Source organism: Glycine soja, chromosome 2, assembly GCF_004193775.1.
Source record: "Glycine soja cultivar W05 chromosome 2, ASM419377v2, whole genome shotgun sequence".
NCBI classification, from domain to species: Eukaryota; Viridiplantae; Streptophyta; class Magnoliopsida; order Fabales; family Fabaceae; genus Glycine; species Glycine soja.
The window spans coordinates 65,202-185,060 of NC_041003.1; the positions used below are offsets into that span (position 1 = coordinate 65,202).

Consider the following 119,859-nt stretch of genomic DNA (forward strand, 5'->3'; position numbering starts at 1 on the left):
ATTAAATAAATAATTAGAATCATTACATCAAGAGTGTTTGGTTGTTGAGCTCCCAACAATGGGTGGTTTAGCCTCTCATTGTCATGAAAGACTTACTAATACAAAAAGAAAACAAGAGGCTTGGAAGAAAATGGAGGAAAGGGTCCCCAAGTGAATGGGTTCTCTCCCTTCTCTCGTGCCCTAGCTTTTTATTTTGGTCCCCCCAAAATAACTCTTTGATTTCTCCTTTCTTTTTCCTTTAAAATGCAGCACAATCATATTTTTCGACATTGACCGTGCACTAAGCTTGCATGTGCTCGCTAAGCGCACATGAAAAGTCCAGCTGGAATAAGTGACCACACACTAAGCCGCAAAATGCAGGCTAAGCCTCAGATGTGCGCTAAGCCGCAAATGTGTGCTAAGCCGCTAGATGCGGGCTAAGCCTGGCCTCAAAGTTGGCTCTTCGCACTGAGCGGTTGTTGACGCGCTAAGCGTGCTGCTCCAATTCTTCAACCCTCTTCTAGGGCTCCTATGTGTAATTCTACAAACAAACAAAAAAATACACTCCAAAACACTATAAATTAGCTAACTTTAGCATCTATTGGACAAAAACTCAGAAAAAAAAAAACTAAATTCCTAATGTTCTAACACAAAGAGAAAAATTAGATAATTATTATATGATTTAAATATTCAAATTACATAAACATATCAGTTATCGAATGTTTGCTTTGTTTGTTCATTATCTTTTTATTTTCTTGATCAAATGTTTGATAAAGCCTGTTAAGATTATTTTGGCAACAAACCAATTAATTTTAATCCTGACCTCAGTACCTCACTACATGCCTAATCTATATGTATATATGGACAAACCCAATTCATTTTGCATAACAATTTCAATTTGATTTGACTTTCAACTCAATTCCATAATTAATGATACGTAGGTGTTAGTGTGTAGGTGGGATTGGTGATGATAAGGCCAATTGATTTTACAATAAAGGACATTTCCGGGTGTTATCTCTCTTTGATGCTAGATAATCAAAGATGTCAATTTTTTATAAATAGTGCCATAAGGATGACACCATAACATGTTTTCTGGGACGGATCAGATCCGCTTCGACGTCTTCAACCCATGATTTTCCTTGTCAATAGGCCAAGTCATCTGTTCTTTTATAAAGTAATAAAGAATTGTAAATGGATTATGAAACCGATTTCAGAGTAAATAAGAAATTATTAAGAGCAAGAGATTCGGGATGCGACACACAACACATTTCATGTTAAAGTAACTTTTAACCATTATAAGAAATAGAAGTTAATTTCTTATAAAGGTTAAATTAGTTATCTAAAATCGTGGTAAAAGTTACTTTTATATCATCCACCAAATTTAAGCATGCACATAGTTAATTTTGTGTCCATTGAATTGCAAAGTATTACATGAATATTTGATGTATTACACTATATTTTTGTGTGAGATAAAAAGAAAAAGAAAAAAAAAAACCTTGGATGAACAAATCAATCCCTTTTATCTCTCTTGTCCACAAACTTCGTTTAAGACAAATTTCTCTGAGGTTCCTCTTGAAAGGGTTCAATGGAAATAATAGCATATAGCACCCCCAATCACATATGCTAAAATTAATAACCAGAAATATTGACAAAACTTGTAGAAAGAGCCTTCCATATCCCTACTTTAGAGTCCTCCCAGATTGGCATGGTGATAGATAGACAGATAGCTAAGCATTGATTCAAAATCCCTTAGTTCCAAGAACTGAATTGATGAAAGAATGATTTAATCTCCTCATCATAGCCATAGTAAATTAACTGTTTGTCACACACCACAACCCAACCCTCTAGCTTCTGAGCCTTTCATGACTCTTAGCCTTTTGCAGGAAGTCATAAACATGCTGCAGAAAACAAATATAAAGCAAGCTCTGTGAGGTTGAGAATATGTGTATAGCTAAGACACAAACTAAACATATGATGATATGAACAAAACACACACACAAGGAAAGAGAAAGAGAGAGAGAGAGAACTTACTCCCATGGAACATCTCCAACTAGCATCCAGTCACCATCTTTGTCTTCATATGTAGGTGCATATTCAGAACCCTTGTAACCCTCTCTTTCAGAGTACTCACCTGAAGAAACAACAAATACCACTTCAGGTTATTTTCATCATAAAAAACTAATTTCCTTCACCACAACAAGAAAAAAAAAAAAGAAGACAATATTGGACTATAGTGTATCCAAAAGCAAATGAAATTTCTTTCCTGATCTCTCACCTATGGTCAACTTGAACATGGTTTCTAAAGCTTTGAGTAGTTCAGGATAGCCCCTATAGACTTTCAAGTCAATCTTTCTGAGGTAAGGTGCTCCATCCATGATCACTTTCACATAGATCCCATCCCCCTGATCACCCTCCTGCAGGCTTTGTTTCCTGTAAGATCTGATTGGTGGCCACCCCACTATCTTTGCCCTGCCATCCATTTAGCTCAAAACTCAGATCCAAACAACATAGCAACTTCTAAAAGAGAAATAATATTGGTATGTTTTCCTACTAGTTCTATTAATTCTCCTGCTTCTTTATAAAGAAAATATTAAATAAAAATACATATGTTTAATATAATACACACATTTGATATTTACCATATAAAGATTCTAAAGGAAGATGTAGAATTAGACAAAATAGACCATACACATGTAGGCTCATGTAACCTATGAAGCACCGACACCGACACTGACACGGACGCGTGTCGGTGTCGGACACTGACACGGACACATGTCGGACACCGGACACGGCAAAGGGCTGAAGATAGCATGTAACCACAAACTACTGCTTTTGATAAATTTATTGATTTTTATCATAACTACCTTAAACACAGAAAAAAATAAAAACATGATTCTTGAAAAGCTGAGTAAACTTACTTGGCTGGAGGGGCTGGATCACTCTCCACATGCTGGTCAGGTGAGGCCTTGGAAATGGAAACAGACTCTTGAGAAGTTTCAGGCACTTGCCTTTTGTTGTTTCTAATACTAATAGCATGCACGGTTTTGTCCTCCGTCCCTGGCAACCCCAATCTTAGCTCTGTTGCCTTGAGATTCAAATCATTCTCAAATACCACTCTGCTTTCCATCTTCCCCTGTGACCAGATTATCAGAATCCTCCACCACCAAATCTCTTGATACTTGTTTTCTATGCAAAGTACAAAGCAATAGTTTGTGTTGGACAACAATGAAACAAGCTAGGCTTCTTCAGATTTGAATTCCAGTACTGGTAATATATATATATATATATATATATATATATATATATATATATATATATATATATTCGTGTTAATGTGGGAAAGTTGGAAATGCAAGGTTGTTAATTTATAGGAAAGTTGGAAATAAAAGGAGGTGGCAGGCTGGCAGGTGAGTAAGTGAGTGAGTGAGGGTGCATTATGGACAAAGACGTGTCGGTAGCAGCAACAGCGGTTTTAAAGCAACATGTACCCTTAGTTCCAGGACAAATGTGGGACACACTCACCAACCCTTTGGTCTGCCTTCAACTCCTTACTCCTTAGGCCGAGTTTGATTGTTGATATGAGAAAATATTTCAATTAAAATAAAGAAATATATAATCATATTTTTTTTTTAGTTAGACAAATTCTATTTTAAAAAATTTCCCTTTTTTCTTCTTAACTTGTACTGGCTAAACATACCGTTAAACAGCTTAAATGCGTTTAAGTTGTTAGTTTAGTGTGATTCTAAAATAAGTCATATTAATGTTATGTTATATATTATTCAATTATATAATATTACGTGATTTATTTTGTTATATCAAAAGATTAAATTTAGTTTTTTATTTTTTTGATCAAAGCCTAAAGATATTTTTGTAAATTTAATATTTTATATTTTATATTTTTAATTTATGTATTTTAAAAAATCATGTTATTCTTTAATTAATTCATAACCTTCCTAATTCTTAGATTGATAGAATGTAAGAAAGGCTGAGTTTAGAATTATGAAGATTAAGAATTAATTAGAGATTAAAGTATCTTTTAAAATATATTAAATTAAAAATAAAAATAAATAATAAAAACATTAAATTTAACAAAAAATCCTTAGACTTTAATTATAAAAAATACAAAAATTAAATTAAATTATCTTATATGACAAATCAATCACATAACATTGTATGATTAGATGATATATAATTACATAACATTATCTTAGATGATATATAATCACATAAATAAATCAGGAGCGTTCATTTGAGGAAGCAGGAACATGTGAATGGAGGGTCCCTTGTGAGGGTTGGTCAAGGGGTAAGAACTGGTAGTGTGGGACTCCTTCTAGAACTTAAAACCCCGTGTGGGGGCTTATGAACGTGTGCCACATGACTAAAATAATCAAATGGAGAGACCCTTCTTTGGAAGTTAAGTGTTTATATCGTACTATAATGTATATAGATTTTGTTAACTCGCTGCTTTAATCTTGATATGCAAAAATTTGATCATAGTTAAAAAATAACTTATTGAAAAATTATAATTATTGCTTATTAATATATCAAATTCAGGATTTTGTTAATCGATATTCTTAAGACATTGATTATAAAATTAAAAAATATATTTATTATGAAAATCACATAAAAATATAAAATATCATAAATAACATAAGTTTACACATCTCAACAAAATATTTTTTATTTTAATTTTTTAATCAATATTCTGTTAACATTAGTTATTTGTTAATATTTATTATATATTAACATATATAAGACATTGAAGATACTAATTCATGTTGCATTGATGTGATGCTTGATTTTGAGGTGGGTTAGAAATCCTGTACTTGGGTGGTGTACGTTAACCCTGGTCAACTTCATGTGCATGATTTGGGTTGATCTAACATATCTTGGGTCTTGACTCAGGAAGCATTTTAAATCCTAAACCTAAATTCAAGTCACATACCACAATAATACTTATAATATTATTATTTATATGTAATGACATAAAATCAACGAATAAATATAACATCATATTATTTAAATATTTAGTTTTTTAAAACATATTACTTATCATCTTTTTAATTTTCAATTTTCATTTGGTTTCTTTTCTTATGAGACATTATCTCACTTCCAGTTATATGAATTATTTTCTTATTTTTTTAACATACAACTCTGAGAAATATTTTAAAAATATTTTTCTTATTTGCCAATCCTTATCTTATTCTTAATATACTTAAACTTGATATTTTTTGTTTTGTTCTTATTTTCAAACAATCATATTAAGTTTTTTTTGTGTGTTGTATTCAACATATGTAATGATACTGATACGATCCTCGAAGAGAACTATATTGTTTTTACGGTATTTAAAACAATTATACCCTGGATAAGGAAGATCTCACAAATGTGTGTGCGCGCGCATGCGTTCATTTGTGATTCTTGCAAAATAATTTTCTTGTAGATTATTTGTATTAGTTATACACGACAACTCGTGTGGATCCTCTTGGATTAAAGAAAATAAACAGTTTTTTAAGTAGTATCTAGGAAAAGAAACATGAGTCATATCAGCTCTTAACTTAGCAGAAATAACTGAGGAGGAAACTCAAACACTTGCTCCATAGACAAAGCCGAAATAGCTTGTAATGTTTCTATTTTATTTTTCTTTTGTTTGCTTTGGAAATTGAGTAGATCAAGTACTTGATATGGGAAGGGGAAAGAGGAAAGAGGAAAGACTAAGCATATTGTATGGTTATTTAAGGATTAAAATTTATGCTTGCCTAACAAAGCAACTATCTCAATAACTCATACAGTTGGTTATGGACTTATGGTACAGGGCACTTTAAAAAATTATAAAAATAAAATTAAAAATAAAAAATAGTGTTCAAAAGTCTATCGTGTTTTCTGTCCAAACAAAAAGTATATCATGTTTCAATTATTGAAGTGTAATTTATGCATTTGTTAGGTAATTTTATTTCATAGCATTTGATTTTAAAATGAAATATAATCTAACAACTAAAATTAGGAATGGAAGGATGAGAAACAACATAAATTTGGTTGGGTATGTTGGGCAACCAAGCATAAAAGTAGCTAAACTTTGAAATAATCTATGAAGGAAATAAGACGAATGATATCATATTTGTGGCTATGATCTAATTTTATAAATTATTTTAATACATATTTATTTCAATGCTAGCATGACTCGAACATATATGACTTAATTTACAATGCCAAAAATTTGTGAATTTATTAAAAAAAGTTGATAATTTTAATTTATATATATATATATATATAATCATATGTTAAAATAATTGTTGACTTTTATAAAAAAATTTAAAAAATCATGTTCATCATAATTTCTAATTGATTAATATATATATATATATATATATATATATATATATATATATATATATATATATATATATATATTCGTTATCATTTAACTTTCTTTTTATAATATATATTTTGCGCATTTGTGTGTTTTTCTTAAGGGGCATTTGTGAGTTATTGCCTTAATTGGATTCTTATATTATGATTACATAAACTTATATTTTTCCTTCGTTCCCTCAATTTTCTTATTTTAACTACACTCTCTCGCATCTTGCAACCTCATCTCGTGACGTGCTGACATTTAAATCCATGTTTAAGAGTTACCATTTGTTTTATCATTGTTGGACTTGAAGATTTATTCCTTTACATCTTGGGTATTCCTGCTCAAGTTCTATCTCTTCTTAGCAAATTAAAGGAAGAATGTATATATTTTCTTAAAAGAGTAATTGTGATAAGTGTATGTTAAGGATTTGACTTCTCAAAAGCAAGTAGATGTATTCTAGAGAATAAAATAATGATTGAAACTATAATTAAGTTTAAATTTTATTATATATGTATGTATTTGATTTTGTCATAATTATTAATGCTTATTTTTTAATCAACTATTCTGATACTTTATCATCTAAAGTGTAATCCTCCAACTTTAGAGGAGCCAAATTCGTATGTTAATGGCTATAATTTTCTTTATGGTGAAAGGGAGAGTGGAAGATGTTTCCCACCATAGGAAATGAGCTTGGGACAGTTATATTTATTTAGTTTTAAATTAATGGTTAAGATTTTTCATTTTTTTCATTTTCTTTTTTTTTTCACCTTATTTTACCAATTTACCTATTTTCTCGCTCCTCCTTTTCTTCTCCTCTCGTCCCCTGCTCTCATCAGCTTTTCTTTTCCTCTTTTTACCAATTTATCTTTCTTGACTAGTTGTACTAAGAAATGATGTAGAAAGTATTTTTTCTACATCGGTTTTTTATCAACCGAACTAGAATGCTAATGCTTTTTGTAGTTTCTGAAATTTCTAACAACACTTTCTACTTCAGTTTTATAAAGAACTAGCATAAAAATACTTTTTAGATTGATTCTTTGTACAACCAATCCATAATATTTTATGTACTTTGCAACCTTTAAAAATCCTGATAAGACTCTCTAAATTGGTTGCATTAAAATATAGAAAGTCACATTCTACATTAGTTTTTATCATAACCAATGCAAAAAATCAAATATAATTTTCTAATTTCAGTAACACATTCATATTTTTATTTTTGCTTTAATTTTCAAAACTTTGTTCTATGGTTTGATGAATCTAAGATGTCTCAAGGATAATATTTCCAACCAATATTTACCTCCATAACATTAATTTTTCTCTTATGTAAGTATGATTTCAATCTTTGTTTTTTCTTTAACTTTTTTCTTTTTGTTTTTCTTAATGTGTTTGTCTTTCAAACCCTAATCTAACCAGGTTATCTTTCTACAAGCAACTCATTTTCTCCCTTAAGAGGTAATATTTTCTCTCTAATTATTTTTCTTCAAACTCTAGTCTCTTTCTTTGTCTTAAACCCTAACATTTGTTATCTCTATCTTATAGATGGCGTGTGTGTTTTTATTTAAAGGCTCTAAACAATGTGTTTGAAGACTCTAATCTAAACATGGTCAACAATTGGCTTAAGGGATCACTGTTTTCACAAACAACACCAAATAGAAAATGATGAAAAGAAAATTATAGTTACAAAGGTCACAAGAGGGGATTTTGACTACATTTTTTTATATTTTCATTTGATTTAATAGGAATTCAATTCCTTCCTTCGAGACAATTATTACTCTCTTGTTTTTTTTTACACTTTTTTTATTATAAGATATCCACTTAAGTTATATCCACTCATATTTAATAAAGCTTTCACCACTACTACTTTACACACAACGCCCATTTCTAAGGATCAAACCTATAAATCACAAGAAAAATGGGTGGCATATTATATAATGTTATAGTAGATTTGTCGAAGATGAATACGTATCATGTGAGTTGGATTCGTAATAAATAATAAAAGATAATAAAAGTCAACTTGAAGGAAGGAATTGAATTCCTATAGATAAAATGAAAACAAAAAAAAAAGTCAATTAAATTTCTTGCACTTAAACCATATAATAAAACACATAGAAAATATAAAATTATGGTTATTGTTGGACAAAAGAGGTGGTTGGATAATACTCCTCAGACTATCCAATTCAGCTCTTTTCCTAATGTGTATTTGGTGGAGCTCGTCCAGTCACACGGCAAAGGAGCATCCAGTCTTCTTAGTTAATTGTTAAATGATTCAGATAACAAATTATGTTTTGTAATTGTTTTTTCTTTTTTAATTGTTTTCAGTTAGTTTATGCTCCTATTCGTTTTTTATGGTCAATAGCAACATACATTTTGTGTGCTACTCTTTTCTTCTTTGTTCTGAATTTATTTTCTCAGTCCTAAACCCATTAATTGTTTTGTAATATAGGAAAATTGAATACATGTTTTCAATTTAGTTTTTGTAATGGGAAATTGCACTTGTACATTTTAGGCTAAATTATTATTTTTGTCTCTTTTTATTTAATTTGTTCAAGAACTAATTAAGTATGATTTTTTTTTGGTCCTAAATTAGAGAAAGAAATGTAAGAAAACAAACTTGAAATGCAAGCTGAAAAAGCCAAGGACTCTTTCAAAGTTGATGATAAGGGAACTACAAATCATTGATCTAGTTTAAGAGCTGAAAAACATATCCTTTTGGTATGCTTTTTTAGTGGAAACAATCAGTTGTTGAGAAGAAAAAATATAAATAAGGAAGAAAAAGAGAAGTTAATGGAAAAGAAACGACAATATTGGGATACACTAAGAAAAAACAAACTAAGATATTGATAACATAAATTTTGTTGATTGAGAAGCAACAAAATGTGCGCAAGCTATATAGTAAAGTTGTTGAAGCTATTGAACCTCTTGGCCAACACAACATTATCGGAGAAAGAATATATGTATAAACAAATTTAGTTTGTTCTTGTTAATAGAAGCTTTTAAGATGTCAATATTATTGCAATAGTAATAATTTTTTTAATTACAATGTATATTTCTAGCATTTACTAAATAACCTAATGGACTTAAATGGAAACGTGAATTTAGAATAACTAAGATATGTTTCACCAAAGGAAGTAAAGTAACTCTAAACAATTATTTCATTTTGCAAGATCCTTTTATATTTTTGTGTATTTATTAGTCATAAAAAATAATTAAGTTATTCTGAACGTGCAAATCGTTCTTGTCATAGGAAATATCTTTTGACAACATATGGATCAGGCTTGAAAAGTTTGGAGTGAGTATGTGTCTTTAAACACTTCGTCACAGTAAAAGTATAGAAATACACAAATTAAATTCCTTTTTAATTTGTGTAGCTGCTTTTATTAGACATTTGTTTTTTTTATATTTTATTTTCTCACTTTTGCAAGCTGGACATAAACTTATTTCTGTGGGTTAGTATGTTTAAGTTTTTTATTTTATTTTAAAACAATTGTTTTTCAAATAAAATAGTAATTTTATGATTTTTTTTATATGTTTGTCTAAACGACTTTTACTTAAAATTAGTGATTTTTATTTTTTCAAGAAATAAATCCTTTATATTTCTTAAAAAAAATACTTATATAAACTATATTTTTTTAAAAATTATTTTTTAAAAGTTTATAATAATCTTTTATTATATGGTTGTGGAAATTTCACTTTTTTTAACAACTATAATAATATTTTATCTTTCATGTAATTTTATTTTTAAATTTTATTTAAATTTAAAAATGTTCATTCAGTACCCCAACGAATTGACACGAGTATTAGAATTGAATTGAAACTAAAAATCAAAATTTTATATTCTAACATAAAATTTAAAATTTGGGATTAATTAATTGAAGAGAAAAAGGGTTCTATATACGGCATAAAAAAGTTTAGATAGTTATTCAATCACATCTTATCATGATAGGTTTGTTAATTTTTAAAATAATTTAAACAATGATTTATTATTGAATGCTAGTATAAAACTATTTTATACTATAAATGTGCATTAAAATCTTAATTTTATTTGTTTAATAAATAATAATTAAAATTCGTTATTCTTCTTACCAACATCCGAAATCGTGGCAGGTTCGGGTATACGAGATTGAGGGGTTAGGAGGACTTGCAAAACAATCGACGCTCAGATGAGAATGTGTGTAAAGAAAATAAATCAAGTAAATGATCTAATGGAGCTCTTATGAACGAGAAGAGAGAGAGACATAAACTTGTTGTCGTGTAATGAGTGTGTGAGTAAGTCGTGAATGATTATCGTGTACAGGAATTCAATAGAACTTGTATTTATATTAGTTGAGCGAGATAATTATTACTTATTTGTAGTAGTTGTTATAGCCTTGTAGATAATTCCCAGTTTACTGATAATAATTGAGAGCTTAAGATAATGTTAAAAATAAACGTTTGAATTATACATAAAATTAAAAAATAATTGTAATGTGACATTATAGATGTTCGCACTCTATATGGAGGGTTGACACATAGATTTATTGGGTTAGTACAGTTGCTATATAATTTATCGAGGTGTAGGTGGCCATGTATTGAAAAAAAAAGTGTATGTGCCCCAAAAAAATAAAATAGATTATTGAAGTATTTTTATGACTAAGTGGACTGATGAGAATGAGAGGGTTTAGCTAGGGTTTCGCACCTGACTTGATATAAAGACGGAGAGGGTTTCTAGTTAGGTTTAAGCGTCGAGCCTCTGTTCTGTTCATTTGCATTTCCATTTTTCACACTCTCTCTGCTTTCACCATGTGGACACTTCGTCGAGCTTCTCTTCGTCTCAGGTAACTCTCTTTCATTCTCATACATATTTTCAAAATTGCGATGAATAGGAAATCTCTTCTCCATAATCACTACTTCCAATAATCCCTTTCATCAAACTCGTAATGTAACCTTCCTTTAACACTCCGACACAGTAGACTAATCATCTATTCTAAATACAAGTTTTATATCACTCAAAGAATAGCGGCGATGCCTCCTTTCTTCGACCTTAGCATATCGATGTTTATGACTAACCCTTTATGATTAATGTTTAAGCACAGTGAAATTTGCCTAATTTTATGAATTAGGGTTTTGAGTTCGATTAGGCTAATGATCCTCTCATAAACTCTTCATTTTGTTCTTGTTTCTGCTCATTCTTTTGCACTGTTTGTGATTAATTTGTGCTTGCTGTTTATTCTAGTACGAGCCAAGGACTTAACGCGGGAGCTACCCGTGCTTCGGCTGTCAAATTAGTGCCAATCACTGTTGAAGAAAATGAGGCTGGTATCCCTCAGTCTCGTCAAATCACTCACAGTAGATTTCTGTCCGCTGACACATTTTGCCGCACGGGTCGGGTGTCCCTGAAATTTGCTGTGGGCACGCGTGAACTTTCCTCACAAGCTGGTGCTAGCAGCACGAAAGTGGATGATGATGATTTGGAGGGTGGGTTGTCTGAGCTGGAGATACAGGGAAGTAATGATGAATCTGATGCTGACCTGTCTGATGAAGACGAGGATGGTGGAAAACCAGTTGATGAGATGGACTTATCAGATGCTGACCCAACCAAGAAAAAATCACAAGGTAGAAGGACTCAATCGGAACTATTCAAGGCAATTGCAAATGCTCCTGGGTTGTCTGTTGATTCTGCTCTCAATAAGTGGGTTGAGCATGGGAAAGAACTAAGTCGGAAGGAGATCTTGTTGGCTGTGCGTGAGCTTCGGAGACGTAAAATGTATGGGAGGGCTTTCCAGGTAAAAAATAATGAAACTTATATCTGCTACTGATTTATTCAGTTAAACATTTTAAAATTATTTTGCCGTTAAATTTAGGTTGCCAATTGCTTCATATTTTTGAGTGTTTCAAGTTTGTTTATTATTATACTTGTAGTGCTTTTTATCTGAAGCAAAACAATGCCAGTGTCTGGTACCATGCTATTTTTTTTCTGTTGTCTAATTCACAGAACAAAAACCCAGAAATTGGAGAAGAATCCTAACTTTCAAATTGTGAACCCTGACCCCTATAACAATCACTTTTTTATTTTGTAATTTCCATGTAATCAGATAATGACTTGGTAGAGCTATGTAGGATAGCTCCATTAAGTTCCAACACCAAGGTGTTAGTAGACGAAAATGAATTATAAAATAAATTAGAAGGCTGAATTGAATTCCTAGTTAAACTTTGAGGATAAAGTTACTAATTTTTCCTTTTTCTTTAGTTCATTCCTATGTATATTTCTTTTTCCCCCCATAGTTCTTGTGTACTGTTTTTATCCTTTGTAACATCTTCTTTTACACTATTCCTTAATCAGAATTCATAAACTGGGTCTTGGGGGTTTAGGTTTTTATGCCACTATTTGGGGTTGCTAACTATGATTTGTATCCCTTACTCCTTACCCAAACATACAGCATTTGCCCCAGGAAAACATCATAAACATAGGCCACAAATCCTTTGTCTGGGTTTAAAATTCTGACAAATTCTATCTCAAGCATGATGGTGACTAGGGAGGTAGTCTTTCTCTGAAATGTTATAAAGCGAAGAGTGAGTGATAGACTCGGTATGGAATGCATGCGTACCCCTTTAGTTTTGAAGTTCTGTGTATGAAAATATTATCAAGGAAAACCTCCTAAGGATTCCTTCTAGTATTTAAAGTGTGTTTGAGATCTTAAAAGTTAAAAAGTAACCAAATAATCATAAAAGTTCTGCATAAAAGTAATACTAAATACTCTTTGCGAATCATAATTGGAGTTGTGTTTCCTAATAGTTTCAATAATTCAATTTATCGACAGAACCAAAAGTTCAAGGAAATGATGTTCAAAATCCCAAATCAGATTAAGGGATTTCACCCTCATCAGAAATCAAATATCAAAACCACAATAAAAATCCAAAAAAATCTCCATTTATTCTAAAACAAATATCATATAACCAAATTTAAAGCAAATAACTGGAATCCTCGTACAGAATATCCAAAGTAGAAGAATCAGAATTTAAAATCATCTCATGGAGAGTGCTAAAACAGGATCTGAATCAATATAAATGGAGGATATCAAAACTTCAGGTGATCTTAGTACACATACTGAAATGGGATTCCAACCAAAAAATAAGGGTTGTGGTTGTGGGAAGTGCCAAACTTTAAATTAGAATTCAAAAGTGAAATTTTTAAACTAAAGATCTCTGCTTTACTAAGATTCAAGTCAGGGAAACATTACAGATTTTCAAAGGTACCATGAAGAACTAAACTGGAAATTGTTTGAGATCCAACATCAACTAGTGATTGGCTGGCTTATTGTGGTATGACCCATGTGGAGTTTGAATTAGACTGCAAAATGGTGGTGGATAGGCTCAACAGTTCAGCCCAAGATTGTCCAAAAGTTGGTGCAATTATTCATGAGTGTAAATACCTTCTTACTCAAAACTATAGAGTTGTTTGGTAAGAGGCAAGCAAATATTGCAGCTCATACTCTTGCTAAGGGAGCAATATGTCATGCCTGGCTCAAAGTTTTCACAACTACTCCTACTTGAATAGTGTGGTGGTGTGGGACCCACTGAATTTTTTTAAAATTTTCATCTCCTTTCCCAGCTGCAGTGATTTAACCAAATAGGGGGTATGATTTAGGAATCAAATAAAATTAAGTGCCCAAACATTGGACTATCTTTTTGTGAAGTGATAAGAACATTGAGAGAAAAAAACCAAACCACAAAGCCAGCTGTTGTTGGAGAGTGCAAGATCTTATAAACCCCATACTAGAATCCCATATTTCCAATGTGGGACTCAGGTCATACCTTGCAATAAGAGAACTACACATACACCACAAGCCAGCTATAGTTGGAGAGACCAAAGCCTTGTAAACTCCACACCATAATCCCATACTCAACTATACATGGTCTTGTTATAACAATCCTCCCCAACTTATCTCAATGCATCGCATGATGCTTCCCATCCAACACCAATTGGAAAATAGGTTTGATTAAAATTGGGAAGGGGAAAAGACGTTTTCTTTGCAACTGTTGGAATCAATCTTTTTGCAAACACATTATAATTTGTATGCGGACCTCAATAACTACTGCATTCTGGATAATCTCCTTCAAAACAGAACCATGATAAGAACCAAAATCCATTTCCAGCAGAATAATGTTTGAAAAGGAATACAAATCTTTAAAGCCAAATATTTCCATACAATCATTACGAGGATTCTTTTTCCTCAAACTCAGATTAGCCAATAATTTGGACAACTCATTTAAAGTGGTCATTTTATATAATTTAAATATTAATGAAAATATTCAGAGAAAATCATTATAGGCATGCTTTTACTTCCTACTTAGAATTAAACATACCTGTAACATAACTTAAATGGTAGAATCTCTAAAACTTATTTAGCATTTTTTGTGGTTAGCCCTCCACTCCACTATCCTGGATTTGATAACTATGGTTAGGACTGCAGAGTAGGGGAAATGATTTTGTTTTTGTTTTTCCCCCCTGCATATTGATATGTTGCAAATGCTTTTAGTAGCATGTAATTTTTCTTCAGTTGATAATGCAGGCATATTGTCTTATATGGAGTGTTGCATAAATGTATTCTATGTAGTAATAACCATTATACTTGTTTGAGTGATTAACGTTGTTACTGTATGTTTATCTTTTTCTGAGTTTCCAATTTTCCAACATGATGCTTTATACTGTAGTGTAATTGTTTTTTTTTTTTTTTGTTGGAACTGTAGCTCTTTCAGTGGTTAGAGTCAAACAAGAAGCTTGAATTTATGGAGAGTGATTATGCTTCTCAACTTGATTTGATTGCCAAGTTGCGTGGCCTCCCAAAGGCAGAGAAATACATTGAGAGTGTTCCAGAATCTTTTAGAGGCGAGCTATTATACCGAACATTACTGGCTAACTGTGCTAGTCAGAACAATTTGATTGCAACAGAGAAAATATTCAACAAAATGAAGGACTTGGATTTACCACTTACAGCATTTGCTTGTAACCAGTTGCTGCTTTTGTATAAGAAGCTGGACAAGAAGAAAATAGCTGATGTTTTACTGCTGATGGAAAAAGAGAATGTCAAACCTTCTCTTTTTACTTACAGAATCTTAATAGACTCAAAGGGCCAGTCCAATGATATTGCTGGAATGGAGCAAGTGTTTGAGACAATGAAGGAAGAAGGCTTTGAACCAGACATCCAAATACAGGCACTCTTGGCTAGGCATTACACCTCATCTGGGCTTAAAGAAAAAGCTGAAGCTATGTTGAAGGAGATGGAAGGTGAAAACTTGAAAGAGAATCAGTGGGTATGTGCAACTTTGCTCCGCCTTTATGCAAACCTGGGAAAGGCTGATGAAGTGGAGAGAATTTGGAAGGTCTGTGAATCAAAACCTCGAGTTGAGGACTGCCTGGCTGCAGTTGAAGCCTGGGGAAAGTTAAATAAAATTGAAGAAGCAGAGGCAGTTTTTGAGATGGTGTCAAAGAAATGGAAACTTAATTCCAAGAATTACTCAGTTCTTCTGAAGATTTATGCAAATAATAAGATGCTAACGAAGGGTAAGGAACTTGTCAAGCTAATGGCTGATAGTGGGGTGAGGATAGGCCCATTAACATGGGATGCACTTGTGAAACTGTATATCCAAGCTGGGGAAGTTGAGAAGGCAGACTCTATTTTGCATAAGGCAATCCAACAGAATCAGCTGCAGCCAATGTTTACCACCTATTTGGCTATTTTAGAGCAGTATGCAAAGAGGGGTGACGTCCATAACTCGGAGAAGATTTTCCTTAAAATGAGACAAGCAGGTTATACGTCCCGAATAAGTCAGTTCCAAGTTCTAATACAGGCATATGTAAACGCCAAGGTTCCAGCGTATGGAATCAGAGAGAGGATTAAAGCTGATAACCTATTTCCCAACAAAACGTTGGCTAACCAGTTGGCTCTAGTTGATGCATTTAGGAAAAATGCAGTTTCCGATTTGCTTGATTGAGGCATATTTAGTATTCTGCAAGGGTTGTTTCCTACGCTTTCCATGCAACTATTATTATTAGTTGAATAGTAGATTGCACATTTAGTTTGAATGAATGTTGTCTTGCACTGCTATCTATAAGTTAGATACACTTTTGCCTTTTAAGCGCATTATATTAATGCTTAAATACTGCTTTTATGATTTTATTATGCCCGCTTGTTTTTAGTTGTAAAGCTTTCTTTTTTTTAAATTTAGAGGCTACAATCTTCTTCCCGATAGGATAACAAAATAGTAGATAAATGTTGTTTTGCTCCCCTTCCCTCTTGAGTGAAATAAAATTAATGCTTTATGTAGTATCTTAGTATCTGGTCAAAATGAAAAGAAAATGTAGTATCTTTTCATCTTCAAACTAAATAAATTTTACTATAAAGTTTTCAATAGCTCGTGCAAAAGGACTTGTTGGTTGCAGGGATGTCTAAACAGACCGAATTTGATGGGCTGCATTGATAGATGTTGTGAGTTGGGTTCAAAATAGAGGTCTGATCCTAAAATTATTTCAACCCAAATTCGAATTGTCCATGAGTTGTCTTCGAAATGGATTTAGTCTATCGGCTCGATTTTTATTTATAATTTTGAATCCTTACTGGTTATTTATCTCAACTAAGTTTATTATTAGGTTAAATCTTTATGATAAAAAAAAAATGGGACTTAGATCATGATGAATTTCATCAAGTTCATGTTATCTTAATATAGAAGAACATAATATTAATATGAAATATATTAATGGATTAAATATATTTTTTATTTCTGAAAATTTGATGACCTGGATTTAGTTCCAGTATATATATTTTTTTTTCACTAAAATTTTTCAAAAACCACATGATTTGAATCTTTATTAAAGGAGAATTGAGAGATTAACAGTAAAAAGTTAACTAGGTACTAAAATAATAAAATACGACGCTTTTTGGGATTTAAAACTAAATCAAATCTCAGCTCAAAAGAATTGAATAATTACTAGAAATTCAACTGTCAAAATTGAAAAAAAAAATGCCACAGATTACATAATGTAAGTTCAAATTTACTAAGTCCTAACTCCGGATTAAATTTTGGCACATTTTAATTAATTTTACATGAAAATGAAAAATATACTAAACTTTTACTAGGATGAAATGTGAACATTTTTTAATTTTATGAAGAAGGAAAAACATATTTTAGACTTAAATAACATAGACAAACTTAAGGTTTCACACAAACCACATCAAGACTTAAATGATTTATATTTTTCCTGCAATTTATGATGATTTTTAATTCTTGGTTAAATTACTCATTCGGTCTCTATAATTTCATAATTCTTACCTTTTTAGTTCTTATAGTTTGAAAGTGGTTTTTTTAGTTTCTATAGTTTACATTTTAATTCTCTTTTAGTCCATATAGTTTAAAAGTGTTTTAGTTCTTATAATTTACATTTTAATTCTCTTTTAGTACTGTAATTTGAAAACTATAGGGACTAACAAAGTAAGAATCATGAAACTAGAGGGACTAAAAGAGAATTAAAATATAAATTATAGGAACTAAAAAAATCACTTTCAAAAGGATTAAAAAAATAAAAATCATGAAATTATAGAAATCAAATAAGCAATTTAATCTTAATTCTTAAAAATAGTCGTGTAGTTTTGAATTTACCTGAGCCTCAATTCAGGCAAATTTAACACATTTCAAATTTTATTAGGACATATAATGTACTAAAATTTTTACAAAAATAAAATCTTAAACATTTTCAATTATATGAAAATGAAAAATATATTTTAACCTTAAAAAAACACAAACCTAAGGTTTCACAATTGCCACATCTAAACCTAAACAGTTTATATTTGGGTTTTCATTGATGAACTGTTATATACTGAGTTTCTTTAATAGGAAACATATATATATATATATATATATATATATATCGTGTCCTTGATCTCAATAGGAGTTTTTTTACTTTAATTTTCAAGACATTTTAAAAAAATATATATTTTTCTTTGCCTTATTAGTATTATATACGACTATTCAATAAAATATCAATATTCATTTCTTGAGAGACATCTTAATTTCAATCACAAATAACACTTAACATATTAGAGTTTTATGATTTACGTCTTTTATATATTTCTCCATTTTATTATGCTTAACCTTAAATTTTATTGTTTCCATCTTCCGGTTTTCTCCTTAGCTCCTTAATTACCAAAAGCAAAAAAGCATTCGTAATCTTACTTTATTCTTGTCTGTACCCAATAGAAACATTCATTTTATATATTTGGGAGTCTCTTTTATATTTTTGTCTAACAGCTACAATATATTAATGAGATACGTTTTATAGTGAGCTTAATTATTTAATTTGAAACATATACAAAGAGATCAGCGAAACTGTACTCTAGAACCTCACGGGTGAACACATGATCATTTAATATTTTCCCAATAGATAGATCCTGTACATGCAATGCAGGTTACTACATATGGAATGAAGGCCCACAATTGGATGGTATCCGTTTCTAGCTTGTCACAGTCTTCTAATGCTTCAAATTATATATATTCTCTTCCTTTAACCTTTAGTAATATACAATTATTCCTTCCTTGAAGATTTTGAGAACAAACATATATACCACCGTCTTTATCAAAAGCAAAAGCTGCAGCAAATCATTACCAAAATGTCAATACTATCCCTGATTATATCATATGAATCATGAACATACAAGGTTATATCGTAATATCCTGCATTGATGTCACAAAAAGAGTTGGCTCATAGATTCTCTCTGTTGCGGCAAGTGTAAACTCTATTCCACTATTAAGAGTTATAAATAGGCGAAGCAGCGAAAGAAGAAGGCACAATCAAATTAAACCTGAGAGATCAGATACAAAGAGATCGAGCAATGGCATTAGTGACTTCACTTTCTCCTGCGACCCCTTCTTCGGTTCAAACCAACACTTTGAACCCATTGGGTTGGACTGATGATCAGATCCTGGAGAAGGTTTACATTACCCACGTCCACACCGCTGAAAGGTACGATGTGGAATCGCTTTTCAACGTTACTACAAACATCATCAAGCGTGCTACTGCACTTGCTGACAGTGTTGCTGTTAAGGTACCTAACCTTCAATTGATCAATCAATTTATATATCGATCGCTTTCAGAACTAGTTATCATTATCAGTAGAGTAAACCATTTGTTTTGTTGCAGACTGGCACACCCGTTGGTCTTATTGAAGACAAGGTTCCTTTGTCCACTTTCGACCCACCGTTCCTTAAACTTAAGCATATTGCTTCTCAGGTTATTAATTCATTCTGCTGCATAATATATTCATTAGTACTTCTTATTAAGGGATTTAATTTTGCCACTCCATTATGCAAGGAAATTTATTTACAACACTTCCATTACGCTTATCTTAAAGTAATTGATTTTTATAATTTCAAGTTTTAAAGTGAAGGCACTAGTCAAATTTAGGATAAGCATACTTTATAGATAGAGATGTATTGGAGCGTTTGTAAATCAAAGTCAATATATCTGTGTAACGATCGACCTATAAATGAAACATGTAACTTCACCAAATTTGAAGTTTTAAAGTGTTAAATTAAATTGGCCAGAGATACAAAAATTAGACACAAACTATAATGATTTAACACATCCCATTAATAAATGAAAATGTTTGGTGAACACCCATTAAGCTATTCAACACCTAGAAAAAGAGTTAGAAAAATATAGATATGATATGATTTGTGAGAAAAGAAAGAAACAAGAGATGTTGGTGGAATCTCTAGGTATCAATACTCTTAGTTAATGCTGTTTGAACGAAGATCTTGAATACTAAATAAAGAATAAATTATGTGGGTGTACGTAGATGATGAACACACCTCACGGTGAGCATCACGCACACAACACAGCAATGTCGATCCTCGACCAGCTGAGAACCTACACATGGGACGGAAAAGCGATAATGGGTCTGGCGGCTTTGGCTTTGGAGTATGGAAACTTCTGGCACCTGGTCCAGACTCCGACAGGAGACCATCTGGGAAGATCATTGGCACAGATGAGCCGAGTTCACATCGTGGAGAGGAACAGGCAAGCCGTGGCTGACTACAACAGCTTGGTTAAGAACTTGCTCATCGCGGTTGAGTGCATCACCGAGTTGGAGAGGCTTTCCACCAAAGGTTATGACTTGAAGGACGTCCCAGCCTTGGCAGAAGCCATGCAAGAGACCCCTGTTGCTGTCTACTGGGCCATCGTCACCACTGTTGTCTGTGCTAATCATTTTGATTTCCTCCTTGGTGAATCGTAAGCACTTATCTCTATATATCTATCTATTCATCTTTATCCTGCCTCCGAGACCAACCAATCCCGGTTATTCGCATTTCGCTGGGTGTAACTGTTGTTTGTCTAACACGGAAAGAATATCTATCTCTCTCTATATAAAGAGTGGTTATGAAATATTGTTCTCCATCTCTATCATTTTTTTTTCCCTTTATTATTGTTAACATTGTTCTTATATATATCTATCTATTGCAATTACTTTTGTGCAGGGACTCTAGATACGAAATAGCAAATTTTGACGACAAGCTTGCTGCTGTTATCAGCAAGTTAAAGGCGAATCTGACCAGGAGCAGAAAGAAAATAGGTTAGGAAAAATACTAAGATCGTTCAACCCCATTTTAGGGTGGGGTACTTCAAGTAGAGAAAGGAGAGATAAGAAAAAAAAATTTAAAAATGAAGTGATATGTGTGGTAAGTAATGTGATGAAAGAAAAAAGAGATAAGAAAAAAAAACGGATAAAATAGTGATGGAAGAAAAAATAAGTGTGATAAGTAATGATGAAAGAAAAAAGAGAGAAAATGGGTGTAGATTTTTAATTATCTAAGACTCTATGTACTTAGCATTTCTTATGTTATGTTTTTAGTTTTATTTTTGAAGGGATAGATAAATAATCAGTAAAATATGTATGGATCCACCTGTTCGTTAAAATGAGTAGGTATATTTAAAAGAATAATTTAATTTAAAATTAATAATTGAAAATATCATAGTATATAATATATGTTTAAAAAATTGAAATTAACTATTTGATTTCAAGGTTTATTTTATTATCACCATAGATGTGTTACCTTAGAAAAAGAATAAAATCCAAACATATATTAATATTGGCAACAACAAATGATGACGACGAAGGCTATATATAGATAAATAAATTCAATGCTGACATAGGGGATCATCATATATGTATCTGTGTTGATTGATTTCAGGTGACCTAGAAGACTACTGGAGGCGTAAGAAGCTGCTTCAAACTCCGACAGAAATCGTAGAGGTTCTCAAGGTTCTGATCTACCACAACGAAGTTCACGACCCCCATGTCTACGATGGCATCACCAGACAAATGGTTAGCATCGAAGTGTTCAGGAAGAAGCACGTGTTACTCTTCATTTCGGGGCTTGACAGTATCAGAGACGAGGTTCGGCTTCTGCAATCAATCTACGAGGGATTGCAGGAAGATCCAAGGGAAGTGAAGGGATACAGAAAAGAGGACTTCAGGATTCTGTGGGTCCCAGTTGTGGATGAGTGGAATCTTCTGCACAGGGCCGAGTATGATAACCTGAAGCTTGAAATGCCGTGGTATGTGGCGGAATACTTCTACCCCTTGGCCGGAATAAGGCTCATAAGGGAGGACTTGAATTACAAGAACAAACCCATCATCCCTGTGCTCAACCCTCAAGGAAGAGTGGTCAACTACAATGCCATGCACATGATTTTCGTCTGGGGCATCGATGCATTCCCTTTCAGACCCTCTGATGATGATGTCCTCACCCAGAAATGGAATTGGTTCTGGGCAGAAATGAAGAAAGTCAATCCCAAGCTACAAGACCTCGTAAGTCCAACTGTACTTATTATATTCTCTTCAAAATTGTTTTAACATCATCCTATCATATAATAAAGAAAATATTCTACATTGTAAAATCTGAAAATATTCTACATTATTGTAAAATCTTCTGATCACAAATTATCATACATACGATAAATTTATTGATTTTTGCAGTAAGTATTGTTAAGTTCAACACTAGTTAAAAAATTAAAAAGCTAGTTGAAAATTAGCTTACAGTGAAGATGCTTTAAGTACAAATCACTTTAAATCAAATGAATGCACAAAAGACACAAACACAAAAAAACTTGAACCTTGTTAATTAATTAGCATTATCGCTATATAAAATGTGTGTGTATGTGAATGATCATCAGATCAAAGCGGACAGTTTCATCTTCATCTATGGAGGCAGTGACAAGAAGTGGCTGCAAGATTTCACTCAGACAGTGGAAAAAATCAAAAGGCATGAGATAATCAAGAGGGCAGACGCGGTGATAGAGCACTATCCATTCGGAAGGGAAGATCACAGGATCGTTCCTCGCTTCTGGATTGGCATAGAGAGCTTGTTCGCGAACATGATTCAGAAGACACAAAAGGACCCTACCATTGAAGAAATAAAGAGCTTGCTCTGCCTCAAACAGCAACAACCCGGGTGGGTTCTTCTCAGCAAAGGATCGAACGTGAAGCTGTTGGGGGGTGGGGACCCAATGCTGGCCACTGCAGCTGATTTCGAGATATGGAAGGAAAAGGTGCTGGAGAAAGCAGGGTTTGACGTGGCTTTCAAGGAATACTATGAGCAGAAGCGTCGCAACTACCCTCAGGAATGCTCGCACATGCAGTTGGCTAACTACCCTGCTGATATTCTTCACCCAATTAACTGCCCTGATGCTGCTTGTGGCAGATCCATGGAGATAGCTTCTGTCAGTTACAAGTGCTGCCACGGTCAAACAGCTCATCACAAGGCTGAAGTTCCAGAGAGTGGCGATGTCATGATTGAGAAGAAGCTCTACGCTTCTTAATTGATGGATCCATCCACGAGTTTGTTGGTGATTTTTCTGGAGGAGCCTCTATTTTCCCAGTTTGGAATTCAATTGTGTGCACTACTTTATCATTTTTACGTTTCGGCTGTTGTGATGAAGCCTCTTCTGTGCTGCCCTTGTATGGGTTGAAAATAATGGCTTCAAACAGCGTCTGTTTGTCTTACTGCAATTGACTTTGATTCAATTAAAGAGAAACCTGTTGGGCTTCCACAAACTCACAATTTTATGCTCCTTTTCTTTTTGGGTGCGTACGTTATGCTGTTTTACCTTGTCCATTACCAGAATTCTTTCTTCTTTTCTCGAGAAACTAAAAAAAAATTCATTAACTATAGTAGTACTAGAAGAACTACTCAACCTAGTATTTCACTGCATGCAAATATAACAATGGTCAAAGACACTGTACTCTAATGCTTTATAAGACCATCACTAGTCCAAATCCTTGTTATCTGTCCAGTGAAACATGAAAATCCAAATAAGCGCCCGCTCAGACTTTGATTACAACCAGAATTACGTGCCCTCTGCTCCATTAGCCTGAGAAATCTATTTTCTTTTTTATGAGAAACTGTTAAACTAATTTTAATCACATTTTAGATCATTCTCAGCTTCTAATTACTTTTCTTAAAAAAAACTAAAACAAACACCATGAAAATACTAAAAGAAGTGATATGTTATTCTTGTTTTAAAAAACAGGTGACTCTTTTATAAAAGTTGTAACAAAGATGCTCTTAATTAGTTTATTAATAAAATTAAGGAAAGAAGAAAATTAAAATTGAAAAAAAATATTATAAAAATAAATTATCTAAATCAAGACGCATCATCTCTATCCAAACAAAAATAATATCTATAATTTGATATAGAATCTCAAAATTGAAAATTGAAAATATATATCAAATTCAAATTGAAATCAAATGTAAGTAAAAAAATTGAAAGTAATTAAAATTACAAATATGAAATAATAATTAAGACGATAAAATCTTAGGATTAAGGTTGCGCATAGTTTTAAGATATTTCTTTATAAGATAGTAATGAAAAGTTAGTTAGTGCCTACACTTATTTTCATATTATTTGGTTTATTATCTATTAGAATTTAAAGGTTAGATTTTCTTTTACTCTATAGATAACTACTTTATCAACTCATGGCGAAAAAGGGATATAATCCTAGTTATATATGGTCAAGCAACTCATTAAGTTTGGAGAATTGGAGACGGACATATATAGTGTTCGAATTTTTGAAGATAAGTGGCTGCCTCATACAAGTGACATAACCCTTAATTATGAGGCTGATCTTATACTACAGTGATAACTCCTTATAATTTTACCATTTCAGGGTTTGCTTCTTTGTCACACCATCGTCTTTGTCGGCATTGATTGAATTGAATTCAGAACGAGTCTCAACTAAAATTTGTAGTTTTGTACCTCGCTTTGTGGTGGCATTGTCCAATAAAATATTCTTGCCTTAACCTTTTGTCGGTCTTTCTGAAAAAAGAAAATGTTTGGGCAGTGGTACTTTGGACAAATCTTATATATCTATATATGATGCATATGGACGAAACAATTCTAGATTGACAAACTAACAAAATTTTAGGGACCACGTACAGGATTTTAATTATATTCTACAGGAACACAAAAATTATAAAGATGGACAAAAAGAAATATGGTTATGCCTAATTTCACCAAAATTTTAGCAGGAAAAATGTTACATTACACACAATATACTTTTTGATACCTAAAGAGAGAGAGGAAAAAAAAAGAAAAAAAACATAGATATAATAAGATTTATGATGTGATAAAAAGAGAAATAAAAAAAAAGTTAAAAGAATATGTAAAATAATAAAATATATGTGTATCATTATTCCTTAATTAACCTTATAATAATTCAAGATCACGTAATTACAATAAAACTATTGTTAAGGAGTACGTAACTTTCAATTACTGATAATTAATAACAAGAAAGATAATATTTGAAATTAAGGATATACCGGTAATGAATCCATGCATATGTTGTTCCATTTGTATTACGTTTTCTAGGTCAATTAATCAACTTAAATGAACATTTTTACTTATATTAATTTATTTGCATATTGCTTTTGTAATTGATGATGTGCACCATAATTTTATACTTGAGATGTGAGGGAAATTTTTTATTTATAAACATGTCATTCAACTAAAAGTCAAAAGCTTCTGACTTAACAACCCAAATTGAATTTTGATTCTACACGTTTCCAATACTATTAATTTAGAATACAGCAGTAGAAATATACAAAATGAAATTAAGTATAAATAAAAATTAGGCAGATATCCTGGAAACAAAATTCACTGTCAAGACCTGTGAAATCTTCTTGCCTTGAATCTTTGGAAAAACGTGAACTTCAGCCTTACGTCCTTCTGGAAAGCAAAAGTTTCAGGAACATTGTCATCCAAGGTTTCTATGGTAACATTGTCCTGTGTAATCTTCTTGCCTTGAACCTTTAGACAAGTGAGCTACCATCTTTTATAAAAGCGAAAGTTTCAGGAAATTCCACCACTAGAAGAAAAACACTGTAGTAGTTTGGTGAAAATGGCAATATATCCTTGATCATATCGTCACGTACGAATCCATATGTAAGGGTAAATCTTAACTTTGCATCAGAGCGGCACGTTTCACGTTTGCTGTGTATAATTTACTGATCTAAACACTTCCATCTTAGCTAAAGTTAATTATTCTAAGTGTAAAGCCTCGAAGAATCTTAACCTATAAATTGGTTGAGCAAATTCATGATAGCACAGAACAACATTCATTAATTCGCATCCAAACCTACGAAGGTGATCGAGTCACCGACATGTCGAACTCCAACACTCAACCGAAACCTCTGCTTCCCAACCCATTTAATTTGAGTGACACTGAGATCGTTGAAAAAGTTTACGTATTATCCCACACTTACGATGACCAAGTGTTTGATAATGAGCCCCTCTTCAACGTCGTGTCCAACGTTATCAAGCTATCAACTCAAATTGTTGGGGCTCTTCATAAGGTAATTAACAAAATGCAATCTAGTGCTTGTTTTGCTAATGACATGCTTGATTCCTTTTTTTAATCAATAGGACCAATATGCGCGGATCTAAGTGTAGAGTCAAAGTTCTGTCAAAAAATAAATAATGTGAAATGTCATATGTAGCTTCAGTTCAGAGTGACGAGCTATATATACAGCAACCTGATTAAAATTTTCGGTGTCTTGCAGATAGATGAGCCCAATGGATTTATAGGAAATCCAATATCTACAACCAGTTTCAAACCAGAATTCTCCACACTGAAGCTGATGTCATGCCAGGTATATTATGTCCATATATATGTTAAAAAGTCGTTAAAATTGATCGATCTTATTCATAATTTTTAAGGTCATTTTTTGTCACAATGCCAATACTCACTTTTTTCTTATTCATATGTGATGTTACTGGAACTGCTGTTTTATTACATATGACCAAGTTTGAATCCAGTAAGTTAATTATATATACGTACGGTGGCAGATGATGACACTACCTTGGGGGCCAGAAAACGCACACCAAACAACACTTGGGATTCTTCAACAACTGAGAGACTACTCTTGGGACGCAAAAGTGCTGATAGCAATAGCGGCTTTGGCGTTGGAGTATGGAAATTTCTGGAATCTTCAGCAGGTATCAGAGCCTCAGGGAAACTCATTGAGACTGCTGAATCAAATCCAACACAGACAGATTCTCGTGACTAATATAAACACAACAGTGAAGCTCGTCATGGCAGACGGTGGGGAGCCTTGTATTCTGCTGAAACCTAGGAGACTGAGGATGTTCCCGCTCTCTCAGATGCCTTGCAGCTCATCCCCCTCCTTGTTTACTGTTTGTCGCTTGCAACACCAACATCCAGCCTGTTTCGTAAGTTAATTAATGTTTCCATACTCTTTTTTGTTTGTTCTTCTCACCAAGGATCATGTTAAATGTTTTTATATGGGATCACCAAATTCTAAAGACAATTATCATATCAACTGAAGATGTTAATTTTTTCTGAGGATAGATCTTATCTCTAATTTTATATATAAAATTAATAATAACTATTTTTTTAAAACTTATTATTTATTAAAGTTAGATATTTAAACTATTGTGTAAAAGAATATTTTTTTGTCCTTTTTGATATATTTTTGGATCCGTCTCAGCCTTTACATACATTCGTTAATCAATTTTAATTGTTCGATCAAAATTGTGGGAATTGAAAAGTGTGTATATAGAAAATAAAATAGTCAGTTTCTAAATGTAAGAACTAAAGCCTATAGATTGTGTGTAGTTATAAAGATCATACAAGTAATTATTAATTAAACCTTAAATATAAATTATAAACTGATTTTAGTTTATAGAATAGTTTAATTTTTTTTAGTTTCTTATTTTTATCTTTTTCATAAATTGCGTTGTTAAACTTTTGTATCTAAACTAAACCTATATTATATATACTTCTGGTGAAATGTTATTAACAAATTGATAAACTTTTTTCTGTGTTTCAGGAACTATGCATTATCGGACTTCCGTGCCAAACTTTCTCCCGCTCTGGATGAGTTCAAGCAGCAACTAGAGATATGCGAGCAACAAAAAGGTTGTGTGCTTAATTAGTGTTTTCACATGCTTCCTTCAATTAATATCCTCTCAAATTTCTAGTTTCTACTTAACGTAATGAAAAGAAATCACTCCCTCTCATTTTATTACTGCAGCTAGCATAGAAGACTACCGGCGGCGTAAGAGGGCCTTTAAAAAGCCTAAAGACATATTGTAGACTTTTTGAAGCTTCTGATCGATCAAAATGGATATAAGTTTCAAATATATGATGGCAACGCCAACAGGAATGTGGTTCGTACCATTAAATGATTTTACAAACACTCTATCAACCCTTGTTAATTTTGTTTTCTTTCTTTTTTTATCATCATATCATTTGTTGATAAAAAAATATCACTCATCATACTTTTTTCTTTTTAGAAAAACCTAATATAACTTATTATACTTATTTTTCTATATTATTTCTTTATTTCACTAAGTGCAAATAACATATAAAGTTGTCCACCAATCATTTTTCTTATTATTTTTGCCTCCTATATATTGTGTAATGCACTCTAGGTTTAACTTAGTGTTCAAGTATTATAACCACGCGTGCGTGTCCTTTTATAACTTTTTTGTGTAAATATATAGAATGTTGAGGTTTTCAAGGAGAAGTATGTGTTGTTGCTATTCATTTCGGGATTGGTCAGAATTGAAGACGAGATTCGGCTTCTGAATTCAATCTATGAGAGACTTGTGGAAGATCCAAATGACAAGAGCGGTTTCAAGAAAGAGGAATTCAAGATTTTGTGGATCCCGATCGAGAACAAATGGGGGGATGCTAGGAGGGAACTTTTCAACACTTTGAAGAGTGACATAAAGTGGTACGTGGTGGTGGAGTGTTGATAGGTAGAAGGAGGCACAGGGGCAGCAAACACACGGATGTAAACAACAACAAACATGAGGAGAATTGTGAGGCCTGCTACCTCAGGGATTTCGTTTGAAGCAGGGGTAATGTAGGCGGGCATGCTGAATATTCTAGAAGAGCACAAAATGCCAAAATTAGTTGTATAGAATTCAATATAAATAGGGATATGTAATAACAGCATGGGCATGAATGAATGAGAAATAGCATAGTCCCTTCCCTTAGCATTTTTCTCCTTCTCTTCGTCTTCTTCTTCTGGAGGTGCTGACCTTCGAAGTTCAGCAACAAGCGCAACACGTAATAATTTGATGCTTTCATTGAGAGCCTATGGCTGCCATACCAACTTCCATGGCTAACACTCACCATATGAAGCTTTCATGGCTGCCACTCGCCGTACGAAGCTTCCACCTTCCACTACCACCACCCACACTACTCGTCGCCAAACGAAACTTCCATGGCTGTTGAGGACCGTCTTGAGGCCGCCTTGACCAAACTTGATGCCGTTACACGTCGCCTCGACTCCCAACTGGATGCCCTCCTCCTTAAACTGCCTCCGAGAACCAGCCATCACCTTCCATTGTCTTCCCTTGCGTAGTCAGCATCGCCGTCTCCGCTCTCCATATCGACCCGACCTCCATGCTCCACACCATTACTGCCTCTGTCGCAGACTCCGCCGTCGCCTCCACCGTTGCCTCCGCCATCACCTCCTCCGCTCAAGTCAACTCCATCACCCATGCTCATCGCACCCACGACTGTGCAACCTCCGCCAGCCATGACGTCTCCATCGCCTCCTCTGCCACCACTTTCGCCTTTGGTACCCATACAGCCGCGGCCCACAACCTTGTCGGGCCCGCTTCCTATGCCTGTTCTTCATCTATCCGGTCTTGTTCGCACTATCATTTCCTTCAACAAACTCTTCAGCATTGTTTCTCCTTGTGGGACTGCCATGGCTACATACAAGCTTCCATTAACGATCGTTGCATTCTGCGCACCTGCTAAACTAGGTGCAATTCGCCGGAATAAACCTTGGGACCCCGGTATCACTTTTGGAAGCAATGCGTTTATCCCCCAACACCTTGAGGATAATGTGTTTTTGATGGGGCTGGGAGTGATAGGTAGAAGGAGGCACAAGGGCAGCAAACAACAACAAACATGAGGAGAATTGTGAGGCCTGCTACCTTAGGGATTTCGTTTGAAGTAGGGGTAGTGTAGGAGCGCATGCTGAATATTCTAGAAGAGCACAAAATTAATGCCAAAATTAGTTGTATAGAATTCAGTATAAATAGGAATATGTAATAACAGCATGGGCATGAATGAATGAGAAATAGCATAGTCCCTTCCCTTAGCCTTCTTCTCCTTCTCTTCTTCTTCTTCTTCTGGAGGTGCTGACCCTCAAAGTTCAGCAACAAGTGCAGCACGTAACAAGTGTGCTCAAGTACCCTTACCTAGCATCAGGCTAATGGAAGAGGATCTCAAGTTCCAGGGTAAACCTATCCTTCTAGTGGTGAAACCCCAAGGTACCATGTTGAACGATGATGCCTTGGACATCATTTTCGAATGGGGATCCACGCATTCCCTTTCAGGAAATCCGAAGCTTACCTACTTGCTCAGAAATGGAAATGCTTACTTACTTGCTCAGAAATGGAAATGGTTCTGGCATGAGGCCAAGAAAACAAACCTTCATGGTATACAAGTAAAAACAATAACAGTTTAGTTAGTTTATAGACAGCTATGATTAATTTGAGATAATCATTACAAAAGTCAATCAATTTAATTTATATAAGGATTTTGTGAGTGGATGATAAAAGGTTAAAAACAAATATATTATTTAATTTACTCTTTAAAAATAGAAAAGTTTTATGAAAAGTATTTATTGAATAGATATAAAAGCATTTAATATTTACTTTTAAAACAATTAAAAGTATATATTTATATAATTAATATTCTTTTGAGGATTCTAACTTGGTCACACCTTATGCCAAGTTTTATTATTTAATGAAATCAAGTTAGTTCTGCTTATAAAAAAATAAAATGTTCTTTTAATGATACTTTTAGGATTCTCTTTACATAGGATTTTTTTTGACATCGATTAAAATTTGTTAACACTTAATAGAGAAAATAGTACATGCATTCAGAATTTAGAGGGAGGTGGGCAGGTTTCCTAGTGGAGACTTTTAATGTATATAATATGTGCAATTATCACATGAATGATCAGGTGAAAGGTGATAGGTATATCTTCAGTGGAGCCGAGAATTCACTGCGGCAGTGGATAAAAATAAAAGGCACGATATACACAATAAGGAGGGCAGATGCAATAATAGACTATTACCATTTAGGAAAGGAAGACCCCAAGATAGTTCCTCGATTCTGGATTGGCATAGAAGGCAAGAGGCAAAAGAAGCACTCCGAGAATTTGGACTGTGATTGCTCTGCCTCAAGCAAAGTGGAAAGAAAGAGTGCTCCTGAAAGAAGGCTTTGACATTGCATTCCAAGAATACTACGACACACAGCGTGATCTACCTGCTCCTCAACCATGCGAATTTAACACTTTGGATGTCCTAGCAACCATAACATGCCCGAATGCCTCTTGTGGACGTGTGATGGAGGTCACATCGGTTAATTACAAGTGCTGCCATGGTGGTAATGTTGCTGACCATGCTTTTAAATCGAGGTCCACAACTGCAATTCTGCCCGCAACCTAAAAGCTTGAGTCATTGAACTAGGCTTGTTTTGGAGAAACATTAAATCGAGGTCACATCGGTTGATTACAGGTGTGTGTGTTTTTTTTACTATTTATATATATGTATGTGTGCCTAAACAAGTGTGTTGCCCCTTACGGCCACTTGATTGGGCAAAAATTAAATAATGGCATCTTTTGTATGTTCTGAATTAGATGATTGAATAAATAGTTCAGCACGTGCAGAATTTAAACTCTTCCCTTGTTCTCTTTCTTCAATCTTTTAGTACTTTACGACTTCATTCAAGTTTTTTTTCAATTAGAAAAGGAGATTTTATATATAATTGAATGTGTATAAGGGTAATCAAACCTATTTATGAATAAGAACCATACCTCATCATATCTAACATGCCATTTTTTTTTCAAAAAACCTCTGAATATGAATCAAGCTTTAACGAATATTTTTTTTTCTTATTGTCATGTTTTTTTTTTCTGAGGCAATTTTGTTTGAGGTAACAGAATTTGAACTCCTACCTGTTCTTTTTCTTCTACTACTTCACTGCTACTCCATTCAATTTTAATCTAATTTAATAACACATATAATTTCATCTCATGTAAAATAACCATGTACAATTTTCTTTGAAAAATAAAAATAAGATACAAAAAAATTGTCCATGCTTTCGAGAGAACCATCCAAAATTCAATACAAATAATGTTCAATATATATTTTTAAAATTCAAAATAAATATTTCATTCACATTTTAAAAATTTATTTACGACACCATAACACTAATAAATTATTAGTCCGAGTAATACATATTTAACTTAGATCCCTTAAGTAAAGTTTTAAATTTAATTTTTATTGATAAAAAAAATGTGATTAAAAGAAGAAATACTATTAAAGGTGACTAGTCAAATTTTTTAAAAGAGATTATACAGCATCATAACAAAAATCCAAGTAATTTAAGCTAATAAAATCGTTACATATGTACTTAGACTGCTGATAAGATTCAAAGAACAAACTTAATTGAGTAATTAAAATCATAAAATGATTTGATTAATTTTTAACATATGGTAGAGCGCATTTTTTATTTTAGAAAAATGATTGTCACATTATTATGAGGATCATTAAGCTTCGCAGAGAGTCTAATAATAAGGTTTGACAAAGGGCGGTGATAGACTGCGGCAACTCATAGAGGCATGCAAATTATATATATTGTACGTAACAAATTATGTACAGTTTATGGCAATTCCTTGTAACTAATTAATTGCATTTGATTAATAAAGACTGGCTAATCAAATGTAATCTCGCGTTAGCATGAAAGGTGCTTGTGTGTGTTATTTTATTTGGGAATCCAGTTATGCAAATGCCTAAAAATGATCAATTTTGTGGTTGTGTGGTGATGTTACTCTGTAAAAACATCAACACTCCAGTAAGTAAAAGTTTAAAGCCCTGGGAGTTATACACTTTTATCTAAAATGAACCACGGTCGTGTTCAATGTAGCATATCCTTGATGAGGTTTTCCATTCTACAGATTTAGTACAGTTGTCCTCATTTCATGACGGTCGTGCTCCTTGTCAAAAGCTCATTTTTCCATAGAATTCTTCAAGTTTTTGCCTTGATTCTCCATCTTTCACATCAACCTCAGCATTCTGTATAATTCAGCTAGGGAGAAATTTGCCAACAAAATCATGGAGGGATAGACAACTTCACCCCTCAAAACTCCCTTTATAACATGCCAAATTAATGACTTATCACTACTCTAATACATTGTTTTCAATATGTTTTTTCATTAGATAAAATACAAATAAATACTATTAATTAATATTAAATAATGCAAATCTCACTCTCTATTGCAAGGTCGGCTACTAGGCTTAATATTAAAGTGGAATTCCTTACTTTAGATCCAAAATAATTATTTATTATTACATTTTAAAAAAAAAAGAGTTAATACGTACTTAATAAATTATTAGCCTTAAGAATATTTTTTTTTAAGAATGAACCTCGATCGTCCTTTTAATGTAGTTTTGGCCCACCTTATTTTGACTTTGTCTCCTACTTAAAAGGATACGTTGGGTCAAATATTTTAGAAACTTTCCATCTTCTTCTTCTATTATAGATTGCAAAATAAATAATAAATAAATTACCTAATAATTTTTAACTTAAAAGTAATATTTAAGTTTAAAATATATAAAGCCAGTAAATAACTTTAAATTGAAAAGTTGAAAATAAATATTTTTTTACCTTTAAGTTGAAAATAATATTTTAGGATTTAAAATATCTCTTTAAGTTGAAAATAAAATGACTTGAAAATAAATTTTAAGATTCAAAATGTTTCTTTCATAAATTTTGCATCTTAAAAATCACAAGAAAAAATTTCCAAATAAATTTATGATATTTTTAATATTGTTTTATTAACTTAAAAAGACTGGTAAGTTCTCCTTATATTTCCTTGATAGTAAAAAACTCAATGCTGTGTCAACATTCTTTATTTGGGTTATTGACTTATTGCCAAGTAGTGATTATTTTATTTTATTATTGCTTTTACCATTCGCAATGGTAACAAAGTTGACTAGTTTCACGAAAGGTGGGTGATCTATCGGTCCACCATTTGGTGAATTCTTGATCGGGGGCTACCACCAAAATAAATCAGCTGAAGCTTAATTAAGTGTATAAACTTTGAACCACGAGTGGTCAAAACAACTTAATTGACCATGTTTTCAATGTGCCGCACCCCATATATCCACTGCATATAAATACACCTTTTGTCTCTTATACTCTTGACTAAATTAATCACAATAATACTACAGGTCATGGATCGCTTTTTTCCTGAGAAAATTCTCGGTGAGATTTTCTGGGATGAACCTTTTTTGGCCACTGATCAAAGTGATTTAGTTCAATATTCCCAGATTAACAAGGCTGAAGCTTCCCCTCCTGCAGCAACTCCAAGCGCTTTTGTTCAATATAGAGACCTACCCAGAAGAATTAATTCTCTAAACGGGTCAAATTCCCAGATCATGAGTAAGAAAATGCTTGCGTTCTTGAGAAAAAGTTGGCCTTGGCCTGTGGAGAGAAATAACGTACAAGAGAATGAGAGAAACCGTAGTTTCAGGCACATGATCAACGAAAGAATGAGAAGACAGAGGCAGAGGCAGTGTTGTTTGGCGCTGCATTCAATATTACCACAAGGAACAAAAGTATGTATAGAATGATATGGGTTTTAATTAGTTAACCTTTTCCAATCTCTAATTTTATTTTTTTTTTATCTTTCTTGGCAGACGGATAATAATTCTGTAATTCAAATGGCGGCAAAGGAGATTGTACGGCTACAAGGATGCAGAGAAGAGTTGCAAAGGAAAAATGTTGAGCTTGAAGCAAATCTTGAAGGTGTTGAGAGCAGCAAAGGTAGCGGAAGTAAAGTTCAATATTTGAGAGTTCCACATCCTAAGTCTGGAATTGATTCTATGGTTGAGATCCTCAAATGCTTGAAAGACAAAGGAGTCGATACCAGAAGCATCAAATCAACTTTCTCCCCACAGGAGTTGTTTGCAGTGTTAGAGACAGAAACTGATGAGGTAGCACCTTCTGAATAGATGTAAAAGGACAGAAGCGATAACAAGACATTTTTTAATATATATTTTTTATTTGTTAAAATTGCAAGCAGAGTTTATTAGATAAGGGATGAAATCCACAGGATTTTAAGATTTTTGTAGTAGTAAAAAATGTGTTTCATAACATTTCTTAAGAAGGTGATAATAAAGTCTTGGTATGGTTGAAAGGTTGCAGATGCTGATGTTGAAAGCGCTACTTGGGGAACACATGATGAACTTGATTGGAAGCTTCATTCCGATGCCCGGGAAGGTTCAAATAAAAAGCAAAAGACTATACATTAAGAGTTAGACCAAATTTAGAAATGTCTACCTTGTATTTGTAAATATATACACACCAGATCAATTGACTTTTTTTTATAGTCGTCAAGCTTGTACACGTGTAAAAGTCTTCGGATTTTACCTTATTTGAGATTCACTTAATTCCCTCTCTAATTTCTCACCTGTTAAGTAAATGCATAGATATTAGTTAGTTGACAAGATCAAGTGTATATTCACTTGCTATAATTTTAGTTCCCAACACACACTAAATTTTTAAGGAATGTTTAAATTCAATTTTCACAAAATACATTTTTAGATAAGGATGAGAAACTTGTGACAAAATTTGAAATTGATTTTAAAAATATCAATCATTCATTTTTCTACATTGATTTTTTAAAAAACTGACTTAGATTTAATATTGTGAAAACATGATTTTTTTTAATAATGAATTCATAATCAACCTGAAGAATCCAAAATTGTAGAAATACTTTGATCTCCCACTAGATAATCAAAAAAACTAAGTATGGTAGTTAAAAAAATGTATTATTTTATAAAATGAAGACACAAATAACAGAACTGTCCACTCAAGCTCACCTAGTGGGATTACAATTTATTTTTTTACACAGTTGGGTCGGGGTAATTTGAGTGCATGCTAATGACTTTCAAGTTGAATTTATTTATTTAAAATAAATTTGATTTTGTTATTTAATAAATAAATATAAATTGAAAATTGAAACTGAAAATTATATTTTTTTAAAAAAATTAAATTATTATGTAATTATTTTTTATCTCTTAACATTAATTTTTTAAAAATTATAAAATCAATAGTAATCTTTTTTTAAGAAATCTTATCTCAATAAAATTTTTTTATCAAATTTAGTTATTATATAATATTTTTTATCTCCTAACTTTTTATTAAATTAATAGTAATTTTATCCTTTTTAAGAAACATGATCTAAATATTATATTTCATTAAAATTTAGTTATTATATAATTAATATCTAATTATTAAACTTTTTTTTTCTTCCAATTAAATGAGTTCTTATTTTTAAATCTCATATAAACAAGTGTCATTAGATTGATTGAAGATTATAATTCTCAAATTATGAAATATACAATAACTATTGTTTTAATCCCTAGATTTAATGATGACGAGATTGATAAAGCGATGAAAGACACCATGTCACACAAAAATAAGATATTTTTAACTTTTTTCATATTTTATATTTAATAATTCAATAACAAGTCTACCTTTCATAATAAGTTTAAATATGAATTTTTTATTAAATATTTGTTAGTACACATTGAAAAAAATTGTTAAAAAAATTAGTAATTATTGATTATTTTCATGACATGTAGGAAAGATGTCATGTGTTTTTTTTTTTTTTTGTAATAATACGTGTTTTGAAATAGTATTAACGTAATTTAGCTTTAGGGTACTGTTGGATGAATTTTGTATTATAAATATTTTGTATAAAAATTAATGGTATATAATTGTTAGTTAAAAGAAGTAATTAGGTTCTTATTTTTTAAACATAGATTTAAACATATTACCATACAATGGAGTAATTAGGTTCTTACATATTAGAGATCAAACATATTACCATACAATGGAGTAATTAGGTTCTTAGTTTTTAAACATAGATTTAAGTTGTTTAAAGAATTTCTTCATCACTGCTTGATTTTTGTTTACTAATTTCAGTTGCTATCTTAAATATTCTCAAGGAGATTGACGGTATTTTGGCAGTGACTGTGAGCCAAATGACCAAATATTAAGTGGTGGAAAGTTGAAATCATAATATATAAAATCAAGCTTTGAAGATTGTAGAGGAACTTGGAACAAAAAAACAAACAAGTAGGTATGTGATCTTCTTTGAACATTAAGATCCATGCATGATTGTCAATGTCCAAGATCCATGTATGGTTCTTGAAAACAATTACAATGCTTCTGATTCATATGCACGTATTTTAATAAAAATGCTTTTGCACTTTTTGGTTTTCAAACCGGTTAAAGTAATCCATGTTATTATGAAAATAGTATTTTGAAATTTACAACGAGAATCCACGTATTATGATTTAACGATAATATTTTCCTATCTTTATTCATGTTATTTAGGATAATTATATATTTTCTTACTTCTTAATATATAGATATTTAGTTTTATCTAATAAGGTATCTAATCTAATTTAAAAAAAATAAGCCATTTTAAAACTGAAAAGAAAATTAAGTTTTATATAGCTTTAGTTAGTTTATTAGGATTTCTATCACCTTTAAGTTATTATAATATATTTTTCTTTTATTAAGAATTAATTAATGTTTATGTGAATTAAAGAAATATCTAGTTTCTTACGTTTATGAATTTATATTTAATTTTATTTAATAAGGTGACAATTTTTTTAAAATAATAATAATAATAATAATATCCAAGTAAAAATTGTCATGCCCTTTCAATCGCTTATGTCTATTTTTACACTTAAACAAATCATATTGGATAAACAGTCTGAATTAAATATCACACTTCAATCTTATTATGTATGTCATGTGCATTCACAGGACATATACTATGTTTGATGTATTAATTTCGTTATAATTTTACATATTTTAATATTATTAGTAAAATTTATTCAATTGTTGATTTTTATTAAATATAAAGACAAAAACATTTTGGATAAAATTGTGGTGTTAGGATAAAAAGTAAAATTCATCACAATATTTAACAAGTATTAATGCCTAATTTTACACTTTGACAAATCACATTATCAATCATGCGTATTGTTAGCAAACATTGCATCTTTTTCATTCAATGGAACAACAAAACTCAACCTAGGATATCCCTAAGAAGGAAGGATTCTAGGTGAGGGATCCCAAACTAACAAAGATTGAGATTAGTTCACCCCAGCTTTAGCTAAAAAATGAGCACAAACTTTAGCTTCCCGAAAGACTAACACAAAGGACAACTCTCAATGGCCTATCAACAAACATTACCAAAACTTCGATTCCAAATAAGATTTCGACCATGAAAGATTGCCAAAAGTTCTGCCTTCTCTACATCCTCGATACCATAAAAATGGAGAACCCCAAGATCCATGTCGCATTGTGATCCCTTAAGAAAGCTCCAGAACCAAATTGATTATATGTTAGAGGAGACCATCTAGGAATAATTAAGAAATAGTGAATAAAATATCCATCATCCTTGAGTGAACTAATAATATCATCATGAAAAATGAAAATATTATGCAACATTCCAATGGTGGATCTTCATAGGAACTAAAGGGGCCATGTGCCCCCCAAAGAGATTTGGCTTCCTCATGAATTTATCTTGAATCAGAATCTTTTGGCTCAACTTTATTTGAGTTTTGCTGAGAGAGCAACCCCGTTTTTCACCTTGAATTGGTTAAAATATGTAAAAAAAAATTTACTTTTCATGGAGGATTAGATTCAGTAATCGAAGGTCTATAGCTAATGGATATTATACACCATCATTTAGCTATTATAATTCTATGGCTAATCGATATTATACACCATCATTTAGCTATTATAATTCTTTTCTTGATAGCAAATCACGTGTGTGTATAGGACTAACTAGGATAATGATCACAATATAAAAGACATTTAAAGGCACATAAAGGTCCATTTACAAGCGAGGGTCATAAAGGTCTAGTCAAGTCTAAACCATTTGGATCCCTTAGGGTATGTTTAGTTTGCATTTTCATTTTCTGTTTTTATTTTCTGAAAATTGTTTTCATTTTCAAAAGATTAGAATTCTGAAAATATGTTTGGTTTGACTTCTTGTTTTCTGCTCTCAAGAAATAAAAACACTGAAAATATATTTTCAAAAGGAAATGTATTTTTAGATTTTCTTAAAATTATATTTCTTGTCAACACGTTTTCATTTTATCCAAAATGAGGTTCCTGGTTTAAACTGAAAACGAGATTTTATTGTTTCCAGTTTTTTGTTCGTTTTGGAAAATATTTTCAGTGAAAATGAAAACATAAATCTAACCAAACACATTTTCATCGTCATTTTTCATTTCTAGTGAAAATGAAAACAGAAAACAACCAAACCAAACACCCCCTTAAAGGTTCTCACCAAAGAGCACACAAATCCCAAAAACTTTATAACGTTGTAATTTTGATAACTATTATATCACTCTATTACTTTCAACTAGATAATATTTTCTTAAAACTTATCATTAGACTGAAAGTTACCTTCACATAGATCACATATGTAAAATTTTATATTAATCCAAAATCATTTGTTATCTCGTTCATATAGATTAAAATTGACACAATATAAATATTTTTAAAATATAGTAAAATATAGATCATTTGATTAACTTCTTCTTGTTTTCAATTTTGATAAAATTTGACACAAACTTGATAATATGTATATATAATTTAATGATTTGATCAATAAAAATCACATTATATATCAAATTATAAAAATAATATAATAGTTCTCAAAGTTACACTAGTGTAATTTAATCATATATATATATATATATATATATATATATATATATATATATATATATTATTTACAGTTTAACTATTTTTAATTTTTTATCAATTATTAGTGATTTTAAATCGTTGATGAATAAACATAAAATATCTTTGTTTTATTATTATTATTGATAATTTTATGCTAATATTATACTTTAAGATTTTTTTATAACATCAATTATTATGGATAATTTTAAATATTAATATTACTTGTTATACATGAGCTATTTCATTAATCAATCATTTTTATAATACATTTTTCATGACATTTATATTCTTATTCTATATAGAAAAGTTTATACAATATAACTTTTAAAAAAAATTGCTTGTGGATTTTCTAGTCGATTTTTTATGCAAATTCTTTTATGAAATTGGTGATTTTCTTGCAAAATTTTCTTCAAATTTGGCAAAATTATTATTATTTCCTTAATTTTTTTCAAAATTTCATTGAATTGTTGTTATGTTTTCTACGTGTTCTCGTATAAATTTTGTTTTACATAAAATAACTTAATATGTTTTGTAGACTTTTCACACAAATTTTACAAAAGAAAATCCAAAATTTTTTATTTATTAGTAGATAAAGTTATAAAAGTCATAAAAAAAATTAAAGAGTGATAAAGTAGAAAACAATATTTTAATATCGTAAAAAAAACACTTCGTTGATGAAATAGTTAATATTTGAATATCATTAAATGTTGAAAATCACCCATAAAAAATGATATCATCAAAGTCATTATATTTAAGTCATATATTATAGTCTTAATTATTTTTGCCCCTCCAAAAAGTTTATGTTTTCTTATTACGCAACGCAAAATAATTATACTAACGCTAGTACTTGAATGAATTTGTATTATAAAATAAAGTATTTATTGGACCAGTTTGTTTAAATTAATTTATTAAAAAATATTTATTTTTATAAAATAATTAACTTTTTTTTAGTATGTTTATCTAAAACTTTCTACTTAATTTTTTTTATTTTGATAAATAAATCATATTTATTTATTAAAAATCATTTTTTTAAAAAAAAATATTTTAAAATTACTTTTTAAAAGTTTAAACAAACTATTTCATTATCAATTATCATTGATGAAACACCTTTTTTCATCATTATCTAATAACCATGTAAAAGGATTTGTATCATAGTGGATCACTCACGCCACCTAGACATCTGTTTTGGATGGTCCACTCTTTCCCTCCCCTTTGTTTCTCTCTCTAGTTGTATACAATTAAACATACTACTCCCACCTTCAATATTTTTTTATGTTTTAGGTGTTTAATTTTTTTTCTCTAAATAATTGATATTTTAGAGTTTCAAAGTATAATTAATATTTTTTTCTCAAATATATTCTGGTTTAATACTCACTATCAGTGGTACAGTTATTAAAAAATAAGATATTAAATGAAGACATTTTAGTCTAAATATAATAATTTTCAGTTCTATTAAATATTTCTTACTCTGTGTAAAATAATCTGAAGATCAAAATATACGAAATCGAGATAGCCATATACTACCGACACACCACTTAAAAGCTCGCGTCAAAAAATCATACACAATGTGACTCCCGACACCAAATTCTGTTATTGACATGCCTAAGTATAAACATTATATTTTTCCACGATTTTACAATCCCTTTTGACATCGCATTTTTTTTTCCTTTTCCATTTATCTCCTTTTCATTTTCTTTAATATCATACGAAACAATTGACAGTGCTTTACAGCACCAAAACCCAAAGTCTAAATTTTATTAATTTGTAGCACATAGAAAAGACTTTGCATCAATGCATTTTATACTTAATGCCAACAACTCAATAAACTAACGGTGTCTAGTTTATAGAACCTCCAAAACCTCGCAAATTAAAATTGATCCAACCAATGTTAAGTTTATAAAACTAGTAAGTCATCTCATCAAGAGTACTCTGGAAATCCTCTCTCGCTCAAAGGGCAGTAAGGCAGGTAATGTTTTGTGCAAGTGTGCTGCTAGGTGAAGTATGGTGCATTTGGTTAAAATACAGAGCTAAATACAATCTCAAGCACAATATCGATTTTAAGGTGTTCACTGTAGACATGCAATAGAAAAAATAGAAGTGATAGTGTAATCCATCACCAGAGTACAAACAAATTAAAAGACTTTAAAAGTTGTCCCCGAGTTATATCAATTGACCTGCTTCATCTATATCTTACTTCTGCAGGAGTTTTTGCTTGTGCCTAATAGTCAGCACTTAATGCTTTAACATTCAATACATGTATAGTATTATGCGAAATTCTATGATATCCTCGGAAATTAAAGGGTTTTTTTCTACATTGAGAAACTCTTCCTTGGTGTGCTCAAACTCATTTAACCATTGGTTCAAAAACAATTGTACCAAAACCCTTGGATTTCTAAAGATACCCTAGCAACCCTCCTTGTAATATTAAGAAGTCTGTGATCCTCGCATCAGGTTCAAAAAGGTTTCCATGGGTTGTTAGTCTTGGTCATTAAACAAATAATCTGTATCAAACATCGGGTACAGATAATAAATCAATCAACAAGTTTTAATAGGTGGAAAATAAAATATAGACAAAATTCTTGTTGCAGGGATTGCATTAAGTAAATGAAAAAAGTTACACAGGCTTGACATGAACCAGCTTTCAGAACACGTGAGAGGAAGACAGGAAACCTAACCTGGAGGGTACAAGTGGCGAATTTGGCACTAACTAATCCTCAATAATGTCTACATAACCTATTTCTTTTTGTGGAAACAACGACCTAAATTGTTGCATGCGACTAACATATGAAGTTTCCCAAGAGCGAGATTCAGCATTACAGTATCTTGACCACTGCAAAGCGGTGGGAGGTATTGCTGAGTCAGCCTTCAAAACAACCTGTATATTAGTCAAAATTAAACAGTCAGTAACTTAAATAAATTAAAGATTTAATTTAAAATAAAATGCATCATATCATACCTGTACAAAGTGACATTTATGCACAAACCCAATGGAAATAAGACGGTGACTTGACTGAGATAGTGGTGGTCGTCCTCTAAGAGGGAAAAAGGTCATGCACTCCTGCAAGGATAAAGTGACTAGGACCACGTTATATCTTGAGGCAATTACATAGCCCATATCTGGTATGGTCATCCAACTAGCGACAGATGCCTGCTTGCCAACATACAAAGATTTCCTCAGTTCAGCCACTCGGTCATTGCTACCAAAGAGTTTCGCATAATTATCTTGCCACTGTTGAAGCTCTCTAATTAAATCCTGACGGACTAGAGCCCATGACTCCTCACCCATACCAAGTTGAGCTGCAACAGCACGATAACCACAATTTGAATCTCCTTTCACATCAATAATGTCTTCAATAAATGGATGGATCTCAACCGGAAATTGGTCCATCATTGGCAGAACTCTCCTGCGTTTAGACTCATGGACTGTTTTCTGAGATGAAGAGAGAGATGATGTGCTATCACGGGCAGGACGCAATGCAAGCTCCAAATATGAAGGGTCAAATTTAGTTGATCCATCACTTTTCCACCGTAGACCCTCTGGAGCACCCTTTGTTCCTACCTCTTCAGGAGGTAGACACTTCAAAGCTGTATCAGGAAATGCCATTTCATGCAATTTAGCCATTAGAATAATTTTCCCAGCATAATCAAGTTCCTGAAATCGCTTGTACAAAGCATCAACTTCAGGTTGCAATGATAACTCAGACCCATTGTCATTTGTTCCGTGGTCACTAAACTTTAACTTCCTCCAATGAGCATGAATTGCCTCCAAGGGAATTGGGTGACACATCGTGCTGTACCTAGCAAGTTCACATGCACAAGGTAGACCATGTGTAGTTCTAACTATGCACCCACAGATAGAACTATCAATACCAGCAGTCTTAACTCGATCATACTCCTCAGTTATATGACTCAATGCACTCCTTGATACAAATCCCACCAATTTGACGTAGAATGGAGTATTATGCCGGTGTTCCACTACGTTTTTGCTTTTCTCGAATGATGCCTCAATCTCTGTGTGTTGCAATGTAATCATGTTCTTCATAGCATCCCAATAACTACACATATCCTCCTTGCTATCTTGAAGCAAAGTCTTCAACCTCCAATGTGTCGCCTCAACCCTGTCAAGTAACACATAATAATAATAATAATAATAATAATAATAATAAATAAACAATAATAATTAGCATAATAATAATATATTTTTTCTGATAAATTATTAAAATATAAGTTTGGGCATACCTATTGGTTGCTGTGTTACCCAAATGCATCACCCGATTTGTCCATGCAGTGACAAATTTTTCCTTGTGTGGAATCAGCCATGTATTTTTCACATAATCACCAAAAATAGGAAAGTCTAAGCAAACATTTTCAAAAAATGCCAGACGCTGCATATATTCACCTTCATTAGGAGAATTCACAATAACATCCCATGCATCCATCACCATGTCTTGTTTCTCCTTTGAATGAACTATTGACTTGCATTTAGCCTTCACATTTTGGTTGATATGAAAACGACATAACAAATTAGAAGAGCTCGGAAAGACCACCTGCACTGCACTCATCAAAGCAATGTCTCCGACAGTCACAATCACTTGGGGCATGTCATCCTCTTTGACAATCAATCCTCTTAGCTTTTGTAGTGCCCAAGTGAAGTTATCAGCTCGCTCAGACTCCACAAAAGCAAATGCAACAGAGAATGTTAACTCTGTTGAAGTAACACCAACAATCTCAAGCAGTGGTAACTGATACCTAGTGGTTTTATAAGTACTATCAATGATCAATACAGTGTTGAAAGCACCCAGAAGTTTAATGGCATCTGGATGTGTCCAGAATATATCTCTAATAGCATCGGAATCGTCCACTTTTCTGTGCCAATACACATATCGATCATGTTCCAATAATTTCAACAGGTGCTGCATTTCTGAACCTTTTTTAGAGGATCGATAAGCCTGTCGGGCATTGTAAATCTGCTTGATAGTAGTGACATTACCCATGTTATGATCTTTCAATGTTAATAAAATGTCTTTAGGCTTCATCATGCTCTTTGTCAAAGCATCAACCAAAGACTTCTCTTCAGCACTCAACCGACCAGCATATGGATGACCCACTAATGTTTCCTCTAAGTCATGGTTGTGACAACCACACATTACCTTAACAATCCATCCTTCAGCCTTTTTCAATGCTTTTCCCTTTAGCTTGAAGGGACACTCACATTTTCTAGTACCACTCACCTTCCGGGATAATGCATTCTTGTATGGTCCTCTATATTTTCCACTTCTATCACAACCCATAATTACAAATGTCTTCCTTTGATTACATCTTGTAGATCTAGTATATTTTGTGGATCTTGTAGATGTCTCTGATCTCAAAATAATAAGGACAAATCCATTCTCTTTTGCAACATCTCGAGCCCAATTCAACATAGCTTCTCGGGAAGGAAAAACCTGAAAATATGAATAAAAAATGAGATTTTCATGGTCACATGATGATAACTTGAAAAAAATAATTTACAGTTAACAATTACCTCTGTAGTGTTGAATGCATCACTACAATCAACAGACTTATCTATTGCCCCATCAATTGGAATAGTCACCTCCTTAGACATCTCACTAACATGGTCTTCCATGCCTAGCCACAAATAAATAAATAAATTCATAACATCTTGAAAAAAATTATAGAGAATGTTCTAGAAATTTAACTCCAAAACTATTAACCAAAAAAAAATGTTAAGAAAATTACGTTCTCAAATAGTTATGTTTACATTCCAAAAATTAATTTCCAAAAGGATAACAATTACAAAAAAAACATGTTATAGCTCAGCACAGAAAATCGAATATTTGATTGAACAAATTTAGGTAAACAATACGATTGGAAGCAGGATTGCAATGGAATAAGATTAACATAGAACTCCAATACCTTTGATAGAAGAGAGAAGAGGGGGAGGGGAGAAAAAAAGGTGAGAAGGGTTTAAAGAACTATGAGAATTGGCTGCAAAGAATAGGATTTAACGATTTATAGATTAAAAAAAAGCATTTTGGGTAACTAAAAAAAAGGGATGAAGTATGTTTACCAATTAAAGGGTGAACTTAGCAATTGCCAAATAATCATTTGACTCAATTCTCAAATAGGTTGGCCCTAGCCCAACCCATGCAGCCCATTATAAAAAAAATGCAAATTTTAGCATGTATACAAAACAACAAAAAGTGGAAGAGAGATAATTTGATTCCTACGAACATTAAAAAGAATGAGCAGACGACAATTAATCAAACAAATAAATTTCCTATCCTAAACTAGAACATGAGATAAAAATTGTGTCTTAAGAAAGCAATGTCTGCTATGTAAAACTAGTAAATTGGTGTCTAAAGAAATGCTTAAAAATGTGGAATTGAACCGACATTCACAAAAGTGGTAACAAGCTGCCTATGCTTAATGATGCAATTATAAAATATTGGCTTTACCTGCATGCCAAATTTAACAAGAGATTGGAAATATTGATTAAGAAATGCACCAACCAACACAGGAAGAAACACAACCTGGTGAGGGAGAATGAAGAGACAATTGAAAGGAGATGACAAAGGAACATCACAACAAATCAGAGACAGACAGCATTTAAAAAGGAAGGCTTACTTTCAATGTTGATATCAGTAAGTCAATTACATCCACAGCTTCATATTTTCCAACAAATTGAGCTGTTAAAAAGGGAGTCATTTTTTTTATCAGCAAAAATGAATAGAATATATTAATATGATAAAGCAGTACAAGGGGTACTGTTACATATATAACTCATTACTCTCCCATGCAGAGGTATGGTTCCCTAATACAAACTAATTAGCATGAATTAAGGAACCAAAAATTTGACTGTGGAGATTTTGTAAATCCTCCCAGCTAGTCAAAGGGAGTCATGATCCACAATGTTAATTTTTCAGCTTGTCAAAGTAGGAAAAAGTTTACAGTTTACGAAAAGTAGTATTAAATGATAAATATAATAACTCAATTACTATTCAACAATAAAATATAAAAACGCAGGTTCCCCCTCCCCCATCTTCCTCTTTGAAAACCTAAATAACTGCACAACATGGTTGAATTTAATAAAGGCCGTACTTCAGTACACATCTGGTGGAGAAACCTTTAAACTGAGGCAAGCCATAGTCTGTGGGAGCCCACATTCAGTACAGAAACTATGTTAGGCTTCCTATTTTAGAAACAAATTTGATGAGCTTCAATGAGGTTTCAACAATCATAAGTATAGAATCTATAGATATGAGACCTTGGATTTGGCACCTGATCCCTACTAAAATAATCACATTTCTCAGCATTTTAAATATATTCAAGCCAGAACCATGCATTCACATTCCTAAGCCATGATCAAATTAAGGTGTGTTTAGAAGAGCTTATTTAAAGTTTATTTGGGCTTATCTGCACTTCTGTGCAAAAACTTATTAAAATAGCTTATGATATGTCCATAAGTTGTTTTCAACTTATTTCAATAAGCATTCTAGGATAAATAAAAACAACTTATATCTTATGTGAAAATAGTTTAAACTGATTTCTTCAATTATAAAAATAACTTATATGATATCTAAGTGCTTATACAATAATAGACAGACTCAAGTTTAAAAAAAGAGAAAGAAAAGACCAGCATGTATGAGGAAGAAGTTTGCTAAACATGTCCCAGCTGAGAAAGGAAAGTTATGTTTTTTTATTATGCAACACAAAATGATTATACTAGCGCTAGTATTTGAAGATGAATTTGTAGTACATGATGAAATGTGATTATCAATTGTCATTGATGAAACTCCACACATGTTTTACACCATTAACTAATAACCATATTAAAGGACTAGTTCTATATCTAATAGTTTTGTCAAAGTACTGGATCACACACGGACACAACTGTTTTGGATAATTCACTCTCTCCCTTCTCGTTGTTTCTCTCTCTAGTACAGTAGTACTTACTACCAGCACACCACCTCAAAGCTCGCAACAAAAGTTCATACATCAAGCCCCAAAAACAAGGCCTGAAGTGTCCCTGATATGACTCCCCCAACACCAAATTCTGTTATTGACATGCATAAGTATAATCATATTATATTTTTCCACAATTTTACCATCCCATTTTACTTCACGCATTTTTTTCTGGGCCTTTTCCTTTTTTCCTTTTCAACTTTGTTTAACATCATACAGAACAATTAACAGTGCTTTAGAACACCGAAAACCAAAGTCTAAATTTATTAATTTCAGTTTTATAGCACATAAAAAAGACTTTACATAAATGTGTTTTATACTTAATGCTGACAATCCAATCAACTAATTGGTTAGTGTCTAGCTTATAGAAAACCAATACTTTCAGACATGTTAAAATTAAAATTGATCCAATCAATGTCTAGTTTACAAAACTAGTTAGTCATCTCAGCAAGTGTATTTCTCGGCAAATACTTTCTATGGCTCTAAGGGAAGTAAGATATGTAATGTTCAGTGCAAGTGTGTCGCTAGCCGAGGTGCATTTGGCTAAAATGGAGTGCTAAGTACAATCTCAAACACATGGTCAATTTTTAAGGTGTTCACAGTAGATGCACCAGAGAAAAATTAATAATAGAAGTGATAATGTAAACAAAAGTTATTCCCAAGATATATCAATTGACCCGCTTTAATTAGTTGTAACAATTGTCAGTATAGATGACTTGTAAGTTTTAATTGGTAGAAAATAAAGTACAGAAACAAAATTCTTGCTGCAGGGATTACATGAAGAAAGAAAGTTACAGAGGCATGGCATGAACCAAAATCGATAAGATAACAAGAGAGAGGGAGAAAGGCAAACCTGGTCTGAATTTGACACCAAAGAAAGACTTCAACGGGCAAAAGTCAATGCGAGTGAATGGGGAGAGAAGAGTGTACTTATCGCTTGAAGATTGAAGTGCGAACAAACGATCTGAATCCACGTTAGGGTTTGTGAAGGCATAGGGTTCTTGGGACTGTTTGTTTGATTCTAAAATTTGGGGATGCTAGCACTCGGGGGTGGTAATTGGTAAAGCGGGTTAGGTTGTTTAATAATTGCGTCGGCTGAGTTGGGCTGCTGTGGGATGTGGGCTGAAAATGTAATCCTTATGGACAGGCCCATTTTATTAACAAACCTTTTCTTCTTCTTCTCACCCATACTTCTTTAGCTTTTTTGTGAAATTAGTTTCCGTAATTTTCGTTGTTTAATTTTATATAATAGTTTCCGTTAAAGATATTTTGTCAACAAAAAAAAGGTGAGGGTGCCAAGATCACACCGAGTATCAATATCATGGGCCTTATGGACATAAGCTAAAGGTGAGGGTACTAAAGTCTTATTTAATATCACAATTTCATGATTTAATTTATTATTTCTTAAAGTTGTACAACATACTATTTATTAAAAAAATTATACTTCTATTCTTTTTACAGGATATTTTTATTTATTAAAAATATTATACTTCTATTTTAAATGTCTCATTTTACAGGATAATTCATTTTAGTTATACTGCCTAAAATTTTTTTGCTTTATTGCCAGAAATATTTTTATGTTTAATTTTAGTATATGTGGGAAGTGATATTGTAGCACTTCATTGGTATGGTATATCATTAGTTAACCAATCATGTAACGTTCTATTAGTTTATCGCGTCAAACTAGTTGACGAAGGATTAAAAATATAATTTTTTTAAATGCGATAATCTTGTTAGACTTTTTGATGACATAAAAAATTATTGAACGCCCAATCTAACAATCATATTATCAGTTAATGTTGTTACTTAATAATAAAGACTAAAATTATATATAAAGAAAAAAATAAAGGACCAAAAACACCAAAAAAAAAATAGTTACTAAAACAAGAGACAAAATAAATAAAAGTAGTTACTAACCAAAACATAAGGGAAATAACAAGCTAGTAAGTATCCATGACATCAAATAGAGGAAAACTAGAGAACTTGTGTAGGAGTGTGAGACTTTATCCGTCCAAGTTTCAGTGCAGAATCCTTTAAAGCAACAAAGGTAATCTTGTTCTCCCTTTTCTTCATAAGTCTAGTGGCCATGAAAAATATCACTCCCAAACACAAGTCACAAATAGCTTGTTTACTGATAAGTTTATTGTCAACTTAGACAAATGCTCATGTTCATGCAATTTTTTGGGATTTAACTGGAATACCATGTAGATATGCATGTTCAGCCATCGGTTTTAAGGAGGGTACAACACAGGATTATGTACACAGATACTACAAGAAGGAGTTGTATAAATGATGTTATGAACAAGTCATTTCTCCTATTCATGGTCAAAAGAGGTGACCAAAAACTAATGAAGAAGAGTTGTTGCCACCCCTTTAAAAAAAAGGGCCTGGTAGGCCAAAAAAAAACTTAGGAGGAGAGAGCCAGAAGAAGGTTCAAATCGAAGAAAATTAAGGAGAATTAACATTGTAAATAGATGTAGCAGATGTCATCAATTAGATCATAATTTGAGAACATGCAAAATACCACCTCCTCGGCCTCAAACAGATAAATGTGGATGGTTCTCAACCACAAACTTCTCAAGGTACTTATCCAAATCAAGTTGGTGCTAGTGCAAGTGTCAATCCTGTTGATCCAAATCAAGGTGCTGCTACTGCAAGTGTCAATCCTGCTGATCCAAATCATGGTGTTGCTACTGCAACTGTCAATCCTTTTGATCCAAATCAAGGTGCTTCTAATGCAAATGTCAATCATGTTGAACAAAATCAAGCTGCTTCCAGTTCAAGTGTGGATCCTGCTCAAGCAAAAAAGGTTGCTTCCAGTTCAATTGTTATTCTTAATCAAGCAAAAGAGGTTGTTGCCAATTCAAGTGTGATTACTCCACCAAGGGTAACTTTTGCCTCGCCATGTAGCAGACATCAGTTCATTGCAATCTTTCATTTTTTTTTTAATGTAAATTGATGCTTGCTATATGTCTGGAAAAAATATAGAGAAAAGTTGCTAAACAAAATGCAAAGTCAACTAGGGGAAATAACAAATCAACCCCGAAGACTAAAGGAAATATGCCAAAGGTTTTACCGCACTTGATCATCTCTCATTGATCTGCATCTCCACAAAGTATATAAAGTACAGAAAAGTTAAAGAGAGATATTTGATGTAAGTCCATACTCCATACATTAAGCCAAACCTTGCAAGTTGTAAGGTGGCCTAGCTAACTTGTTGAAGATGGATTGACATTTCAAAGAAAACAAATTAAATGGAAACCTCAAAACTCGTGCAGTTATGCCACATTTCACTAAAGTTGGTTAGCAGTCAACACTCAAATTCTCAAACTATCAAAGCTAAACCTAGTGTGACACACTAACTATCCTAGTCAACAGGGGTAGGAGCACAGGACACTTGACATTTTATTACTTCGACGGGAATCCCAGCTTGAAACTTAGACCGATAACATATAACCAATCTTATCATCCTAGAATTGCAAGAAAAATGGTGGCTGTGAAGAAAAGAGTTAACAACCAACACATCCTTAAATCCTCACCTCCATGATCTGTGTTCAGGATCTACATAAATATTAGTCTGGTTTTTTTTATTTCTTAATTGTATTATTTTGTTTTTTTGCAAATAATGTTATTTAAGATACATCAAGCATTAAATATCTATATTCTTTTAGAGAAAAATTTAAACTTTGATTCACTATAATTAGGAGACTATAACTTCTACTAGACTCAAGTCCCTTTAAGTGGATTTGGATCCTCCCCCTAGCTCTCTCTCTCCAGCCCTCTCATCAATAATGATAACCTTTAGTTTGATCTAACGGTTGAGAGATAAAAACTAAAAAAGTATAAAAATACAATAGGCATATATGTATTTCCTCATATAGGTTATAAGGACACAACAAAGAAAGCGAGTTTCTTGCCAGAAGAAAAAAGTGTTTCTGAAAGGAAAAAAAATAAAGCATATTCAATTCGGAAGTATAATTTCAAATCATAGATTGATACTTAAACAAATTATTTAATAAACAATATACTATTAACTAATATATATTATAAATTTTTTATACAAATATTAAAAAATATATTAAATAATTTTATTAATACTGAACATTGAAATATACTATTAATTACAATTGCTAATTAGTTTAAACTTATAATATTTATTATAACAATATAATTTCTTATAAGACTAAAATTCATATCTATCAAAATATCTCAAAGCATTAACATTTTTTAATTAATATATGACAATTTCTTATAATTATTTCAAACAAATTCTTCTCCTAACTTCTCTCATTAATCATGTTAGACCCTCTACTATAATATTGAACATGAATAAGACTAATGAAACTCCTTGCCTCAATCCTCTTTGAAGGGTGAACTAATCTATGGGACTCTCATTAACTAGTATAGATATTGAGGCTGATTTCGGACATCCTTCAATCAATCTCACCCATTTGTTACAAAAACTCATCTGTCTCATCATATACAAAAGAAAATTCCAACACACTGAGTTGTATACCTTCTCGTAATCGACTTTGAACACTAAAAAACTTTTTTTTTTACATCTTCTTGCTTCTTCCACGACTTCATCGACTATAACCACATTGTGCAACATATGTCTACCCTCCACGAAAGCAGTTTAGCATTCATCTATTATGATTGACAACACCTTCTTGAGCCTTATAGATAACAACTTTGCCATAATTTTACAAATACAACCAATTAATGAGATAGGTTTGTATTCATTAAGGCTTTGAGGATCATGGACCTTAGGGACCAAGGCTAGGAAGGATGCATTGCTTCCTTTCGGGAATACTCCATTAGCATAAAATTCATCTAGAAAGCAAATCACATTTGTTTTGAGAATATCCCAAAATTCCTTGATGAAATAGAAATTTAGTTCATCCAGTTTAGAACTCTTCGCACTGCCGCAATCCCACATTGCAATCTTCTCTTCTTCCTCTTCAAAGCATGCCACCAAATGATCATCATCCTACCGACTGATAGTCTTAAATCTAACCCCATCCATCCTTGACCTTTCCCACTCCACCTCCTCAAATCTCCTCTTGAAGAATTGTTTAGTTTCCTCTTTAACCCTGCTTGGTTCTTCCAACCAACACCCACCGGCAAACACTCCTCTAAGCATGTTGTATCGACATTTCCAATTTATGATCAAATGGAAATACTGAGAGTTGCAGTCCCCTTCCTTAACCCATCTAGTTCTTGCCTTTTGCCTCATAATGGATTCATTTGAATGTGTTGTTACCCATAGCTTCTCCTATAGTTTCTTTTTCAATTGTATCTCTTCATCATTCAGTTGTGTGCCATCTCCTTTTTCCATCTTGTTAAGATCCAATTCCACTCTTTCAACTTCTGTTGGATATCACCAGACTGTGTTTTATTCTATTCTTTTAATCTCTTAAGCTTTTCTTTTAGAACTAACCCCCCCCCCCCCCCACCCCACCATCCATGTATAGAGCTCTCCATCTAGCAATCAAGAACCACCTTCTTGAAAGATTTATCCTCAAATCAGGAGTCAAGAACCCGAAACAGCTTCGGGCCCCAATCAACATTAATGGATTTCAATATGATTGGACAATGGTCTGAGTAGTTGTGGTTCATGATAAACTAAGTGCTTCCTTGCCACTTGGAAAACCATTTTGCGGAGACAAGAATCTTGTCTATTCTACTTTTCGTTGTCCCGTTTGGTCTTTGCTAGGTAAATTTTTGCCCCACACAAGGAACATCCTTGACTTCTAGATCAACGGTACAATCATTAAATTCCTTCTCGATACCCCAAATTTGCTTCCTTTGACATAATCCAACCTTATCTGATGGTCTACTAATGTTGTTAAAATCCCCTAGTATATACCATAGACCTCATTGCTTGCAAATCCCCTAGTATTTCAAAAATTGGAATATGATCAAAATAATAAAATTTAAAATTATAAAGGACTTAAATGAAATTTTTAAAACTTAATATACTAAAATAAAATAATTATAAAATATAATGAACTAAAAATGATACTAATTCAAAAAATTAAAATTAAAATTAATTTTCAGGTTATATAAATTACCATAGCAAACGCGCATAGTGACATTCTCTGTTATTACGGTTTATGTTTCAGCTCCACTGCTATAATTTAAATACCCAAAATGTTTTTTTTTTTTTAATATGGATAGTCGCTGCGGCGGTTTTTGGTGGGTTCAGTAGGTAGGGATTTGGTGGTGGGCCGAATAGTTGTGCGGTATTTTATTTTTAAATCAATATTTGTGTGGTAGCTGTGGGATTTTGGTATTATCTTTTTAAAATTAAAATAAAGAAGAAAAAAAATATCTAAGGTAGGGATTTTGCTAAATCACTATTTACTGTAAATAATTAATTTTAATGAGTCTCCCTACTAAATGAAAAGAATGAGAAATAAAGGTTGGTTTAGAGCAACGGCAGCGCAGGGTTGGGCTATCCATTTGTTTCGAGAATGCGGTCTCTCTCAGCCAACCCTTCCTTACTGCGACAAGCTGTTCCAGTTTTGGTCAAACCCTACAAATCCATTCTCTCTCGAGCATTCCTCTTCAGCTCCCCTGCCTCCACATCTCATTCTCACAATACTCAATTTCTTAGATCCGTCACGTTTTTCTCTCCTACTTCTCTTCGTAATTTTAATTCACGCGCCACCCATCTCAACGATGCTGGCTCTATCGACTCTCCTCTTATACAGTCCATGCAGAACAAGGTATTGTTTCGATTCCTGAAACTAAGCTAATTTCAAATATATTCCTAAACTTTTTCTGATTTAAGTTCCCCACAGATAAAGGAACAACTCAATGCAGAATCGGTCTCCGTCAAGGATGCTTATGGTGATGGTCGGCATGTTAGGTGAGAATTTATTTTAAACCTTTGAAATGAAATTTCGTTTATCATTAGACTTCATATATATTTGTATGGCATCACCAGTCCCTTTGGCTGCATGCATCCTCTAATTTAAAGCCATATTCCTTCTTGGTTGATGCCCCTAATAACCAACAAATGGCAAGTACTTTCCCAATGGGAACAATACTCAAAATGACAATCCATAAAAAAAACACCAATATTGAGTCCATTATGCTGTTGTTAAAAGTATAAACTAAAAACTGAAGAGCATGGAAAAGAAGTTGGCAGTGGGTGGGTTTGGGGAGTGCAGGGAGATAGTCTATGGAGTGTCATAGAAGCCCCCACTCTAGATTGATGAACCATTGGAGATTGTTCTGTTTATTCATTAAGATTAAAATGTTATTAATTTCATGGCCACTTTCCAATGGATGACAGAAAGTGAGGCTTTTTAGCTTTGAAGATCATGACAAATCACTAGCTATGCCATTCAAGGGATAATTAATATTGTTGTACAAACTTACTGATTTTGTGTCTTAGAATTTAATTTAAATATTCTTCTGATTAAAGAAGAATGTTTTGTTAGAGAGAAAAGAGAGAAAATAAGTTTGAGGGAGGATTAGATATCCTCTAAAACATAGAAACTGAATGACAACAAAGTGATAAGATCCTCAAAGTGCAATTAACTAATAAATCTAACCAATCTCTCTATCAGAAATGTGAACTCCCTTAAAACACGGATCATGAGCTGAACACCAGAGAAAATCCACAAACACAATAACATTACATATTTTGTTGCAAAGAGAAGTCCTTGAAGAAGTACACAATTTGCCCCTCTCACTCACATCCACATTGACCTTGACTCTTGAGATACACAAATATTTCTTGTTGGGTTGCATCATGGGCTTTTCAAGTTGGGTCAGGCTCAAATTTAAATGCAATTATACATCTTATAACAATTATTCTCTTTGCCTTGTATTCTCGTCATGTTCAATTTCCCACTGGTACCACTCTCACCTCTATATCCAAGGGCAATATTTTTATTGAACAAGGGAGAGATACTCAAGTGTAATGTCTGAACATTTTCTTTTCAAATGTTTTTACTGCTTTTGCTTTCACTTACTACAAGGGGTGCCAATTTCTGTTCATTTTAAAGCTTGTATATATGCACTGGTGTTTCTTCATCAATGATAATGTGTTTATTCCCATCAACAAAACATGGCACGGACTCACTGAGTGTGAAAATCATCATCTAAAGGAGATTGCTTTTCTCCTTGCTCCTTCATCAAACTGTTAGTTACACTGTTTTGGGGGCAATGTTTTTCTTACTGATTATTGATTGATTTACCATATGCTTCCTCCTGTTCTTCAAAATGAGCTTCCCTGCCAAATTTATATGCCCAAGTCTTTATCTTATTTCTCCATACATTTTTTTCTTTACACCATTTGTTCACAATCTCATCCCTGGACAGTATTAACATTCTGTAAAGAGTGAGAGGAATAGAGAGAAAACCCATAAGTTTGGAATGCACAAGTGAGTTGGACTTGTCTAGCATATTTATGGATTCCGATTCTACAACTCTATGTACATGGAGAGTACAGCTGTTAGAGCATCTAATAGTTTTCCTATTTAAACTTTTTTTTTATAGAAAAAGAATTTCAAAGCAGAAGATGGAGAAGTACATGGAATTTGGAGGATAGAGGATCATCTGTATCAAAAAAGGGAAAACAGAACAACAAAGAAAAAGAAAAAAACATCATTGGGGCTAAGTTTTGCACCATATAAAAAGCCAATTGCACAATCTCATCATAAATATTATGACATTACACCTCAACCAAATATACAATTCAACACTCCCCCTCAAGTTTGATTTAGTTAATATATTTTTAGCTGGCCATTTGAATAAAAGAGCTAATATCAATATCATTTGAAAGCATCTTCTCTCATGAAAGGAGTTATAAAGTTGGTTTGGTAATTAGGAAGGGAAGGGGGGGGGACCCCCATCCACTAACATTCTAACAAAAACCAATAACTAACATTATCTGATAAAAAAAGAAAACTAGTCTCTTCAATGTGTTTGTTCCCTGCATAACAACTAGATTAGAGGCTATGCATTTTCCTCACCAATCAGCTGAATATCTCTTTCTTCAAAGTTTGAGGATGAAACTGAATGCCACAAAGAAGAGAGAAAGGTTCCAAATTGAAACATGTCTAGTCAATTTTTTATATCCTCTCTGATAGAAGTTTTCATTGAAGCAAGGTGCCATTTTTTGTACTAATAGCTGCATTTGACACTTACATTCCACAGCTTGGCTGGGACATAGCTCTAATATGTAGTTTGATGTTGCAGCATTGATGTGGTAGCTACTGCCTTTGAGGGACAATCAGCCGTTAATAGGCAAAGGATGGTTTATAAAGCTATATGGGAGGAACTTCAGACTGTAGTTCATGCTGTTGATCAGATGACTACAAGCACTCCTGCTGAAGCAGCCGCAAAGTGATAAAGGATCATGAGAACATACATTGACTACTTATTTATGGGGGTGAACTAGGAGTGTTTGTGCTCTTCATAAATTTTTGTATTGCTGTTTTTCTATGAATGAATTCCTAATTTTAAACTACCCTTTCAGTATGTTGTTCACTTGCAACTGGACATCAATTTTCCGGTTAACACCCTCAGTTTCTATATTCATTAATTTGCATGACAATGCACTTGGTCAAGCAACCAATCCTTTTCTCACTGGGTGAGGTTGTTTACATGGATTAAATAATGCCATAATGTTTTGTTGTAAATCATCTATAGACAAATTGCTAAGCTCTAGATCCTTAATTATTTCGCCTTTAGTTTTCTTCAGTCTTATGCCTCTAGTGATTGGTTAATTAGATCTCCATCTGATACACGCCTTATTATGACTTTTACAATTCTTCAAACATGTTCAAACCACCTAAGGCGAATTTTTACAATCTCTTCTTCGATTTGTTAAACCTAAACTTTTTCCATAATACATTGTTTTCTAATCCTATCTTGTCTTGCTTGTTCATTCAACGGTGTTAGAAAATATATTATTATATCCTTATTGTACTAGGCTATTGTTCTTCTTTTTGACTTTTTGAATTTGCTGTTGAGTTTTTTTGTAAAAGCTTCCTTTGTAAGCTAAGTTTATATATATTAAAGAGAAGCTGAGTGCTGAGAAAATACTCAAGCATTTCATCCAAAAATATCTCTCATTATATTCAAATAACATTCTCAGTTTTGTTACATTTAGTTTATTCTTTTGTTGACTTTTTAAGGCCTAAAATTTTCCTCACAAGTTTTATAGTTGTGCATTAAATTTTCCTTTGAGTTTGTATCTTTTTTTCACATACTACACTTAAAAGAACTTCTCCATTCCACCCATATCGAGTTTAAACTTTATGCCACTCTTAGTGAAAAATATATAAATTGTCAATTAATTAGAAATTATTTTTAATATGACTTTTAAGAGTATTTTTAATGAGAGTGCTTGCATGAGTTGTTTAACTTTAAATAATATTGTTTAATTTTTTTTCTTTTCACTAGAGCATATGAAATGTCGGTGTTTATATAAGTAATTGTTATTTAAGAAATTTATATCATAAATAAAATATTTTTCAAGTTTTATAAGACTCCTAAAATTAAGCTAGGCACTTACTTCAACAACCTTAGCATTAGAGTATTTAAATCTATGTGGAATTATAAAATCCACAAAATTATGATAAGCAATTCATCTAACAACTATATATTATAGATGTTATAAGAAAATTATAATAAAAATTAAAAAGTTCAATATATATATGTGATTGGAGGACGAAACAAAAATCTTTTACAGTCACCTTCATGCAGTGTAGGCTAGCTCATTTGCATTTACTTTCATTTCTTCGTTATCTATAGTAATATAAAAAGTGTTCAATCATCACTTACACTTATGTGTCACCTTCATGCAGTGTAGGCAAACTTCTTTTTTTTTTCATTTTTTTTCACGGCACCTACTCTCTCTCTTTTGCTTTTTTCCATTGACCTTGCAAAGCATGGGTGGGACTTTTCTAATTTGAATAATAGATGTTAGATACTTAAATCTTCTAAATTGGTAAAGTATATTATCCAACAAGTTTTGCCATTATATTCTATGTACAATATTTTACTTAAGCAAAATCCATGAGTTTCCAATGCCTGTATGCACATTTCCAACTTCACTATTTCTCGTCTCTCTAACTATAATTATACCATTTACAAAAATTATGCATCATATCACAAACTTCTAGATATGTTTCACTGTTCAGTAAACATGTATAAGACTAAGGTAAAGAGTTAAAAGCTCAAATCGACCCTTAGTACAATCTTATGATCATAGGAAAGTTGCGTTCTCATTTCTCACCACAATTGTGCCTGTGTCCCTCATTCATCTCTTCAATCCTTAGTGGCAAGGGGAAGAAGGAAAAAGGAAACATTTTTTTTTTAACTTGTGACGATTAAAAACTAAAAAACCGTCAAAATCTTTTTAGTGATTTTACACAGATTCAATTTTGTAACAAATTTAAAAGACTTGGATGTAATAAAATTAAGCTACTTTAGTTGGCGAGAACCAAAATGGTTGCAACTATAAGAACCAAAATGAGATGTTTTAAATTATAGAGACTAAAGTTGTCTAATTTTTTTTTACAATTTTACACCATTAGGTTTAGTTTTGTAGCAGTTTTAAAGGGTCTCAATATAATGATGTTAGGAAACTTTAGACGACAAGGATAAAAAGGTTTAAAAATTATAACTATAGAGACTAAAATGGGATATTTTAAATTATAGAATAAAAGAAAAATTGTTGAAACTATGGGAACCAAAAAGGTGATTTATTATTATAATTTTATATAGGCTAAATGACATTTTTGATCTATTATGTTTCTCAATTGTTTAGTTTTGGTACATTAAGTTTTACAAATTTTATTTTGGTTCTTTATGTTTTCATTACGTATCATTTTGGTCTTTTTTCAATTTTCATTAGTGTTTTGTTAACTTTCAAATTTTAAAATGATTTAATGTCACTTTTGATCCATTATGTTTTGTAGTTATTTTGCTTTGGTACATTATGTTTTAAAAATTTTATTCTAATCTTTTATGTTTTTGAAATGTATCGTTTTAGTCATTTTTAAAATTTTCTATTAGAAACGTTATTCTCCGTCAAATAGTTAAGATAACATAATTGCATTTAAAAACACCACTATATTTTTTATATAAATAATTAAAAATCATTAAGTAAATGAAAAAAAAAGATGGATTTGAAACCCAATTGCAGATGTCAGATGAGAAATCCTCCACTAGCCTGACCCAATCATACACAACAATGAAAGTCTTGCTCGCAGACTTCACAAAGAACTACATTGTGACTTCCTCGTTCATATCTAACTTAATTGGTGAGTTAGGGTTATGTTTTTGTCTTCCATCAAAGACAACTCTTGTTCCAATCTCCCTTGCTTCTGTTTTCAATAGTATAGTTGTATGAAATGTTTTGATTTTCTAGTGAGGAGTATAAGAATTTTCGATTGTTCTAGTAAGATTATGTGTTGACGTCATTTAATCTGTGCGATGCTTCATTTTACTTTTTCAAATCTAGAAGAGTTGAAAGAAATGATGTTTTTTTAGTTGTTTATTTTTAAAAATAAAATAAAGATAATGATGGTTTTTAGCTGCCATCATGTAAAGTTAATTATTTTAAAAGGTTTAATATCACTTTTGGTCTATTGTATTTTCCAATTGTTTCACTTTGGCACATTAGATTTTAAAATTTTCATTCTAATCTTTCATGTTTTCAAAATATATCATTTTTGTCCCTTTTTAAAATTTTAAAGTTAATAGAACACTGATGTTTCTAACAGAAAATTAAAAAAAAATGACCAAAACAATACATTCTAAAAACATAAAAGAGTAGAATGAAACTTTTAAAATTTATATACGAAAATGAAACAATTATAAAACATAAATGGAGTAAAAGTAACGTTTTTTATATATTTCATTAGTTTTTCCTTTTTTGCTATCAATCTAATCCTACCAACTCTACTCCCCATAGTATCATATGTACAAATGCAAGCAAGGGTAGGAGACATATAAACATCTTCCACGATGAGAAAGTTATTTTCTATCTTTGGATATGTATTTTTTTTTAATTCGATGGTTGAGATTTACTATTTTTTAAAATAATTTTTCTTTTAAAATATTTACTATTTTTCTTTCACTTTTATTTTGTTAAGACCTGTGCAAGTTTCTCACCCTAGCCTGTGTCATCATTTACAATATTAATCATGTGATTTGCAATTCACTGAAAAGATATTAATAACAAGTTTGGACTATGGCTATTGGATAGATGAAATGAAATGGATTAACATGGAATGGGATGGAACAAAATAAAATTCTCATTCTATTGTTTGGATATATTATAGTGGAATGGAACAAAATTTTTACTCCATTATTTAGAAAATAGAAAGAAAAGAGTAAATAATTATTTCATTCTCATATTATCTTAATTTTTTTTAAAAAAAATTGAAATGTTATCTTTAATCTCTAAACAATCTCCTTTAGCTATAGATGAAGAGAAGCTTTTATTTTTAAAAAGAAAAAAAAACGTCCATTCTTCAAAATGTCATCTATTTATCTATACGTCCTGTGTTTTCTGGAATCGCTCAATCACTCAACATCATCTTTGATTGTGTGCAATCCATGTCAAAGTATCAAATTTTCATATTAAATCTAAGTAACTTTCATGTATTTGGTTGTTGAGTGTGTGTGTGTGCTGCAAGATAGAGAGGAATGGGAAGAAGAATAAGAATGCCCACTAAATAAAACACTGAAAATGTAACGGGCATGAATGAGACAACGTGGAGCAAAACCATTATAACTGTCATGGGTGGGAAAATATCGTTTCATTGCATACACCCCAATTTGGTGGGAAAGGAAGTACCTAAATATGATGGGATTGTATGGAATAGGTTCCATCACTTCCCATTCTCTTCCATTGTTTATTTTTCAATACAAACAATGGACCTTAATCCCTCCATCCCTCTCTTCCCACCAATCCAAACATACCTATGAAAACTATAACTATAAACTTCTTAAAATCACACTGACATATGAAACCTCATATTCGAGATATGAAATCAAACATGCTATAAACGTATCACGTCATATACCAATTTTGGGGTTTCTATGAATTTTTCTGTACTCGATACGCTACACAATTTTGAATTTATGAATTGCTATACAACTATACAAGTTTTGACCACATGAAAGAAAAAACCTACCCAACCCCTCCCCCCCCTTTTCCCCCCAAAAAAATCCCCGTAGACAATTATTTTAAATTTGTTTCATGCTACTGTTGCACACTAATTAATGGAAGGTAATATTGGATTCATCCCAAGTCCATATCCTCCAAAACTACCTGGTTCTGCATGCTTCACCCTACCAAAGTGTCTAATATGACGCAGAAGCCTTGCTAAGAAGGTATTGTGGCATATAGTCGAGCTGTCACAGACCAAAGCTAAATGTTTGCGTGCTCTTGTGATGGCAACATTGATTCTTCTGCTATCCCCGAGGAATCCAACAGCTCCCAATGTGTTTGATCGTACCTATTTTATTATAATTATTTTAAAAAAGGGAAAAATATGTCAGGTCATGGGGAAGACCAGTACTAGATAAATATTTCAACAAGTTTTCCAAAATCAGAATCTCCTTGATGGACCACGTATCTCAGGATTTGATGGTTCCATAATCAAACTTATAGTAGTTGATATTGATCATGTTATCTCATCAAACATTAAAATAACTTTACATAACCACCCAATTGCATAAGTTAATTATGAACAAGTAAAAGTTAGACATAGTGAATTAGAAGAGGACATCATGGAAGCAAACATAGTGACAGTATCAATGTTTAAGGAGAGAGTACACACACCTTCACAACTTTAACCTTCAGAAAATGTTGGTTATTGAAATATAATCGAAGTTTCTATAGACCAAGTGATTAAATGTTTGATCCATGTTATCCCTATTCTTCATAATCATAATAAAATTAAAAAGTTTACCCTTAGGTAAAGTGGGTCTATGTCCATGTTTAAAAAACTTCGTACCCCATTGCCCGGAGGCTCTTCGCTATGCGAAGGTATGGGGGAGGGATGTTGTACGCAGCCTTACCCTTGCATATGCAAAGAGGCTGTTTCCGGATTCGAACCCATGACCAACAAGTCACCAAGGCACAACTTTACCGCTGCACCAGGGTTCGCCCTCTCTATGTCCATGTTTCAAGCCCAAAAATCTCTTGCATAAGGGGGTACATGAGAAATTAAAAGCATTCTTTTAAAGTGGTGATCAAAATAAACTAATGATAATTAAATGACACTTTCGATTGAAATAGGATGGGAAGGGCTTCATTTGACTGGCTTCAACTTAAATTAAGGTTGTATTGTGATAATATTTGAACTTGCTCATGTTATCCGGAGATGATACCATATTGACATTTTGCAAACATTTATTTATTTATCAACCAGAAATTTGTTGGAAATGATGGATCAAAAGATTAGATTTGGATCAAACCATGGATAAAATTACTGCATCAGCTTCCCGACCTTGAAAACTGTCAATGGTCGCAACCTCAGTACCTGCTGCTTCTGGAAATTCATCAAGCTTGTCCCTCAAAAGTTGTACTTGAGCAACATAAGGGGATTGCACTGCAATAGCAGTTGGGCTAACACCTGCATTTCCGATTCAAATTAACAAGGAAAAACTTACATCAGCAAACACAAATGACAAATAAGTTGCATCACAATAGATTTCAAAACTTCGAAAGACTGAACTTATTTTGCAAAAGTATGATATGCATAATATCTTTTTCTTTTTTCTTGGATTGATATTACTATGCTCAAATATATATTGAGGGGATTGCAATACAATAACATAGCGGTGAGGTAAACGCCCACATTTCAGATTCAAATTAATTAACCAGAAAATCTTGCATAAGCAAACACAAAACAAGGTGTCAAGACTTTGAAAGACTGAGAACTTGCATTGCAAAAATATGATAACAAAATTAATAGTAATGATTCATCATGCTTTCAATTGCTTAAATGTATAAGATGCGAGAATTGCACTGTTCACAGTTTAAAGCAGATGAGAAACACAGATTAGTAGTATCAAGCTAAACACTACAATTCCCAGTCGCAGTTACTTGTAAATGAAACAAGAAACGTGTCAAAATCTTAATTTTGACAACCGCAACATACATGTCAAGGCAGTTAATTTTAGGAGAAGACATCAAGGCATGAATGAATGATCTTATTGTAAAATCAGATTTTGGGCAATGCAAACAGACTAATGCACCAAGGTATGGACACCAAACATGGCTACACGATCCCACCTTAAGGTGTCAGTGGTGCCACTGTCAAACATGGCCATGTGTGTCCATTCACTATAGTATTTGGACTTGGGGGGGGGGGGGGGGGGGTGACGATGTCCGCCTGTGATATCCTTCAGTCTTTGGAAATTTTGTTTTGAACTTACAAGTTCTTGTTAATAATACCACAAAACATTCACAAGGGAAAATGCTTTATGTTGCCAAAAGGAAAACCTTTTAAGAGTCAAATATGATTACCAGCATAGATTAAGGAAAATACATGCTGCAAAACTATCTCAGCTTCTCCTTCGTTATAAAGTGAGCCTGTTCCAGCCGGGTCTAGATGCTCTTCGCAACCAACTGACAGACTTCCATATGGCATTCTAGTATCTAGCAATAGCAGTGGGCATTGTGTTATCCAAGTAGGCTGCAATGCAACAACAGCAAGGTCAAACTTTCCATTCATGTAATAAGAATTAGTAATAATAAAAGTAAATGGAGAAATACAGATAGAGATCAATATATAATCACATAATCCCTGAGTCACTAGATAGGTAACACAATATATGACAAAAGCTAAGGTCTGAAATTAAAGACCAGCAATATAAAACTAGTAACAGGAATAAGGTCTGAGATACTTTGATCAGGACAAGATGTAAATAGAAAGCTTCACTTAAATGAAAACGGAGATATCATTGATGGGCATAATACCTTAACAAAAGGAGAGTTCACTAGAAGATGAGAAAAGACAGTCTCAGAGGACTTCAATAATCCTCCGTACATCTCCTTTGAAGCCCAACTAGCAATTGCATCATTCATACGGTATTGTGTTGTTAACCTAGTGGTGAGAATCCCTTCATGCAAAGTTGCAGCTCTCTCCAGTAGAGATATTCCTAGACCACCTTCTAAGGCCTTTCTAGATAATATGACAGGAGCAAGTTGGCATTGATCACCAGCAAGAATACAGCGCTTTCCCTGCAATATAGGAATCCAGCAAGAGGGTTCAATTGCCTGTCCAGCTTCATCTATGACAACCAAGTCAAAAGTATCTAGCCTTCGAATCAAAGGGTCAGCTGCTCCAGTATTAGTGGCAAGCACAACCTGAGCACTAGATAGAACTTCAACTACGGTCTGCTTTTCCTTTTTCTTCAGTGACCTTCCCAGCTGCTTCAGAAGTTGGCGTATGCCTGAAGCTAGTGAATCATCCTTTAAGCAATGTCTTAGATCTTTTCTTAGATCTGACTTCTTCCTCTCATACTCTTCTCGAAAACTTGCAAGCTTAGCATTTACAATTTCTTCCAAAGACTTTGATCCCACTGTTTTTGATATACGAGCTGGATTTCCAACCCGCACAATATTTAATCCAACATTTGAAAGCTTTTCAACCATGTTATCAACAGCTGCATTAGTAGGTGCTGTAACAAGAACCCTTTCACCTTGCTGAACAGCACATACTATAAGTTGCTTGAGCAAACCAGTCTTGCCTGTACCAGGAGGGCCTTGGATAACCAATACAGGTCTCTTTTTATTCAAACCCATTGCAATTGCTCTCTGCTGAGAATCATCAAAGGTTTCATTTCCTAATCTTGCATCCAAATTTTCTTCTGCCCAGTCAACCAATTGATTTTTCTCAAGCCATGCAACATCTTCCCCATCTCCAAACAGTGTAGCAACAACAGAAATAGAAGGATTCTTCTTTCTTAAACCATTCTTCTGGAGCAGCATTAAAGCTTCACAGTTGCGCTGGAAAAGTCATAAGCTTATTAAAAGATGCATATTTACATATAAAATCAGTGAGCTAAGGAGTAAAATTTCAATGAAATTAACAAATAGAACCATCACAGTCAAATTATGTTAACCTGTTTAAAACTGATCACCATAATGCAAAATTATTTTTTAGCAGAAAAAGTAGGTGCTGGGTAGTTAACACTTTTTAACATCCCCATGTCTGTCCTTTCTATAGCAAGTGGCAGAATGATGCAACCACATGATATATTTTACCCAACAAAATGGTAATTGAATTCATTACTACATATTCAACTGATCAAGATATAAGTTCTAAAGAAGTTCATGAAGGACTACTAGTACTACTTTTCACCGTGGAAGACAAAGGATATAAAGCAAAAATAAAAAAAGGTGATGATCTGTGTTTTATTAACAGAATAGGGTGATGCAAAACAAATAAAAAGTAAGATATAACAGTAGTTTATCCAATATAAAATATAGTTGTTGAAATTATAGGATTTTAGACATTGAGGGAGGAAAAGGAGAGAATAGAAATGGAGTATTCTGAAATTAATATTTGATTATATATGGCATGATGCACAAAATATATAGCACAGACCTTTATATTAGTACTAAACTCATAACATGAATTAAATGAGGAAATAAATGATGGAAATATAAGGAAATATGAAAATCAATCCCAGGAGATAATCTAAGATATTTTAAATTACTGTTAAAGAAGTAGTGCATAATATATTAGACTCTTGGATTATGAAAGGAAAATGCATATTGACAGTTTATAGTATATATGCTTATAATTATTGGACTTGTTCACCTTCCTAATCAAAAGAGTTGAATTAACTAATTAATAGTTGACCATAGATTTTTTCTTTTTCCTTAGATACCATTGATTTTATTTTACTGTACTTAACACAATTTTTAGTTAATAGTTGACCATAGACTTCTTAGTTTCAACATTAATAGAATTCATGGCACCCTTTCACAATTTTTTCACAAATGTTTCTTGGAGCCACAAAAGTTTTGTATAAATGCAAGAAAGAAAAGTGCTAGCAATGCACTCTTTTGAACACGCTCTATTATTAGCTAAAACTTATTGGAAATCACAAATTTTTGTGAGCTCCACATTTTATTTAATGAATCTCTCATGATTTTGTAGTTTTCAATCAATTTTAACCAACAAAAGAGAGTGTGTTAAATAGTGAATTGTTAGCAACACTCATGCAAGAAATAACAAGATAGATTACAATACCTCATAGGTAAGTGTATCAGCCAGTCCTTGAATACGGTCAATGCGCACACTCTTCCCAAATAGTTTAGAGAATGTAGGATCACCATGGCGTGACTCTAAAGCAACTGTAATACTATAGCCATCATCGCCAAAACTGTTCACAAATCCTTGTATGCAAGAAGTTGTAATTGCACCTGTGCTGTCATATGTTCTCACACAAACCATGTCTCCAGGTGAAAGAGCGGTAGGTGGTAACCGGTGGTTCCCTTCAACCTTGAATAACACCAAATGCATTCCCCCAAGCCCTGTTTACACAATGAAATATGACCATATCAGGCAGACTGGACTTAGCTACTCATCCTTACTGAAGAGGCTTTTTAAGTTACAAAAATTAGCAACCTATGCATGCATTCCATCAGTTAAGACCAAATTCTTATACATCATATAGATTTTTTAATTAAGGTTTATGACTTACAGTATAGACATCCAATACACCACATTGTAATTATGATTTACATTCGAAACCTAGATGAGTCAAGGTTCATCTAGGTCTAAGTCTACCTTCCACGTGTATCAACTTTCTAATATCTGTAATATATAGTTTAACCCAATATTAGATACAGTAAATCAGTGCAGAGATATCTATCTATCCATCCATTAAAGGCTCTATTATAAAATATAGATCAATGTATTAATTGACTGAAAAGGAATTTGGATAAATGAATTTAATGTTAAACATTGCTTACTTCCTCCATAATTATATGTAAAATTCTTAAATTTTTAGTATTGATATTAATAAGTGAATACTGAATACAAAGATTTTACAAAGCAATGTGTCATAAACAGATGTAATGTACTCCCTCTGGGCTCAAGTATAAGCAAAATTAATTAATTTTTATGCTAATTAAGAAAATTATGAGGTCAAAACGCATGCCAGAGGAATGGAGGAGAAGCACGTTAGTGCCAATCTATAAGAACAAGGGGGATATACAAAATTGTGCAAATTATAGGGGAATCAAGCTCATGAGTCATACCATGAAATTATGGGAAAGAGTGATCGAACGGAGATTAAGAAAGGAGACTCAAGTTACTGAGAATCAATTTGGTTTCATGCCGGGAAGGTCGACCATGGAAGCGATTTATTTATTACGGCGGGTGATGGAGCAATATCGCATGGCCCAACAAGACTTGCACTTGATTTTTATTGACTTGGAGAAAGCGTATGATAGAGTGCCTAGAGAGATTTTGTGGAAAGCTCTAGAGAAGAAAGGGGTTAGGGTTGCATATATTCGAGCTATCCAAGATATGTATGATAGGGTATCGACTAGTGTTAGGACACAGGGTGGAGAGTCAGACGATTTTCCCATCACAATTGGTTTACATCAAGGGTCAACCCTTAGCCCCTACCTTTTTACCTTAATTCTGGATGTCCTCACGGAACAAATCCAAGAGATAGCGCCGAGATGCATGCTTTTTGCAGATGACATAGTCCTCCTTGGAGAGTCGAGGGAGGAGTTGAATGAGAGGTTGGAAACTTGGAGACGAGTTCTAGAAACACATGGCTTTCGCCTAAGCAGAAGCAAATCGGAGTATATGGAATGTAAGTTCAACAAAAGAAGGAGGGTTTCTAACTCAGAGGTGAAAATAGGAGACCATATTATCCCTCAAGTCACACGGTTTAAATATCTTGGGTCTGTAATACAGGATGATGGGGAAATTGAAGGGGATGTGAATCATCGCATTCAAGCAGGATGGATGAAATGGAGAAAAGCATCGGGGGTGTTATGTGATGCAAAGGTACCGATCAAGCTAAAGGGAAAGTTTTATCGGACTGCGGTAAGACCGGCGATTTTGTACGGAACAGAATGTTGGGCGGTCAAGAGCCAACATGAGAATAAAGTAGGTGTAGCGGAGATGAGGATGTTGCGGTGGATGTGTGGTAAGACTCGACAGGATAAAATTAGAAACGAAGCTATTAGAGAGAGGGTTGGAGTAGCGCCTATTGTAGAGAAGATGGTGGAAAATAGACTTAGGTGGTTTGGGCATGTAGAGAGAAGACCGGTAGACTCTGTAGTGAGGAGAGTAGACCAGATGGAGAGAAGACAAACAATTCGAGGCAGAGGAAGACCCAAAAAGACTATAAGAGAGGTTATCAAAAAGGATCTCGAAATTAATGGTTTGGATAGAAGTATGGTACTTGATAGAACTTTATGGCGGAAGTTGATCCATGTAGCCGACCCCACCTAGTGGGATAAGGCGTTGTTGTTGTTGTTGTTGTTGTAATTAAGAAAATTAGTTAATATCATTTAATTCTATTAATCACATTTAATTTTTTTCCTGAAAAGTGACCTTTATTGGAACTTGATATCAAGAATAGAGTCATTGGAAATAGAATCTCAATTAATTGAAGAGTATTTTGGGATGATATCATTAAATAGGGTGAAAGTAGTTAAAACTTGCTTACATTTGAGTCCACCAAACCTTTTTTTCTGTTGCTTATAATTGAGTCCAAATAGAGTATGTATTTAAGTATAAATTTGAGAATAAATATTAGAGTTGTTGTCGTTAAGAGACAGAAAGAAAGCACATTTGTAGAAAACTGTGCTTCTATTAAATAGCAATGATCCTAATTACTAAAGTAAAATTACATTGGTTATTCCTATGCAATGAACCTAGACATTATTTACACAGTAACAATTGACACTCCCTCTCAAGCTAGAGCATATAGGTCATATGCATCAAGCTTGTTACAATTATGTATTTTATTTGAGTCTTCTTTTCATTTCATCCATTGAGTCATGTATTAGGAACTTCTTTAATTTTTCAACAGCAACTTTGGCTTTGGCTATGTGTGAGGTCATATTGTGGTTAGTTTGTTTGAGAGAAAATGCACGATTTGTTGAATCAAATAAACTCTGGATGTCATTAGCAAAAATATCTTGAGCATTTTTCTAGAAGGAACAACAAGTCCTCTTGAAGGATCTGAGTATTTCCAACACATCAGGTTCTACTGATAGCCATAAAACAACGCACAGTTGGAAGTCAAGTGTCTTCCACTGGTTTCTGCTCTCTATTGGAATTTCACTAGCTTCTTTCTCCAAATGATCATGGTGTCCTTGACCAAGGAACCATAACTCAACCGAGACAGATCAAGATAGATAATTTTTCCAGTTGAGTTTCTGAGTAGTAATAGTGGGAGTTCCAGAAAGAGGAGAAAGAGTAGAAGTGAGAGTGGAATTGTAGATGTCATTTTGAGAAATCAAGGGCAAGTATCTAGTAACAGACAAGTAGCGTAAAACCTGAGGAAACAAATATAGGCCAAGGGATGGAGGTGTACAGACCCACTATCCAAACAACACCAAAACGACGATTGGAGGGATGAAACAGAGCAGGGAGAGGCCGACGACCAAAACCCAGGTGTCACATCGGAGTTCCTGTGACTAGAAACGGGCGCGTGGGAGCACGTGTTGAGGTTTCTGACAGCTTCTACAGCACGCTAAAAATATAAAATATTAATAAAACATTATCAAACAACAACTTTAACCGTAATGATTTCAGATAAAATCTTCTCTCTAATGAAATAACAATCAATGTCTCACTAAGCTGTTAAACCATATGCTAAATCAATCAAACCAAGCCCTAAGATACTGTTTATAGATATGACAAACTAGTCCAATAGACCCCCCTTTAGCAACAAATCAAGTAAGTTTCTCCATATAAACCTCATTGTCAAGATCACCATGGAGAAAAGAATTCTTGAATCATGAATATCTAGTTGATGGAGTAACAGCCATGGACAAAAACAGGCAAATTGAAGCCATTTGTTCCACAAGGCAAATTGACAAAGATATACCTAGACGGGATGAATAGAGATCAGTTGTTCCTAAACATGGAATATCTCTAGTGGGATTAACCTGATAGAGGCTAAATGAAGACAAAGAAGTAAGACTGTAAAGATAAGCTTGAGTGGAGGAAGGAGACCCAAAGAAGGGAACTAAGTTAAGAAAGTTAACATCAATTGTGATATAATATTGGCAGAGTAGGATAGTAACAATGATGATCCTTTCGGAACTGATTGCAACCAAGAAAGACATATTTGAGAGACCAAGCACAATGTATATTAACACTAGGTCTAAGGTTATGAACAAAACAGGTAGGCTTGGAGATAAAGTGAGAGGTCTGAACTTGAAGGTAGAAGAAGTAAATGAAGGGAGAGGAAGAGAAGAGCACGAAATTTAGTGCCTCTAAAGAAGTCTGAACTTTGAAGTTTAATTCTCAAATGATCAAAGTTGAAAAAATGCACACACATGACCTCTATTTATAGCCTAAGTGTCACACAAAATTGGAGGAAATTTTGAATTTCAATTGGTTGCAAGGCTTGGACCTTGTGACGTAGTTCAGAATTGAGGCCCGAGATGAAACAGCTTAATAAAAACGGGGGAGCCAAGCCAACCACGCGGTTTGCTAAGCGTTCAAAGTCCGTGAGATAGTCGTTCACGATGCCACGCTGCAGCAATTTGAATAAAGCACCGTGGGGATCATCATAATAAGACGGTGCAAAGCGTGACTCCAGGGCTTGGAGCATGGTGGCCCACGAGGTTTAGAACCCATTTCACGACATCCACTGGACCAGCAAAGGGCGGGCCCCTCCATATAGAACGAGGCAACGGTGAGTCTCTTTGCGTCTGGTATACCCTGGTAATCAAAGAATTGCGATATTTTAAAGATCCATCCAAGGGGATCTTGTCCGTCAAAACGAGGGACATCTAATTTCATATGTGGTCTGGAAGGGAAGGTGGGAGGAGGAGAGGGAGGCTGTTTAGGTGAAAGGGGGGCTGGAGTGAATGATGTGAGCCGATCCAAAACTGAATCGAGCTTGCTAAGCAATTCGGAGTTGGCTTGGGACAGTGTTTGCTAGTTCTGTGTTAGGGTGGCTTGGTGCTGGGTAAGCTTATTGACGGCCTCCTCCAGACGTTCGAGTGACATCTGACGAGTGGTATGCTCCGGCATAGTGAAACGGAGCACAGAGCAGGTCGGACCAGATTGTTATGGGCAGAAACTCTAATCTATGAAATAAAGACTACCAGGTAAATTCTTTCTTGCTGATTTTATTTCAAGCGCGCTATTTAAAGACAAAAGTGATAACTGCCAAGGCTGAAAACCACTAATTGGCCAGCTGAACCAATAACAAACCAAGTGGTGGAGCTAACAGAATTGGTCCTAAAGCAGTAACAAAATGGAAATCAACAATATCTCACAGCAAGAAAAATATCTATTTCTGTTCACACGAAGTCTCTGTAGTGGACCGGTTTCCTTATGGTTCTCCTAGGCCTGCAATTGTCCATTGCCTTGTTGCTATCAAATGCAGAGACTAATGAGGAAATAACATAGTAAATAAAGTACCACAGATTAAGTATAAACAAGGGCATTTAATAATGAGGTAGTAAGCAAAGCAATAAGAACAACTCCCCCCAAATACAAAGAGACATGTCCATGAAGTGAACGTTCAAGTGGTTTTAATTAAGCTGTCTATTTTTTGTATTTGGCAACCCTATTTTGCTGACAGGTATGATCACATAATGATTGGTGATGAATGGCAAGAGAAGCTATAAATGTTTGAAAGGACTAAGACAAATAATGACAAGCATGATCACTTTGCAAAACACAAAATTGGAACAACAAATTGTGTATTTATTTTATTATAAGAACAATTGAAAGAGAGAAACAACTTAGACTGATTTTCCATTAAAAACAACCGATTACCATAAGAGTAAGGGTTGATACAATCAACAAAATATTTGGACTCCAAAGTAGAAGCACTACAGCTAGGACCCCAAACCTCAAAATGAACAAAAGAAAATGGAGATATAGCTCAATAGCTGAATCGATTGGAAAACAAATTGCGAGTATGGTTCACCAAAATGTTTGATATAGTCCATGTCTAAAATATTAATGAATTTCCTATACTTTACCACACATTATAACTCATAAGCAAGTAAAAAATTCAACTTCTTTCATAGCGCATGCACACATAAAGGAAAGTCAATGTGCATTTGTCTGAATAAGTGAAACAAAAAGAGGAAAAGGAGAAGACCTCTAGAGGTACTGATGGCGTTTAAATTACAAATGGTGTCGCAGAGTTCTTGTTGAGGCTGGCTATGGCTAACCAAGAAATCAATCGGTTTTGAAGAATCAGAAGTATCATCTGGTTTAGGAACAGCATCCAATTCCTCCTGAGTAAACTCCAATTCAGCATCCCTTTCAATACGGAGTAGTTCTGACATGTGGGAGGTGAATTCATCAATCCTGTGCTGTATTGTTTTGACCTTTTCAAAGTCCATTCCTAAAACGCCTTGGACACTCTTGGGTTGTGTTATCTTTCTTACAACCGCCCTATGCTGAGCTGCAAACGAACCATTAGATAGTAAGACTCTCTTGAGTTAAGAAAAAAAACTGATAGAAAAAAACCCCTCTTTCACAACATGGATCAAAGATATGAGACACATACAAAGATACGATCTAATGTGGTTTGGCACCTCTTGCATACATCCACAGCAACATCTTAACAAATAAGATTACAAGATTCCTGAACAAACTCAAGAAAAACCCTCTCCATCACATAACCTGCTCTTACCTGCCTTCCGGTTGAGTGTTTCTTCTTCTCAACTCAATAACTTCAATTTATAGGGTGGTGATTGACTTCTAAAAGCTCTTTGAGTAAGCAACAATTAATTGTTTTTCACAATTCCAATAGTCAATTTATTACATCTAGAAATAATTATTGAGAAATTTGGATTGATTGTCAGCCCGTGGGAGCAATGCAATATTGTAATAACATTTGGAATAAAAAGTGGGGAGAAATGAATAGAAACCCGAATTAGCGAGGTCCTTAAGCAGTTTCCAAGACTTGGTGTCCCGCCAGTCCTGAATGAAGGAGTCTCGGAGAACTTGGCGAAGCTCCCTCTGAAAATGGTCGAAAAGAGTGGGATAGTGAGTGCAGACCTTCAAGCAGAGACCCTCGAGGCCAATGGGCATAGGAACAGCATTGAGATATGGCTGTGCCAGCATAATAAAAGTGAGACCCGGACCCATGCGCTCCCACAACTCAAACTCTCCCTCTCCTCCCTCTAATTCCGCAGCAGCTAAATCAGACGCCATGGCCCTCATGCTATCACGAATCCAACTCATCACACTCTTCCCGAGATCCTTCTTCCCGAAAGGGTCTCCGTTCTGATGAAGAATACCCTCCTCCACCTCCAGAGGTGGACAAGTTCTTCTTCTCCTTCTTCTACTTTTGACATTAGTTTCACTGGTGTTAGTGGCGTTTCGAATCAGCCTAAATGAAGGAGGCAAAGAGAAACGCACGAGTCCGGAGGCGGAAGCATTACTACAACGGAAGTGCTGACTACTTGCAGTTGCAGGAGGGAGTCTACCACAGAAGAAGCAAGTGAGCGCTGTTTCCATAACTCTACTTTAGTGTTGCAATTCACAGCTTAGTCATTGGTTTATTCGAGAAGCGGCCAGGAAGGAAACTAATTTTCTTTTCATTTATGTGACAGAAGTGAAAGCGAAAAGCATGAGAGAACAAATTGCAACCCCAAGATCTCAGCTCTCACTCTGATTGGCTGCTCTGCGATTTTGTTGGCGTGGCGTGGCTGCCTTTAGCCCTTCTACTTCTTGCTCACGTGTTCCTTTCCCCTTCTCTTTTTTATTTCTTTCTTCTCTTCAATTTAATCCTCCCAAGCAAATGGCTATTATTTTTTAAATTAAGTATTTCTATTCTTTTTAAATGGACAGGATTAATTATAAATGTGAACACGTATAATTGTCTACTATTCTCTCTTAATAATTCCTATTATTTTAAATCAGCCTATTTTATGTTTTTTTCATTTTCTTTCTCCATTTATTATGTCGTTCTTTTCTTTTTAGCTTTCAAGATTATTTTTTCTAAACTAAATGAATTAGTTTTATTTACTTTGTGATTCCTTTACAATCTTATCTCTTAATTTCTGAAAATTGAATTTGACCCATTTAAACCCAAAATTTTGCCCGCCTTTCTTCTTGTTTTACTTTTGTTTGCTCTTTTTTTTTCTATCAACCAAGAAAATATAAATTAATAAAATAAAATCATCAGTAAGAAAATTGTTTAATAAAATTGTTCACCTTTTGTTGCTGTAAATCACTGCAAAGCACAAAAAAAAATGAAGAACTTGTAGTCCACGATTGTTGGCGAAGGCGTCTCTAGTGAGGGTTGTGGCAAAGGTATCCCCCTATTTCTAATTTCAAATCAATCGAAAAGTATAAGAAGTAAATCAATATGTGATATGAGATATAGAAGATACAAATAGGGAGAGGAAGAGATTTATGAATCAAAAGCCAAATCAAATGGAAAGATAAATGAAAATTTTTCCAAAAGGAAAGATAAAAGGACAAATAAATTCACAAAGAAAGAAACCAAATGTCAAACCTAAACAACTCTAAGAGCTTTAAGTTCGCAAATGATGGCAGAGGCTTCCCAATGGCACCAACTAAAAATGGTGGACACAACAAGTGCGACAACGAGGACAAAGGAACACGACAACAAGGGTACACCACAACTATGGTGAGGGCACGTGAAGGAGAACAATGATGAGGGTGAGCAAAGCACGAGAGACACTAGGGTAAAAGTAAGTGATGAGTGCATAACTGAGGAAGATGAATGTGGGTCAAAGGTGGAAAAAGATTCTCAATCAAGATGATTTGTCAAAAACCCTCGTTAATTTCACTCGATCACGACAGTTTTTTAAAAAATTGACATTAAAAGTGCTCTTCCTCAACGGCTTTTAGAAAACCATCATTGTCCATATCCACTTATTTACAAAATTATTTTTGCATTTTTGTTAACTATCATTAATGGAGTGTTGCAAAAGACAATTTTTATAGTAGTGAATTAATAGTGTGTTTGGATGGAGCAATTTAGTAGGAGAATTCATTTTTTCAAGGAACTTAAAATGATTTATGATAAAATAGCTTGTTTGGATAGAATATTTGAAAGGAGATTTATTTTTTGGGATTTTTATGAATCATTTTGATTGACTAAAACAGTGTAATTTCAAATTCTCTAAAAAAATATAGAATTTGAAATTCTTTTTTCAGAGATGTTCACTCTAACTCACGTTCTTGCTCGTAACTCTTTCTCGCTCAACACTCGCAACTACGGGTGATCAAAGTTTTTACGGCCGACATCGACATAAGTTGTTTTTCACTGATGTTGGTCGAGGTTTTTTTTATGAGAATTTTTTTGTATGATGTCAACCAAAGCTATTTTTTGCCGATATCGACTAAGATTTTTTTTTTAAATGATGTTTGTTAGGGTTATTTTCTCACTAACGTCAATCATGAAAATTTTTTGCCGCCGTCAGCCAAGGATTTTTTTTGTTATTGTCATACAGGTTTTTTTAGTTGATGTTGACCAATGATTTTTTTGGCCGACGTTGGCTAGATTTTTTCTACTGACATTGGTAATGACTAACTTTTGAGTAGACACATGCTAGGGTTTTTCAGCCGACGTCAACAAGGTTTTTCCAGTCAAAGCTATCTTTTAGTCAATATCAGCTAGGGTTATTTTTTAGTCGATGTTAGCTAGGGTGTTTTGGCTAATGTCTACTAGATTTTCTTATCTAATGTCGGTTAGAATTTTTTTGTTGACATCAACTAGGGTTTTCTGGCTGATATCAATCGGAGTTATTTCTTAACCACATTAGCTAAGTTTTTTGGTTGATGTTGGCTAGGGCTTTTTCTGCTAACACCAGCTAGGTATTTTTGACCAACATCGGGTATGACTATTTTTAGTTGACATCGACTAGGTTCTTACAGTTGACATCCACTAGAATTTTTTCGACCGACATCAGTGAGAGCTATTTTTTAGCCAACATCAGTCAAGGCTATTTTATAGCCGATGTTGGGTAGGGTTTTTTGTCCGACATTGGTCAGGGCTATTTTTTAGCCAACTTCGACTAGGAATTTTTTGGTCAACGTTGACTAATGATATTTTTCGACCGACATCGGGTAGGTTCTATTGGTCAGCATCGACCAAACTATTTTTTAGCCGATATTAGATAGATTTTTTTGTCAACGCCTGCTAGGATTTTTTAGGTCAACGTTGGCTAAAAATAGCCTTGGTCAATGTCGTTCGAAAAGAACCTAGTCGGTGTCGGTCAAACAAACCCTGGCCGATGTTAGTAAAAAAACCTAGCCAACATTGACTGAAAAATAGACTCAACTAACGATAACCGAAAAATAGTCCCGATTGACGTCAGCTGACAAATATTCGTGACATACTTTAACAAAAAAACCCTATTTGATGTCGACCGAAAAATAGTCTTGATTGATGTCGGTTTAAAAACATCACTGGTTGTGGTCAGACAAAACAACCGTAGTTAAAATTATTAATATTTTGTATTTTTGAATTATTAAAAATTGAAAAATATTTTTTAATTAATATTTCAAAATTAAATTGTGTTTGTTTTCTATAAAGTTTAGTATTAAATTGAAATTTTGCATATGGAGAAAATTGAATTACCCTATTTAAACAAAGAATTTAAAATTAAAAAAAATTTGAATTGATTTATCCAAACAAAGTATTTAAAAATGAAGGAAATTAAAATCAAAACAATTCAAATTCTAGACATTTCAAATTCTCTAAAATTTTGAATAGACCCATATTTCCATAGTGTATAATTATGTTGAATTAAACATTTAAATTCATTATGGTCTTTGTTAATTTATTTGGATACTCCAATTGATTAAATTTACCTTCGTGATTTAAAGTCTAAGTGCATTCCATGTGGTTCCAAGGTTTGTTGGATAATTAATAATACTAGTTGGATAATTATTATCTTGACAAAACGCTGTCAAATGTGAATACATAGCTTTTAAAGCCAATAAAATTTTCACAATTCACGACATTTATAGACTGATCAAGGAGGAGTAGGTAATAGTAATTGTGATTCTTCTCTTGCTGCCACTGGCTTGTTGATTATACATACGTACTCGATGACATCAAATGCTCAATTATTGATTCCTTAATTGGCACGAAGTAAAGTCGAAAAGTACTGGATCTACAAGGAAGAAACAATGAACCTAGAGTTTGGAGCAATGGCACTAGGTTGGACGATGTGGTGGTTAAGCACACAGTCCAACTCCTTCTGAAACCTCTCCATGGCTTCAGAAGGCAAACAAACCGGTATAACCAACCCTTCCTCTCCTTTAGCATTCTTAAAGGGTATGTAAAAGCTAGCAACACCAGGTATGGCTCCAACCCCTCCCTTGGCGGGTCCTCCATAAACAGCCTTCCCCCACCCAAACTCAATGTTTCCAAACCCAGCACGAGTCACATCCGACACGAGATACGATCTCACAACAGTGAAGTGAGGCCGGCCCTTGGTGACCATTAAATCAGCCACCGAGTGCATGTATTCCTCAGTCACATCCGCTTTGGCTTTCCTCACCAACTCGAGAGCGTATCCCAAAGGGTTATCGCACAGCTTCCCCGCAGTGGTGACAGCAACGGGGAAGGCAAAAGCGTTGCCGTAGTAACCGCTAGGCAGAGGAGGGTCAAACTTGGAGCGAGCGTTGACTATGCAGAGGATGCGAACCTCCTCGTCTTTGTCGGGCTGCAGCGCAATGGTGCGGCAGCGCCAGAGGCATGCGGTGAGGACCTCGAAGTTGGAGCAGCGTTGATCAGTTTGGGGGATGAGGGAGCGGATGGCGGCGACTTCACTGGGGCCGAAGAAGAAAGAGCGATGGGCCATGTGGTCTAAGGGGATGATGGTGCCTTTGGTGTCAGGGACATGTTCGTATTCGCGGTGGGTGCATGTGACTCGAGGTGGGTCCCGCGCGTTCAGGAGCTCTCTGCGCCACACCGGTGGGATCGACGGCTCCTGCCTCCCACGAGCTATTTCTCCCAGCGCGCTCATGAACTGAACCAGACCGGCTGCGTCGCTCATCGTGTGGTTCAGCCGGACAGCTAATATGAAACCCCCGCACTTGAGCCGCGTTACCTGCGCCCAATTCAACTTTCTTTCTCAGCCTTAAACTTTTCCAAAAACCATATTCTTTTACTTTATAGGATTATTATTATATCTTCTCCTCTTCATTATCAGAATTGTAATCTATTAACTCATTATTATATACCTGAATAAGCAGAAGGGGAGTGTTAAGCACTCCTTGAGAACCAGGTACATCATAAAGGAGTTCCTCCCAGCACGGGAAAGGAGGTTGAAGAGCATCACCAAATTGCTTAAGAGTGACATCTGCATCAGCCTCAATGAACAAAACACCTTCCCCAGTACAATCCACCATCAGTTTCCGACCAAGTCCTTCCCTAAGCCTACCTGCAAAAGGATAGTAAAACACAAGCGTTTTGGCCACAGCCTTTCTTATCACATCGACAGGGTCTTTCCCTGCCATTGATGGGTCGTGGCGATAGAACTGTATCACCGGAATTTGGAAACGTAACCCATCTTGGTCATCTATGTCTGAGAGTAGCTTCACTTCACGAGGGGTGGGCTTCGCCGGAGCTATCAGCTCTGCCTCACTCCTCCTCACAGTAAACACTAGTGATGTGTCCATTACCCGAATGATAATGATTCAAGGTACTAAGGTGCTGCTACGACTGAAACGAACAGCACTTGTATGTGTATATATATAATAATGGAATGGAAATATTGCATGACCCACATCGTGTTTTCCCACTCTACTGCTGCCTGCTTTAATTATGTTCTTTGGGGAAACATGGAGCGTGATGCGACGTACGCTATCACCATGGGAACAGGCGTTTTAAATTATTGGTCCATCCTTCTACCAATTAATTATTTTTACCTTAATCTTTGGATTTCTTGGTGGTATTATTTTATATTAATACTAACTAAAAGTAAAAATAATAAATTCCAACTAAATATGCTAAACAATATTTATTTAAAATAAATAAAAATGTATTTTTAAACTAACATAACATGACTTTAATTGATAAGTTTTAAATTATGGCGGCTGGATGTCTTTTTGCAAAGATTAAGTCGAAATTAGCTTTTAATTTTCATAATATATGTTTATTTTTATTTTAATCTAAAAAATTATTAGTTTTGGTTTTTATTAATTTTCCGTGTGGTCGTTTATGTTTTTTTAATTCTTCTAAAATAATAATTTTTATATAATTTTCTTTTATATTCGAATATTTTTATCTTAATAATTACTATTTCTAAATACTAAATTCGTTTTTTAATATCTATTAATTAAAATACGTGTAATATATATTTAATGTTTATAATAATATTTCTTATAGGGAATATATATTGTGTACTAATATAAAAAGGAACTTTAGTGTAATATTTTTAAACATTAAAAAAATAATCTAATATATAATAATCGACTGTGCATGCATACATCAATAATACCAAATTTATGTAGTTTAAATTTTAGAGCAAATTATGTTTAATATTTTTTAAGATTTTTTTAATTACACATAATATCTTTTTTATTTAATGTTTATAATATCTTTTTAATAGGGAGTAATATATAAAGAGACTTTAGAGTAATATTTTCAAATATTAAGGAGAACCAATAAAAATAGAGAGAATATAAAATAACAAAAAAATTGACTCGGTAAAATAATAATAAAATTATCAAAGATTCACCTCATGACTTTTTACAATGTGTTGACTCTTTATTGGTAGAGTCAGTCTCCTGATAAATATAGTAAAAGTATAAAATATGACAAATTCTTGGTTGGTGTGAGTAGATAATTTAGGATTCATTTTAAGAGAAATAGTGATGATGACTTTTTTAACAACGACTTGACCTACGTCGTTCTAACTTCTAAGTCGCCCCACAAATGACAAATTAATACTGCTACTGAGTCTCGATAGTGCATGCATACAACAATAGGTACGAAATTTATCTAGTTTAAATTTTATAGAACAAATTATGTTTAATATTTTTTAATTACACATAATATCTTTTTTTTTTAATGTTTATGATAATCTTTCTTATAGAGAGTATTGTGTACTAATATATAAAGGGGTTCTAGAGTTATATTTTTAAAGATTGGAGAAATAATCTAATATATAAGAGAATGTTTTCAAACATTGAGGGATTTAGTGTAGAATATAAATAAAGAGTGGTTATGTGTGTATTTTTTATATTAAAAAAAACAGGAAGTATAAGTATAGCTTGCACATATATTAAGTTTAAAATATAGAGTTGCATAAAAAATTTAGAAAGAAAATTTTACCATTTATATATTAGTTTTATCTTTCATAAAAATACATACAATCTTATAAAAAAGAGAGTATAAAATTGGACAATGTCTTGGCTCATTTAGCATGTGTAATATGGAGTTAATTGCTTACAAAACATTGTTATTGTAAGTTTATGAAAAGAGTATGAGGAAAGATGAAGAAACATATGAGGTTTGTGTCTTTTGTGCTTGAAAAGATAGAAAAAGAAAAATAATTAAGTTTGTTAATTACATTAAATAATTATTTAATAAAGTCTTATATTTGAGGATCAATAAAAATATATTTTATTTTTATAAGATCAAATTAATATGAAAATTTTTATGATGATTAAATCAATATTTTTTAAATTTTACAAGGACACCAAACATATTTTATGCATAATTATATTTATATAATTAAATTTGTAACAAATAAAAACAACAAATAAACTATATTGGAAATAAAACATAACAAATAAATATCTTTCAAAATATAAATTATATTGTATATTTACAATGAATAATTTAAATTATGAATTTATGTTATAAGATAATATTTCAAACAATTAACAAAATATTATTTATATTTAATTTAGAAATAAAATTAAAAGAGAATGGATTAAAAAGATAAACGGTTAAGAATATAAAAAGATAATAATAATGTAGTTTAAAATAATTGAGAGAAATTTTTAATTAATTGTTAGAATAGTGTATGCATGCATATTCAAGTTGTGTTTTCTAATTTATAATATAAAAATATTTTGTTAATATCAATATTAATAACTGATATTATGGAAAATCGAATATATATTATTGATTTTTTAATTAATTAAAGATAAATATTAAATTGTCTTTATATAACCTTTTATTTTTAATACCAACTATAAGTTAACGTGGATAAGACCGTATAGATTGGGTAGTCTCTTTTTAGAAGAATTGTTATATATTAACATCCGGCATGGAGAGATTAGTACAAGTGATTGTTGATGGAATATAATTATAACATTCTAAAACCCAAAACGACAAATTGATATTTGTTACAAAAGCAACAATGGGCCCCCCTGACGAATATTCTCGTATTCCCATTTCCTCGAAAATTTCCAAAGTAGGAAGAGTTCTCCATCTGCATCAGCATGTAGTGGAGTTGTTGACCATGGGTTGGTGGGAGTAGGAATCTGTTCACTTTTTAATGTAATTATATTTAAATTTTAAAGGTGTACCACCTGCCTAAAAAAGTAAAGTGCAATATTATTTATTATATATTTTAATAAAAGATTTTGGACCTTTTGTCTTCAATTGTGTAACTTTTCAATAATTTTATATTTTTATACTTCCTATTGTTGAAAATACTTTCGTCGCTACGATATTAAATTTGAAGGATTTTCTTTAAAAAAAATATTAAGGATTTTGAATATTAATTGAAATCATAGAGTTTAAAAAAAACTTAAATATATTTCTAACCCTATAAAGATTTCTCTACTTTAGTTTTTATAAGATTTTTTTCTTTGTTATAATATTTATAAAACTATAAATTTGTTATAAATTGTATAGTTGGTAAAATAATATAAGTTTTTATTTATTTCACATGCGAATGTGACTAAATAATTTATTTAGCCAAAAAATTCTTATTCAATTTCTTATATAAAATTTTATTGGAATAAAGACAATCATATTTACCCAATGAAACTAATATTTGACCTAATACATTTTAACTTGGATTTATAGTTTTTTATCTAAGAAAAAATATTATGTTGTTTTTATTTATATTGAAAAATATTTATTTTAGTCTTATTATTTAAATTTTTCTCTAATATATAATTTTAATATCATTAATAAATACCAACACAGACTAAAACTATAAAACAAAATTTTAGAAAAACCAAATTTGACAAAAAAAATTATTAGGATTAAAATAAAAAAGAAGAAAGGTTATTACAAGTATCAGAAACATAAAAGTCAAAATCATATTGAGAGCATGAAAGTCTTTCATCAAAAATTAAAGTGTATTTAAGATTGTTAAAAGATTCAACACTTCGATATAAAAATCTATTTAACTCATTATTATATTTCACCCATGAGTAAATATTTCTGGTAGTCTTAGTAGACGGTAAATCTTTCTTGGTGTCATGTTATTTCCCTTATGTTTTGGTTAGTAACTACTTTTTATTTATTTTGTCTCTTGTTTTTTTTAGAGTTAATTCAGCTTTTGGTTCTTTTTTTAAAAAAAAAATTATTTTTAGTACCTAAATAATTTTTTTGATGTTTTTGGTTCTTTATTTTTTTTATTTATAATTTTAGTCTTTATTATTAAGTAACAGCGTTATCTGATAATATGATTGTTACATTGGATGTCCAATGACTTATTATGTCATCAAAGAGTCTAACAAGATTATTGCATGTAAGAAAAATTATGTTTTTAATCCTTGATCAACTAGTTTGACATGATAATCTAATAGAGCGTTACATTATCGATTAACTAATAATATACCATACCAATGACATATATTAAAATTAAACATAAAAATATTTCTGGTAATAAAGAAAAAAAAATATTTTAGACAGTAAAATTAGAATGGATCATCCTGTAAAATGAGACATTTAAAATAGAAGTATAATGTTTTTAATAAATACAAATATCCTGTAAAAATAATAGAAGTATAATATTGTTAATAAATAGTATGTTGTACAATTTTAAGAAATAATAAATTACATTATGAAATTGTGATATTAAATAAGACTTTAATATATATATTTTTAATTTTTTTTTATAGAGCAGCTCCTTAGCTTATGTCCATAAGGCCCATGATATTGATACTCTGTTTGATCTTGGCAGTTGGCACCCTCACCTTTTTTTTGTTGACAAAAATATCTTTAATGTAAACTTTAATCTTTTTTGAGGTAATTAACCGTATTTATTTTGTCTACACCAAAAGTTTTTTAAAAATCGTAATTTTAGACTGATATCTTGCTTACAATATCGTGCAGATATTGTGACATTTGCATATATACATTGAGTATATTGTGTATTTAGGTAAGCATAATATATGTTTAAGGGTAAATAGCATAATTAAGGACAATTAAGCCATTTACACCTAAACATAAGCTATACTTTCCTAAATATGGGATATATATGCACTACTTGTATGATTTATGGATATCAATATCTTTTTGTAATATTTTAGGCAAGAGATCAGCTTACAACTTGACTACTCCAGGCTATAATGTATGAATAATATTATTTGTACTATAAATTTTACAATAATGACAGAGAAAGAGATAAAAAAAAAAGGAAAAAAAAAAGAGATGTAACGAGTGATATGATACAGAGACATAGAGATAAAGAGTTTTGTTGAATAATTTTTTGTAAAAATAATATAATTGACACATCAAGTTGATGATAAATTAAGGTATATAGAATTTAGACCTCAAGGTTGGAGTGGAATTAATTCCAAATCAAGCTCGTAAAGTTCTTTAGTGTAACTAGGAATATGCAATTTCCATTTCCTTGCAGCAGCCACTATGACCTTGGCCATCTTAGTGAATGGACTCCCCGTGGGATTGAAATCTAGTCTTTTTAACGTAATAATGTCAAATTCCTGCAATAATTTAATGAGAAATTCGTTTCTAACATTTATACCTCATATCATATGATTCCTTGAAAAATATAACTCAGAAACAACTTGGTTTCTTGAAAAAAATAACTTCATCAATTTAAGGAAATGACTAATTTATTATTATTATTTAGATTAAGGACTAAATTTATATTTTTTGGTTTCTAATTATAAGAGAAATTTATTTATCTATTTACATAAAATATTTATCTAATTTTTAGATATATTAATTATTTATTTACACACTCATACATAATTATTTTTTTCAAATATTAATTAAGAAAAGATAATAGAAGTGAATTTGATTATAGTAATTAGGGTATTTAAGTGAAATAAAAAATGTTATTTCCCCCCTGAAGGCTGAAGGAGCGAATATGGAGGAGGAGTGGTTGAAACTTGTGAAAGGAGAGCGAGACGAACAGCGTCTGGCTGGGCTTCTTCTGGTAACCAAGTTCTGCAAAGCTGAGGATCAGTCCTCAGTCCGTAGGGTCTACGATGCGCTTGGACCTCACTTTCTCTATCGCCTCCTCAGAACCGCTATGGCAAGTGGAGGAGGAGGCCTCAACGATAACCGCAACGCCTACTTAAGCTTATCCATCACGCTTCTTGCCGCATTTTGTCGTGTTCCCGATATTGCTTCCTCGGAGGACATGCTTTTCCATATCCCCCTTGTCTTGGAAGTAATATCCACCAGGTAATGTTCTGAACTCAACTTTGTTTCATATGCTATCAGCCTTTGTTTTGTTTTGAGCAACTGCCTTTTTTTAATTATAGTAATTTCTCTTGTTTAGGTCTGTCTTATCTGTTCTCGAAGAATGCTATGAGTTTCTATACTTGGTGTCTGCTGCTTCTGAAAGTGGATTCGCGAGATTTTTCGAATCCGGAGGCATCAAGATGCTAGCTTCTCAAATGCGTTCTCTGCAAGATGGTAAGTAAGATCTCTTTGTCTGCTTCTGCATGTAATGCTTGCTTGCGTGCTCCATACTGGAGCGAAACTGTTGGTCAGTTAATTAATTTTTTTATTTTGTATTTTATATTGGGGGTAATAATCTAATACAATGTATGCAAAAGCTAGGAATTGTAAGGTAACTTAAGCTGAGGCTGTATATTGTGTGCATAACTATCCGTGTGTTTGAGCTCTGGAACTGATATCAACAAGATATTGTTCCAGAAGCTGTGTACAAATTCACAAAATAAGGAAATACAAGACACTGCAGGAAATTTGAGCATCTCTCTTCCTTACACCCCAAAGTCAACCTTACTTTTTCATTTACCGGTCATCTCAAAGTTTACCATTATATCTATGTATAGTTAATCAATTTTTTTCCGCACCTGGGGATTTTATTTGGTGTCTCCAAGAATTTGTCTATCTAGAGATTTCATTGTATACAATTCAGTAGGATTAATATTGCCATTCTTCTTTATAGTAACTACCTTTCTAGTGCCATATGTATACACATCTACTAACATGTGTATTATGAACTTCTGCTCCTAATTGTTGTTTATGCATCATAATTCACAATAGTCAAGCACTATGCAGGTTCACATCTGATGGAATTATCTTTTAAACTTTTGCAATTGATTCTGGGTAGGACGTCCTCGGACATAATTCAGAATAATGACTTATCTGAAATCTCAGTTATTGTAAGTGACTTTATTAATATTTCTATTTTGTAGTTAATTTGTTCTCATTTTGATTTGCTAATCTTGCATCTTGGTGAAGCAATACTTTTTGACATGTCTCTCTACAGGTGGCAGCACTAGCAAGGCAGTTTGCTGTCTTGCACAATTCCTTGAAATTTGAAGCTCTCCACCTACTAAATGCCATTCTTTCCTCAAAAGATTCAGTATGTCATCTTGTCTTACTCTGTTTCCTTCAGTCATGCTTTTTATGGTGTAGTGATATTCTAATATACTTGATGATGAAAGCTCTTTTAAATTGATATATGGCACTGGAATTTGGTATATATGGGGTTGTTGTCTCTTTACTGATATTTATCCAATTTACTCCTGGATAAGAAATTGGATGTTGTTCCCCATATTTGACTCATCTCTCTACAGTGTAAATCTAGTGCATTTACTTGTTAAAATATTGGCTCTAAGATATGTTTTTTGTCCCTAATTTTAGTTGCTTTTGGTCCCTATTAAAAAACATTCATTTTTTTATCCCTAAAGAATTTTCTGTTACCAACTTTAATCCTTTTGTTAAGTTGGACTAATAGAGTACACTATAGGTAATTCAATTGGGAGAAAATCTAGAATCTCCTGCATATTTCTGGAGTTCCAATGCCTTAATAAGTTTCTGGGCATTTAGATGCCTTATATTTACAGCTTGTGTTTTATCCAAGTTTTAGCTTGTGTTTTGGCTGAGAATCCCCGTGGTGAAGGGAGACAAAATGTTCTACGAAGAGAGAGAGAGAGAGAGAGATGAATAGGGGAAAAAATTGTGATTTAGGGTTTTATTCAATTTAAGTGGGTGTTGTGTGCAAGTCTTGTTATTTTATTTTTGTACACATTGATTCATTACCTTGCAATTGACTACAAGTTCTCCGCATTTTCAGTCACAACTTCGTGATGCCTTCCGATTACTTCCTCAAGATAGCTGGTCACCCAATATCCGCATTGGTATAATGGCTATTTTGCAGAATCGTGTTGGTATGTTGAGAGAATTTGCTTAATTATGTGAGCAATGCTATTTTACCTTTTATTTCAGTTTCTCTTTCTCTGTATTAGGTAGCAGTTAGTTAGGATAGATTAGTTACCCATTAGTTAGTTAATTAGTTAGCTGTGAGTTGTCTATAAATAAGAAGGGGTTGAGAGGGAGAGGGGTTGTCTTTCGATTTGGGAAGTCTTTGGGAGAGAACCTGGTCTCTCGAATACCTAGAAGTGTGACACTTTTTTTTCTCTCAATATTCTTTAAGGATCATTTCTGTCTACAATCTGATCCAGTTTCTGTCACTTTGTTCCTTCATTAGGTTCCTTGAAAGCTGTAATTTTGGTCCTTTGATCTTGCATAGTACATACTGAATGGTTCAAGTCAGCGGGCTTTGTTATGTAAGCAAGACTGGTGGTGGTTTAATATGGGTTTACTCACCATATAAAAAAGAAGGTTGGGATTATTATTAAACTATAAGAGGGATGAAAGAAAATTTGTGGATATAAGGGGGAAAAGGAAAAGGATAAACTGGTGTTTAAAGAAAGGTGGTTAATACTATTAAGATATAATTCTAGTTTTACATAAGCAATCACAGTAATTGAGGAAAAATTGAGAATTTAGATGAGGTGGTGTTGAGATAGACTAAGGTGAAAAGATATGGTGAACCTAAAGGCGTGTATTAAAAACTTGCTATATATTTGGTTTAACATTAGCAACAACATCATAGCTGGTAGGGATGGTATGGGATTAAGTAGCTATATGAAATAAGTCATACAAAGTGAGTATTGTTTTGATATCTATGACAATTACTACTATTCTTCTCTGACAATGAAACTGCACAATTTATGGACTAACTCCTGTTCTCATGTCTGAAACGTTAGTTTAAATAAGGTGGTTTGTTTGAGGGAAAGATTATGGATTAAAGACACTTCCTCTTTGCACTTTCACATAGATAATCTGAAATTTTGTAGAAATAACAAATGTCCTTATCTTACACTAATGCATTATGGGTTTGAGTTAAAACAATAAAACACCAAGCTATATGAATCTCTTAATTTGTTATTCATGTGCAGCACCTGCTGAAAGGTTGCAGGCTCTCATTTTAGCTGAGTCTATGGTTTCCATGTATGGAGAAGATTGGTTGATTGGCCAAGTAAGCACAAATGATGCACTAGATCCAGCTCCAGCTGACATGTAAGCTGTGCTTATTAATGTTAACTTTTAAGTAATCTATATGTGTGCTTATTGCTTTATTTTCTCACCTCTTTCCATTTAGGTGCCTGTTGCTTGTCTTGGAGCAGTCAAGGGTTGAAATTGCTGTTCTTCTGAATGAGTTGGCTTACTTAAAATATGAAGCACCTCTGGATACTTCTGCCACTGCTGAAGCAATTTTTTTGAAGCGACATAATGTGGCTGATGCTTACTCCTTGGTTGAGAGGATAATAAAATTAATATCAAATGTTGAAGGAAATGATGGTATATTCAAATACACTCAACTCACATGACCTTTAAATTCTGTTTTTCCATTTTTATGAAAAATGTAGTAACATTGAAAATGATTCTTCTGCTCTAATTCAGTCCACTTGGCCTTGAATTATGATCATACTGTTGAAACTATAGGGACTTAGACAAATGGAAAAAGAGATAAAGTGACTACATTGATGTGATATGATATTATGAAATATTTTCTAGATATTTTAACATGTTATGTAATGCCGTTTCACATTTTTTGGCTACAAACAACCATTTGAATTTTTTTCTTTTAAAAAAAGATAAATTTGGGCAGGAGGGGTTATTCTCAATTCTTTTATCTGTTATGTGGTGATTAATATCATTGGTTTTTGGTTGACTAGTGTTTTTCAGTAGCTGTTTTGGAACATATGTGGGTGAGAATATGAATACATGGATTTGAAGTACTTTTCAAATGATAGTATGGGATTTCCACAATAGTGCAATTTTTAATTATGCTGGTTTAGTTGTCTATACTCCTTTATCTTATATCAAACAATCATTGTCCTTTTGATTGCTTGAGAATGTGATACTCATCTCACATTTTGAAACTGTTGATGATACTGTTGGAAGAGGAGTGCTAGCAACACACTCTTTACCACACTCCTCCATACACACTCTCTTATTGGCTAAAACAATAAAATGTATTGAAAGCTACAAAATAAGGCGAGTCATTAAATAAGATGTGGGACCCACTGAATTTTTTGATTTCCAATAAATTTCAACCAATGTAGAAGCATTTCTCCTGTTGGAAACTTGTCTTTGTGGGTAAGTTCTTATGAATTGGGTATAATGCTTCTACATCATACTCTTTTATAGGAAACCTCCTTGATGAAGGCACATTGACAAAGCTGATTCACCAACTGAATGAGACAATTGCTGTTGTACTAGAGTATTTAGAAGATGCAAAGGTAATTCTGATTATTAATTGTTTAATCTAATTTTAAGTTTTTAACGTTTAATATTGGTAAGAATCATTGTTGGTATCAAGAGTTAGGATTAGGTTACTGGGAATGTATGGCCTGGCTCATATGTAACTGCATTATACTGCACTCTTATCCTAGTAGTATATACAAGGGGACTGTGGTATACAATTCATTCCATTACAGTATTTTTTTCCTATTCTCTTTACCCTGTTTATAAACATATAGTAGCAAAGTATAATGGTGAAATTGTACAGGAACATGGGCAAAAGAAAGGAGATGATTTACTTGCTTCAGTGCGAATTATTGGGAGGTATGATGCTTTGCTGTTGCTCCCTTTGCATTATTTGCATTGCACTTGATGGATTAGTGCAAGGTGATGTGTCAACATTTCTATGATCCATTGAATGGTTTATTTCTATTCATATGTGGAACAGTGGAACACATTTTTCATCTTTCATATATTGATGTGGCATTTGTTGTATGGAAGTTTTAACAATGATAGACCATTTTAACATGTATATTATTCATGCTTTGACTAAACTTTTGTTATACCAACAAAATGTTCTATCAGGAAGAGACATGCCTATTTGATTTATTTTTTTAAAGATAATTGGAAATTGCATAGAGCGTCTTAAGCTAATTTAGTTGGATGTTTTTTTAATTTCCATCCCCATCTTCCAAAAGGAGGTACTTTTGTTCAAGGACCAACTTTCTAGAAGCAGGCGCAGGTCTAACAGTGGTTTTATAGTTAATACACCCTTCACTGAATAGAACTTTTGCTTGAAGTGTACACCTTGATAGCACATCAAAGATTGGAGGGTCACAAGTCATGAAAAGATTTTCTTTGAACTTATATTGTTTTGTGATAGAATTCTTGCATATTTGATGCATAAAAACATGGTAGGAGGTTTGAAACTTAGTTGAGTTTTTACCCTTTATTTGTTTATAAATAAATACTTTTCAAATATTTAAGTTTAAACTTAGAGAGGAAAGATTATGAACTTTTTTCAACATGTTTGTTTCAGCTATCTTGCAGAAGCACCTGTAGCATGCAAGGAGAAGGTTCAAGATCTTTTAGGGTATATGCTTTCTCTCGAAGGTGAAGATGAACAAAGGTAGAGGATTATTGCTCAAACATTCTTTTTTTTGTGTGTGTGGTGGGGGGTGGTATTTTGGAGTATGAGTAGCTTTTGCTTAATTTACTTCTATGTTACAGGCCCTTCTACGCTGTTTGCTTTCTGCTACCTATGTTGTCTCAAATTACTATGGAGATTGAAGGATGCAAAGCTTTGGCTTCATGTAAAGGACTTGAGGCCGTAAGTTATTTCATGTTCCAATTCTTATATTTTTTATTTTACATTCTTTATTTCTCCTCCCTTTTTTCTGCTAATTTCTTTTAAAGGTGGATCCGTAGGTGTAAATCAACAAGATTCTAATGATTGGTGTATAGTTTAATTTAATATTCTAGCATTCTTTTACATTTGTTGCAATTACGTCATTCAATAACATTATTAACAAACCAGTTTTTTTGTTTGGCTAAATATATTGGATATATTTGTAGGTTTTAGATTGCTTCAGTAAATTAGTTGGGTCACATGCTTTTCTGGTTGAGGATAATGGTTGCATCTTTATGGCATGTGATACAATAATGAATCTTTTATTAAAGGTGAGTTTCTTATCATAAATCAGCCTTATTATTCTATATTGGTTTTGGTTGTGCAAAATCTTGACATAAGTTGCACCTTTTTTACTCTAGAAAGACAAAGTTCAGATAATGTTGGATGTATCAGCTATTGTTGATCTTCTTAAAGCGTTGGCTCATTGGTCAGGTACCATACTTGTTAGCAGCCATTAAAATGAGTGTTTTTATTGTGCTCCATTATGTGATCATATTCTTTTCTTTTTCATCTACTTGTTTGCATATGCATGTTTAAAAAATGACACCTGCTCTTGTGCAACTGTATTAGCATGTATTTGCATGTTTTCATCTACTGTTGATTTTAACATTAATTCATAATGTGTATTTTGCTTATTACTTTTTATATTGAATTGACTGTATGGATTAAAACATGTATCTTAACTTAGTTATTGAAACATTGCTTGTAGAAAACACTGATGAAATGTCAAGTATGATGATGGCTTCAAGCATTTGTACACTGATATTTGATTATACATCAGAAGAGGCTCTTTTAAACTGTCCAGATTTCGACTATAGAACTCTTAGCAGTCTTTATCTTCTCATTGCAAGATGTCTGGCATCATCAGAACAGGTGAATTGTAAATTCCCTTTCATTACTAATTTGTAAAGCAATTTGTGAAATAAATTTGGTTATAGTTGTTTTGTTGATTCCAAAGATACCCATGCAGTTGCACAATATTTGTAGGAATCAGCCATAAATAATTAGTTTTAGCTTCACTGGTATCCCTTCTCCTGTTTATAAAAGTAATATTTCTTAAAATAATTGATTTGTTATCTCCCGTTCCCCAACATCATCATTTCTGCCATATTTATCCTTATGTTGTGCGACTTTTCACTCCAAATAGCACAACTGTTGTGTAGCAATCTTTGGTGATATGATCCTTTGACTATTGAAATTCTTTGGTTTATCTTTATCTCCTTATTGTTTCATCACATCAAATGCATTTAATGTGACCTAATGTTTTCAGTTTTTCATAAGAATTGTAAAAGTTGCCATCCTGTCTGCATGAGGTCAAGTGTCATTACTAAACTGTTTTTTTCCTGTCAAATTTAAATACAGCCACATCATTACTTTGTGCATCAAAATGAAGAAAAATTTTATATAATTTGTGCATAATTCTGAAGTTTTTACCCATCTATTATTTGGAGTCACTAATCAAGACACCAATAATATCCATATCCTGTTCTAACTCTGACTCAAGATATCAAATTGATTATTATTGGCCTCGGATTTCTTCTGACAGTTAATTTTAATTGAACTGTTGTTCCTCTGTTTTGTTGAACTTGATATCTAGTTCTAGAATCTCATCTACTAAAACTTTATTATTTGCGAAAAACGTATAAAAAAAGTTAATTTGAACTACGCATAGGCACATACATTATACTTATCCACCTTATTGAACTACCTGCAGACATCTATTTACTTTTCATGACCAAACCGACTTTGGTCTTCTAGAAAGCTTATTGCTTGCCTCCTTCCATCCATCCAATTCTGGTTTTTAATTACTTCTTGAAGTCTACTGAAGCCACACATTTGATGTTAACACTTAGCAGTGGACTAGATATTTTTATTTTGGTGATAATTAACACCTGGTTGTTTGTTATAATCTGTTGCAGGATACTAAAGCGTATATGGATCTTTCTGAGATTGTCTCTTCTGGTGATTATATTTACTGTATGCTAGTTATTAGAGCACTAAAGGCTTTTTGAGGTAGTTGCATTTTCTAACTCTCTTTATGCAGGCTTCTCTCGATGGGCTCATCGGTACCCCCACATCAGAGACGCTGTCAAGAACTAATTTTGATCCTCTCGATCTGGATTAGTTAGAGATGGATGCTTTCAACTTCCAAGGTAGCATCACAAAATTCACGGCGTCAAAGATCTGTTTAGTTTGGTTTATAATAATGAGCTTAATTTTAATTCATAAACATCTTTTACATTATTATCTGATTTCTTGTTGCTACAACATTAAATTACCAGGTATTATCATTGTTGAAGTGATCTAATGATGTGCCAAATAATACATGGAATTGGAAAAAGGCTACCTATCAGAGGATTGAAGCTCATGGTTACAAATCAATGCCTTTAGATCGGATCCCTACTTGCCCATAACCGGTTAAAAAGGGACACAGACCTTTTGTTACAAGTAGGAAAAACCATGGTCTCCACATATTGTGAACATACTATGAGAAATTTGAATACGGAGACTTGTGACGCTCGTTAAAAAAAAAAAGAATTTGTTCGTTTTAGCACAGGATAGAAAAATAAATAGTCGTCTGTATTCCAAACTGTTTGTACCATTATTTTCCGTTAGGAGATATAGGTTTTAGATAACATTTTAATCCATGTTTTTCTTATTAGATTTTGGTCCCTAATTTCTTTTTTCTTTTGGTATTGATTTATAATCTTTATGCATTCACATTTTTTCTATTGATTTTGGTCCCCTATTCTTAGTCATTTGACATTTTAACTTGTTTTTTTTCTTTCTTTATGAAACATCTTATTCATTCTTAACGAGTTAAAAATTGACTTCTTCCGTCTCACTCACACACACTCGAGTATAAACATTCAACGTCCCACAATTTGTGGGATAACACAAAAATAATTTTATCCCACAAAAGTAGAGGTGATTATTTGTTATTTTGCTTTCATCATAAAAATTTAATTAGTTATTTTCTATCATGAATATAATCCAAGCACATTAATTAACTAAAAGATGACATAAAATTATGTTACGGAATCAAAAGGAACCATGTGGATTTTGAGATCCACGGTGAGAATTGGTAGTCATGGCGGGAGATTCGGCGGCACATGGAGGGGATGGTGGGGAGGTGGCTGACATAAAGGTTGTAGAAGATGACATCGCAGGACTAGGTGTAAGCTTTTGAGTCGGTGTAGCCGATACGTCTAAGGATCTCCGGCACGGTGATGTGGTGATGGTGGCGACAGCCGCAGTCGCGACGACAATACTTTCATTGTCGTGGAAAATAAAAATGAATTACAACAATGCCAATCAACAAACACAGAGTGTGTATTTGTAAGATTGTGGAATGCTAGTTTTATAGCATTTCAAAATTTGTTCATTTTTCTGAAATTCTCATTCTGCCATTGGCTGTTGGCTTCTAGTAGTTGGACTTCACCCTTCCTAGTGGCCAAGTCTATATGTATTTGAGGAGTATCACTATTTTCTCAATCTCATTTCTTAACATTAAATGCATATAAATTAAAACATATTTAATATAAATAAAATATTATTATATTTAAATTAAAAATATTTATTTAACACTCTTTCCATTTCAAAATTATAGATGTTTAAAGTTAATGCACACTCATTAAGAAATATTAATCAATAAAATTTTAGACTAAAATATCTATATTTAATCATGTTAGAATCATCATTAATAATGAATATTTTGATAATGGAGAGTTTAAAAACAATGTTAACTGAATATTCTTATTAATGAGTGGTTAGTTATTGATGTCTATCTTGGATGATAAAAAATATTTAATGCATTATATAATAATTGTAAATAAGGGTATAATTGGAAAAATAATTGTAAAAATCACATTAATTAGACTTTGATCTTTTAAAACATTTATTATTTTAGGAAGAAAAAAAAAACAACTAAAAGGTCAAAATAACTACTAAGTTGAACTTCATCAAAAGGATTTACTTCGATTATGAATTCTTTCTTAACTAACATAAGAATTTCGATTATGATATAACTTCAAAATGCTCATTAGAAAGGTTCCTCAAAATGACCTTGCTACCTATAATAACATAACAATTATCATCTTTGTCTGCTTCCTCTAGAAGTTTGTTGATTAAGTGGGCTCCACTTCAATGGTCTTCTTTAGAGCTTTAAGAGGTCATCAAGTAGCATCATGAAGTCAAGTTGAAGTCTTCCAAGTTAGAGAAACTCGAGCCAAGATCTATGTGTGAGAAATCTACCATTGTTATTTTAACCCTCTCAATAGAGAGTGACCTACTTCTGTAAAAGCCTGTAAATTGATATAGATATAAGATAGTGATATTGTAATTCTCTGAGTGGAAACCCTCTTGTGAGAAGAAATCTTTATCTGTACAGTCAAGACACAAAAACCATTTGTTGTTGAAAGTCTAGCAAGTGACCGTCAAAGGTTGTAAGTGGTGTAGCTAGTCTAGTTGTGACTCGATGTGAAGTCTAGTATGGTTGCTTGCAGATTGTTGAAATCCAGTGATTTGTTGGTCCAATAGTGACTGGTTGTGTTAGTGGAATCTCATCTTGAAAGGTGAGGACTGGACATAATCCAAGGTTGGAGTAAATCAATATAAAAATCATTATCTTCTTCCTTTCTCTTTGCACTGATTTTGAACTATGATTTGTTAATTGATTTTTACAAGTCTTAAAGTCAAGCTAACTCTTTTATAAAGGAACTTAGACCTATATCTTTTCATCAAAGATTTCCAACTAAACACATCATTCAAAATAGAGATTTGAACTACTAAAATCTTTTTCCATAACGGTTTGCATTTTAGTTTTGAGATTAGAACGATTTTTCATTCTGAAATATCACTTTCTGAACTTAAATAAGAAGACTCTTTATTTAAAAAAAAAAAGGAATCAAAGTTTGTGAAAAACACAATTCAACCTTCATTCTTATAGTATTTTTGTCACTTCATGGTCCCTTAACTTATTTTTTGGTTCTAACTTGGTCCCTTAATTTTTAAATGTTCTAAAATTGTTCCCTTACTTATTTTATTAATTACATGTTTATCATTTTTTATTTTTAATCATGATTTTGAACTTTTTTTTTATTGATTCAATACTTGAAATTTGTCTTATTAGATTCATCTACATAAAAACTATGACAACTAATGATGGGACCAAACATGAATGTAAAAAAAAAAGTGAAAATTGCATGAAAAGTGAATCCCATAAATAACTAAAAAACTAAAAAAACTGAAAAAAAGAATATCCCTTCTTGTGAGACTCACTTTTCACACAATTTTCATCATGTTTAGGGTCCTTTTTGTTTCATACATTAGTTGATTTTCATATTTTTAATGTTGGTGAATTGAATAGGTTAAGTTTCATGTTTTGAATCATCAAGGGGGTGTTTGATTAGCATTTTCATTTTCTGAAAATTATTTTCATTTTCAAAAGATTAGAATTTTGAAAACATGTTTGGTTTGACTTCTTGTTTTTTATTTTCAGGAAATAAAAACACTTCCTATTTTCAACTGAAAGAAAACGAGATTTTATTATTTTCATTTTCTGATTGTTTTTTGTTTTCATTTTCACTGAAAATGTTTTCAAAAATTCAACCAAACGCATTTTCATTACCATTTTCTATTTTCAGTGAAAATGAAAACAGAAAACAGTCAAATCAAACACCCCCTAAATAATTCAAAATCTTGATGAAAATAAAAAATAATAAGTGTTTTAAAAGGATACATGTGTTATTAATTAAATAAAGATTCATTTTAGAACTTTTAAATATTAAGAGATCAGTTTTTAAAAATAAATAAATTAAAGAACATTATTTTATTTTAGTTTTATTTCCTTTTAGTCTTTATCATATAGTCTCTCCATACCTAATTATAAGATTCTTTTAAGAAATTTATTTTTTCTCCTTTATTATTAGGTGCTTATATTTGTGTAATCTCACTAAATTGGTTAACCTCAAGTTTGTGTTATCTTCTCGTGGAACTCTTTCTCTGTGAATATCTTATCTATCTTTTTTATGAGATGTCTTATCTGCCAAAAATCTGTTTTGTTGTTTTGTTTGTATTGGTTTGGTACAATAAGGAAAAAACGCTTTATCCGGTGAGGATGAAGGACAACTAAGATTAATTGGAAAATGATTTTAATTTTCTCCAATCTTACTATATCTAAGTAAACTTTCCTTTGCAAGGAAGAGGTGACTTATGTTTAACAATGATAACATTTAGTTTATTGATGAAAACAATACTTACGTAATGTTTAACAATGATGTTGATTAAAAGGAAGCGAGCCATCTAAGGTCCATGTCTTATGAATACCAGAAAAATGTATTAGGAATAAACTAGTTTCATAGAAGAGATAAATTACAATTTAGTTCTATTGCACATCAGCTATGAACAAACCTCATGGCATTTGCTAGTCTTCTGAGAATTCCTTAGTTATTGCAATGATCATTGAACTAGTAACTCGCTTATAATTTCGGTCTAAGCATATGGGGCCCTGTAAATAATATGAGCCCAACTCATTGATTTACTGATGAAACGAAAAATGAATGACGCATATTTATCAAACACTTAAAATTACATATCTAGATATAATATCAACGTGCTTATTTGATTGTTATTCACTGAACTTCTATTATGAGAAATTCACAACTACCGTTTAAGTTCCATTACCACCTAAAAACACAAGCGGAACGTACTATTAGTCTATTATAAGGAAATTCATCTCATCAACATCTGAAATTATTTACTTTATTCTAACCCACGTTAGAGGAGGTAAATCCACCCCATTATAAGGTAAAAATTGTGGAAGAACACAGGAGTATCACTTTCCTAAGAATAAAAAGCTGAAGAATAATTCTTAAATGCCTGTGCCAAATATGGAAATATCATATTCCTAGGTCATTATTTGAAGAATAATTTTACATAAAAGAACTAATATAAATTTATGAAAATAGATTATGATTCTCATAAACTCTTGATCAAATATCTCCACCAATATAACTATAAAGTTAATCCTTAACTTTGTTGGAACCATTTAATTTTATTTTTGCTGATATATAGAATCACAACACAACACTATTCAGAAGAGACTAAAAACAAGTTTTTTTAAAGTACATAAAAAAATGTTTGCTTAAAAGAAAAGAGAATTTTGTTTAACATATACATCAGTGAATTAGTATCAATGCTATATCACAATGTGTGTGGATTAAATGGGATGATATAAAATTTTAAGGACTAAAAGTAAGATTTCGAGATTAAAAAGATATTTATTAACATTGGTCGATAAATAAGCTTGTAGTTAGAGATATAATCCCCGGGCTGAATGAACTGGTTGGTGAGGATATTATAAGTTGAAGAAGGAGGTGCAAGAAGCAATTTGGATATAAGAAAGTAGATTGGGATAAGAACAGAAAGGAGGCCCAAGGTGTTAGGTATGAGTGAAACAAATATCTCTGATTCATAATCATATGTGTGTGTTGGTAATAGGAAAGATAAGATGTCGTCTCTGGGCACTTCCAAAGGGATTCTAGAAATTGCCAAGTTCGGCGTCTATGTCACCGTTCCCATCATTCTCATGTACACTTTCGCCAACAATCCCAGCAACCTCCGCAAGTTCATGGGACATGTATGTATCTTCTTTTCATGGTCGCTTAAATAAATTGTTGATGTTTTTCCTTGAGAATCATGATTCTTCATCAAGTTTATTCTTAGTATTGGTTTCCATCTTCATTGCAAGTGTAACCAACCCGCTATAAAAGATATAATAGAAAGGAGTAATAATAAAAACAGATTGTATACCACCACTGCCAAATTGCATGAGCTATAGGTCTTACATCTAAAGGATCCTGTATCCATGCCTCAAAATATTTATGTAAAATACATAACTAAAACTTCTTTTTTACTCAAGAATGTTGAATTCCTACCTTTCTTCTTGGGAATGTTTTTGCCGAAAAGTGAACTAGAATTGATTCCTGGGAATCATAATTTCTTGTTAATCTTTTTATTTATTTATTGTATGTCAAACATGAGAATCATAGTTTCCCACTTCAAGATTTTTGGGAAAATAAAATCTTTTGATCTACCAAATGTCCCCTAAAATCTTATCCCACTAGGAGATAATGCTGTTAATTTTGCTGAAAGACCAAATTCTCAGGAATATTATTTACTTTTAATGATTTCCTTCAATCATCTCTGTCTACTCCTTTTCTTCAATGGGTGCCGTGCCACACTAATATCTCTCATTATACAATTGTTTCTTTGCATGAGATTTGGTTTCTTAACACATCACAATGATGTTAATTGATACTGGAGGTCTTGGAACTTCATTATGAATTTCAAGATTGAAAATGCATTGATTTGTTCCAGCAGTACTATGCTTTTATCTTGAGATGAATTCGGTAGCAGTGCTTTACCTTGTTATTGCTTCACGAAAAAATCTGACATTTGCTAATAACATAGAGGGGTTATTCAAATGTAATGTAATCTTAGAATGTTGCTTCAGTTCTGAACAAAAAGGGGAACGTGTATTGCTTCTTCACTTGCCATTGAATAAATGAAAATTTTAGATTGAGTCGCCCATTATCATCATTAAGTAAATGATAGAATCGTGAGCAGAAGTTGGCTTTTCTTCCTTAAGAAAATATCTTAAATTCTCTAAAATACATTGGACCGAGAGGATGCAACAATTTAACATCATATATACGTGCAAGATTTATTTATTGGTAAAATCAAAGAAATAGAGTGTTTTGTTGAATTATAGTTCATTTTTCATAAATGGTGAGAAAGTTAGTGTGGAATGATATATCTATCAATTTTTCACATTGAAGCATTCTGAAATTAGATTAAATAATTTCAGATTTGACTATCCACTAAGTTTAGATGAACAATAAGCAACTAAAGTATACTAACTTGGGGTTTAATTGAATTGTACCTTTAGATTCAGTATGTTACATATTAGTGAGTAATTGACGGATATAAATTGTTATGAATGAGATCCTAGTATTCTTCCATATTACACTACGTTTGCCAAATTAAGGATCTGTGCTTGATGGCTTTGAATTCTTATCAATCTGAGCATGAATAATACAACCATTTTCAAATTGTTTTGATCTATATAATCTATTATCTGGCTTCTGAGTCATATTTTCTTCTTATTATGTTACAGAGGTCATACATTGAATATCCCCCAGAGGCAGAAAAGCCACCATCACCGGAGGAACTTAGGGAAATGGCACGGGAGATGGCTCGTAAAAGGAACAGTTCTTGATGCTCCACGTGATTGTTTTGGCTGCACCACAGTGGTTGTGTAACAGTATCACTGATTATGCAGTATATATGTTTATTGTTTTGTTGTGTAATAATAAATAATGATTTATAAACTACACTACTGAAAAAATAAATGTTTTTATTTTTCAAAAGCTTAGATAGTTTGGTGCAATAGACTGCCAAAACTTTTCTCTGTTGATTAACTGGTACCTTAAATCCAAAGAAAAAGAAATGCTAGTGGCGATCCTGTTATAGCTATTATTCATATTTTCTGGTTGAGTGGTTGGTGGGTGTTACTTATTGGGAAAAGTCAAGGATATGGAAACACCCCAATGGGGGAAAATATAGCAACAACACTTGGTTTAAACAATGATATTCATAATTGATACGGTTTTGCCTGCATGCGTTGGCTTCTGTCAACTTTCTTTCTTCAATGAAACTTCCTGCTGAGAAACGAATAATGTAATGCAAAACGAGTCAACGTTAACAATTTCATTATCACACGACAAATCAATTGTAGACGTTTGCATGGACTATGAACTTCAGATAACTCGCAGTGAAATGCAATACACGAGAAAATGTGTTTTCAGTTTAGCTGATTGAAATGGTCATCTGCAGCTAGCTTCCCAGGAGCTTCTCTAAGCTTTCTTTCAACCAAACTATTTCAACCCATATGGTCTTTTGAAAGATTGAGTTCTTGAAAAACAAAGTTTCCCATGATTTTCCCGGGAAACATTGATTTGCTTAAAGTCGTTTCTACCCTCATCAGACAACTTCACAACTGCATTTGATTTGGTTCTTTTACTTGTCCCCACCAGCTTGCTAGGAAATGATTATAGATGTTCAATTGAACGAGAATGATACTATAATGAAAATGAACGTATCTGCTACGCTTTTGTTTGTTTCCTCTCCTAACATATAAAAGTATGGTGTGCTCAGGAATCTATTGTAAGAATTTTGTGTTTCATTCAGTCTTTGAAGGGAGTGGGGAAAAGGCTTGACACTTGGATTGCTGGGATAAGACCAAATTGTTGCAGTTCATTGTTTATGCTTGAAAACATTGGATCTTTTCTTGAAAGGTCTTACCCGAATATGGTGTTTCTTCTTTATTTAGTTAATTCGTATCATGATTTCCAGGTCTATTTAATTGTTATTTCTCTCTTTTTTTTTTCTTTTCAATTTATTATGTACTACCTTGCCATATGAACACCATTGTCTTCTGCATGTTATTATAATGGTTGCAGCTTATGTACAATTTTTTTGTTTTTCTGGTGGGGATTGATTTTCAGCTTCTGTTGATTTCTATTATATAGCTTGTAGTGTTAGCACCCCAAAAATGAAATAGAGGTCAATGGTGTTTGAAAAGGTTAAAACATTGATAGAAAATTGATGCCCACTGTTATGAATTAGATACTCAAGCTATACTTGTATTTTTCATTATGAAAAGGTTAAAATTCATGTATTGCAATTTTCAATCTACCTGTGAAAGTTTATATTCAAGATTACAGTTGATTTTGCAATTTTCAAGCTGACTGCCGCATTAAGTAAAGTATTGTTATAAGACAAATACTAACCAATGCCCTTAACACATTAGTTAACGAACTAAAAGGAGAATTTTTTTATTAATAAACACAAAATTATATTGTTCATGATTTTTTTTATTTTTTCTTATGATTTTCACAATAAATATTTTTTTTTTTCTTTAATTTCTTAACTAGTGTCTGGTACTATTTAGCAAAACCCTTGTTATAATAACCTCAACATTCAAGTATAACAAATATTCCAAATATATGTGGCATGGCATTGGTATCCGTTAGTTTAACTGGTCTAGTCAGTGGGTTAATACATAATATTTTTTATGCTGTATAAGAAGATTGATCGAGAGGAATTTGATTGCAGGAAAAGAGAGAAGCAATTCTCTGGTGTTGGTTTCAACTTTCAACCTCTGGGCAATACACACTCCGGTTTAATTAGAAATTCAGTACATACAATGGTTGGATTGGAACTCATACCCATAGGTACAATATTGACTGTTCTAAACAGCCAGATTGTGAAAACAGCTAATGCAGCAATCGATGTTGTTATTGATAAAGAAAGTTTCAAAGTCCTCTCAAAACACCTGCTTGATATTGCCCCAGTCCTAAAGGAATTGCAGCTTCAGGAATTGAATGAGTCTGAAGCTGCAAGGGTTGCTCTGGAGTCTCTTGAATCAGATATCAAAAAGGCGAATAATTTGGTTGAGAAGTACAGGAACCGTGGCCGTTTCTACCTGCTGTTGAGGTGCAGATACATAGTCAAGGAAGTTGAACAAGTCACAAGAGACATTGGAAGGTCTCTGGCTGCACTGTCCATTGCAAACACTGAAGTCCTATCAAGAATTTCTGATCAGGTCAACAGGTTACAGAGTGAAATGCAAACGGTGGAGTTTGAGGCTTCACAATCTCAGCTTCAAATTGTTGACAAGTTGAACCATGGAATTAGGGAGCAGAAACTCGATCAGGCTTTTGCAAATGACGTGCTTGAGGAAATAGGAAGGGCAGTTGGGGTGCCGGTGGAGCCTTCAGAGGTAAGCAAAGAGCTAGCCAGCATTAGGAAGGAAATGGAAGAAGCAGCCACCAGGAAAGAAAGAGCTGAGTTTATTTTTTTGGAGCAGATCATTGAGCTACTATCTCGAGCTGATGCTGCAAGGGATTATGAAGAAGTTAAGAAGCAATACTTTAGAAGGGTTCAGGTAATTGAGAGATATGATTCAAGGGAAAAATATATCCGACCACTTAATTCTTTCCTTTGTCCCATAACTGGAGCTGTTATGGTAGATCCTGTCAGCCTTTGCACTGGTACTACATGTGAGAGATCCGCCATTGAAGCTTGGTTTGATGATGGAAACAGGATTGACCCAGAAACAAAAGAGGTTCTTGAAGATACTACCTTGAGATCCAATGTTCGATTAAGAGAATCCATAGAAGAGTGGAGAGAAGTCAATTACTGCTTTGGAATAAGGTCTATCAAGGAAAGCCTATTATCCAATTCTGACTTATTAGTGCAAGAATCTCTGAGCCAAATTCAGGCTCTCATTAGAGAGAATTCCATTAACAAGGATTGGATTTCTATAGGAGAGCTTACTGATATTATTATCTCTATCCTTGGGGAATCTGATTCCACAGATGCCAAGATGAAGATCTTGATTACTTTGAAGGATTCTGTACAGGGGCATGCAAGAAACAAGGTAAGCAATACATGTGCTGCACCGAGGTGTAGGCAGCATTCTTCTAATATTCTTCACGTCTTTTTCCTTGCTTCATTTATATCATCCACTGCCACCTAGGTTCTTGTAGTTTATGGGTTAAAATGTGTGGGTGTGCTTCCTTGAATATGCTATTGGTTATATCTTCTTGAGCATAACGCTTTTAAAGGAGTTATTTGTTGTTTAGTCTGCTTCACTGACTCCATGGTACCTATTTTATGTTAGAGGTTCATCTCATTCTGTTCATGAATGGGAAGTGGACGAGTTTTACCATTGAAATACATCTATTCCCGAGTCTTAAATTTCTGTTTATATACCTGGAATCTTGAAATACCAATTTAAACTCAACTTTTGCATAAAATTTTATAGGAAAAAGTGGTTGAATCTCAAGGTTGGTATCACATTATTTCCTGCTTAGGGAGTGACTCTAGAATTTCAAAGGAAGCAATTGATTTGCTATATGAGTTACTTCAAAACCGATCTGGTTGGAATAAAAGCTTCTGCAAAAAACTCTCTGATCATCCTAGTGCAGTTTCTTACCTTGTTACTCTTCTAAAGGGTCCTGTAAGCAATTCAGCTGGGGTTTCAGAAAAGATTTTGATGGAGCTTTCTGAGATAGACGAGGAAAACATTTCAGCTGCTGCAAAGTTTGGCTGGTACAAACCTCTTACTGATCGCATGATTCAAGGTAAAAAGATAAATTCTTTTTTAGTTTGTCTTTACTGTGATGAGATCATGCAGTTAACATTTTTGTTGTATATTTTTGTCAGTGCAATGACAGAAAGTTCAAGGAAGCCTTGTTATCTAGCTAGCTGAGGAAATACAAAATTTCTTCAATTATTAACTTCAGTAAAATGGATGTTCATTAAAAACTTCAGTAAAAGCAACGATAAATACCCTTGTATAATAGGAAGTAGTATTAGATCTCCTTCCTATTCCATTTCCTTAATGACGCATCCTAGCTTTGGAGAAAAATCATCAATGTCAATATTTCCTTAAAAAACCATGACAAAATCTTCAGGGTTAAAAATGTGTCATGTATGATAAAATTGACTTGCTTGAAATCACAGGCTAATTTGTTCATATACTTTCTAAAATTTATGATGCATAGTGATTCCTCTGTTATGTTGTGTACCCACTCAAATTTTGGCAGTTTTTCCCCTTCTAATTTGTATCTTAAAAATATTTGGTGTACTGTGTACCAAATAAAGCAATTCTGCCTGATTTATTAGTCTTTTTGACAGAAAGTTTACTAAATTGAGTTATATGTCCTTCTTTGTCTTCTAAGGATCGGAGTCTTCACGAATGTCAATGGCGAGAGCCATAGTTAATTTGGAGTTGAAAGATTTGAACTTGAAACTCCTTGGCGAGCAAGGAGTTATACTTCCTTTGCTAGAAATGCTATCTGGCAGCATTGAATCTAAAGAACTGTCACTGTCATCCCTGGTTAAACTAGCAAAATTGCATGCCAATAAGGGGATTATTGCAGCATCTGGAGGTGTGCCTCTTGTTTTAGATTTGATGTTCTTTTGCAGGATGCGGCCATTCATTACCATTAAATGTTGTGAAATCCTTGAGAAGCTAGCTTCAGATGATGATGGAATTGATTTCTTAGTTGATGGAAAAGGAAATCAACTTGAGTTAGAAAACATCATCACCAATTTGCTAGCTCTAACTCAGGGTCCAAACTCAGCTCACTACCGAAAGCCTGCATTACGTGCTCTTCTTGGAATTTGTAAGTTTGAGACTGGTTTAGTGAAGAAGGCAGTTCTGGCAGCCAATGGGATATCTCTAATCCTCCCCATTCTTGATGATTCTGACTCAGAAATCAGGGAAACTGCCATAAATATTCTGTTTCTTTTCTCCCAACATGAACCACAAGGACTAGTTGAATACCTCTTCAGTCCAAGAAGACTACAAGCTTTAGTTGGGTTTCTTGAGAATGACGACAATGATGATGTGCAAATGGCTGCTGCTGGTTTACTAGCCAACCTTCCAAAATCAGAACGGGAACTCACTATGGAGTTGATTGACCTGGGAGGCCTTGATGCAATCCTAAGCATTTTAAAAAATGGTACAATGGAAGCAAAAGAAAATGCTCTCAGTGCCCTCTTCAGATTCACAGACCCCACAAATATCGAGTCACAGCATGATTTGGTTAAACGAGGACTATATCCTTTGCTTGTAAATTTTCTCAACACGGGTTCAGTAACAGCAAAGGCAAGAGCAGCAGCATTCATTGGTGATCTTTCTATGAGCACTCCAAAGCTCACAGCTGTTTCCAAATCAACCGGTTGCACTCGTTGGTGGTGTTTTAGACCATCGAAAGTCCCTTTATGTTCAGCACATGGGAGTGTATGCAGTGTGAGTTCCACATTTTGTCTGTTGGAAGCAAATGCTTTGCCCGGCTTGATAAGGCTGTTACATGGGGAGGTTCATGCAACTGCTTATGAAGCTATACAGACTCTTTCCACATTGGTTTTGGAAGACTTTCCCCAAAGGGGAGCTCGTGTGTTGCATGAGTCAAATGCAATGAGACCCTTATTGGAAATTTTGAATTGGGGAACTGATTCTCTCAAATCAGAAGCTATAGGACTCTTGGAGAAGGTGTTTGTGTCAAAGGAAATGGTCGAATACTATGGAACAAGGGCTAGGTTAAGTCTACTTGGTCTGACTGGCATCACTGTATATGGGGATGGCCACCTAAGGAGAAAGGCTGCCAGGGTACTGTCATTGCTTGAACGCTATTCAAAGTCGTCATCATCTGCATTCTCTGGAGTTCAGGAGTGAAAACAAAAAAATTCTGTTCTATGCCCAAGAGTTAGTACTTAGAATTCATTTGCTCCAAAATCTTTCTATGCTTCTCTTAACTAATTGGGAAGTTGTCAATTGAACTAGTTATCTGCAATCCACTGAGTTTGTATATCTTGGATGCGGACCAAATGGCCAATTCTTCAATATCGAGTCCCTATTGAAGTTCATTCTGTGTAGTTTCTTCTTTTTGTTTACCACTTCTCTGCATTATTTTTGCTACTTTAAATTCCATAGCACTTTCAAAATAACTCAGGAGTGGATCAACTGTACTTTTTGAAAAGAAATAAAGCTGAGCAATTTGTAGTTACATTTCCAAGCCTCTATGTCTATTTAATTCATTAAATGCAGCATATGTTCCTCCCATATTTAAAAATTTTCAATCTCAAATTTGATGAACTTGCTGATCTATCTAGTTATTAAAGCAAATGTATAGCCGGGGACCAAGCTTCAACCCAATACAGGCAAGAAGTAGGAGGGAATTCCTACATTATCCTTCATCTTAAAGGTACACAGATTTTAATATGATCCCACCTATTTAATTTCTATGAAGAGAGAGATGAACAATTTTTTCATGACTTGGTCATGTTAAAATTGAACATGAGAGAATCAATTCCCCTTTTCTCTATACTTGACAACTGGTAGTGGGAGCACATTGACACTAGTCATAATGAATGGTGGAGGGTGGATTGAAGAAACTGTTAGCTTATCATTATATCCGAAAAGATAAGGCATGTGCTACTTTTTCTTATAAAGCCAACTGATGTAATACAACAGCTCAACTGAACTGGTTGAGACAAAATAGGACTTTATCTCTTTCGTATTGCTTATCTTTTGATGTAATGCATACATTTATAAAGACTATTAATTACATAAATTATCATGATAAATTATATTTTTAACAAAAAATCCTTATTAACATTAAAATGTAATTATAAATTTAGTTATGTATTTAGGTATGAAGGAGAGCTAACAACACTCTTTTCAATACTATCTAATATTCTCTCAACTATTTGCTAGAATTTATTAAAAATAAACTTTTTTAATGAGTTCTATTTTTAAATCAGGAGAGAGACTTATTAAATAAATGATGCAATTCACTAAAATTTTATGTTATTAGTATATTTTAATTAAATAATAAATTAAAATAATCAAAATTTTAATTGAAGCCGATAATAACAAGTCAACGAGTCTCTTTATTAAGGCCCTCCTGTAAGACAAGTGAGGAGCTGAAATAGGGATGCCAATTTGCTAACAGTAAGAACAATGTCTATCCTTTTGCTCCTGGTTTTATGGTTTGTTGTTGATTTCTTCTCAATCATCGAAATTCTAATGTGACGTTTTGTGTTATGAAACCAACGGTAAAAGAGTGATGACTATTATTGTCTATTTGAGTGACCTCTTAGAAACTTAATTTTATATGACTTTGAATTTACAACTTTTAATTAAAATTGAATTTGAAGTGAAACGAGTTACGTTTATAAACTTTTATCTTAAAAACAATTTTTTGATGAAATTTAATATGAAATTTTAACTCAAGTCAAAATTACATATTCTTGCTTTTAGTCAAATATACCCTTGGGAACAAAATCATTGGTACATTCGAACAATAAAACATTTTCTTTCACTAAATGCATGTTTAGTTTGGACTTAAAATATTATGACACGTATTATAATGTAATTGAATGAATAAAAATAAAATAAACATAAAATAAAGTTTTTACAACTACAAACCAAACATGTTCTGAATCACGTTTCTTAAATCCAAACTTGATTTCAAGTCCTCCACCATTTACAAACATACCACGTTCGACAATTCTCAATGAGTATTACAGCTACAAAACACAGGTCGTGGAGCAACATGTCGTAGACATGCTAGCGTCAAAACAGTAACGAACATTCATTCAGACGGGACCCGTGTTTCTTTCAAATTAATTTGAAGTGGGGTTAAAGCAAACGTGTAGTGTTATATATGTGGAGTTTTGGACCCTCTAGTAACTGTTGCATGTCTGTTAGTGTGTAGTTATTTAGCTGCCGTTGTAAATTAACCTTTTGTTTTGATTATGAATTTTAAAATTTCAAAAAAATTGAAATGCTTAGAATTTGAATTTCTTTGATTTTAATTTTCTTCATTTTTTAAATGTTTTATTTGGATAAATTAATTCAAATTTCTTCAATTTTAAATTCTTTGTTTGAATAGAACAATTCAATTTCTTTCGTATGTAAAATTTTAATTTTATATTTTCAAATGTTAATTTTGAAATATTAATTAAAAAATATTTTTCAATTTTTAATAATTTAAAAATATAAAATATTGATAATTTTAACTAGGGTTATTTTGTCTCACTACAACCAATGATGTTTTTAAACTGACATCAACCAAGACTATTTTTCGGTCGGCATCAAATAAGATTTTTTTTATCAAAGTATGCAAAGAATATTTGTCAACTGACGTCAGCCGGAACTATTTTTCGGCTAACATTGGTTAAGTCTATTTTTTAGTCGATGTTGGCTAGATTTTTTTACCAACATCGGCTAGGGTTTGTTTGGCTGACATCGGCTAGGGTCTTTTTGAACGACATTGACCAAGACTATTTTTAGCCAATACCGGCCTAAAAAATCCTAACAGGCGTTGACAAAAAAATCTACCCAATATCAGCTAAAAAATAGCTTGGTCGATGTCGACCAATAGAACCTACCCGATGTTGACCAAAAAATATCATTGGTCAACATTGACCGAAAAATCCCTAGTTGAAGTTGGCTAAAAAATAGTCCTTACCAATGTTGGACAAAAAACCTTACCTAACATTAGATATAAAATAGCCTTGATTGATGTTGGCTAAAAAATAACTCTGACCGATATCAACCGAAAAAACTCTAATAGATGTCGACTGTAAGAACCTAATCGATATCGACTAAAAATAGTCATACCCAATGTCGGTCAAAAATACCTAGCTGGTGTTAACAGAAAAAACCCTAGACGACATTAGCTCAAAAATCTAGCTAATGTGGTTAAGAAACAGCTCTGGCTGATGTCAGCCAGAAAACCATAGTCAATGTCAGCAAAAAAAATTCTAACCGACGTCGGCTAAGAAAATCTAGTTGACATCAGCCAAAACACCCTAGCTAACATCGGCTGAAAAATAACCCTAGCCAATATTGGCTAAAAAATAGTTTTGGTTGATGTTGGCTGGAAAAATCTAATTGACGTGGGCTAAAAAATCCTAACAGGTGTCTACTCAAAAGTTAGTCATGACTGATGTTAGTAGAAAAAATGTAACCAACGTCGGGCAAAAAAATCATTGGTCAACATCAACTGGAAAAATCTGGATGACAACGACAAAAAAAATCCTTGACCGACATCAGTAAAAAATTCTCATAACTGACGTCAGTGAGAAAATAACCCTAGCCAACATCATCTAAAAATAATCTTAGCCGATGTCGACAAAAAATAGCTTTGGTTGACATCATACAAAAAAATTCTAACCAAAAAAACCTTGGTCAACGCCAGTGAAAAATAACTTATGTCGATGTCGGCCGTAAAAACTTCAGTCACCCGTAGTTGCGAGTGTTGAACGAGAAAGAGTCACGAGTAAGAATGTGAGTCAGAGTGAACATCTCTAAAAAAAGAATTTCAAATTTTATATTTTTGAGAGAGTTTGAAATCTCACTGTTTTAGTCAATAAAAATGATTCATAAAAATACTAAAAATTAAATTTTCTTTTAAATATTCTATCCAAACAAGTTATTATATCATGAATCATTTTAAATTTCTTGAAAAAATGAATTCCCCTACCGAATTGATCCATCCAAACACATTATAAGGGTGTATGTCTATTTGACAAATCAAATTATCATATACAGAATGTTATAGACACCAGTCATCATGTAAGAATTTAAATTTTGATTACACATATTATAAATGATTAGTCCATTATGCTAAATTCAACTTATGTTAGTAAATATAAGTTATATAATCATGTGATCAATATTAAATTTTAATTTAATCCACTATTCATATTGCGTTTTATTATTTATTAATCATAAAATTATATAACAATATTACTTTAAATTAAAACACTTTATTTATATTTCTACTTTTTTTATGGAAATATGTGTTACTAACACAGTGAGAAATATCCAACTAGAGCCATCTTTTGTGCAGTAACATTGATTTTGAATGCAAACCCCACCCTTGTTAAAGCCAGAAAAAAAAAACACTTTTTATTATTTGAACAATTTCCTCCTCCTGGCAAACCGTCAAACTATTTGCGGGTCCTGAAATCAATGAAATGTCAGTAAAAATTATATGCACGTCATAGTTTTGATTTAAGTAAACTCATATACGAGAGTTTAATAGTTCATATGAATAAGTTATTTATCATTCCATGAGTACCAACAATTATATAGTACAAATAGAACAAGAGTTGTCTTTTTTTAATGTAAAATTCAGGAGGATTGTCGGATTGAGCTAGTGACGAAAGTTGAAATAAATGTATAAAGATTTATGATCGATTTTCATTGTGACCATTATACATAAAAAAAAAAAAACTTTGTTTAATGTAAATGCATGCATACATGTAACCTTCGTTGAAGCCCTTTTTTATAGTAGTGTTAATAGGAATAAATTAATCTTTCACTTACAAATGAAAATATTATCCTCTCATAAAATGCTTTAAATAGTAAATCTATTAATATTGTATCTAATTTTTTAATATAAATTGTATTAGGATAAAATTAATTTTACAATAATTATACATAATATTAGTATATTATATTTGCAAACTGAATCAACGTGGTATTGTCACAAATATTTTGGATCATAATCAGGTCGGATTTGAATTCCACTAAATGATCCTAAAAAAATTTCGGGACAGATAAATATAAGTATAAACTCGTCCTAATAATTAACTCGTTCCATGAATGTTCCAACTTTTTATACGCTCCTTTTTCTGATCTCTATTCTCCTCAATTTCTTTCTTCTCTCTTTTAATTTTTATTCTCTCTCAAAAGATTTGTTTTAAGTTAACAAAAAAAAAAGCTCCAAATTACCAATTTTTAAACAACAAAATTAAACACTAGGATTATAAATTACCTGAATTAGTCAAAAGGAAAACAATGCATACAAATAGAAGGAACTTGAACTCATGATTTTGGTAGCAATTCTGCGAGAATGAACTTGTGTTCTCCCGCTTATTACATGGGTTTATATTAACATAGAACGTAAGGTCCTCGATCCGTAGTTATTAAGAAACAACTACTATAGTGATGCATTTCTTATTTTATACTTACAAATTTATCTACCGTTAAACGTTAATTAACAGTGTTTCATGCAATTTAATTTCAAACTGCAGAGCATCTTGTGGACTAGGATCTTCCCGAGTTAAGAAAAAACTCCATAGTGGAGTTCTTATTTAACGGTTTTGCATTTATTTGAAAAACAAATTAAGAATCAACTCCATTGTGGCGCAATTCTTATTTAACGGTTTTACATTCATTTGGAAAAACAAATTATCACCGCATACTTAAAAATTTATCTACGATTAAACATTTACTGCGTTTTTTGTGGTTTAAATTTAAACTACAGAGCATTTTCTTCCTTTAATTTTGGACTAGCTAGGATACTCTGGAGTTAAGAAACAATTGCACAATGCTGTATATTTTTTTAAAGTATACTTATGTGATCATTAAATAATTTTAATGTTAAACTTTATACATAGTTATATGTTACAAATTTAACATTCTTATGTTCTTAAAATGAGTCAAAATATAAATTATTCTTACTTTTTTTATCAAGTAAAAATTATTTTCTTACTTTTTTTAGAATATAAGTTATTCTTAATTGATCAGTTTTTTTTTTAAAAAAAAATGTAAATTATATTAAACTCAAAATTATACATAAGAAACTTAATCTTGCTAATAACCTCTATTACAGAAAATTGATAATCTTCAAGAATTAATTTGTTCCTAGACAACCAGATGCAGTATACTATAATTGTTATAGTCAGATAACGAAGTTTTTTTTGAACACCTGATGTGAATCTGTTTCTAATTAAAAAATCAGTAATGTGCTAGAAAGAAATGAAATTTAATTGATAGTTGATACACCCTATATTATTCTCACTTGATAACCCTATATACATCATAGACATATACAAGAAAAGATCATTTCTCTCGCTTTCACCGGAGATAAACATTATGGTAGGAAGCAAATCAAATAATTGCACTCTAGAGCATTAATCTCTCTCATATATATATATATCTTGAAAATATATCGGACCAAATGCAGTATATGACTAATGAGATATTAAATCTTCAAAAAAAAATAATGAGATATTATGATATATAAAGAAGGGGAAAGTGATATATATGGCAGATTGTTTCGTGTGAGACATGCTTTCCAACAATTCTAATTTCCCTATGTAAGTATGGACCTCAGTGTGAATAATCTTATATGCCCCAAAACGTCTCTATACATGACTTAGCATTTTTTTTAAGGATTTGCCCGCAGAAATGTGAAATGAGGTTCACACGCTGCAACCACTAGCGTTGGCCATTGGTAGTTGTTTGGTGGGAAGTTTATGCATTTAAGAGATAAATAGTTAAGAGTTTGTTGGATGAAGATGTCAATTGATGAATTGGATTTAAGCACGCATTCCAGAGATAGACAGCAGATATAGAGAAAAAGTCAAACAATGGAAACCTCACACTTGTCACTATTTTAATCCAAAAGTTAATTTACTTTATTTATTTTTTTGTCCTAGTTCCTACGAAGTTATTTGTATTTTATTTTCTAACAATATTTTTATCATTTTTTAGTTTTTTTCATATTATAATAATTATTTTGAAATGCTAAATGACAATAATATTAGTCTTATTGTATTATGAGTGTGTGTTCCGACTAGCTAGTCATCTAGTCTTCAAAAGAATGAAGTTTTTATCTATAGTAAGTGTCATCGTCTATTCTCGAAGAAACAAAAAGACTATTAAAGTTAAGCTCAGAAAATAAGAAATATTTAGTTTTATTTTTTCATGGTATATTAATTTACGGGATACAATTAATTAATTCTTGTGTGTTATTCAAATATGCTATAAGTCGGATGAATAGGGTCGGCCATTTTGCCTCCAAGACTGCTTTCTAGAATGTGCCAAGGCTTCCCATGCATGCAAGTCGGTTCATTTATTTTCTTTTTCAGTGACTTATGAAATATTTAATTGTTTCCCAATAATCAGTAGTTTGAACGTCATATTATGAACAACATTTCTTAAACTAATGGTTTAAATTCTAGTCACAGAATTTTTATCGCAATACAAATGTGATTAATGTAGTCATGCACAATACAATCAAATTAACTTTAAAAGCGTTGATGTCATATATATGGTCTTGCCAACGCATAGAAGATAGATGCACACTCCTAAACCGAACCTTCCTTGTTTGCGTGGAAAAGACCCCATCAAACTTTTATACAGTTTGAATGTTGATGGACCTTCTATGGGTGGTGTGGTGAAGTGATTTGATCAAAAGATGGAAATTGGTTTTATGGGTTTAATTTCTTTCTAGGTACATTGGTGTCACAACGTACTTGTCGATAACTCGTCGGAAGCCATTCGTTTGGTCATTGGTTCATACAATAATTTACACAAATATGATATTATTTCATGACGCCAAAAAGCTGCTTCCTCTGGAGGACTGAAATGTGAATATTGTTTATATTTTAAGAAAAGGAAACCAAAGTGCTATGATAGGCAATTGACAAATTTGAGTCTAAGAGTTACAAAATGCAAGCTTAATTTGCTGTAACATCCAATATTCTCACTTGCTGCGGGGTGATAAATTAAAGAAGGATTATGTTTTGTTAGAAAGGTTAATTATTAGTCTTTCTTTTCTACTTTCATATGTGCCAAAAAGTAAAAATACACCGGAATCCGAAAGGCTAATCACCCATTCAAAACTAGGAACTTAAATTGTAAATAACCGATCAACTGTTATTCAGTACGAGTAGAATAGTTTCTTAATAACTGTGTTAATATTTAAAAAATATTACGCACATATATATGATAAAAATATATATAATTCAATTTTTATATATATTTTTTTATAAATGCTTGTAGTGACTTTAATTTATTTTTTTTCATTTTTTCATTTTGTTCTGAAACAATTTTTATACAACATTAAGTAAATTTTTTGAAAAATTATAAAATTTTGATGGGTATCTCTTCTCATTTGATAAATTCTCTCCTAATTTTATAATTTTTATTAAATTTTAACTAATAAAAAAGTGTGTCATTATTCACCTTTTTTGGAAATAAGGCGTTTCTAGAAGCCTATTTTTTTAAAATAAATTATTTTATTTCATGTAAAGTTTAGCGTGCATTTATATCCTTAAGCATCGGTAAGTCAGGCTTATAAGATGACCAAAACAGTGCAAAAAGAAATTAAGGGTTGGCAGGTTGGTCGGTTTAAAAAAAATTGTAAATTTTATAAAAACAGTAAAGAGAATAAATAAATAAAAGTGAAAGATTTCTATAATATTAGTAAAAATAACAAAAAAAAAAAGATGTTCTTCGATCAAACAGGTACAAAGTTATTTAATTTTGGTACACACAAAATGAGGAAATATCTAAACTTTTGGGCGGTATACTCATTAATATGGTAGGAAAAAAAAATTAGAAACTTAGAAGTTAGAAGGGAGACTTACTTTTTTGACCGAATACGTAATGGAAGAGGACAAAAAAGTTATGTATAAGAAATGGCAGGTAAAGCTTCATATATACCTTTTTTTTTAGGGAAAGCTTCATATATACTCCTATATTATGTTTATAGTTCAACAATTACCAACATAGTTTTGACCCAAACAACGGTGGTCTCACCAATCTGACATGCATTAAAATGATAATAAAATTATATTTAAAAAGATTAATTCAATTGATAAATTAGTTAGTTAAAAATAAATTAAAATAGAGTCTCAATATATTTCAAATGTTAGTCTAAACCATGGTTAAGTTGCTGGGAAGTTAGATTATGGGTTTGTTAGATAAATCCCAGTATATATATCAATTGTACGATATTGAAAACTCCCTTAAATCAAATGAAATAATAATAATAAGAAGAAGAAGAAACATGTATTTATCATATATTTTATCGCATTTTAATTTTAGCTTGTTATATTTACTTTTATTTATTGTTTGTCATCTACATCAAGTACTTTAGTAATTTGAGAACTATATCAAGTACATCAAGAAATAAATTCTCTTTCTCAGCATCAATCATTTGATCAATTATTTTCTGTTTGGTTGACTTTCACACGACAACAATTATACTATAGTAGATTTGAATTATTTAAGTTCATATTGAATATATATTAACTTTATCAATGCTTAATAGTTTGAATATATATTAACTTTATCACTGATATGGACAATTTTACCGATCATTTATCAATACTGGAGACGCATGAGATCAGAATTAAGTAAATTGAGAAATTTATAAATAAAAAGTAATATTGAGAAAAGCATATGATATAAAATTTTGAGTTTTTCTTTTATACAATTTACTTTTAAAATACTATTTTACATGTTCTTTTAGGATAACCATTTTACATGTTTAAGACATTAAGTAGACAATTTTTAAAATAAATAATTGTTAATAATCAACCAAAATTAATAACACAAAAAGTTATGAAATTCTCAAGTTAATTTATTAACTCTTACGAATTTATAAGTTTATTTGTTTTATATGAGTTAATTCCTGTACAAATTTTATTTTTAGTAGACTCACCCTAGATTTGGTAGACTCTCAAGTTTACCATCAAGTCAGGAGTCAACAAGTTAAAAAATTATACTAGGTCATTTTGAGTTCTTTTCTGTGTGTTTAGGATTCAACATGTCTTTTTTTTGTTGTGTTGTTCCTAAATCAAAGAACATTTATCTCTAACAACATCATCAAACCCTCAATGAGAATGTCCTACCACTACTATCATCTTCTCAAGTTATTATCTAGTAGTGATGCATTATTACACTTGATTATTTCAGTATTGTGAAATTTATGATTTACAAATTTATTTTATTATATTGTTGAAATGTTTAATTAGTATGTTATTTATAGATATTTTATTATTATTTATATGAAATTGACTTTTATGAATTCAAGAGTCGAGTTTATAGAACTCATAAGTTTACATAAACTCTCAAATTTGATAATCTTAGATAACATTCTTCAAAAGGAATAGAGTTAGAAGGAACCACTTTGATGATAACAAACATTGATTTAACAACTTGGATCAATGGTAGTAACGCTTCTTGATGGCTAGACCTCATCCATAAGAAGAATAATAGGATGAAAGATAATGATAAAAATAAGGTTTAATGTCACTTTTAAGTTTTAAAAGTTTCACTTTGCTCCTTTAAGTTTCTAAAGTGTCTCATTTTATTCATTTCATTCAATTTTTGTTAGAAACATTAGTATTTTGTTAACTTAAAAATTTTGAAATAATTGATTTAACATAGTAGTGGCTAAAAATTACCAGCCTCTTTATTTTTTTTCAAAAATTTAAACCATAACAAAAAAGAGGTGCAAGTATTAAAAGTGAGGTGCCACTAGTAAAAGATAAAAAGAGAATTATCATCTAACACCCTCGACCCCTCTTTCTCATATTTCTTAACCTCAACCCTTTTTTATCCTCTGGCTAGTGTTGGTCGACTTGGATTTGGTAATGGCGACTGTTGATCTTGCATATTTGGCCAAATATAGGTGGTTAATGACAATTAGAGGTGGGAGGTGATGGCGTTTGGTTCAGATCTAAATTGGTTTTGGTGGTTAAGGTTGGATCTTGACTAATTTCTTTGTGCATTGATGGAGGTGGTGGCAAGCCTGAATGGTAGGGTGGTGTTTCTGGAGGAGGTTATTCTCTGTGGCAGGCCTAAAATATATTGGAGGGTTGGGACAATGGGGATACATGGTGGCAATGGAGAGGTGGTCGAAGAAGACGACGATGGGATGGAAGTACTTATTAGGAAGGGAGATATTGGAGATCTGAGATTGGGATCGATGGAGCCTTTTTTGGATTTTAATTTGCTTGTGTTTGATTGCTTATTGGAAGAGAAGGATGTGTTAGTGTTGTCTATGTAGTAAGTAAGGGTTTTTTTCTGTGGAAAAAAACACATAGTAGCAACTAAAAGTCGCTACTATTTTAAATTAACTATTTCAAAAAATTTAGTCAATGGAACAACTAATGTTTCTAATGGAAATAATAATAAATGACCAAAATTGAACGTTTTAAACTTAATGCACCAAAACAAAACAACTATGAAACTTAATGGAATAAAAGTATCATTAAGCCCTTAATCATAACTAAATAGAAAACAAACAAAACCATGAAGTAATTGTCATGACTATATGTTCTACCTATTTGGGGGTAGAGTGTGAGATATACGTTTTCCCTATATTAGGGTAGATAATGGGTTATATGCCTAACTACTAGGTGAGGGTCAAACCTAACTATAACATAAGATATGGGCATGCCTAATTAGGCATGTAAGCCCTAATTAGGCAAGCACATGAAAGCCCTAATTAGGGATAAGTGAGTGGTGATTTCTTATATAAAGGTCATGTAAGCCCTAGTTAGGCAAGCACATGAAAGAAAAGGCATGTTCACATCCAATGTGATATGGTAAGGCTCACAAAAGTCAAGGTTATGGTTGAGGTCTAGAGATACCCTAATGTACTAGCAATCTTAGGCCTGATCATGATGGTCAATCCTAAGTACTAAAGAAAATGATAAGGTATATAGTGTAGGGCAACAATAAAGATAGTGTGTTGGTTAATATTTGTGAGAATGAGTATTTAAGGAAAGATTGTAAGGCATAAGTTAGACAACATAAATTAGTTATAAGTAATAGTAGTTCCTAAAAATGTAGTGAAAAGTGAGACCATGAGGGTTAAGACTTAAGAAGATAGAGTCACAACAGACGCTTAGAGTCCTTAGAACATTCATTAAGACTTATATCACATTCCTTTAATTAAGTTTACTTGTTTTTTAGCATGTTAAGCATGCAAATGTCTTGATAAGGAGTAGCTTGTAGCTGCTTTCAGAGGAGAAGATGTTGCAGTTGGTACCTCTCAATGTGTGGGAGTTTATTTTAAGTTTACATATCTTTCTTTTCTATGATGTATGACACTTTGTGCCAAGAGTCTGTAATAAGTTTTATAATAGTTATGTTTTGATTTTCCCTTGATATATGAATGTTTGTAATTTTGAGTCCTCCTTTTTGAAGACATGCATGAATAGATTATGATAATTCCTCATAGTATGTTACATTAAGAACATGGATCATTCAAGCATTTTCGAACATGCATGAAATTACAAAATTATAATCATTAGATAACATATAGAAGTCATAAAAATTTGTGATTTTTAATAAATTTTAACTAATAATAAAAAATATTAAGAAAATTTGATACTAACATTTTTTTAAAAATTATTTTTATGTAGAGATGGGAATACAAGAATGTTATACAACATTATTGTATTTTTGAAAATAAACGGTTTCTAGAAACGTATTTTTTTTATCATCAATAAAACATGCATATATGTTTATTTCAAGTAAAGTCTAGCGTGCATTTATAACCTTAATCATTGATAAGTTAAGCTTACAAGAAGATCACTAAAATAAACTGTGCATTAAGGGTTGTCTGTTCTTTAAAAATAATTGTAAAACTTTTAATAGTAAAAATAATAAAACAGTGAAATGTTTTATAATTATTTTTTTATAGTCATTTTATAATGATTTGTACAATAATTTAAAAAAAAATAATCAATAAGACAAAACTTAATGGGCCTAAATTTTACATTTTGTCACTATATTTTTTACAATATTTCCTGTTGATCAATTATAAATCATTATACTTTATAAGTTTCAAAATTTCAAAATATCTGTTATGATTATGATTAGATGATAGTATTAAAAAATTACATCATTGGTGTATATTTATACTAATTAAATTTAACCAATTAATTACTAAATCAATATCTAATTGACCATAATATATATATATATATATAGTTAGAACTTAGAAGGGAGTCTATCTTTACTATTTTAGACAAAAGTGTAAAGGACGAGGACAAGAAAACTTCCATATTAAAAAAGAACATAAAGCAAGCATCATGTATAAATTATGTTTATAGTTCACCAATTACCAACGTATGGTTTTGACCGAAACAACGGTGGTCTCAGCAATCTCACATTGGCTAACAAAAAATGAGAGAGTACGTAGTCC

The 119,859-nt window shown here is 32.5% G+C and overlaps 11 protein-coding genes and 1 pseudogene across 17 annotated transcripts; 8 read left to right on the forward strand and 4 right to left on the reverse strand.

Annotated features, from left to right (window-relative positions):
- Positions 1-1,373: 1,373 nt before the first annotated feature.
- LOC114377260 (auxin-induced protein 22B-like) lies at positions 1,374-3,264 on the reverse strand. Its single transcript, XM_028335703.1, has 4 exons — positions 2,898-3,264; positions 2,255-2,448; positions 2,011-2,110; positions 1,374-1,877 (listed from the first exon to the last, which is right to left on the reverse strand). Exons 1-4 carry the CDS (start codon positions 3,104-3,106, stop codon positions 1,802-1,804), a joined length of 579 nt encoding a protein of 192 aa, XP_028191504.1. The 5' UTR covers positions 3,107-3,264; the 3' UTR covers positions 1,374-1,801.
- A 7,710-nt stretch (positions 3,265-10,974) lies between these two features.
- On the forward strand, positions 10,975-16,491 carry LOC114377271 (pentatricopeptide repeat-containing protein At1g80270, mitochondrial-like). The gene is made up of 3 exons (XM_028335713.1): positions 10,975-11,145; positions 11,544-12,093; positions 15,059-16,491. The coding sequence occupies exons 1-3, from the start codon at positions 11,111-11,113 to the stop codon at positions 16,301-16,303; spliced, it is 1,830 nt and encodes a 609-aa protein (XP_028191514.1). The 5' UTR covers positions 10,975-11,110; the 3' UTR covers positions 16,304-16,491.
- A 2,661-nt stretch (positions 16,492-19,152) lies between these two features.
- On the forward strand, positions 19,153-23,425 carry LOC114377280 (protein SIEVE ELEMENT OCCLUSION B-like). The gene is made up of 6 exons (XM_028335723.1): positions 19,153-19,407; positions 19,503-19,592; positions 20,161-20,594; positions 20,840-20,934; positions 21,554-22,173; positions 22,539-23,425. Exons 1-6 carry the CDS (start codon positions 19,195-19,197, stop codon positions 23,181-23,183), a joined length of 2,097 nt encoding a protein of 698 aa, XP_028191524.1. The 5' UTR covers positions 19,153-19,194; the 3' UTR covers positions 23,184-23,425.
- A 2,411-nt stretch (positions 23,426-25,836) lies between these two features.
- LOC114377286 lies at positions 25,837-31,562 on the forward strand (annotated as a pseudogene).
- A 2,567-nt stretch (positions 31,563-34,129) lies between these two features.
- Positions 34,130-35,384, forward strand: LOC114377297 (transcription factor bHLH92). Its single transcript, XM_028335746.1, has 3 exons — positions 34,130-34,538; positions 34,620-34,916; positions 35,121-35,384. Exons 1-3 carry the CDS (start codon positions 34,155-34,157, stop codon positions 35,232-35,234), a joined length of 795 nt encoding a protein of 264 aa, XP_028191547.1. The 5' UTR covers positions 34,130-34,154; the 3' UTR covers positions 35,235-35,384.
- Positions 35,385-41,741: 6,357 nt separating this feature from the next.
- LOC114377306 (PKS-NRPS hybrid synthetase CHGG_01239-like) lies at positions 41,742-48,731 on the reverse strand. Of its 4 annotated transcripts, XM_028335774.1 has the most exons (8): positions 48,521-48,731; positions 46,330-46,391; positions 46,161-46,235; positions 45,227-45,330; positions 43,942-45,146; positions 42,659-43,820; positions 42,378-42,577; positions 41,742-42,203 (listed from the first exon to the last, which is right to left on the reverse strand). In XM_028335774.1, exons 4-7 carry the CDS (start codon positions 45,326-45,328, stop codon positions 42,410-42,412), a joined length of 2,637 nt encoding a protein of 878 aa, XP_028191575.1. In that variant the 5' UTR covers positions 45,329-45,330; positions 46,161-46,235; positions 46,330-46,391; positions 48,521-48,731; the 3' UTR covers positions 41,742-42,203; positions 42,378-42,409. The 4 variants fall into 4 exon arrangements, with proteins under 4 accessions (XP_028191575.1, XP_028191559.1, XP_028191567.1 ...); XM_028335758.1 differs by lacking the exon at positions 41,742-42,203 and having other exon boundaries at positions 42,227-42,577; XM_028335766.1 differs by lacking the exons at positions 41,742-42,203; positions 46,161-46,235 and having other exon boundaries at positions 42,227-42,577.
- Positions 48,732-54,069: 5,338 nt separating this feature from the next.
- LOC114377329 (protein BOLA4, chloroplastic/mitochondrial) lies at positions 54,070-57,377 on the forward strand. The gene is made up of 3 exons (XM_028335794.1): positions 54,070-54,398; positions 54,474-54,541; positions 56,884-57,377. The coding sequence occupies exons 1-3, from the start codon at positions 54,144-54,146 to the stop codon at positions 57,032-57,034; spliced, it is 474 nt and encodes a 157-aa protein (XP_028191595.1). The 5' UTR covers positions 54,070-54,143; the 3' UTR covers positions 57,035-57,377.
- Positions 57,378-61,402: 4,025 nt separating this feature from the next.
- On the reverse strand, positions 61,403-74,566 carry LOC114377337 (DNA-binding protein SMUBP-2-like). Of its 3 annotated transcripts, none has more exons than XM_028335806.1 (7): positions 73,769-74,557; positions 72,991-73,299; positions 66,918-67,201; positions 64,634-65,665; positions 64,181-64,349; positions 63,127-63,284; positions 61,403-62,162 (listed from the first exon to the last, which is right to left on the reverse strand). In XM_028335806.1, exons 1-7 carry the CDS (start codon positions 74,358-74,360, stop codon positions 61,920-61,922), a joined length of 2,787 nt encoding a protein of 928 aa, XP_028191607.1. In that variant the 5' UTR covers positions 74,361-74,557; the 3' UTR covers positions 61,403-61,919. The 3 variants fall into 3 exon arrangements, with proteins under 3 accessions (XP_028191607.1, XP_028191622.1, XP_028191614.1); XM_028335821.1 differs by lacking the exon at positions 73,769-74,557 and adding an exon at positions 73,405-73,710; XM_028335813.1 differs by having other exon boundaries at positions 61,974-62,162; positions 63,192-63,284; positions 73,769-74,566.
- A 3,176-nt stretch (positions 74,567-77,742) lies between these two features.
- Positions 77,743-79,684, reverse strand: LOC114377355 (benzyl alcohol O-benzoyltransferase-like). Its single transcript, XM_028335831.1, has 2 exons — positions 79,071-79,684; positions 77,743-78,937 (listed from the first exon to the last, which is right to left on the reverse strand). The coding sequence occupies exons 1-2, from the start codon at positions 79,506-79,508 to the stop codon at positions 77,996-77,998; spliced, it is 1,380 nt and encodes a 459-aa protein (XP_028191632.1). The 5' UTR covers positions 79,509-79,684; the 3' UTR covers positions 77,743-77,995.
- Positions 79,685-85,121: 5,437 nt separating this feature from the next.
- LOC114377363 (neurochondrin-like) lies at positions 85,122-93,983 on the forward strand. Its single transcript, XM_028335843.1, has 17 exons — positions 85,122-85,455; positions 85,553-85,689; positions 86,302-86,405; positions 86,513-86,608; positions 87,323-87,416; positions 88,491-88,611; positions 88,694-88,893; positions 89,746-89,837; positions 90,107-90,162; positions 90,878-90,967; positions 91,069-91,168; positions 91,414-91,518; positions 91,609-91,681; positions 91,959-92,122; positions 93,169-93,211; positions 93,294-93,402; positions 93,532-93,983. The coding sequence occupies exons 1-16, from the start codon at positions 85,136-85,138 to the stop codon at positions 93,347-93,349; spliced, it is 1,851 nt and encodes a 616-aa protein (XP_028191644.1). The 5' UTR covers positions 85,122-85,135; the 3' UTR covers positions 93,350-93,402; positions 93,532-93,983.
- Positions 93,984-98,713: 4,730 nt separating this feature from the next.
- On the forward strand, positions 98,714-100,789 carry LOC114377389. Its single transcript, XM_028335873.1, has 2 exons — positions 98,714-98,888; positions 100,428-100,789. The coding sequence occupies exons 1-2, from the start codon at positions 98,760-98,762 to the stop codon at positions 100,527-100,529; spliced, it is 231 nt and encodes a 76-aa protein (XP_028191674.1). The 5' UTR covers positions 98,714-98,759; the 3' UTR covers positions 100,530-100,789.
- Positions 100,790-100,909: 120 nt separating this feature from the next.
- LOC114377374 (U-box domain-containing protein 44-like) lies at positions 100,910-106,895 on the forward strand. 2 transcript variants are annotated; one of them, XM_028335861.1, is made up of 4 exons: positions 100,910-101,607; positions 102,428-103,754; positions 104,142-104,460; positions 105,061-106,895. In XM_028335861.1, exons 1-4 carry the CDS (start codon positions 101,576-101,578, stop codon positions 106,560-106,562), a joined length of 3,180 nt encoding a protein of 1,059 aa, XP_028191662.1. In that variant the 5' UTR covers positions 100,910-101,575; the 3' UTR covers positions 106,563-106,895. The 2 variants fall into 2 exon arrangements, with proteins under 2 accessions (XP_028191662.1, XP_028191654.1); XM_028335853.1 differs by lacking the exon at positions 100,910-101,607 and having other exon boundaries at positions 102,316-103,754.
- The last annotated feature ends 12,964 nt before the right edge of the window (positions 106,896-119,859 follow it).

Excerpts from the sequence above, each read along its gene's own strand:
- LOC114377355 (XM_028335831.1), bottom strand. The coding sequence starts at position 79,508 with ATGGACACATCACTAGTGTTTACTGTGAGGAGGAGTGAGGCAGAGCTG. Across the intron at positions 78,938-79,070 it reads CTCCCCTTCTGCTTATTCAG|GTAACGCGGCTCAAGTGCGG; the intron begins GTATATAATAAT and ends AATTGGGCGCAG.
- LOC114377260 (XM_028335703.1), bottom strand. The coding sequence starts at position 3,106 with ATGGAAAGCAGAGTGGTATTTGAGAATGATTTGAATCTCAAGGCAACA. Across the intron at positions 2,449-2,897 it reads GATCCAGCCCCTCCAGCCAA|GGCAAAGATAGTGGGGTGGC; the intron begins GTAAGTTTACTC and ends AATGGATGGCAG. Across the intron at positions 1,878-2,010 it reads GTTGGAGATGTTCCATGGGA|CATGTTTATGACTTCCTGCA; the intron begins GTAAGTTCTCTC and ends TGTTTTCTGCAG.
- LOC114377280 (XM_028335723.1), top strand. The coding sequence starts at position 19,195 with ATGGCATTAGTGACTTCACTTTCTCCTGCGACCCCTTCTTCGGTTCAA. Across the intron at positions 19,408-19,502 it reads CTGACAGTGTTGCTGTTAAG|ACTGGCACACCCGTTGGTCT; the intron begins GTACCTAACCTT and ends GTTTTGTTGCAG. Across the intron at positions 19,593-20,160 it reads TTAAGCATATTGCTTCTCAG|ATGATGAACACACCTCACGG; the intron begins GTTATTAATTCA and ends GGGTGTACGTAG.
- LOC114377363 (XM_028335843.1), top strand. The coding sequence starts at position 85,136 with ATGGAGGAGGAGTGGTTGAAACTTGTGAAAGGAGAGCGAGACGAACAG. Across the intron at positions 89,838-90,106 it reads AGTATTTAGAAGATGCAAAG|GAACATGGGCAAAAGAAAGG; the intron begins GTAATTCTGATT and ends GAAATTGTACAG. Across the intron at positions 93,212-93,293 it reads TTCTGAGATTGTCTCTTCTG|GCTTCTCTCGATGGGCTCAT; the intron begins GTGATTATATTT and ends CTCTTTATGCAG.
- LOC114377337 (XM_028335806.1), bottom strand. The coding sequence starts at position 74,360 with ATGGAAACAGCGCTCACTTGCTTCTTCTGTGGTAGACTCCCTCCTGCA. Across the intron at positions 73,300-73,768 it reads TAAGGACCTCGCTAATTCGG|CTCAGCATAGGGCGGTTGTA; the intron begins GTTTCTATTCAT and ends GTTCGTTTGCAG. Across the intron at positions 67,202-72,990 it reads CGCCATCAGTACCTCTAGAG|GGCTTGGGGGAATGCATTTG; the intron begins GTCTTCTCCTTT and ends TTGTGTAAACAG.
- LOC114377374 (XM_028335853.1), top strand. The coding sequence starts at position 102,387 with ATGCTGTATAAGAAGATTGATCGAGAGGAATTTGATTGCAGGAAAAGA. Across the intron at positions 103,755-104,141 it reads AGGGGCATGCAAGAAACAAG|GAAAAAGTGGTTGAATCTCA; the intron begins GTAAGCAATACA and ends AAAATTTTATAG. Across the intron at positions 104,461-105,060 it reads TACTGATCGCATGATTCAAG|GATCGGAGTCTTCACGAATG; the intron begins GTAAAAAGATAA and ends TTGTCTTCTAAG.
- LOC114377271 (XM_028335713.1), top strand. The coding sequence starts at position 11,111 with ATGTGGACACTTCGTCGAGCTTCTCTTCGTCTCAG. Across the intron at positions 11,146-11,543 it reads CGAGCTTCTCTTCGTCTCAG|TACGAGCCAAGGACTTAACG; the intron begins GTAACTCTCTTT and ends TGTTTATTCTAG. Across the intron at positions 12,094-15,058 it reads TGTATGGGAGGGCTTTCCAG|CTCTTTCAGTGGTTAGAGTC; the intron begins GTAAAAAATAAT and ends TTGGAACTGTAG.
- LOC114377306 (XM_028335774.1), bottom strand. The coding sequence starts at position 45,328 with ATGGAAGACCATGTTAGTGAGATGTCTAAGGAGGTGACTATTCCAATT. Across the intron at positions 45,147-45,226 it reads ATGCATTCAACACTACAGAG|GTTTTTCCTTCCCGAGAAGC; the intron begins GTAATTGTTAAC and ends TCATATTTTCAG. Across the intron at positions 42,578-42,658 it reads ATAAATGTCACTTTGTACAG|GTTGTTTTGAAGGCTGACTC; the intron begins GTATGATATGAT and ends ACTAATATACAG.
- LOC114377329 (XM_028335794.1), top strand. The coding sequence starts at position 54,144 with ATGCGGTCTCTCTCAGCCAACCCTTCCTTACTGCGACAAGCTGTTCCA. Across the intron at positions 54,399-54,473 it reads TACAGTCCATGCAGAACAAG|ATAAAGGAACAACTCAATGC; the intron begins GTATTGTTTCGA and ends AGTTCCCCACAG. Across the intron at positions 54,542-56,883 it reads GGTGATGGTCGGCATGTTAG|CATTGATGTGGTAGCTACTG; the intron begins GTGAGAATTTAT and ends TTGATGTTGCAG.
- LOC114377297 (XM_028335746.1), top strand. The coding sequence starts at position 34,155 with ATGGATCGCTTTTTTCCTGAGAAAATTCTCGGTGAGATTTTCTGGGAT. Across the intron at positions 34,539-34,619 it reads TATTACCACAAGGAACAAAA|ACGGATAATAATTCTGTAAT; the intron begins GTATGTATAGAA and ends CTTTCTTGGCAG. Across the intron at positions 34,917-35,120 it reads TAGAGACAGAAACTGATGAG|GTTGCAGATGCTGATGTTGA; the intron begins GTAGCACCTTCT and ends TATGGTTGAAAG.
- LOC114377389 (XM_028335873.1), top strand. The coding sequence starts at position 98,760 with ATGTCGTCTCTGGGCACTTCCAAAGGGATTCTAGAAATTGCCAAGTTC. Across the intron at positions 98,889-100,427 it reads TCCGCAAGTTCATGGGACAT|AGGTCATACATTGAATATCC; the intron begins GTATGTATCTTC and ends ATTATGTTACAG.